The sequence below is a fragment of the Haemorhous mexicanus genome, chromosome Z (assembly GCF_027477595.1).
Source record: "Haemorhous mexicanus isolate bHaeMex1 chromosome Z, bHaeMex1.pri, whole genome shotgun sequence".
Classification (NCBI taxonomy): Eukaryota; Metazoa; Chordata; class Aves; order Passeriformes; family Fringillidae; genus Haemorhous; species Haemorhous mexicanus.
Window position 1 is genome coordinate 75,045,586 of NC_082381.1, and position 144,179 is coordinate 75,189,764.

The window sequence follows — 144,179 nt, forward strand, 5'->3', positions numbered from 1 at the left end:
TGGTATGAATTTAGTTCCCATTTTGGGGACACTTAGTGGAATTTGTTGAGTGACAAATATTTTTAACAATAAGCGTTGTTAAGTGGAAGAAAGCCTCATTCTGAATGCTTTCCTCTGTCACTTGAGAATGTCTTTGCATTTGTGATCACATTTTGATGTTTATTTTGTATTTATAACTTGGGATACCTGATGTCATCTTTTGTGACTACTTTAGGCTAGACAAGGTGTACACAAAAAGTTCTCTGGTAAATCTACACATTATATATATATATATATATATATATATATATATATATAAAATCTTTACATGGTAATGGGCATTTGAAAGCACAGCTTTGACTGCTGTTGAATGATACAATGAAATTCAATTTTGAAGGCATCTAGTTCTAGATCAAAGATCATGCAGCCACAAGTCACTAAGAGTTCTTGCATTAATTTTATAATGGTATTTCAGGCACATTCCAAAAACATTGCTTAACTAAACTGCTAACTTGTTTGGATTTATGCCAAATTATTTGTCTTTCCAGAATCAGCATGCATTCTGGCTTTGTGCTTTGGCTGATCTGTGCCTGATCTACACCCTAAATACATTTCTCAGAACTGGACTGTAAAATCTATAGTATAGCAGCCAGACACATACACCACAGTCAAAAGAAGATACAATGCAAGACAGCAGAAATAATAATAATAATGATGATAATACTGTAAATTAAAGAAGAAAACCAAATGAAACCAAAAACAAAACCAAAAAAAACCCCAAAACAAAAGAAAGAACTCGGAAAAATTTTTATATCTATAATTGTCAAATCTAAGATAGTACAGTCAAGTCATTTTTTCTAATTCAAAAACCTTTTCCCTCTATTAAGCCTACAGAAACACCCCAGAAAGTGTTTTGATTCTCTTTAGCTCTTTGCAGCTCTTCACTTGCAAGAAACACAAGAAGGGACCACAAGCATATATCACAGAATATGCAAAAAAAAAATAATGATATTGGATAATAAAGTTGACATAGTTATTAGTTTTGAGTATTTCATATGCCATTTAATTGGAAAAATTGGTCAGTGTCATACATCTCTGGAAGAGTGGCAGGCAATTAAACCAGAAAATTTGATAATTCTGTAATTTTTGGAAAACAAATGAAATCTGAATTGACATAATGAAATCCATTTTGGTATTTCAATTTAAACTCAAAGTTTGTTTTTGTCAGATTTAAAAATACATCTGACTCTTCAAGTAGATCAAATAACACTCATTGTAGAAAATAAAATGCCTTGCTACCTCAATTTTTTTAAATAATAATTTATTTAGTTTTTTACTAATATTTCAGTTTGTGCTATGTCTGGAACTCAGAGATTAATCAATAGTATCAAATCTTCTCCCTGTTGAAACCCAGATCAAGTATACTGTACCAAGCGTTATCAAGAACCAGTTACAGAAGAAGAGAAAGTGCCTAGTTTGTCAATATTCACTAGAGCAGAATTTTTCAGCAGCATAATTAGGACTTAGCAGGATTTAACAAGGCATGCTCCAGCAAGAGTTGCTTACAAGGGTACAAGTTGTTCATTCTAGTACTCCTCATCCGAGTTAGTATTGACATCCATCTGATTATTTGCTGTGGGGAGCCCATCAGATAAGATGATTTTCCAAATATCTTGGTGGCAATTATACACATGTATACACTTTTAGCCCTTAAGATCATCATTCTCTCAGTCAAAAAAGCAAAATTATTTTAGTCCCAGAACTTTTTCTATTAGTTGGGCTCCAGAGCCCCTGAACTAGGTAGGAACTTCTGCTTTTCATCAGAGAATAAGCCAAGGTTTGAATCCTCTTCTGAAATCAAGTAGTCCATGGATGATAAAGCAGGTGTAAGGAGACTAAAGGAAAGTATCTGCTGTAACAAGTCTGTAAAGTCATGTCGCTTGCAGCAGATATCTCTTCAGCAGATGCCAACAAACCCTTGTCTCCCACTCGAATGCTGTGGTTCTTGGTATGAGAAATTTTCCTAGGAAGACAATTCAGAAGTAAGATTAGATTTGTTGCTGCTCCTTAAGGTATTTAAAATGGGAACTGGAAAACTTGAGCTGTAAAAAGTTGAACTAGCTACTGCTTAGAGACTGTTTGTTCTGTTCTGCTTATTATCCATGATGGCAGCAAACAAATTCCTCTCTGCATTAATTCTGATGATGAGTTCTCCTATGATTATGAAATCCAAGGAATGTTTTCACCACACAATTGCCAGACTTAATTTAGTGTGGCTGACTCTTTAAAAAAAGCTCTTTTCTTCAACTCTCTGGACATTAGTTGTTGAAATTAGTACATTTCAAATGTACTTACACCCCTGTAAATCATCTCCTGCCATTTGCTGTTGTTGTTAGGAATATCATGAGCTCATAAATCAGTGGACTTTTCACATTTTTAGGATTATCTCTAGAAAAATCTTAATAACCCTTAAGCTGAGTCCAGCAAAAGTGTTTACCACATTCAAATGTCTTATGGGATAGTCTGCCTTCAAACTTTTAGATCACATGGCCAACCACTTCAAATGTACATTAGAAAAATCCCTGATGCATTTGTTCTTAGTAAGACTTCAGTGTCTGGTACCTCCTGCCATCAGACAATTTCCATGGTCTTTGAGGCAACTTAAGAAGTGAGAGTTTCTTAATGTGGCTGTGTGACAGCACACTTGAGATGTTACAACACTGTCTTGCAGGACTTAAGTTTTGTTCTCAGTTTGATGCCTTGTCTCTTCACAGTCTCATCCAAAGTCTTCTATAACTCCTAAAGCCTTTGATAATTTGTGGCTTATTTCATCACGTGGGCGTGCATCTTATAAATGGTACTTCTTAGTGAATGGCTTCCAGTGCAGACAGCAAATGCCTAGTAGGGGCGTTAGCCAGCATTAACAGGACCTGGGTGATAAGGGATTTTTATCCTTTTTATTAAGCAAAGAGTAGAAACAAAATTATCACATATCCTGGGGACCTTACTACTAGCCATAACACTTTTTTTTTTACAAGAGCATTTTAAAAACACCTGATCTATTATTAAATGTAACCAATGGGTCAGCAAATGAGGAACCTAAAACTATGTTGAGAGCTGAGAGTTGAGAGTTTTCTTGTCAGTAAAACAAAAAAAGTTTTCAGAGAGACAGAGGATTTTATTAAGAATCCTGGGCTGAAAATCTTGCTGGGAAATCTTTCTGAAAAAGACTGCTGGAAATAAAGCCTAGGTGAAGAAAAAGTGCAATTATTTCCCCTTTTTGGAGAAGCATTTGGATAAATGACAGGCAATTCATAGTCTAAGAAAGGTAAGACAAAAAGTTAAATCAAAATGAAAAATTGTCCTCCTTAAATATTTATGACTTCAATTGATGAGATTCTTATTCCTGATGAACAGCTTGCAGACTAATGAGTTTTTAATTGTTGTTATGCAATTAGGGGTGATGGTCTTTTGCTAAATCTTGAGTTTCAGCCATAGTTTATGTAAGTCGTTCACATTAGTCAACCTATAATGATGTACTTGGCTTCATTGTTTGTGGTCTGGTTCTCATTTGTCTGGCATTACATTCTAAGATTGCAATGACTCAGATTTCCTTTAGTTTTACAGCAAAAAGCAATAGTATGTATTGCATAAAGCATCTCAAATTTATTCACTTGTTTGTGGTCATTTTAGTGCAGGTTTCTCAAACAGGTGTACACTGACACATATCTCTGCATTCAGAAGATAAATAGAAACTTCTCAATATAGTGTTACTACAGTGATGTCTTCACCATATAATGAATGACTTACATTGAAAGATTTTTTTGTTATTTGAAATTTTTCAGTCCAGGAGAAAAAAGTCAAGCATCATCTACTTGCCAGTACTTCCAGCAAAACTGTCTTAACCTTTATTAAGATAAAGCACTGATAAAGTTGGTTAGTCTTTTTACTAGAGCAGGAAGGCAGAAGTTGTCCACCGGGGTGTTACAGTATCTTTTTGCTTGTAAAAAAAGATCTGCTATACATTTTAATAAGCTTTAAATCAATTAGAATGTTTTCTGTAAGCAATAAAAAGGGTTATCCAAAAGTTCATAGTGATAAAGTGAAATGGATTCCAGAATTTTAATAGACTTTGGGATTTAACTTGTATGCCTATTCACACAGCAAAAACTATGGTGTAACGTTCAGCATATGCTAACCAAAGTATGCATTTAGATTCCCTTGACTGTCTATGCTTCAACTCTTTCTGCATGTATGTGGTTTAGGATTATTAGCTAGGATTATTCAAATTAAAACTACTATAATTGAACGACAGAGTCAAGCGCATGCTATTGTCTTATCTCTGCTTTGTCATCCCTGTACATAATCAGATTAAAGTATGTCCTCGAAGAAAAAAAAAACCTAAAGAAAAAAAGGATGAACCATAAGATAGATTTTTAAAAACAGATTTTGGAAAAAATAGCTTTATTAGCTGCTCTGGTGGGCCTGGAAGTAATACAGAATTCTATCACATCTTAAATTTAATTCTTACACTATAGATTCCTATGGATATTTCTTTGGGTCTATCACACCAAAACAGTAGGCGGTAGGGAAAGTGGTGGAAGAGGACTTTGAAAAGATAGAGACAGAATATTTTTGTAGTCTGACTGCACAGGCTCTGTATAATGATTATGGAGCACTATGGAAATTATTGGTAGTATAAGAAGCAACAGAGTGAAGCCTGAGAAGACACATTTTGACAACAGATCACATTTAATTAAGACTGAGTATTCAATAATCTCTATTATGTGCAGCTATAGCCTCTACTTTAAAAAAGTAAGAAAAACTAACAACAAAAACCCCTCAAAGAGATGATCTGGAAATCTCAAACTACAGATTGTAGCAACTGGATATAGAGAGCTCTGTTTTTGTGATCAGGAGCTGTAACACTCACCGTGTAGATAAATAGAGGGATAAATCTACACAAAATACTCAGCATGAGCTTTTCAATGAAGTTTGTGTTGAAGTAACTTTATCTTAGTTTAGACAGATTTACTGTTAACAACAGGAAATTTTTTTAAAAACTGTAATAGAGTCTGATGATAATTTTTTCAATGAATTGCTGCCATTTTGTATTCTCTGACTATTGCAATAGTTTTAATAGAGTTTGTACAGTTCTTCAAATATCAAAACATGTTCTCTCTTCTGGCCAAAAAAATCATAAAAGGAAATCATAAGTCCTCCTGACCATGGAGAAATCTTGTGTGTATGCCTGCAATCTGTTGCTGGCTTACTCTGCTCTTTTTCATTTTCTTTTTCTGTAGTAGCTTCATCACTGACCCCTAAAAACCAGGAAAAAAGCCCAATTTCTTTTTTTTTTTCTGTAAAAAAGGCCAATAAAAAGGGCAAATATAGAAGACTGAATGGCCATTGCAGTGATTCATTTTGGCAACTCTCAACTAGCTTATGTAAAGTTCAGTTGATTCCTGGAGTTTGACTCTATGCCATTATTGATGCAGTTCCTGGGGTACTAACTCAAATTCACTCAATCAACTCCCTAAGCAACTCCAAGGATTCCAGATCTTTCTCTAGGACAGACTGTTCCAAAATCAGAATGTATTTTCTCAGAAATTATTTTAGTGACATACTACAAGAAACTTTACTTTTCCACATGTGACCTGAGATTTCAATAAACAATTTGAAGTAATGCTGATGAAAGCAATCAGCTTTCAAACTGTTCAAATATAGAACGCAACAGATCCATAGCCAGTGGAAAGCCTTCCCCTTCCTTTTCCAAAATCACTTCAGTTGGCTTCAGGTTAGGCATCATGATTATTGTCTTCCCATGAGTGCCATAAGGAAGGTCTTCATTCTTCATTCTATTATGCAATTCACCTTGACATGCTTTTTAAATTTGAGGCTGTCCCAAAAAATGTGAAATATGATAGTCTTGTTACATAGATGCTTTATTTTCAAAACAGCAATAACAAGAACTTTACAGTTTCAGGAAGAGCAATAAAAGTAAAAACACAGATTACATAATATAGTTTAAAGAATCTGCAAAGAATTAGTTGGAACCGTAAATACAATCAGACGTGCTGTAATAATTTTAAATCAGAAGGAGATCACTCCTAAGACTCAAATTCCATATGGGCAAAACCTCTACTTTCCTAAATCAAATGAGTAGCCCCACAGGAGCCAGTGAACCAGGAGAGGAGTAATTTTGTTTATGCAGGGCTTAGAATGAAGAGAAACATCTCCTACCTCCATATGCCATGTTCTTTCTTCTTAGTACAGACAAGAAGGTTATCCTTTCAACAGCAACTATTTAGAACCTCATCTTAACCTGCTTCCTTCTTGAGTTGAGTGATTTGCAGGAGAAGGGCCAAGAATGGTAAAATTGACTGGGTAGGACCATCAGTCATACCAAGTGAGGATTTGGAAGGTCAAGTAAAGTGTAGGATTTGGAAAACAAGGCAGCTTGATCCTGGTGGATGCAGGACCTTCAGAGCAGAAGACTGTGCACACTGACCAGTCCCAATGGCACCATCACCACGCTGTCATAAAATCCTTCTGGTTCTCTGCAGCTCTGCACAGTAATACATGAAAAGTCAAGACTCAAATACAAACACCTTGCTGGCTCACACTTAGCATTTTACAGTCAGGAGAGGATCAGGGTTCCAAAGGGTTTGCTGTGTCTAAACTTCACCAGGTGGGATATTGTCATACGTGGCTAGTGTGGCCCACTGCAGAGGAAGACATCTCAAGATTCAGATTTGAACTCCTGTTTGGATTTTACACTATGGGATTTGAAAAAAATAAAAAGAAAAGAAATGTAGTAACTAGGAATACCTTATGTTCCACTCCTTCAACTTTAAGGAGCTTACCTATCATACAAAATTTTAAATTGTAGAAGCTTGTGGAATTTTTTTTCAGGTTGCACCATTATTCAAGCTTTCTCTTCATCTATTACCAGATAAAATCATACAGTTTTAAATACATAATATAAATCTATGGTTTTTTTAAGCTAGTTTCACACAGAACCATTTGTAAGATTAAAAAATAGTATAAAGTCTGAGTCTAGCAAGATGACTTATAGGAAATTATCCTGTTTACCTTATGCTTTATGAAATGGCCAAAGTGTTTCCTGAAATTAAATCCTTAGTAAAATTTACCATTTTAATTATGCGAGGCACCATAAAAACCAAAATTATAGAATGCCTCTAAAGCAAAATAAAACACCTAATGCTGAAACTTCTTTACAGAATAACAAAGATTAGAAGAAGAACTGTCAAAATATCTCTGCTGTCATATTCACTAATATAACCTGGCCAGCTCCTCATAGAGAAGGAAGCATGGGGGTACTCTGAGAGGGTATATTTGCACGTGGTTCTCCTCATGAAGGGATACCAAAATTGACCTCTCATCTCAAAGACTTTGAAGCATTAGTGGAAGGGTGAAAACCTCCCTTACAACCCCTACTCCCTGGCTGCAGGTCTCTGACCACCATCCACAGCACGCTCATTCTTGAAAACCCCCCTTTAACAAGAGCATTTGGTGCAACAGAGAGCAGATATGAGATTATATTATCAATTTGTCTAGTCCGGGATGCTGGCAAAAATGGCATACCTTGTCCCCTTTGGGTGAAACTTCAGCACACAGAAAAACCTTCAGGACAGTCTAGGCAAAAGAGAACAAAAAGATAAAGAACACTGACATGAAGAAAATTCTCATCCTGTATCATGTGTTCTCCACACACAAAACCACAACAATCAATAACAAAGATGAAAAAAGATGATCTTTGGAAACAACACAGCTGTGTCAGAAAGGCAATACAGAAGTAGAAAAAACCAAGCTTTCCCAAAGAAATGTAAATCAAAAGTAAATAAAAATCTTTCTAACAGAGTTTGCAGTAGAAATGCTAATACAAAAATATTCTAAGGCTTATAATCTTTCAGAACACATACTGGTCTTCTCTTTCCCCTATATTTTTTTCAAAAGATTCTTACCAATATGAAGTGGTGCATCATGAAAAACAACACTAATTGGGCTGCCAATATAAAGTAGCAACACAAAGCTGAGCAATGATTACCATGATTGATAATAAAGCAGGTCAACCTTTCCACGGCTAAGATATGAAAGCCTTACTTTAAATAAATATATTTTTTAAGTAGCATCAAAAGCAGACTTGATTAAATTTGTTCACAAAGTTCTTGGAACGATTCTTGCTGGAACACAAATCTCTATTAATTTTGGTCCAGAGGAGAGAACACCAGTAAACCCATCCCAGCTTTTGCAGCATTTTGCTTGTAATGTCTGATCAGAGTTTAGCTTGCAGGATCCAAACACAATTGAGCAACATTTGATTATGATTATTTTATTTGATTTTCTGAAGTATTTGCACAATATTCTTGTTACTTTGAAGATAGCTCACTTCAAGCTGTTCAGCTTTTATTAAACAAAGCCAAACAAAATTTCTTTTTATGAAACACTGTAAATATAGAAAGCTGTAAATTAAGTTGCTCTGGAACAGAAAAAGAAGTTTTAAGAAATGTTAAGTGATATATCTAGCTTTGAAATCACTCTCCATGGGAAGGAACAGGACTCTCCTTATTTTCTTGCCAAAAATGGGAAGCAAAAAGGCTAATTCAATTTCACGCCAGAAAAAAAGAAAATAAGTGTGTGTATATATTACAACACATACTAGTGGAGAGAAGAGATACTTAAGAAAAGGAGAACTGTGCTTATAATCACAAAACCTAGGTGTTAGCAAAAGTATAAGAAATACACTCCAAATTTTAAAAGTTATGAAGCAATTACTGTAGTAACCGTCAGAATATATGCTTTAACTACTCCTTTACCTAAAATAATCACTTACAGGCTTGTACTATTATTTACATATCACAGTACTTTTAGGACTATCATAGTAAAATTAAACAAATAATTATTCAGGAAGGCATGTAAACTATACTATTGATATGAATGGATCTATTAATTATAAAAACCTGTTCTTGCTTTTAATATTTCATTCATACACTGAACCATTCAACTAGAAGCTGAATTGAAAGGTATTCTTCTATGTGGGCTGGCAATTATTGAAACCCTACCACAAGAAAAGGTTTGGGAGCAGATGTTTCAAAACTGTTTTGCTGAGCTTAAAGAGTTTCCTAAATAATGGGTTACCTGAGTTGGAGCGCTCCTACACCAGCAGTTCCATCTGATCCCTGCCACGTCACTTCTGTGTGCCTCAGAGGTCACCCCTTGGCAGCTGTCTGATTTGCAGCCTTTGCTGCAAGAATACAACCAGCGCTGGAACCTGCTCTTCAGGTTCAGCACATGGGATCAGGGCCAAGGAAAGGCAGCTGGCTTGGAGGAGGGAGGGAGTCCAGAGGCTTTATATGGGCTTAAGAGCACAATAGCATTGGCCAGGCAGCTGTGTCTGAATGGAAGCGCACAAAAAGAAGGCAGGACCTTTGTGGTTGTGTTCTGGCTTTAGGGGCTGTCAGGAGAAAGGTGACAAGAACAGGAGAGAGATGTTAGGCTGCCATTTCACACAGCCTGCATAAAACTGAAACAACCAGATTTAAAAATAAAAGCCACCTGGGAAAAGAAAATATGGAAGGCCAATATATTGTTAGGTGAAAGATTATTTGTTCACAACAAATTGTAAACCAGTCCTATATTGAGCTGGTCAGGCAGGTAAATGAAAGGAAAGAGTCCTAAAATCTGCTAATCTTATTTCCACAGAGGAAATTTTTATTCTAAATCTGTCATTACAAGCTATGTAAGTGCAAGGAACTTGTGTAGCTAATTGTGTCTAAAAAAATTCAGGAAGAAATTTTACCCAGAAGTTGAAAGTGATTTCTGAAAACGCAGTCCTGTGTGCCCTAATGTGTATGATTGCACCATCCACTTAATGTAAGATTTTCTGTGGGCTTATACTGCCTTCCAGTTATCACTTAGGACTTGATCATTGTGATTTCAATTCTTCTTGGATGCATTTTTTTGGGGGGACCAATATAAAACAGCTGTCATGCTTTTTAAATTAACAATCTATCTGAAAAGCATATAGGTAGACCTCTATTGAAGCAGCGCTCAGAACACTATTGGTGTTCAATTTAAAGAGCTGTTGAGTGCAAATCAGTGATAACAGCACTAGCACATTGTACTATTCTAGCAGAACCTGAGAAGTTGTCTCCTGCTACATTTATGAGTCCTGATAATCAATACATTTACCAAAAAAAAAAAAAAAAAAAGAAAGACCTTAAGATTAGCTTAGTTGTTTAGAACATGGTGCTAATAACACCAAGGTTATATAATAACACAACTCAGGTGTTTGAGTGCCCCATATGGGCCACTCTCTTAAGGGTTGGACTTGATGATCTCTGTGAGTCCCTGTCCAACTCAGAATATTCTGTGACTGTGAAAATCACACCTGAAACCTCCATCTGCCTTACACCTCCATATTAGTGTGCTTTCTTATTGAAATAAAATTATTCATTACTGGAAGTAAAGAATCCAAGTAGCACAAGCAGACTTCTTCTTCCCAATTTGAAAAGAAAAAATACATTAGAAAGACAATGGTGTAGGAACTGGTAGATTTTGTTACCCAGACTTCTGATTACAGCCCATGCTCCACCACCCTTCCCTTTAATTTAAAGAAAATTATCAACAGAAGTTTTATCTTTTTCCAAACTTCTGAAAACCAAATAGCATGTCTCCTGACTAGGTTTTGTTCATTTTCTGCTAAATTTCTGCCAGAGAGGATTGTTTGTTCTTTGTTTGAAATTATCAGCAAATTTAACCAGATCTATCGGCTGCAAGGAAGTCTCTCAAGTTCTGAGCAATTTCTCCTCCACAAGCCATCTTCTCTTAGGCAAAAAAGTTGCTGGGAAAATTCCAAATCCCCTCTTCATCCCTCTGGGTTGTTTCTTAAATTTCTGCACCAGGTCTTCAAAAAAGAAATGAGCTCTTTCTTTTGGAATCAACAAGAATAAAGTGTTTAGTTTCTTAATTACTGGACTAGGCTCTCTCCAAAAGTGTCTAAGTTTGGAATTCTTTTTCTGGCTACTTTTTCTAATCCAGAGCCAAGCATTTTCTGCTCCCTGGTTGAGAATATAATTATTTTCATTTCTTTTGTGTTTCTACTGTCTTTACTTGCAGCTCAGAACTGCCTTATAGTCAGGAATACAGAGCTGCAGACAGATATGTAAGAACACTGCCACAAAAGCTACCTAGAGAGGACTCTCATAATTCCCTGTGCTTTTTACATTAGCAAAAAAACAAGCAGAAGTATAAAAATAAGCTCTGTAAAAGCAATGGATAATAGAACACTAAAAAAGTAAAAAATTGTTATTTTTATGTTCTAGCATTTATAGTCTTCACCAAGACTTTAAGCATTTAATTTGCAGCCTCCAAACTCCACACCAATCAAGCTCAATTTATTCAAGTGCAAATCCCACAGCAACTTTCAGCATTGCATAAAAGTAATTTCCCATACAGAAGCCGCAAGTGACTAGGATCAACTTGGAAATTTAAATACAATCTAGTTCATAAAAATCCTTTCTTCACCAATTCAAATCCTTTTTGCTGTTCCTCTGTCAAAAGTCACTCAATTAGTTGCTACTACAATGGCATTGCCCAGGCATGCAGAGTGTACAAAAATCTTTTCTCTCAAAATGGTGAATTTCCTCCCCTCTTGAAGAAATTTCTGCGTTCTTTTTAACAGTCAGTTCTGCGACTGGAGGTGCAGTAGCACAGATGACATTACTTTCAACTTGATTCATCTTCCCATGTGTTAAAGGATGAACATTAAATTGAAAGCACTCATTTGGATACCTTTAGAATGTTTCCAGTTCCTACCAAATAGCTATACTCTATTCCATATAAAGAGTTGAAAAAAGTACTTGAGAATGTCTTCCATTCCCAAAGATTTAGGATATATGACTTACTGCTCTCTGGAGAAACCAGAGCATTCCACAGGGAGTTTTTCCTCACTTTAATTACAGTCAGAACAATATATTTTATATATTTTGTTCCCAATGCTTTACATTGTCTGCTACAGGAGAAAGCTATTAGCAGTCGTGAGTTATCTGTGGGAGCAGAATTGCCACATTCTCCAGTTTTGGTCATACTTTAAAAAAATTATTCCTGTAAAGAACGTGTAAGCAGCTCATTATTTAGTTTCTTTTATCTTTAGGTGATACACTATAAAATCCTACAGGCTGACTTTCTGTCCATAACAGGCTGTGGCTTGTCCTAATGCTCTACCAGATCAAATCTCTCAAGTTTTCAAGTAATTACAATTGCTGCTTCCTGCCCTTTTGGCTTGCAAAACATCCTCTAGATCTTTGACTCATATGAGCTTCACAGCTCTTGTTCTGTGATTACCTTTGCAGACCAAGCTACAATGAGCAAGCTACAGTGATCCTTGGTCTGTGTTCTGACAGGCTACATCTTGATCAGCCTTCATATCCTCAATTGTACATTGCTCAGGAGTACAGTTCTCCATGTAGAGCAAAGATTTTACTTTCACATCAGTGCATTCACTGCCTCAATTCAAGTCTATTTCTGTGCACTTGCAATTTTACTTCATTCAACTTGCTTTTAGAAAGCTCATGTAGAGATGGCCTTTTCCATATGTTGTCCCACTGACTTTAGAGGATCATTTTTCCATAATTAATCAGTATTCTGTATGTGTAAATGCTGCAGAATTACCCCTGACATGTTCACTGTGTCCTTCCTACTTCACTCCGATTTTCCTTTATTCCCCACACAGCCTGAAAGCAACTGATCTTCCAGAAAGAGCAAAGAAAGGCTCAGCACAAATAATTCACATATACTTAAAGCTTATAAAAGTCTTCAAGAAACACTAGCCCAAATCATAAGATATTTGGACACCATTGATGAATTTAGAAATAGGCAGGACAGATGAATTACATCTACATGAAAGCAACAGTAGATAAATCTAAACACCTTAGCTAGGCAATTTCACATCATTGCTTTTACTTGATTTAATGAGATCAATATCAGCCAAGAGTGGAAGGACATTATGAAATTTAGATTTCTTTCTGTAAAACAAAATTTTCTGCTAATTTCTCTTCTAGAAAGCTTTTATGCTTTAAGTAACCAGATTCTCATTCTAAGACTTCATCAGTGTACTGTTTTTATAAAGTTCTTGGAGGAAGACATGTCAAGCACTTGTTTTAGGTGAGTTAGAACCAATAAGAATGTGTTCTTTCAAAGGAAGACATTCTGAGCATCAAAAATGAAAACATTTTTGGAATTTTCATTTGGGATTTTTAGGAAGTTTTTTCTTGAAAAATGAAATGCATTTGAAAACTCAGTTTTGTATGAAAAACAAATATGACCAAAACTACTTGATCACTTTTAGCTCAACAGATGGTGACAAGTAATGAATCTATTTCCAAAGACTTCTGACTTACTGTGCTGCTGCCTTGATCATCAGAACTGCAGATATCCCCTAACTAATAAATCTAGGTGAAATTTTAAAATGCATTAACTTTAAGAAGTAATTTAAGTTCTAGTGTGCTTGGTGCTGAACAAACTTTAACAAAAATAATTTCCCTTCAGAGTCCTACAGCCTCATAATTTGGACAAGATCCTAAGAATACAATTCCCATTTAATTCAATGGTAAGCACATAACTAAAACCCTGTGCAAGGCATTGAACATTTAGCACAGTATTCACTAAGTAGATCCAGATGATGGGCCAAATCCAGCTCTGATGTAGGTGGGCAAAATGCCATTTAAATCATTTGAGTTGCAACACTAGAGCCGAATTTGACCTTATATTTTTTGAACATGATGCCAAATGACTGCAAAAACAATGTAGTTTTTACTCAAGTGCAAATGAATGCGGTGGTTTCATCCTAGACCCTGGAGGACATGTATTCAGAGCACAAAAGCATCATAGAGTTTGGCACAGCTTGTAACTGCTTTTCCACAAAGATCCAGGACTCGAGTATTTAGGGCGTTGCAGGTCATGAGCAGAAGAGGCAAAGCAGCAGAGCTGCATGGACATGGCTGCACACTGTTTGCCTCTTGCTAACCTCTGGCCAGCACTCGCTTCCTCATTTTCATCATTCACTTTAATGTTTCAAGAACAACAACATCAATTTGAATAATTCTGAAGTCTCAGAGGATGTGCTTTGCCTACTGAAAGGCAACTCCTTAACTTTGTATTTTTGCTGATAGAACTACAAGCCGAAGTTGTCTTAGTGCAGTTATTAACACCTGGCCTGTGTAATGTCTTACTTCTGAAGATGTGAAGGATCTTTCCAAAGGAAAATTTATAGAAAAGAGTGATAAATGGAACTAGAATTTATCATATGTGTACTTGCTAGCCATTCATATTTTCATATTATTTTCATATTTTCATATTTAAATTTTAGTTTCCAGAATTAGTAAGAATAAAGGAAGAAGGTCCTTTAAAACTATATGCATCCTGATTTAGCTCAAGTAAGTAAACAACTGCTAACAATTAAAAAAAAAAAAAAAAAAACTAGATGGCCCACAAAAAGGCTGCCCAAATCATGAGATTCAGCAACTCATCTTACCACTTTTTGAGGCTATTGAGTCCACTTAGCATCAAGATTCCCTTACTGCGCATTTCCTTTACTTACCTTTTCCATCTTAAGGTAACAAGAAAAAAGATAAATCCTTCCATAGGAAAGGGGGGAAAAGTACAAAAACACAGTCTGGTGAAAAATTCCTTGTTTTGAATGTGTGTACATGTAAGAAACTGGTGTCCAACAAGTTGAATATATAACAGAGAAAAAAGCAAGTCCTCTAATTTTTCTGGTATTTCACAAGAACAACTTTTGTTCTGCTCTTTGTTCATCTCATTTGTACTCTTTCAAACTGTACTGTCAACAAAGACACTTTCCTGAAAGAAATCACAAGGAAAATACCCCAGGACCACAGAATAGCCAAAGAAATAATCTGCAGTAGTACTTTTTCTCTTCTCACATAGAAAACGAGAAGGATAATTTGTTTCTGGCAGCCTTCTCCTTCACTTTCTTAGCAATTTTTATCACCAGTTTAATTCTTCCTTCCAACATTCTCTGATCTGTTCAAACCAGAGACCATAGCAGTGCTTCTTTTGCAGCTGTGTTGATCCCATACCCCCCAACTCTGCAGACCAAAGCCAGCAAATGGAAGCAAACCCAAAGCAGGCCCTGCCAGTGTAAGCTGAGCAGAAGAAACACTTGGGTCATGTATCCACACTGCAAAGTAATTATGGCAAGCTCAAATGGAGACTGCGAATTTATCAGGAAGTCTCTTAAAAACAAGATAAAAGTCTAAATCCATTAACCTGGTTTTGACAATTTTGATTTACTGCTATTCTGGCTTTTGATTTGGATTTTTTAAATTTAATTAGCAGTAGATGCCATTCAATGTTTTTCATGATATTCTAGATGACAAGGGTTCGAATCCCATGATTCATTTTACATCTTTCAAAGATTCCACTCAATCAACAGCATGTAATGTTGTTATATTTACATAAACTTGCTTCATCTGGTTACAGTGATGTTAGACTTAAACTCTTCACACAAATTTTTAAACTGCTGCTGAGAAAATATTTTAAACGTATGTAGGTGGCAGATATACTTTTTCTTACCCTTTCCCTTCAACCAGTAGAAGGAATATCTCCTACAGCCCAAAACCAAGACTTTTCGAATAAAAAGATGGGCAACATAGTTATTTTAAAAGTGTCGTTTACAACCTTGGGTTTTTTTCCTCTCTCACTCTTTTTTCAAATGTGATGTCTGGAAAACTGTAGTAAACTGGCTTGCAATTCCAGTAAGCCCCCCTAGGAAAGCAGCTTTCAGTTCCAGGAGAAAATTTTTGCTTAGTGGCTAAAAGACTTCCAAGTTCATGATCCAGAACAGGCCAAGAGCACTTGTAAGTCAAAAACATCATAAATTAACTGAGTAAAACTAAAGTACTGAAATATCTGAAGTTGATTTCAGGGATATCAAATCAGAACTCAGCTCAGACTTCCAAATCTTGTTTAATTTTCATAAAGAATTTCTGTCTCAAAAACCCAGTCTTTACCAAAATACAACAACCCACAAAGCCCACCACTGAAACTTGAACAGGCTTTTGCATTACAAGTGACAGACTTATTTTGTTTTCCCTTGACCATCTTTTTGCTAAATCAGACTTCAAATAGAGAGGTTTTCTGGGAGAAATTAAAAGACACTCACAAACTACCCCCATCTTAGATTGACTTTGACATTTTACAAGGATGTTAGAGCTAAGTCTAGCCAAATTTGGGTGGAAGGCTTCCAACCCAGGATTCTGTGGTGAGTAGGGCTGGTGAATAGGTCACATTCTTTCTTCCAGCCATACAAATTGATGTCCTAATATGGTGCTAGGTGGCAGTATTCTGTGAACAGATTCTTTTCCTAATAAAATAACTCTTCATCACCAAATACCACTGTACTCTTTGACAAAAATTGCAGCATTAACCCGTTCTTTAACAAATAAAGGACATGACTTACCTTAATCCCGAAGCAGTTTTAACCACTCTGTTTTGGTTCAGTTCATACATCAAGCTTCTTGTACTGCTGCTGTTAGAGAGGATATAGACCTTCATGTATATTTTGAAGATGCTTTTGCTTTCAAAATAGGATCAAATTAAAGTTAATGCAATCTTTGAAAACATTCAATAAAGGATTCATTTGGAAAAGCCCCATGGGTCCTTTAGAAGAAAGGCTCCAGATCTGTATGAAGAATTGTTTAATGAAACAAAATCTAAAGTCTTTGCTCTATCATCAGTCTGTCATCAGGCTTATGCTGCCCTACTCCCTAACAAGCTGATTAGTTCAAAAATATATGGATGATTCTTTCTTTTCAGGGTACATTTTATCTTCTTCCCCTTTCTTTGCAGGCATCACTGCTGTACAAGGATCCAAGAACAAGAATTCACTGAGACAGGATGTCTGTTTTCTTAGGGGACTGAAAGCCAGAAACTTGGACTATAGTCATACACTTTTACATTTTTTTATCTGTGTACCTCAGTTTCATCTAAAAAAATTACATATCTTGACATAACTAAACTGTGGAATCCAACGGTCTCTTATTTCCCGTTTCACAAATAAACACAATTTTTATGGGGAAGCAGATCTACTTTCCAAAAAATGTAAAGCAGCAATAAGAGGGAGAAAGATTCCATCCCTTTTTATGGGAAATTTCTTTTAGTGTCTTGGTGTCGCTCTTGCTTAATGTAGTGTAACTTTCAGATGACACTTCCATCTGTAGTAACTTATAACTCCCATATCAGCCCAGAGTATGCTGGGGTTGCTAATGTCTCATATTTATTTCTTGTATTTTGTACTTGTTAACAAAAATCCAATATTTTTAAAAATAGCAGCTCTCAGGAACTCTAATAAAAGAGAGTCTATTTTACATTTATTTCTTGCCATCCATTCTTACCAGCAATTTGATGACATTCTGAAAAAAAAATTGGCATTAGGCATGCAATGTGATTATTCTTATTAACCATTATGTTCATAACTACTGCATGTTATTGAAAAAAATCTTCTAGTAATAGACAGCCAGTTTCCATGGCACAAAAGCCAGGAAAATCTGCAGATATGGAAATCTCTATATATTAAAGCTGTATTTTCCCAAGCATTTCATGTTCGGCTTATTATAATAAGATATCTGTTTAAGCTGAATTCACAGGTTTACATTGTCCTCGTAGGAAGTATAATACACTACAAAAGGGAACCATCAGATTGATCATGAACACATTTCATAAAAATGAACTCCCTCTTCATTAAGCACCAAATGAAACAAAGAAACAAAATCAAAAAAACAGGGGGAAGGAGTGAGGTCAGAGTGATTTTATTTTGTCCTTTTTCTAAACCCTCCTGCTTTCTAGGTTAGCTGTTTACTTAAATATTCTGCTCCTGCATAAAGGCATTTTGCATTCCTCTTGCCTGATCCCCAATTTGACCATCTCGCATGAAAGACAGGAAGAATGGGACAGGTAGCAAAGGCAGAGCTTGCCCTGGCTTAGACAGCAGAAAAGCAATCCATGTCTCACCTCCATAGGACTGCAGCCTGAGCAACTTTGCCTCCCTTTTGGAAGGGCAGGTTATGGGCAGGAGGAGGGGCAGCCCCCAAGAGATTCACACTCACACTGCAGTCAGTTTGCAGACATCAAATAGCTCCATGGCATTGGAGCTATCCCGCTTGTTGCTGTCTTAGGCTCTGTAGAAAACCTCTGAGTTATGCTGTGCACTTAGCTGCAGAAAGTTTGGTGAACTTGAGTTCATTCTGAGGCCTGTTAAACTGGAAGGAAAAGTCCAGCCTATAGTTTCAGAGGATTCACTGCTTGATGACACTAATAAGATCCAGATCCAAAAGGTAGTGACAGCTGTGATCTTCATACACTCTGCCCTGCAGGGTTTGCTAAATAAAGAATTTCATCCTCTGCCCACTCAAGCGCCCAGACTAAGGGGAAAATTGGAGAAATTAGTGCCTTATTTTTGCATTAATAAGAATTTTTAAACCTCTGCCAAGCAGATAAGATTTAGATGGAATGCTGTAAAGATACTCCAGACTCAACAACTTTTTAAATAGATATGCTCATTATGACCAGAAGATTAGAAGCTATTTACAAGTAACACAGCCTAGAGAAGAAAAACAGATGCATAAGGAGGCTGACATAGGAAGGGTTTCTTTAAAAAGTCAAGATAGAGGAAAAGCAAAACACAGCAAAGAAAAAAAGCTGAGGATTAATTAAGCTCCAAACATGCTTTGTGAAAATGTGGGGGTTTGTACTAAAATAAAAACGAGTATTTAATGAACTAACACAGATATTACCACAATTTTAATAAATTGTCTTGGTATTTGTACAAAATATCAGTATCACAACTGAAAGATATAACAAAAGTATCTGATGGTAAAAAAAGCAATTGCTTCTCTAGCTTTTTTCCCTTTGTCTTTACCTAAAATGCTCCCATTTCTAATATGAGCAATTACATTAGGAGCAGTCATTTGCTAAGTGTAAAATATCATTCACACATGATAGGAGTTATATAGGAAGTGACTGCATGCCACAAGCTCAATAATTTACATTCACTATTCAAAAAACCAGAGATGGTCCGAACCTGAAAACCATGTCTTGTGGGTAAGCAACTTTCACTGATGGTATTTGAGCAGGATCAAGTGCACCTGACATCACACCATCAAGAAAACTCTGCAGATGTTTATCTTAAAACCTGACAGCGACACATACAATCTCCATCAAAGAAAACACAAAAGCCCTTTTGAACTGTATTTATTGTTGTCAGGAAATACATATATTTCATCTCATGCAATGGGATATTTTGGTTTATTAAATCTAATTTGAACAGGTGAAACAGTAGAAAATACTTCTGTTAATAGCTTATCTTTTAAATTCTAGATGGCATTGCTATAGTTAAAGGGAATGTCAGTAGAAGGCACAAAAGACAAAATGAACAGAGGTCATAAGAAACGGAAAGACATATTTGTTGCTGCCTTAGACATGTGGATTCCAGGAAAATGTTTATTTCCTAATTAGCTGATAAATAATTATTATCACTAATGCCCTCTTATCATGAGTTGCTTTACTATCCTTTTTGAAAGGATTGATTATCAAGTTTCAAAATATAATGGAGATCTTTATGTACTACACAGATTTATCTGTATAAAACTTGAGTTCAGGAGGAACCATTATCTCTAAATCAGTATATTGTCTGTGTGATTTTTTTGTCTCCCTTCAACAGTTCTCTTGTTTCCAAATTCTGCATGGCCGATAGGACATTTCAGCAATTGTCCAGTTCAGAGCTGCTATCCATGCTTGGCCTTGACTTTAGTCTTAGTTGTGTGCCTGTATCATGCCATAGAGGAGGGATCTAATTTAGTTGCTGCGTTGTCAGCGTTGGTCAAAAAACCAAATTTCCTTCAGAATTAAAGAATAAAAAAAGCATTTTAACATGCAGAAAGTTCAAATGTTGCAGATGGTTCCTATCAAATGACTGCTATCTGGATATAGCTTTATTGGAAAGCTAAATATTTATAAAATAATTTGGGCTTGAATTTAAAGGTCATCTAATTAAGCAAATAAGTGACATTAAATTAGTAACAAATGTTCTTGAAATATGGGGTTTGCCATTTACAGATGGGGTTGCCATTAGTCAGTAGAAAGTCGACTCATACTTCTCACATCTGACAAAGTGTTACTTTTGATTTTTAAAGCAATAAGAGGTTTTAAGCTGTATCAGGGTACTAATATTTAAATACAAATAGAAAATTGGCTTTGAGTCATATTTGGCATGATCGCCTACTTTTCTTCCAATTGCAAAAATTATTACTGAATTTCTCAGTAATTCTCATAGCAATGTTCTTTGGATAGATCTGGAGAAATTTGACAAAAATTTATACTCTGGAATCTCAAGCACAGTAGAGATGCACATTATGGCCCAGAAGCTATCTGCCAAAAGGTGACATGCTGTGATGTGTCTGTTTGTCATCAGGATACTGCTGTGGTAAATTACAGTAATAACTATAACATTGCAGTTATCCCAAACACCTTTTCAAAGCCACTGCTCCTCCTTTGAACACTTAGGTGGTGTTTCCTTCAGAAAAACATTAATCTGAATGTATGAAGGATTTTGATCCTTGTAATTAAACACTTTTGTAGTAGAGCATCTGTGAAGGAACAGATAAATATGTGGTTTCAGAGAAAGGTTGGGGTTTTTTTTAATAGAATGGAACGAGTTGTATCTCATCACTGCACTATCCACCATCCTTCTGTTGTTGACAAGGGCTGTTTCAGCTTTATTTAATACCTTTTTGATTTCTGGCTACAGGAAGAGTGATTACATATAGTCCTGCACTGAAATGTTTACCTGTTTGCCAAATGATCAAAATTAACAAATATGTAGTAACAAAAGTGTTTCCCTAACTCTAACAAGCCAACAAGCAAACAGAAATTCTTAGCCTGACACAGCAGCATTTTAGAAAGCCCTAAATACCATGGTCCTAGAAGGACTACACACACCGGTTTCAATGGCTGTAGAATTATTTTCACTTCAAAATAGTTTATACTTAGAGTACTTTCAGCTTTAGTTTGCAATGCTCAAATCTATGATCTACAATAGGTTTTGTTTTGATCTAAACTTCCTTCAGTTTGAAGATTGTGTTTTTAGCACAACAGAAATTACTGAATTCTCAATTTTATTTGATTCCTCTTCTCCATTTTGAGCATAGCTCTGATCCTGAAAAAAACTAGATCACAAGGGTGAACATATGCCCAAATCTTATTCTGTAGCATATGCCAAATAGTAATGCATGGGTTCAAGTTCCTGCTCCAGTGATAGTCTGCAGCATAATTCTCATGGGTAGAAAACCACATTGTGTTGTGTCCTCTTGACACAATGTATAACAATATCCAGCAAGCTTAATACTCTTGAATATATTTCAGCAGCAGAGCCACAATTATTTTTAGACATCTAATTCTTTAAGCCTTTCTGTGTTATTGTAGGGAATTTTGGCCATCCTCTGCACCGCCAAAGCAAGCTTGAATAATTTCTGCCAAGAGTTCAGAACTCACAACAGAGCAGGCTGGGAGATTGCCATTAGCCCCCAAGAGTCTACAGAATTCTGCTCACTACTGACACACAGAAAGAGGCTGAGGTTTTCAACTTCATACAAACTTAATAGCCTTAAAATATTTCCAAAGGCTGTAATTCACCTATTTAATAGAAATTTAAATTCATGTAAGAGAGCAAAATATGCCTTCCTTTTAAGGCTGTGTCCCTTTTTCAGGAATTTCAGTCATTCCTTAATTAAAGGAAATTGCAAAACTCCCGCCCATTTCCCTAGGAGCAGAATCAGATCCTTTCATATCTTTACTAGGGACTACATCATGTGATGTGTGTTTGAACATGAGAATCATCTGTATCCAAATGTATTTTTGCAATGGAATTAACACAAAAATGAGGCCTGTATCACAGACTCCAGAACAGAGAGTCAGTACTGCTTGCTCAACCCCTAGCAACTGGCCATCTTATTAAGTCCCAACAGGCTAGTTATAATCCATCTCACAGGCCTCAGGGTGTAGGAGAGATCCAACAGCAACCACAGCTAGCTGAATAAATAACAAATGTGCAAGTGCAGCAGGGCATCCCACTTGTTTTGTTAAAAGCCCTAAGCATACATGCGCTCCACTGTCATGCATGATCACACCCTAGGACATCACAGTATGCAAAGCGGCTCTCACTGCAGTCCCTTCATCTCTTTTCAGACTGTCCTGTCTCTTCTGACCAGCAAAAATAGTAAAATCCTCTGCTTAGATACGCTTTACAAACACTAAAATCTTGGTGTACAACCTTGTCTAACACTTCCATTATTAGCTTGAGCTGTGGCTTAGAGGGTGTTGAGGAGGGAGAAGGAGGAAAGAAAAAGCTGTGTGTTAAATATTGTTAAGACTTCCGCTGTTTTATATGTAACATCAGAAAGAGAGAACTTCTGCATAAGGTCGTTCTCATGGTTTTCATTATCACATATAGTTAATTAAAAACACTTCTACCCCAGGCAACCAACACACTGCAAAGAGAATACTAAGAGGGTATAAAAGCATCCTACTCACTTGGAAACTAATTAACTTGGTTAAAAATGAAACAGTTTTTTAAAAAGTACTGTAGTGTCAGGAAGGGCTTGTTGATACCTCAGATTTACTATGTGTGGACAGAAATGAAAGCCAGTTTTGCTTCTCTTGCATGTAATGGCAAAAGTCCGTCTTCAGGGCAGGCAGATCAGGCCTTTAGCATTTGACTCAAATCTTGAAATCAATAGAATAGCTATATGGTGTTTAAAATAGGCTTTAGGTGCCTGATGCTAGTTTGAGAACAATTTAGCAATTTAGTAATTTAATTCCAAAATAACAGCCCTGAAAATCCTTCTTCACTATCTTCTTCAATTTTGCGGCACCTCTATTCTTATGAATTTCTATCTAAAATAGATAGATAATTTGCTAAACAACCTATCTATTAAATATAATTCACAGCTTCTTTATAAAGACTAAATAGTTTCTTTCTTAAATGTTATTTGTTCAGCCTCACTTAACTTACCACTTTCCTGTGGCCAAATAGAGACTGGAGCCAAGACCCTTCCACTGAGCTGTGGGGTCTACAATACAGATTCCCCATTCTGGCATTGCCTTCAGAAATATTTCTATGGTCAAGGGAGATCATATCACTATAGGTAAAAGAGTTCAAAGCTGCAAAGCTGAACTTCTCCCAGAGCTTGCTCAGAACTATGGAATAGATTCTACTCACTCTTTTGTCAACGGGACATTTACCTCAGACATCGATACTTAGAGACAGGTAAAAGAACTCTAGATTTGGGGTCATACTTCTTATCTCTGTTAGCAAGCATTAATTCTCTGAGCATGTCTACTGAACACCAGTGGAAGTAGGACTTTCATGAAATGCAGTAGGAAGTCCTTTAATTTGAAAGACGTGTGGTATAACTGCTTTCCCTTTTACACTAAGAGATCAGAGAACTCATGCAGAGTATGAAAAAATAGTTTTCTGTCTGTCCCAAAATCTTCCAGGTAGTGACTAGTATGATGATCATGTCAGATAAGGAATTTACAGTTTAAGACCCTCTGAATGAAGATTCTCCACTGAACAAACAAAAAAAACTAGAAATTTATTGAGCTGGATGAAGACAGCAAGAAGCAACAAGGCTTTCTGCAGCTTAGTGTGCAAATCCCCAGTCTCCTGACCAGATACCAGAAGCATCCAAACAAGTGCATCCTTTCTTTTCCGCAGAAAACTCACCACTCAGAACAAGCCCACATCCCCACCTCTCATGAGGTGGCCATGCTTGAGTGTCCCACCCACCCAGCATTCCACAAGCTTTTCAAATTGAGATCTCTTTCTGAAATCACGACTAAAATACATAAAACATCAAAGCCCGATGGAAGGAACCATCTATGGAACCAATACTAATTCTGGCTTATTTTCCAGGCACTCGTTTCATGAGAAGAATGCAGTTTCCATAATATATGTCTAGCGTTTGCCACTTTCAGACCTAACCCTGCACTGAAAGTCTTTTGCTTATACCCTGTAGCTATATGGGAAGCCTATGAAATTCTCAGCAAGTGCTTTGCTATGTTATAGGAGTTTCTGGAGAATGAAAGCCAGAATTTGAAATTCTCCCTTGCTGACACAGATTAAAATAAGAACAGCCAGCCAAATAAATAATTGTTTTTAAAAAAATGTACCAAATATTACATTACAGGATTATTAGAAACAGCATCACAATTATTTAAACAAGGATCACTAACAGTACCTAATAAGTCACAAGTCTAAAATGGTTACTGATGCTTATTTCATACTAGGATATTTTAAGTGTTATTCTGTTGCACTGATTAATAATAGAGCACATTACAGTGGTTTTCTTTACCCAGCTTTCTCTCACATGAAACTAATCCACACATACTTATTGATAAATAATGCACACCTCTCCTGTTCACAGCATCTAAGCTATGCAGAATTAGGAACAGCTGACAAACTAATACACATAATTGTTTATCTTAATAGACATCACTGTATTTGCAGCCAGCATACATGGAAAACCTCACTTTTGTGTAAAACACAAAGTTAATATATAAATGGAGTTTTTCGATAAATGTTAGAATGTTTGGCTTTCAGACTGATACCTGTCTCCTTACTCTTTTTTCGAGATAAAATATATTAGATTTAACTTAAATAGATATTCAAAAGAATCACTTGAAATAATGCAGCCTGATGTAAAAATATGAAATAATTTTTTTGCAGAATTTTAGAGTAACTTGCAAATATGTCAGTGCTATGTTGCACTATAGCTGTCCCATCAAAAATAAATAACCATCTACCAATGTATTGCCTTCCTTTTACAAAGCAGTGCTTATTTTCATCTAGGAACTAAACACATCTTTATCAAGCAACATCTCTCAACAGTCATGAAATATTTAGTACCTGAGAGCATCACCTCATACAGATTTTCAAAGCAATAATCTTAGGTTACATTTGCATTGGGTTTCCAAGAGGAAGTATGAGTTTTCCTAAGCAGATACGGGCCAAATTCACCTCATCAGTTCACTTAATTTTCAACGGGGTTGTTTTCAACCACCTGAAAATGCTGACATGGGCATTAGGGCTTCTCACCCCAAAAAAGTGGCAGGATCATTAGCCCAACAGAAATGCAGGTACACCAGCGCACATTGCGTGGAAAAGAAGCAGGTCTCATTGTGAAGAAGGAAAAATATTAGACAGTTGCAATAATGAAAAGTGATGGGAAGAATTGCACAACTGGGGTACTCTAATAGAGGGCAATCATTCAAATGTGTTGAGTTATATTTGCGTCTTCAGCTCTTTCTAGCTCAAAATAATTGCCTGAGAAAAGCCTCACAGAATATTCACTATTTAATATTTCACTATTAGCCTCACAGTTTTACAAACAAATAAGCAAAATATGGTGTAAAGTTCATTATTTGCTATATGTTCTGCCAGTTATGACTGGGCAGCTCAGGTGAACAATTCATAGGGCCGATGACGTACATTGTGGGGTCTGAGGCTTTTTTGATCACTGGGGCAATACAAGTACAAGACAAAAGCATAAAACCCTAAAAGCAGGCCATTCTTCAAATACTGAAATCTAAATCCCATTTTATTATGCTGTCAATGAACTGCCGAGATTCTCCTTTGCTTGTTAACATGATAGCAGACAGATGAGAAGAAATAAAAAGTACTGGCGTGTGAAAGGCAAATCAAAAGGGGAGATTGAAGGGATTTCTCGAGTTACTCAGGTGAGTCTTTAAGCCCCAGCCAGTGACCCAGCCAGTGGTCAGAACGGTGCAGGTTCCGTTTGGTTGCTCCGAACACTTAGACACGGTATCCAACTGTCTGCCCAAAAGGCTGAGAATTTGCAGTTTCTTTGTAAGCTTACTGCACAATTAACAAAAGAAGGGAATTTGATACTAACTAAACAGAGAATGAATAGTCAATAACATTGTGTAAACTTTTTCAAGTCACAAATCTTTATGCAGCAGGAGCAACTTCGCATGTTACTGGAGTCTTGGAGTCTTTTACTGCAAAGGTTGGGGTTTTTTGTTCTCTACACTCATGTTTTAGTTGTAAAATGTATTTTTCTAAAATGGAACCCTCACCTGTTGGCAGATAATGGCAACAAATCCCTAACATAAAGAGAAAGATAAATCACAGACTAAACAAAAGTTACAGTAGAGGAATAAAATGAAGAACACTATGGTTAGGAAGATCCTTAAATATGCAGAACTGCAAAATAATTACTTTATGACATTCAACATGGGTAGCATAATATTTACAAAAGAAATTATTCCAGTAAAAAAAAATATATTTTTTTTTCACTGCTGGATTTCTAATTCTTAATTTTAAAAAAAGCATTCAAAGTCCCACAGGCAACATTTTGAATAAAAAAATTAAACATGAAACAAGTTCCATGCTATCATAACTCAACAACTACAAAATGAGGTGGCATGTGAAGAAGAAATGCAGCAGACAAAATGCAAACACAAGTATATTTGTAAAACAAGTTTTAATGCAGTTAACTAGAGTTTATAGACCCCAACCTGAATACCCTTACAGTGGAAACATTATTGTTTGCATGATGGTGTATATTTCTCAGAATGTGCTAGCTGTCAAGTTTAAGTAATACTTTACATACCCTTTTCATAACTGCACAATTAGCTTTATGAAACCCAGCTGTTCAAAATAAAGCCTGGACTAGCAGTGCCATCTAGCATCTTTTAAAAAACCCCAACAACAACAAAATCTCTGTTCACTTACAGAATTGGTAAATTAGCATTTATTAAGACTATCAATCTTTCTAATAGATCTATGCATCAAGTCATAATGCTCAAGTGAGTAACAAGACATGTTTTGATAATCAGTGTATTACCAAATATAACATCTGTAACACGTACACGTCACAAACCATCTGGACAATAAAAGTGTCAGACAAAATTCTTTAGCCTTTGAAAGAGCTCAACGGAGACTGGGGAGAAGGGGACTGCATTTACTCATTCAGTGTTGGGTTATAATACATAGACATGTAATGTAGTGTGAAAGTGTGATAATGTGGAAAAAAGGAACAGTAAGGTTTTCTTTTGGGAGCAGAGGCCACATACACAAAGTGTACCCATTTCTTAGGGAAGACTACTGACTGCCTGGGGCCTCGGTTAAAGATGTGAAAGAAACATTCCCACTCTGGTACTGCTGAGTATCATCCATTTTTCTGGTCGAAGTTGCAACAAGAAATCTGAGGCCAATCAGAAGAGATTTCAGGGCTGTGGAATGACTGATTGAGGGATCAGAAGGAAGTAGTTTTCCCTCTATCCTTGCATTTTCAGGGACTGATAAGGGAAGAGTCAGAGAAGACACAGCACATTAATACCAGGGTTCAAGCCTGATGTAATCAGCAGAATTTTGGGGGTTTTGATCCCAGGTCTGTCCATGTGGCACCAGGCTTGATCGAAACAGGAGGGTCACACCTGTCTCAAAGGGTAAAAGGATCTTTGTGCAGGAGTTAGTAGGGTCACTAAAAGAGCTTTAAATAAGATTTGAACAATGAAAGGGATAAAATCAGGCTCCCTAGAGTAGCCTGACGGTGGCATGCCAGTGTCAGAGGACAGTGTGGTAGTAGTGAAGTCCTGCAGTCTTGCTGCTTCAGTGGAGAGAGAGGGGGACGGAAATCCAAGCAACTGCAAAGACGCAAGGGTTATTGACCTGTTAGAAACCATGGAACCATCTGAAAGTGGTGACACAGGAATTAGGGCTTCTAACCCCAAAAAGGTGTTGGGATCAACAGCCCAACAGAAGTGCAGCTACAACAGTGCCCATAGCATGGGCAACAGGAGCCACAGAGCAGCAAGAAAACTATCACACAGCTGACACCTTGGAAAGATGGCGTGAAGACTTGCACAGCTGGGGTGGTGTAATAAAGATCTGTAGCCTCTCTCCTGCGGCCGCGGGTCTGTACGGGAGCCCGGCTGGGTGCCCCCGGCCCGGCCAAAGACGGCCACACGATGTGCCATTCCCGGGTCCCCTCCAGAACACTGGGCAGTGGTTACCGTCAGCGGCGTGGGTGGCACAGGCAGGATCTTGGCTACGAGGTAACGAAGCAAAGGAAAGAGGAGGGACATCCATATAGGAACCGAGGATCTTTTAGTCTTCCCCAGCAGGGACAGGGACAGGTGCTAAAGACTTGTTCTCGGGGGGGGGGGCTGATAAAGGGAGTGGGTGTGATAGGAGGAGACACAAAGCTTACCAATAATGAGGACCCAGGGAGGAGCGTGGGTTACAGCTAAGCCACTGAGGATCACACAGGGGAGGGGAAAAACCCCAGGGGCAAATCATACATCGAAAAAAGGATGATTGACACAGAGAATTGAGATAAGGGGGCTGGTTACCATGACAGGCAGGGGAGGTGGGGGCAGCTCCAAAAGGGAGGAAATAGGGAGAAACCATTGTGAGGGAAGTACATGGGGGGAGCCGAGGACCAAACCATTATTGAGATACAGAAGGAATAATCGATTCTAAAAACACACAATGCCACAGAGATCTAAATTCAATAGGCAATGATGGAAGGACAGTGGGGTAGCCCTATAAGTTAGAGAGTGTTTTGATTGTCTAGAGCTTAATGATGGTGACAATAGGGTTGAGTGTTTATGGGTAAGGATCAGAGGAAGGCCAACAAGGCAGATATCCTGATGGGAATCTGTTATGGAGCACCCAACCAGGACAGAGAGAAAGATGAAATATTCTATAAACCACTCAGAGGTGTCTGACAATCACTAGCCCTTGTTCTCATGGGAGACTTCAACTTCTCAGGTTCTGCTAGAAATATAATACAAAGGAGAGGTAACAGCCTAGAAGGTTCCTGAAGCATGTGGAAGAGAAATTCCTGTCATGGTTTAACTCAGGTGGTTTAGACTGGAATATATAACTTTATCAATTATTTTAATAAAGAGATCAAGTGCACCCTTAGTACCCTTTTTCAGTGGCATCCAAGCTGTCTGGAAGTGTTGATCTGCTGGAGAGCAGGAAGGCTCTGCAGAGGGATCTGGACAGGCTGTATCCATGGGCTGAGGCCAATGGAGTGAGGCTCAACAAGGCCAAGTGCCAGGTCCTGTCCTTGGGTCACAACAGCCCCAGGCAGTGCCACAGGCTGGGGCGGAGTGGCTGGAAAGCTGCCCAGTAGAAAAAGACCTGGGGGGGCTGGTCCACAGTAGCTGAACATGAGTCAGAGCGTGAGCAGGTGGCAAAAAAGGCCAACAGCATGCTGCATAAGTAATATTGTGACCAGCAGAACCAGGGCAGTGAATCCAGTATTCAGTTTTGGAAGAAAGACACTGAGGTGCTGGAGTGAGTTCAGAGTAGGGCAACACTCAGGGACATGGTTTAGTGGTGGGCTCAGTAATGCTAGGCTTACAGTCAGACTAAATGATCCTAAAGTTCTTTTCTAACCTAAACAATTTTATTACTCTATGATCTACCATTTCTTAAGCAACATAACATACATAGAATGCTTCAGATGACCCAAAAAATATTTGCTAGTGCCAGTTAAGAGAAGTGTGTGCTTTTCATGGTTTAATTAATTAATTCCTCATCCTGAAATCTGATTGGCTTCTGCTTTGCTCAGGTACATACTCACATGTAACAATACATGCGAAGCATATTCATTTTCTCCTTTCTATACGGAGTTAAAAGACTTCAGATTTGCAAAAGTGTAACAGTAAGCAAAATTTCACCCACTTTCATTGTTTGTTGAACAGAATGAATTGCTTGGCATTGCATAAGACAAAACATGAAAATAAATACTGCCTCTCAGAGCCTACAGTGTAGAAGACAGGCTCTGAAATGACAGGATGTACTGGGAAGCCTTGAAACACATTCATTAATTATTGTCATTGTTAGTAGCAGGCCTTTAGAAAGAACTTGAGTGCAAACAAGGATGGGAACACTGTAGCATATGAAGCTTAGGGAAAGAGAAGTGAGGTATTATTGCCAGTTCAACCAAATTAGCTCATTGGCACTATGGTATATAGATAGATGATATCTATATAGATGATATAGACATAGATTTAGACATAGATATAGATATATATTAGATTTAGATATAGATATTGATATTGATATTCATATCGATAGATATATAGATGATAGATAATAGATAGATAGATAGATAGATATAGATATAAACCCACACATTTTAGCCCTATTCATAAGAATAATTTATATATTGCATAAAACAGATTATTTGCTTTACAGAAATGATGATGAGATTATAGATTTTTCTGTTAAAGCCTCTGAAGAATCATGACATGGTGAAAAATAATGCCTTGGTGACTTTTAAATAGATTTCATATGCCACTGTTTTCACCTGTTCCTGTGCATTTTTGTGGTGATGCTCCCCAAGAAGGATTTTGTTGATATAGAACTCTAAATTAAGGATGAAACTTGAAATACCATTCTGCTCATGAAGGAAAATTCTCTCCCCACTCAAAAAAATTTTTGTTCGGATACAAATAAAAATACAATGCAAAGATTTAAACAAATATCTTTGGAACAAAAATAACCCCATCAACTATAGATGCCCAGTAACTGAATTCAGACAACCAGTGAGACCAGTCTATGAGACACCACCAGCAAAGTTTCTTTCTGAAGAAAAGCATGCAAAAAAACTCAATAAAGACAGCTTAAAACACATTCTGACTCACATTTCAGAAATAAAATTGTGTCAATGTAACAGTTCAACAGTCACTATAACATCCCCTCAAAATATCTCAGAAGTTCTTTCAGAAGGCCTAGTAGAAAAATTCTGTGGCTACATACATATATTAGGAAATATTAGGTTTATTTCCTTTCAAGGAACAAGTATCTTTTTCAGTCACATGTTACTATCTACATATTACAGCTGGTATTATGTAAGGTTTTGTGAGCTGCAGGTCAGCATTCTGCTGAATAAAGACTCAGACATTAAATACATATATGTGATATTCTCATTTTCTGTGTTAGCACTTGGACTGTTTGTTTGTTTTCCAAAACACTTTTTTATTATTATTTTTCCCAAAGGGATATCTTCCCTGTAAGAATAGTTATGTTTAAAATGTAATGTACTTTCAAAAAGACCAGAATACCATGACCAGCGTACCATGTAGAGAAGTGAAGCAACAGACTGTCAACACTATAGTCTGAAAGAATGTTTTTACCTCTGTAAAGAAAAAAAAATTACAAATGGTGGCAGCATGTTATGAGTTTTCCAGTATACTCACCCTAACCTTGAACCATTTTTGCCATTTTCTAAGAAACTTTTATTTTCTCATCTTATTTTATTTCTATTGCAGCATCCTGGTGTGATTGGGAATTCATACCCACTGTGTAAGTCTCTGCTTCCAGACCCAGGGAGGCAAGGTCCCTTCTATACACCAGAGCAGATTTTTGTGCAGTTCACATTAGTGCATTCACATCATATGCCTGCAGAGCTCATGGCTTGATTTGTGTGTGCTCCCATTTGTCAAGCATCATCCCTTTAATGATTAAATAGTAAGAATGTTTACAAAGGAAACAACAAGAAGAGATTAAAAGAGGTGGGGGAGGGGGCCATGATACATTCAAGCTAGACTCTCACACACACCACTAGCCCACTGGCGTAAAACTGATTAGCTGCCTAAGGCCACTGAGAGCGTAGGCACAGGATGTTTTCCTAAAGGGAGGTGGGGCGAGCTTGACCTTTTAATTTATAAAGGGAAACCACACACCCAGGTGTTGCAGCTCTGCTCACAAAGAACAATTAGGACATAATCTGGGCTGTTTATTTTGTTGGGTTCAGAGGTCCATGCTGAAAGATCAAAAAGGTCTTATAGTCATTCAGTAATCTCCATGCATGTGATGTTTTTCAACAGCCTTTTGTGTTGGTACTATTTAGTTATTTGTTTGTTTGGAAAGAGAAGACAGTCTCTAAGTAGGAAATCCCACTTGAGCTACAACAAGGCAAATTGCCCCACTCATTTTAGAGCTGGATTTTAAAGGAAAAGAACAGCTTCCTCAGAAGGGGAGGTGGAGGGGCAGGCACTGATCTCTTCTCTCTGATTATCAGTGATGGCACCCGCGGGAATGGTGTGAATTGTGTGTCAGCAGAGATTTAGGTTGGATATCGGGAAAAGTTTCCTCACCCAGAGGGTCATTGGGCACTGGGACAGACTCCCCAGGGAAGTGGACACAGAACCAGCTTGACAGAGTTCAAGAATTTTTTGGACTACACTCTCAGACACATGGTGGGATTCTGTGCAGGATCAGGATTTGGACTCAACGATCCCAATGGGTGCCTTCCAACTCAGTATATTCTAAGAGTTTCTGTGAGAGTATATGATAAAAGAAAGCATATAAGCACCAATATAGCAGGTATTTTAAGGAGCTCTTCTGGGCAACAGTGACACCAATGTCAGAGCCAAAGTTGCACAATTACCTCTGCAAATTTCTCATAAGGAAATTGACAAACTTGCATGACTCTTCTGACCCAAACTGTGCCAGCAAGGCAAAGAATTTTGTGCTAACAGCCTGAGAAAAAATATTTCTTTTCAAAAAAAAAAAAAAAAAGAGTTTATTCAGGCTGTTAGCACAAAACAAATAGTAGAGAAATAAAAAATACTGTGGCATACCCAACCTCTGCTATGTTAAATCTCTTCAAAGATTTATAGGTGCTGTCCTAAAATGACAACCTATCAGCAGGGTCTTAGGTTTCTTTAAGACAGTCCTGCATCAAAGATGTGCACAGTAGACTCTACAGCCGCTGTATTGGTTCAGGGGTAAATCTGACTGTAACATCCTGTGTTACCAGTTTGGTTCCTTTATAAATGGATGTGTAATAGGGTACTTTAAAGATAATTTATTCTGTCAACCACCCAGGAAATCAAAGTCCCTCAGCAGGGCAAAACCTCAAAACCTGTCATTTATTATAGTTGTATATGTTGTTGAACATATAATTTATTATAGTTGTATATATATATATATATATATATACACACACACACACACTCAACTTTTAGCATCATGTAATGTGGTGGACAGTCTTCTAGAATCAAAGAGATTCTTTCACTCTACTGAAGTGCTGTGCAGTTGATCTGTCATCAACTACCCACAAGAGAGTAGGAGGGTAAAAACAGACATTCTTCACAACAAATTCCCTTCCAAATCTTTCAGATTGCCTGGTATTGCCTCTTCTGTGGGTGCTGTTCTTGCAGCTACAGGGGACTTTGGCTGACTGGATGGCAGGAAAACCATCTACTGGAAACTCTGAAATCTTGAGACAGGCACAGAAAGATGTCAAAACTCACCATCACAGTTACTTTACTGCTACAAATAACAGGTTGGGATACCAAAATCTGGTTACTACTCTGGCAAAGGCTTGTACAGAACCTCAAGTTAACACAGTTAGCCTGATTCAGAAAACACAGATAATAATGGAGACCTTTTTTCAGCTGATGTAACAGGCTGTAGGTTGAAGAATTGTAAACAGTCTTTTGTGTGGGTACCATCTCTTTCAGTGTGTGAACTTAAGTTTAAAAGTTTATGATGGCAGCACTTTCCTGGGTCATGTTGTTATACAGCATCCAAAAGTATTAGGAAGGAAGTAATACAAGGTGCATTTTTTTCTTGAAATATTTGGTTTTTTTCTAATATTTGCTGACATTTAAACTTCCAGCAAGAAACTTTTAAAAAAGACAAACTGGCTGTTTGGTCTTGTCTTTGCTATTTAGAAACTTTCTCTCTAGAGTTGTCATAGGAAGAAAATAAAACCCAAGTCTAACATCTCAAGCTTCCAAAGCAACCAATACGCCTGGAAATGTCTATTTCCTATTTCCTTTCTTTCTTTCTTTCTTTCTTTCTCTTTCTTTCTTTCTTTCTTTCTTTCTTTCTTTCTTTCTTTCTTTCTTTCTTTCTTTCTTTTTCTTTTTTCTTTCTTTCTTTCTTTCTTTTCCTTCTTTCTTTCTTTCTTTTCTCTTCTTCTCTTCTCTTCTCTTCTCTTCTCTTCTCTTCTCTTCTCTTCTCTTCTCTTCTCTTCTCTTCTCTTCTCTTCTCTTCTCTTCTCTTCTCTTCTCTTCCCACTAAATTGGAGCAAGTAAGTTTTCCCAAAAAAAATGGCACGCAAAAAAATTCAGCATTTTACGTTCTGATCCTCTGCAACATTTTGACCAACACAAAAACTAGCAATGTAGAGATGTGAGACCTCTCTTTATCTGACATTAATACTTTCCACAGGTTTGATATTCTAAGACAAAAATTACAATGGAATCAGTTCTGGTATCTTTACCTTCACTGACAAAAATCCACAGCATTCTGTACGATTAAAACTAATCTTTCTTTCTTCAGAGCTAAAAAACCATTTTCCAGGACACAAAGAGCAAAGAGAGATAAAATCTGTTTCTGAATGCATCTGTTGATTAGGAACACAAGTTCAGCTAAATTTTTGTTCTTTTTAACTGATGGAGAAGATTAAAATGTAAAAAATACAGCAGAAAATAAAATTTAAAAGTTTCTACATTTCATCCAAAAATAAATTTTCTGAATTTAGATACTGATTCCTTCAATTTTAAGTAACTGGAACATATTTTCTTTGTATAAATGTTCATTTTTGGAGGGTAAGGCTGTTACACAGATTCATAAATTTCTAGTCCAGAAGACAGTGGATGTCACACTGAAAGCATGTTCCTCCCTATAGTGTTGACTCCACTGTTGGAGGATTTCACAAAGCTCCTTTTAACCACAAGTTACTAGATGCAGTGATTATGTGGAAGATACATGCAGCAAAGAGGAGCTTTCTGCAATTTTAAGTTTTAACTTATGTTAAAACATAAGATTGACCTGATAGACATGATAGTTACTCATGGTTCTAGTATTTATGCAAAAAAGGAAGTTTTATCAATAACGGATGTAATTTGTAGCCATGTTTTAAAGAAAGCCTGCTATGTACAAAGCTACAGAGTTACAAGGCTGGTATTAATTTAAAAAGAAAGACGTATTTTAGAAATAGAGAAGCAAAATCAATGTTTATTTCTTAAAATTTTAAACAACATCAGTTAAACAAAAGAGCAAATTAATAAATACACAGATGAGCAAGATTTTATTTTGTCCGATATTTTACAATTCCAAGTGGATACTATATGAGAAGAAAGAATGTACTGTACAGATGAAGTAGCAAACAGATTCTGGAGGGTTTGCTCTTGTTTCTGTTACTGACCTTCTGAGTTGCCTCCACAAGCACAACTTGTAGCTCAGTTTCATAAATTTAATAGATTTCTTCTGAGAAGCATCACATTTAGTGATGTCTTGGTAATCTGTCATAAATTGCAATTTTTATATCTTTTAATGTGATCTTACCCTTTGTAAAGGCAAAATTTTATTCAGGAAAGTGGGAGACAGTTTATCCCCACCATGCCACCCTTGGGCAAATAATGTTAAACCAGGGTTATTTGCAGAATTCAAAATGGGATTTAAGGCAGACTTAGGTGTCTAATCAATTGAAAGCCTTTGCTCAAAAATTGTTTAATGCTCCTAAGAGCATCAGGCTTCAACAAAGGTGCATTGGCACCTACAGATCAACTTCTACCGTGTTAAAATGCACCTGAGCACCTAAAACTGGACAGGACCAAGGAACTCAGCACACTAGTACATACATATCATACATACATATATATCATGGTGTCAGCAGATGTCATGCTGGAGTTCAGAAAACAAATCTCCTTATTTCCATGAGGGATTCAATACGCTGAGTGTTAACAATCAAATAAATTGATTGAAAATTAAGACACACTTGATTATCAATGCCTGTTTGAACTGCCATTGATACATTTTTCATTAGGCAGTCATGAAATGCCTAAACATACCATGAGCAATAGCTGGTATCCCGATCTTCTAGAAGAGAGATTTAGGCTTAGGCAGCAGCTGGTGTTTTTTTGGACACAGGCACACAAAGTAGAAAAATTACATTAAAATTGATTAAGAAGATAGTGATTTCTCCTAACATGGCTTAAGCCCTTTTCTGTACTGTAGATAAGACCAAAATCTGCTTCAGGAAGGATTTGAAACAAGAGATCTTATCACATTAGGAAGAACTGTGGGTGAAAAGGAATCACCACCTCTGCTTTCAGATCTGTTTCAAATTATTGATTCCTGTTTCATTTGAGCAAAGATTTACCTGAAATACGTATAAATTCAAATGAGAAGAAGGGATCTTGCCCCTCTATGGAAACAGCATCTTGGCTGATGTTTAGGTAGCTAGGTAGAAGTCATTCTATCAGCTATACAGACAACAAATTATATGCATCAAGCTGTAGCTTCTTCTAGGGAACCAAGCATCATACTTAAGGACTGTGATGATGAAAGCACAAGTGCTGAAGCCCTTTATTGTGAACAGATTCTTATAGTACCTGCACTGCACAGAAACTCTCTTGACACTCTTGACATGAAGATGCCTCCAGATACCCAGTAATTTTTGGCAGTTCTTGCAGTGTTTCAGCTCAGGTTCCACCTTGGTAGTTCATACGTTTTCTCATAAAAATGAATGTTTAGGTATCTTACATTTACCAGTAGGAAATGACTTTCTGACAGTCAAGTTATAATCCACAACAAATCTGAGTCAAACACTGTATATGTCAGATCCAGGTCCTTAATATCTTAACCTGCTGTCACATTTATGACAGCTAATTCCTAGAAAGTTGCAAAAAGCAACTGCTAGGAGGGGTCAGGAGTGAGGGTATGTGTATGCACAAACACTTCTGAAGAGTTTGATTTGCTATAAATTACAGCTTCCCATGTTTTTATTATTGCATTTTTTGTTTAAGTGCTGGATATCTGATGATCCAATTCTTGGTGCAATTCCCTCTTTCTTGTATCCATTATCTTTATAGAAAATAGCACAAAATCTGGCTAAATACCATGAGCACAGTTCAATCTTTGACGCAGTTCAAAACAGCAGAGGTTCTATGAGTAAACAGGCTTCAGAACTGGTCTTGGACGACCGACAGGACCTGGATTGGTAACATAGCCTTAAGTAAGAGTGGCAAATAAACAGCATCATGACAGAAGAAGCTCTCACTCTGAGTAAGATAGCATCTTATGACTAACTATCCCCTTTCTATGAAGGCTGATAATATCACCAGCAAAAGATTCCTCCTCAAGTTCAGTACCAGAGGAGTAAAAGGAAGTCAGATTGCCTGTTATTATCTGCTATCACCATCCCCAGCTAAATACCTTGGTGCATGGCACACAGTTCCTACCTATGCTGTCACAGCAGACCCATGCCCAAGACAGCAGAACAAGGGTCTGATGAGGTTCTCTTTTTCTCAGCTCTAAGGATGCATTCTTCAGACTAATTGGTTACAAATGTTCACTTAACAAGCAAAGTCATTCACATGATGCAGTAATGCAATAGTGAGTCTTGAAGACTTTAAATGTTGTTGACTTGTCTTTCTAAATCAAAATCAGACAGAAATTATTATGGAAAAAAAAATCAGTACTTAAAGAAAATGTCATTTTTAATCTAGGGGAAATTCATATCCCAGAATTTAATGGATTGTTAACTTTTTTTTTTTTTAACCTAAGAACAAACCCTTACTTAGCTAGAAAAAAAACCACCAAGGACTAAAAATGAAAGTAGGAGCATTTTCTTGTTACAGTATTGATCATTTTCAGTAAGATGTGATCAAACACTCATACTGTCTCACATGTATTCAGTGCACTGTGTAGAACAAATGCTAAATCAAATTCTTAGTGGATGTGGACACAGGACAATTACAAACACTGGCAAAAATTTAAGTCAAATGAAAAAGAAATCAGCATACATTGAATGAGCAATAATTACTATCTTCCTTAGTTAAAGCTGGGAATTTCCAGGGAATTTCTAGAATTGCCACACATTGATGCATCTTCTGCAGCTTGGTCAGTGCAGGAAAACCACACAGAATTTGTTGAAGTCATCCACCCAGAATCAACTGAAATTTGAGTCCTGTTCATTCTCCAAGTTTAGCAAAATTAGAGTTTTAGAGAGGATCCTTATAAAAAGAAATGGAAAATAAATTATTGTGAAAGGATGAGAAAGCTTGTTATGTTCTTGCTTGGGCTGTAGTTTTGCAGAAGCTGTCACTTAGTAATGCAAGCATTTTGTTAAGCTTTTAATTCAAATCTCTTTGCTTTCTTCAAAATCAGAAAAACGATAGATAAAGAATTGGGTAATCATTTAAACAGGTCCTTGCATCAGATCAAGTCAGCCTGGAAAAAGCCAACAAATTCCTTTCTAACTGCCTTTTGAAACCTTCTATGAAAATGATAAAACAACCTACTGGTTCTTTGCAATGCTCACAAAAAGAACTGAGCACTCAGCCCATAGTAAAGAATTTCTCCTGAGAGGACAGGAAGCATGATGGCTACTTTGGTACCATTCTTTCCAGTTACGAAAATCTTTGTATCTTTCAGAGTTGAAAAAGTGCCTTTTAAAAATAATTTTCTGAGTCTTACATTTTGGATAATTTTTACTATTTTAAAAGTTTTATCATCTCACTCCTGATACTATTCTATAAAAATAATTCAACATCTGATAAACCTTTTACAGGCCAGCTGAAAGTACGACTAGGAAATGGTGAACTTAACTGCACCTGCAGCTTTGAACAAAGGTGCTGTCATATTGAAATTTATTGGTATATGCAGCTGCTTAAGCACAGGTGTAAGAGCCACAAAGAATCACAAAATGAGTAAGGTTGGAAGGGACCATAGTGGATCACTTGGTCCAGCCGCCCTCCCACACCTAGAACACATTACTCACAATTTTGTCCAGAGGGTTTTGAATATCTCCACTAAGGGAGACTACGGAACCTCTCCAGGCAACCTGTCCCAGTGTGTGGTCACCTGCACAGTATAGAATTTCTTCCTCACATTCAGGTGGAACTTCCTGTACATCAGTTCCTGACCGTTGTCCCTTGTGCCCTCAGACTCCACCCAGCAGAGCCTGGTCCCTCTTCTGACCCCTCCCTGCAGACACTGACAGACATAGATGAGGTCCCCTCTCAGCCACCTCAAGGCTTAGCAGTCCCAACTCCCTCAGCCTTTCCATGTAAGAGAGGTGCTCCAGACTCTTAATTTGCAGGCCTCCCCTGGACTCACTCCGAGAGTTCCATGTCTCTCTAGTCCTGAGGAGCCCAGAGCTGGACATAACAGTCCTGGCATGGACTCACAAGGACTGAACGGAAGGGGCAGGATCACCTTTTTTGATGGCACTGTTCCTCCTAATGCAGCCAGGATACCATTGGCCTTCTTGGCCACAAGGGCACACTGCCGGCTCATGGCCGGCCTGTTTTCCACCAGGACCCCCAAGCCCTTCTCTGCAGATCTTTCCAGCAGGTCAGCCCTTAGTCTGTACTGAGGCATGGGGTGCAGGGCCCTGCATTTGCTGCTGTTGAACTTCAGACAGTTCTCTGCCCCTGTCTCCAACTTGTTAAGGTCCCTCTGAAGGGCTGCACAGCTCTCCAGGGCATCAGCCACTCCTCCCAGTTTTGTATTGTCTAAGAATTTTTCTAGAAGGCTGGCAAAGTGTTCAAAGTCCTGCAGAACCATGCCCAGTTTTGCCTGAAGATTTCTAACAGATTAGAGGAACTTATTTATGGATAGTGTTTTCTATGTCATGATTTCATGAGTTGATTGTATTTACTTCTCTGACATCAGTCTCAGTAGCGACCTCTTCATAGACAGAACTTGTATATTTAGTTCTGTTGTAGAGAGTAATACATTTTACACATTAGCTGATGTTGATTGGTTTGCTTTTGTCAGAAGTCCAGTCTGTATGTAGTAATTTTTGGTGGCTGGCCGCTCCCTACTCCCTGGTCTATTCAGTTCAGAAATTACATCTATATGTGTCACTCATCAATCAAAATGCTGGGAGTCAACATGCTAGCCTCCATTTCTCTGCCAACATTTAATGTCCGGAATAGGATAAGCTGTTTTAAGGGTCCACAGTAGTTTCTGAACAGATTTTCAAGGACAAGTTTATATGTTGGAGGTTGTATGGCTACTCTTTAGCTCCCATCTGGTAATACAACTGCAAGACATTTTTTCTGAAGGCTACCAGGGAATAACTTGTCCACTGCAGATGTGGACAAGACTTCTGGAGGAGCAATTTTCTGCAAATCATAGAGAAACTAAGAGCTTGAGCTCCCTCTTCTTCCTCTCCTCAGAACCTTGACTTCTGGTGGTTTATTTGATTATGAGTTCTTGACAAATATATATATACATGACCATAGAAAGATTGTTTAGTAGTCAAATTGTATTTATTCAAATTGGTTTGAATAAATACACTGTCTGTAAATGCTATTATAAATTCTTTTAAATGCCATTCAGTAATGAATCTAGCTAGCCGTCTCTTATGCCCAGAGTTTTTTGTAGAAAACATTAACCAGCCGCTTTACTAGGTAACTAACTAACTAACTAACTAAATAAATAAATAATAGAATTGTTAATTAGTTGAAGTGTTTTCGGCCTTTTCATGTATATCTGACAAAAGCACCATGAAGCAAAGCCGACCTGGGGAACTCTGAAGCAAGGGTCACCATAGTTTTGTCAAACTGTTTGTACAACAGAAGTTCAGAAGGCATTAAATGTGCTGGTCTTAGATGCCTCAGAAGCTAAAGAAATATATTTACCCATATTTAATCTGTAGATTTAATAGGTTAGTCTACCGATTCCATATGCTCTCTTTTGCTTAGACAGCATTTTGAGTACAAATAGCACTTTTTGCAGTCAACACACAGCATTTGCCACAACTAAATAACTTGCCCTTTCTTGTTTATATCATTTAGATAGATATAAATGGTTCCAAGATTACTTTCTCTGCACAGTAATCACATGAATAGAAGAAATTGATGATTCAGAGCTGGAAGGAAGATCAGAGGCAAGGCAGCATCACAAGCAGGGTCAATGAAAAAGAATTGAGAAAGAAACTCTCCTTCTTTGGCCTCCTCCATTCTCTGGGTGCGTGAAGGTCTTATGCACTTTTGAAAGCTACTCAGAATCATCTTTTACCATATATACAGGCTTCTATTGCTTGTTATGATCATTAATGTCTCTTGGTATCACAAATCCCAGTCTGCTTTAGGGGGTACATGTGTCTGAGTTGCACCAAAAACAAACAAACAAACAAACCAAAAGAACCCCCCCCCAAAAAAAAAAAAAAAAAAAATCCACCCAAAACCCAAAAACTAAACCAAGCCAAACTAAACCACTAAAACCAAAACCAAACCCATCAACAGACAAAAAACCCAAACAAAAACACAAAAATTAACCAGAGCTATTAACCAGAAAACAAGACCTGCAGCAGTATTGCTCATATTTAGAAATATCCAGGGAAGGTATTTTAACAATTATTGACATGCAAAAGAAAAAAAATAAGTGTGTAATTTTCAAAGTTCCTTGTTTTGAACTGCATGTAGGATACGTGAAATGCGACGTCAATTTTACCAAATCTGGCATTTGGGAGCTAATCATTATCATCAGTAACTGGCAACATGGTAAGGTCTCCAATGATTTGGATCTGTGTGGCCAGTTGTTAGCCATATGCTGTAAAGAAAAATAATCTCCTTAAGCCTTGCAGAATGGATGACTGCTCTTCAGAGGGTTGCTTAAATCTTTAACATGCTGCAAACATTTTAAATAATGCTGGAAAGAAGATACCGTATTGTTATCCTTTTTCTCTGTGTTTGATCTTAATAAAAAGTTAAATAATCTGCTAATAAATGTAGAGCTAATTAAGCTGCATTTTCAAAACCATAATCCACAGCTGGAGAGTACTGTATAACAGACGAAAATCATCTTTTATAACATCACAACTCAGCAATAAGCTGACTTTGGGGGACTCATTCTTTGATACAGAGACTAGAAAACAGCAGAGTTTGGCTATTTTTTGAAACCCAGGCCTAAATAATAAGAGTGTATCTAGCTGTGCAATTACATGTGAGTCATTGTGTTCTTACGTATAGTATTAAGGTACGAGTATGTTCTGAACTGCAAAGAATTTAGGGAAAAAGTCCTCTGTGTTTGAGCTGGCTCTGCTTTTGGTTCTTGCCTTCATGGCATCTTTGGTGAGACACGTTTGCCATATGTAAGTGAAAAGGTACAGTCTTTGGACGGGTGGTGTCCAACCCTGCACAGCAATTATGGGGAGATGCAGGTGGAATGTCCCCTATGAGAGACACTCTGCTGCACATCTCCTGGGTGATGCCACACTGGAGAAGCCTGACACCTGCCCAGCCTGGCTTAGCAGCAGCTCCAGTCCTGCCTGCACAGCAGGGGACATGGGGAGCTGTCCCTTCCTCCTCGGCCATGCCTCAGGCTTCTCTGCAAGCCAAGGGCTCACTTCCATCGCCCTTCCTCACGCTGAGAGGTGCTTACTCACAGAAGTTATCCCAGTGACTGCTACAAATTAACTGACAAAGAAGAGGCAATGTGTGAGCTCCCCCTGCAATGTGTGAGCTATTAACCAACTCAGAGGGAGCCCAGCTGGCTACCCTGGTCGCCTGTGGTGAGGCAAGCGTGTTCAGCTGTTGGGCTGATGTTCCTAGCTGTCAGCTCTGTTTCAAATAGTTCCACGAGCAAAGCCTGGAAGTGACTTATTCACTCCCTTTCAGTAGCACTCTAGAATGATGGAGTTGTGGAGTTTTAGTATGACTTTGTTGCCTTTCTGAAGGGGATTGGGACTGGAACAAGGTAGAGGTTTGTGACTGGATAGTTAGCACCTTTTAGGGTACACACCCCTGAGTGTGAAAAAGCATGTATAACTTTTTTACCTGTTACATTCTCCCCACCCCCGCCAAGAAAAAGCACACCAAAAAAAAAAAAAAAAAAAAAAAAAACCCTGAACAAACAAACAAAAAAAACCCCCAAACAAACAAACAAAAAGACAACTTTTTTTAGTAAACAGAAACCATTCAGAGACCCACAGATGACATTTGGCTACCATATTACCTGTTTCTGGAAAGTTTCTTCCAGGGAACTGAAGCTTCAATGTCACCAACGAGATGACACATTGTTCCAGCTGAAGCTGGAACCAGCTGTTTGGATCCTGGACTAGTGAAAATATTTACTGTGTATCTTGAGAAAAAGTTGTATAAATAGATAAAACAGTAGCGGAGGAAGGGGAGGAGGGGAATAATTACTGTTGCCACTACACATTACATAGAATACACACAGGCATATATGTTCACATGGAATTTGTGTCAGAATGCACAAAATATTTCCTCAAAGTTTTAATAGGATTCTCCATGTTAAATGTAGGCGTAGATGACACTGAGTGGGAGGAGAAAATAATTTGCAAAGGCCTAATGGACCTCTTGCCTCTTCTTGGCTTTTTTCTGGCTGGTTTGTTCTCAATTGCTCATATTTATAGGAGAATCTAAGTGGTCCTCATTCACGGTAGTATGAAAAAAGAAAAACAAATCCTCTAAGATTAAAGTACCTCCTTGAAAATACTGCCTTTTTGATTATATTTGTGCCACAGAGTAAGCAAAACTGGCTGCCAGCAGACCATTACTAAACATGGTCATTGTCCAACCCACACACATAGCTACTTATGGCACTACAACTCAGTGTCTGTGGGTCTGTAATTTCCTCTAGCTGACCTTCACAGAATGCATTTTTTACTTACTTCTTATTCTTCTCTTAATAGCTGTATTTACCAAACAAAGGTTATCCAGATATTTCCAAATGTCATACATCTCTTTGTATTTTTTTTTTTTTTTTTTTTTTTTTTTTTTTTTTTTTTTTTTTTTGTCACACATAACGTAACCATGAATGTATTTCGAGGGAATAACTACAATTAACATTTTAGAGAGAGAGTAAACCACTTTGTTAATTGTTTGCTTGAAGCGCAGCATTCGGACAGTTTTAACAATGCATCCATGACAGAAACATACTATTAATCTAAGTAATGCAGCAAAATCCTCCTGGTCTCACACTTTATATGTCTATTCAGAATATGATGGCTTTTACCTTTTGTTTGTGTTATTCAAAAGAATAACCTGGGATGGGGTATATCCCAGGTAATCATTACCTATCACCTGTGGTAGTGCTAGCCCAGCCAACACTTTGTTCTTCCACCAGATGTCAGAGAGGGAGTGGCATATCACTCATCTCTGGAGGACTCAGCCTGCATCTAGGGCACATCTCACCACTGGCTCTAGGCTGGTGGAACCAGCTCTGGCTGAACTTCATTTTGGTTACCTAAGACACATTTTCCATGTCTTTGTTATGTCTGACCTAGAAACGCAAGTGGTTTTGAAATAAAAAAGAAATGGTAAAATATGTCATTTTATTAACCTTTGCTAAATTCTGCTTGAGTTCTTCTCCATTTTTAAATACTTTGTTAGAAAGGAGTGTACACAGAGGAGCAAGGAGCATGCTGTCACTACCAAGTCCCACTACAGGCAGCTAAAGCAGTGTTCTGGTCTTATATGTCTTATTCCAGCTACAAACATACTGATGAGTTACAACACCTGCAGGCTTGACCTTTGACAACTTAAGAGTTTATATACCTAATTCTATACATAACATTGGAACAACATTAGTATTCTAATACTTTTTCGATGTCACAGAGGTATATGAAATAGAGATTAAATTGTGATTTTGCAGATTTTTCAGAAGAAAAAAACCCTGAAATACTATTTTTTTTCTCAAGATTTAAGACATATTTTATTACATAAAATGCAATGGCCTTCAGTCCCTGTTGTTAGGGGGTGTAAACTACACAGTGTAAATATTTCAGCAAGCAGCACTGTGTCTCAAATCAAACAACCTGTCTCATTGATGGCTGCTGCTGCTATGTGCCACTGCCTTTTCTTTGTATTTCAGAGATTCAGTGCCACAGGCTGGGACAGAGTGGAAAGTGACCCAGCAGAAAAGGACCTGGGAGTGCTGGTGACAGCAGCTGTACATGAGCCGGGGTGTGCCCAGGTGGCCAAGAAGGCCAATGGCATCCTGGCCTGGATCAGCCATGGTGTGGCCAGCAGGGCCAGGGCAGGGATTGTCCCCCTGTACTGGGCACTGCTGAGGGCACACCTCGAGTGCTGTGCCCAGCTCTGAGCCCTCCCTGCAAGAAAGGCACTGAGGAGCTGGAGAGAGTCCAGGGAAGGGCAATGGAGCTGGGGCAGGGTCTGGAGCACAAGTTCTGTGAGGAGCAGCTGAGGGAGCTGGGGGTGTTTGTCCTGGAGAAAAGGAGGCTCAGGGGAGACCTTGTCACTCTCTACAGCTGCCTGGAAGGAGGCTGTGGCCAGGTGAGGTTGGTCTCTTCTCCGGGCAACCAGCGACAGGAAGAAAAGACATGGCCTCAAGCTGAACCAGGAGAGGTTTAGCTTGGATTTTAGGAAGAATTTCTTCACAGAAAGAGTGATTAAAAATTGGAATGGGCTGCCCAGGGGTGTGGTGGAGTCACCAGGAGCTCTTTAAGACTCAATGTCTCACCCAGTGCTACGGTCTGGTTGACAAAGTGGTGTTCAGTCACAGGTTGGACTTGATCTCAGAGTTCTTTTCCAACTTAATTGAATCAGCGATTCCATGATTCAGTGTTTTACAATAATACCAGGTTCTGCATTTTGAAATTGATGTACAGAGGGAGGCATCTGAGCTGTCAATGGTGTTTGGCATTCTACACCTTGTTTCTGGCAAAGCTGCCTCTCTGGCAGTAACAATCCTGGCTGAAATTCCTCTCAATGAAATCACTGGACACTTCCCCAATACCTTGAATAAGAACAGAATTGGGTGCCATGACCAGAAGATGCATGTACATCTCTCATCATACTGTAAGCAGCAAATTTTCATGATGGCACCTAGCAATCTAAACTGAGGGGCTAGTGACATCTGGGAGTTATATAATCAATATAAGTTGATTATATTAGCACCCAAAGACATAAACAGAACTTATTTACATCACCAAAAAGATAAGACCTTGGCTAAGAGAAATCATGCAAGGCAAAATTTATTCCAACTACATTAAAATAATCTTTGTGTGATCCAAATCACCTATTAACTAGGGAAATAAAATCAACCAAAAAACCCCAACCCAAAAACCCCCAAATATCCCTCCTTGCTGATGAAAAGACAAAGACATGACATAAGCTATTGCTATAAGTATTTTTAAAAAAATTTAGCCTATTTTTCATTAAAATTCACCTGTACAACTCATTTCCCCAAACATACTTTAGAGAGAAAACATCTCAAAAAGAAAATTCTTAAAATATACTTTCTACTTTTTACAAATTTTTTTGGAAAAGTGTTTTCTTTATTCATTCTGGATGGGTCACCATAATTTGTCCTTTATAAAACTGCAGTGAGGGAGATATTTCACAGAATTTTGCAGTGGTAAAAGGCAAAACAGAATTACTGTTTTTGAGCAGCAGGTACCATTTCTAATCTAGGGCTTGTACTGAAGGTAGCTGCTTTTCAAGCTTAGCAATGGAACAATTAATAAAGAAACCCATTAAGGTCTGATTGTTGCTGCTAAAAAGGAAGGTTGAATTTCAGGCCTTTGAAGTAACTGAGAATGATTCAGGCCTCATTACAGAGATATAATCTACATTCATACATTTATGTTAGTGATTCAAATCTATTGGGACAGATTGAATTCCGTTAAATAGTGGATCTTTCCTGTGGAACTTTTCTCAGGCTTTCTCAGGCTAACCTAAGAGGTGACCTGACAATACAAAGTAGTGGGGTATTTAGGGATTCAACTGTGCTATAAAAGAAAGGCTATACAGAAGGTAGAAAAAAGAATGAGATATAATCTAAAAAGCTATGTCAGCTTTTCATTTGGACTCTGTTTTGTAAATGCCCTCCTTGTCATCACACAGGATAGAAAAGAACTCTGTGCATTGCAGTAGTTTAAAGTACTGCCCTGAATATTGCACCTGCCAGCAGCAGATCTTGTGCAAAATTCTGTGAATGTTGAATTTTCTGTTCTTAAGGAGAAAATCTTGCTACCAATATATAGATAGTCATGAGCTAGAAATAGGTTTAAGCAGAACTTTTCTTGGGTAAATTCAAGACAGTACCTATTTTTTCAGGGTTAACTATAGCTGTTTAACCCCCAAATTATTTCTAACTCCCACCAGAGATCCTAAAATGCCAATTCACTTTATTTTCCAACATTTGACAGGAAAAAGAGAAAAACAAAAAAGAAAGACATCCTCAAATAGAAAAGTTGAAGACATTATAGAAATTGTTTATAATTTAAGCTGTTGGAACCAAAATTTCTTCAATTTCAGAAATAATGTATTGTATCTTTCATGACCCAGGCAGCACTCAAACATTGACATAAGCTTTGTAGACACACATGTGAGCTGTCAGGCATTCACAGAAAGGAGTGGTTTGCTTTACATTTTTTCTTATTTCTCTACTTTTTTAAAATTAATTACCAAAAGGAAAAGCCTTTGGCAAAAGGAAAGCCTAAATCAGATTTGCAAAAAGAAAGATTTCTGAAATGCTTTGCACTCAGAGCAAATACATGCAGAATAAATAATCTGAAGTACCATAAACAACATCGTAAAACATATTGATTCTAACATTAAATGGTTTCATTTTTAAGGCTGTTTAAATGTCACCCCCAGCAGCTGAACACATAAATTTAGGAACCAGCTCTCTCCAGAATAAACACCACAATTGAAGAAAATAATTTCTAATTTCTGTTGTGAAGTTAACAATATATTTAACATCCTAATCTAATGAATCTGTCTAATTTTAGAACTGTTTGTTCTTCCTGCATTTTCTGCTGTTTAAACTAAGATTTACTCCAAATGCCAAATGGAATCACATAGGAGGTTTTCCATTGCATTCCACTGATCTGCATTATTTAACTGCCTATATTTCAAAAAAGTTTTTTGAGCTACTCACTGTGTTTCTGAACCTATTTCCCTGATTTCCATTCTCTTAGCAAATTTTCCATCCACTCTTGTTCCAAAAGAGGTATTTAACAATGCTAAGTACTGACTAAAATGTAATATCTTGCGTGCCGCCCATACCCTTCAGTTCCTGCTGCTTTATTCTGGTGTTAAAAGATAGTATATCATATGGAAGAGGCTAGTTGATTGTGGGGAAAGCTGACAGTTCGGTGATGGGCTAGAAATATGAAACTGTCATAACATTCAGTATGTGAAATGATAAATCCACTAGAAGAGATGGAATCATAGGAAAAACCAACAACATATGCCCCTCCAGGAAAATAATAACTTGAAAAATCGCTTAAAATAGCCTTGAAAGTGGAAAAATTGTTTCTTTCTGGCAAGGGAAGCTGCATTAGTTTAAAAAAAAAATTAAAAAGACAGCAAAGCATTCAGACAGATTTTATGGGGAAACCTTTGCAATGCCAATAAAATCTCTTTTGCTTTGAAGTCAGACGCGTGATTCAGTAAACGACTCATGTTAGCAATTAGAAAATGGTCATTTAGGGCCCTGATTTCTTTTGAGACAAGGAGAGTGAGGGTGGGGAAAGAGACACAATAAATCTTTAGAGGCTTAAAAGGAAGAGCAGGCTAAAGTGTGAACTTTTTATTTCAGCAACGGAAGCGAGAAATCAGTGATTCATTGAAGGAGGGAGAAAGACCTCCATGCAAGCTGGCAGAGAAGAAGGAAAAGGAGCTAATTATGTCTCTTCCCTTTTTACTCTCTCTGACCAGCATATAATCTGCTTTTCCAGGGTCTGCCTGTAGTATATACTCCTTTCCAACCTCTCCACCCAACCCCTCCTCCAGCGGGGGGGGGAGGGGGAGATCTAGCAGGCAACAAGCTCCAGGTGGCTTTCTCAATCACTTCACTGCCAAAAAAAAAAAAAATAAAATAAAATAAAACCTTCCACCAGAAAACAAGTTGGGGGTTTGGGGGTTGGTTTTTTGTTAGTTTGAGGAGGTTTTTTAGGGGAGGAGGTTGGTTGGTTGGTTGAGATTTTTTTTTTTTTTTTTTTTTTTGAGGTGGGGAGAGAGAGTGGGGGAAGAGTGAAGGGGGAGGGAAGCTTCCCTGGAGGGGATTGGTTCAACTTGGAAGACAGGGAAATTAGTAAAGCATGAGTCTCTAAGCCGTGCTGGTGGCCGGCGCTCCGAGGAGAAGGACGCTTTAGGAGCAATTAGCAGCGAGCCGAAGGCGGCGGCTGCCGCGGCTGCCGCAGCCCGGGAGGAAGCGAGGGCAGCTCCCGGGGCTGCCTCCGCAGCAGGCACTGTTCGCTCCAGCTGCAAAAAGGTTTCAGATGTCCCACCACTGCCTGACCCCCTGCAAATAAGGGCTGACCACCAGAGGCACATCCCACCTCTGACTTGTAATCGCTGACATTTAGGCTACAGCTTCCAACCTGTTTACAACCAAAGGGGGAGGGAAAGGAAAGGAAAGGAAGGGCGGGGGGACAAGTTGGGATTTCTCCTTCTCTCTTTCTCTCGGTTTCTTTTTTTTAAATACTGTTCTGGAGAATTCAAAGCAAAACAAAGAAACTTCCTCCTCTGGGGTTGTCAGTGAGAAAAGGACGAGTTGTGCAACTGGTTTGGGATTTGCAAAAAGACAAGAGGGTGGGGATCAGAAGAAGGTGCAAAGCCACAAAGTGTGAGTGCGCGTGTGTGTAAAGGTGTATGTGTGAAAAATCCATTCCAGCACCCCTTTCCGCTGGTTATTATTTATCTTACTCGTTGTTTTTGTTGTTGTCATTGACTTTGCTGTCATCTATTTTTCAGACCTTTCTGCATCTAAGATGGTGAAGAAAGGAGTGAGGAAGAGAACAAAATAACTACTGGAAAGTCTCAAACCAGGTTGGGGAGTGTGTGTGCATGTGGGGGGGTGGGGAAGGGAAAAAGAAAAGAGGATTAACCACAGCAACCCCCCCACCCAAAAAAAAATTAAAAAAAAAAAAAACCAAAAAACCAAGCCAACAACCAACAGCTCTTTTTTCTGAGGGAGGACTCGAAGGATTAAAAGGCAGCAACTTCTGAGGCGATTTGTCCCCTGAGTTATGGATGTTGGTGCACTTACTTCAGGCCAGATCAGAGCTCAGAGGAATCTAACCAGAAGCAGCAACCACCGTCTCTCCACTTGCCTTTTACCAGGTTTTACCCTTCCAGTATGTTTCATTTGATAAGACATTTTCCAGCGCCCAGAGTTTCAGTACAATGTGCAAATGGATACTGACAAATGGTGCCTCAGCCTTTTCCCACCTGCCTTGTTGCTGCTTGCTGCTGCTCTTCTTGGTGTCTTCTGTGCCTGTCACCTGCCATGACCTCGGCCAGGACATGCTGTCCCCGGAGGCCACCAACTCCTCTTCTTCATCATCCTCCTCCTTCCCCTCGTCCTTCTCCTCTCCTTCCAGTGCGGGGAGACACGTGCGGAGCTACAATCACCTCCAAGGAGACGTGCGCAAGAGGAAGCTCTATTCTTACAACAAGTACTTTCTCAAGATCGAGAAGAACGGCAAGGTCAGCGGCACCAAGAAGGAGAACTGCCCCTTCAGTAAGTACGGCTGTGCCGCCGCTCTGCCGGACAGGGGCCGCTGCGCCCCCGGGCCCGAGCGCCTAAGCCCCCGGCCGGGGAGGGAAGGGAAGGGAGGGAGAGGTGGCGCCGCGGAGGGGAGGGGGCGCACGGCAGGGCTGGGTGGGCTCCGCTCGGCTCCTCAGGGACGCCGCTCCCGGCCAGCCCGTATCTGCGAATCTCTCCGGTTACATTTGTTTTGCAAATGGCCTCGCTGAGCACCGTTTGTTTCTTCGCCAGGCAGAAGAGCAAATTAGAAAGATTTGCAAGGAAGTGGCGGGGAGTGTGTGGGGGACATTGTCTCCTGAATCTGAAAATCATTATCCCCTGTCATTAGAGCGCCTTGACGAGAGCGCTGCATTGGAACAATTAATCGATTGCCCGCACGCTCCTCTCCCCGAGCCACCCGCTCCGCGCTCCCTCCTCCCCGCTCCCGGGGAAGGGGTGTTTCTTCCTGCGGGCCGAGCTCTTGCCGGGGTGCGCTCTCCCAGCGGGGGTGCCCGGCGGCGCTGGGAGCCGGTGCGCGCCCGCGCTGCCGCCCGCCGTGCGGCGGAGGCGGTGCCGTGCTGCGCCCCGCCGGTCCCGGGCTGCAGCGCCGCTATACCGCTACTCGCTCCATTGTAAACATCTGGGGCTGCCTTCCCACAGACCTCACACGCGTTTCATTGTCCTTTTCTTTTCCTTTCTTTTTTTTTTTTTTTAATAAATTATTTCGGAGCAAAAGTCATATGGCAGTCTCCATAGCTGAAGTTTCGAGCTTTTCTCTAGAAAGAATTAGATGCTTTAGTAATAGCATGCTCCTGGTAATGTATTTTTTGGCTTAGTGCTATAAATGTACCCTTTACTCGGTTTTCCTGCCTGTAAAGTCTCAAATTGGACTGTGCTAAATCACAATGTATTGCTTTCCCTTACAAATCTTAACTATGTCCCACTATAGGAACATGCTGAGAAAGTAAGCTCTGTTATGCAACTGGAGGAAACTCTAAGGCTTTCTTCAACTGGTAAAGAACCACATTTTGGTTCTTGTGTTGTTTAACGTAAATCCAGATAAACCCAGGAATAAATCTACTGTTAAATTAAAACAACTGAAAGTGAATTAAGTAGATCCCTTGTTAGCTAATGTGTAAAATGTGGAGCTCTTCAGCAGGTTGCCATGCTATATGATAGACACTGCTGTTAATTCAGCTGTATTTCTAGTAAATACCCATAATATAACCTTAGAAACAGTGAGAAAAGGGCTGGAGTATCATGTGTCAAGCTGCTTCACTTGCTCCACCTTGCAACTTCATGCTTTATCATGCACTCTAATGTTTGTAAATGCTTTAGATGTCAAAGCAGCTGAATCTTACCACCTCCCTTTCTGTATTACATAGAAAGGAAAATTCTTAAAAAACAGAGCTGTGAGGGAGACTTAACTTGATGAATTTGTGTGGAATGAGGCCCTCGAATGGTGTTTCTTAGATTACCTTTGGATTTGGAGGAGAACAGCACCCCTAAAATGGGATTTTGAAAGTTTTGCGTACGTCTCTGAGAACATCAAACCATTCTGTATAGCACACTGCTGCCAAAAAGGGCTGTAAGGTGCCCACTGACAGCAGTGAACTCAGAGAAGTAGCTACACATCTGAGCAGTCCCACTTCACCAGCAGAATTGCTCAGTGAGCAAACTTATCCACAAGCTTGAATTTTTGCAAAATCCTGCCAAGAAGAGGTAGAATACACAGAAATGCACAACTACATCTTCCTACATTTTCAGGCTACATGCAAGAACAACCCCCCACAAATGTGGGAGGGGATGTGCATGGTGCATCCTGGTTTTTCAGTCAGTCATCAGAAAGAGAATTGCCTTCTCAGTGATGTCATGGTTACTGTCACATCTGCAGAGTATCTGCTGAAAGAGATTGGAATGTAATATTTTTTATATAAAAGCAAAGCAATGCCTTTATTTTACATAACTGCATCCTATCACTGAAGATTACATGCAGTGAAGAAAGGACTGCCATCATCTTAAAACTTTTAGCTTCCCTACTGTACTTACATCACAACGGCAGACCTAGTGTACATCCTTCAGCTCAAAACTATTACCATCCTGCTAACAGAAGTCAGAGTGTTATGTTGCTGATTAATATTCATTATAATATGCAGTGTGAAATTGTCTTTTCTGTAAAAACATAGTCTGAGACCATTTAAAAATATATTTATTGTGCCTTTATTCAAGGGTGTTTGTGTAGCAAAATGTTGCAAGTGAATTCACAAAATCTATGTTTTTCACAGCATCGTGTGTAGCACTGCTATCATAATACTACTATAATCCCCAGCTGGACCAATTCCATGCAAAGATATGGTATCTCTCACATGGTCTGAAATAAGTAATTACATGTGAATAGATTTCTGCCATGCATAGAGTTAGCCAGAGAGGCCACTAAATTGTAGCCTGTTTAACATTACAGGCTATTTAATCTCTAAAATTAGCTTCTCCCTCCAAAACCATGTTTTCCTAAACAAATAAGAGTGACTATTGACACACAAGACTGAAATATTCTAATTTGGAGGCTAATTTTCTCATATGCTAATGTTTAAAATCCGTTTATGCTGCAGTAAAGCCTTATCAGTAGGTCTGTAAGATCGTGATATGTTGTGTAATTAGACAACAGCCTTCATGGCTCTCTGCCAGTTAAGCACTGTCAAGTAAGAAGAACACTTGGAGAAATTCAGAATAAACATTCAGAAAACAGAATTTATTCTCCAGCCTTTAAACAGCTCAAGCAGCGTTCATGGGTTAGCTCCATAAATATTGTGTACAGTGCACTAAATAAAAGTTTACTCTGGCAGCTGTACTCTGACTTGATTGCTTGGAACTATTCCATCACCCTTTCTCTACCTGTGGAGTACCAGGTGGTTCCTGACTGTTCTGTCAGAAGACTGGTGGAACTTGCAGCACTTGGCATGGCTGGAGGTGTCTGTCACTAGACAGATGTAGGACACTTTATTTTATTTTCCTTACATCTGGAAGTTGGTCCTCAAAATACAACTACTACCTTGTCCTGCAGCACCACAGCTGTGAAGTTGCTTGCCCCTGTTCTTGACAGAACCCTTCACCAGCACAAATAAAGAGACCTGTAGTGTTTTCTGGAGGCTTACACACTAGATGGGGGACAAACAAATCCAAAAATCCTCCAAAGAGCAATTACAAGAACTTTCACTATAGCTTGAGCTCTGGGATCACCAAGAGAATCTTAAGACCTCTATTAAAACTGAGAGAGAACTGCATGTATGCAGATTCTGACTTTACTCCCACACTTAATCAAGTTCTCTTGATTAAGATAGAGAATCTCTCTGGAATTAATGATTGACATGCATTAAAACTACATGATATATGATAAGTGGGTCCAAGAAAACTTAAATGTATGTCTCAGTGCTAAACAATTTTGAATTGGCCTCTAAGGCAGGTGTTCACAGTCCTATAAGGCATACAAACTTCAAATTTGCAGGACAGACCTTACTAGCTGAAGAAAAATAACAAAATACACAATACTTCATTAGCAGCAGCTGACCTGCAGTCTGTGGAGGATGTTCTGCCTGAGCAAAGGTTGCGGGATCAGGCTCTTACTTAGGTACACGTTGAGGGAGTGCAGTCTTCGTCGGTGAGCCTGGAGATGAGTGGGAAGGATTGCTGGAGGGATCCCTGCGGGCTTTGGACCAAGCAGTGCTATGCAAAACCTACAGTAGATGGCGGCACAGCCACTGCCTGGTGTCACCTCTGCTCGAAGAGGTGGACAAGAAGGGTCTGCATCCTTAACTGTGTAAGCTAATTTAGTTCAAGCAAAGCCATTCCAAGCAAAGATATTCTATTAATTTGTCTTCTGACCAACCCAAGTGGACTATTTCAAGAAAAAGGCACTGTTGCAGAATGAAAGTGTATGTCAGGGGAGCTAACAAGAAATAATTAGCTACTTCCCACAAGCTACCCTATTCCGGGCTTTTCTTCTGAGTATTCAATTATCTTTTATACTAAGCTTTAGGAACTCTTGAAGTCCCTGATAGTCATTGCTTTTGCTTTGGTTAGCGTGGGATAAGCTTAACAACATAGTGAGTGAAAGCAAGAAAGATTTGACCCTCATTCTTTAGCCCAAAAGATGGTAAACAACCACTCAACTACTAGAAGTGCTGAACATTATTAATGAGGATTTTAATTGTGTGCATATATACATGACATATAAATAGGTATTTGTATTATAGATTGGTTTCTACCCAGAAAAATAGCATTAAATATGTTTTAATTAGGTATACTTCATTTGATACTTATTTCTTTCACCATACATCTGGTGCAGAAAAATAATAAAGTGCCATTGGTACCTTAACATCAGTTATGAAACTCCAAGCAGATTAGAATAATTGATAAATTACAGTCTTTTGCTACTGAACATTTTGTAAACTAACTGTTTGGGATTATTGACTCCTTATCATGTGTAAATTAATGTGAGAACCTTTCACAGTTTTTTTAAAGATATACAAGTGTTTTGCTTGTTTACTGTCCAAAGAGTTCTGGTTTATGGCTTTACCAATCAAAATACTTTAAACAGGAAATAATAATGAGTGAAGTAATTGGAAAAGTTGGTTCCTTACTGTGAAATGTATATGTTCTTAAGGACATGATGTCTCACTTTCAGGTAGTTTTTTTGTTGTTGTTTTTGTTTTTTGGGTTTTTTTTCATTTGGTTTGGTTTTTGGTTTTTTCCTGTAGAACTCAGTTATATAATTTATAACCAGCAGTATAAAACTGTAGGCACTTAGGATTTATGAATGTGGAAAGAATTGTACTATTTAATGTCTACATGACACTCTCCTGTTACCCTTACTGCATTCCAGCCTTGTGGACCCTCCATGCTGATACTGTAGCCCTGTCATAAATCATTTCACAGTACACAGTTGTGAGAAGTCTTTTTGTCTTCATAAATCTAACTTATAACCACTTGGGAAAAAAAAAATCCCAAGAGTTAGGAGCAACTGGAAGTTTGTTCCTAAACCCCAGAAGAAAGAAAACAAGGGACATACAGGTTTATAGATGCCATGTTTCTGCTTTAATGGGAGGGTTCACAGGTAGTGGCTCAGTCAAAACTTCCCTTGAAGACGGCATTAGCTGAGTGAGCAGTATAGAATGTGCTTACACTTCTGAAACATCTTGGATGCATTCACTCATAGGATAAGATCCTCTGTTTTGAAATAAGGCATTTTAAGATGACTTTCAGATGTCTTTGAACTGTGTGTGTGAATAGGGGCCTTTTCACTTCAAATGAGAGTCAGATCAGATCCTGCAATAGGGGAGTTTTCATTTATTGCAGAGCCTTTCATGTAAAAAAAAAAAAAAACCCAAAAAAAACCAAATAACTTTTCTATGTGCAAATCTTGTTAAACTGTGTCTTGTTAAAAATCGCAGGTATCTGTATGAACATAGAGCAACAACTCATGTGATGTGGATTGCTGATTTTTCCTCTGAGAAAGTAATGTAATTGCACAAGAAAGATTCTAAATAGGAAGAAAAAAGTATATGTAAATAATGTTTTGTTTCTATTTCTAGGCTTAGTATTTGGGATGATAGTGTCAACAAAGCAGAGAAATTACTTGGTTGGTTTGGGATTTCTTATATACTCCCTTCTTGACATTGATATGCCATGACAAAACATTGTTTTCTATTCGGTGGGGAGCTTTTTAAATCAAGCTTTTACAGTCTCTTTTTCCCATCTAGCACCAGCTTGAAATTTCAGCTTGCTCTCTTAAACACTTGCTACTACTGCTTGCAGTTGTATACGTCACTGAACTACTGTATCCTAATATTCTGGAGTATATCACCTAATGGCCTCTTTGTCACTTGGAACATCAAAAATATTTTGTTTATCAGTGTTGCCAACCAGTGTCAGCTTGATGAAGCTGCATGAAAAAGTAACCCTTGCTTGGGCCGTGTGTACCAAACTACCAAATAAGAAGTGGAGGACCGATTTAGTTAATCTTAGCACGTTTGTTCCTCAGTTGGTAGGTGTATTAGTGCCACTAGTCTAACTGTGTGTACCTGTCAAACAAGTTTACCTTCTATGACAATTTATTTTTTATGTGATATTTTGCTATCTAGCATCCTTTCATTGCTCAGATGCTTTAACAGGAAAAAGTAGTTAATGGTGCTTCCAGCATCGGTTAACTAGAGGGATCCTTCCCTAGCTCCCCTAATTGCTTCTGGTTCTTGTGCCAATTTGTTGTAAAACATCTCTGTTGGTTACAATGTAGTAAAAAGGAGACAGGAAACAGTGTTTCATGAAGTTTTGAAAAGTCAGCCTGGGAAAGCTCCCTGTGTTTATGAAGAGAATTAAAATCTTCAAGGGTAGGAGTCAGGAGGAAGTGGCTAAACCTCTAATCACTGAATGGATATTAAGAATGAATTTATTAATTGGGCAGATTATTAAAATTGATTTTGGTGCTTCACGAGTACAGTGCAACAAATAGAAGTTGCAGGGGAAAGAAATGGTTACAAGTAAGCCAAGTCTCATACTAAATAGTGGCTTTAAAGGCACTGTTTTTAAATTAGGTCACTTGTGTTCTTTCTTTGAACATTCAGTTCTAATTGCAACAGTAAATCAAAGAATACGCTCAAAGTAGATTCCCATGTAAGGTGGACAACTGGACAGTGCCTTTTTACTGCTACTAACACGTGCAACCAATTACTGGGTTGATATACTCACAATGTCAGCTGTAAAGCATTCCCCTATTTTATAGTTAGCCTAAAGAATTATTAGCCTGTCCCCTTTCACATTTACCTCTAAATAATCTGTCACAGTGTATATCTTCTACAGTTAAAGAGGAATTTTCACACACATCGAAGCTGACTTTCAAGAAAAAAGGAAATGTTGAAACTACACCAAATAGTTTTATTCCTTTTCTTTTTCCCCTCTTCCATAACTTTTGGTGTTGTCAAAGAGAGGAAAAGGTTATGGATAGTAGGAACATGAATGATTGTGAATGTCATATTAAAATAAAGAAGATCAGATCTTTCATAAACCTTGATTTAGGAAAGCAATATGATGCCTGCTCCTTTCATGGTGGAAAACATATGTGAAGGACAGAGTTGTTTTTTGCCATTCCTGACTCGTCTTCCTATGTGGGGAGCAGAAGTGAAAATGAGGGGGTTGTAGGGGGTGGGGGAATGTTGAGGAGTCTCTTTTCTCTTCTTTCTTCTGCCACTGATATTAGAGGTTCAAACATTTCATAGAAATAAATGAAATGTAAGTTTTCTTTTAGCTTCCTGACACACAGCTGTGCAGCTGTAGTCAGTATGTGTGGGGGTTGGGGAGGGAATGCTGAAGCATTTTGGAATCATTCAGGATGTTATTTAATTGGAATTAAGGCACAGTGCTAAGTGGAGACTGGGTATAAATCAATGATATTGCGCCCGCATTAGAGGAAGTGGGTGGGATGTGTGACAAGTACCAGATCAGTACCAGAAAGGATGACAAGAAAGAAATAGGGGCAGCATGTGTCATGAGTGGGAGAGAAGTGGGGAGATGGGGAGCATGGCTTACCCCTTTTGGCAGCTGTGAACTGCCAGTGATGTTGAGTTGTCCTGTCTGATCTCACTGTAACATCTGTTTGTCACAGACTGAAACTATGAAGACATTAAGGTGCCTTTTGAATTTGTATAAAAGTGTGTGCTTGGTGTTAGGATATGAATGTTCCACTCCCAATTTCATTGTGTCTTCTCTGACCCTATCCTGTAGATATTGGCTACTATTTTGTAGCTGCTCTAGGGTTTTCCTCCTCATTTTATCCTCTTCAAGAGGATTAATAACGTGCTTTATTCCTAATACCAAATTCAGTATCAACTACTTCCAAGCAGAAGAGTAGGTGAATTGGCCCTTGAAAGTAATAAACCATTTGAAAAAGCAACAAGCTCTGCATTAAAGAAAAAAAAAAAAGTTGGGGTTTTATTTGGTTGGTTTTTCTTAATTCTTTCAGTATGCTAATACTACAAACTATATTTGTTAAGAGAAAAATATACCTGAAGGACATCAAGTTACCCTAGAATTCCAAGAGGTTTGATTTTTGGAGCAAGGAATAGGGTGGAATAGAATGTTTTGGTTGCTGGTATGTTATCAAATATTTCATATTTTGCAAGTTTATCATTAAGATTTGAAGCAGATACATAGTTACAAGTTTGTTGCTGCGGGGAGCAAGGGAAAATGTGTGCTCTAGAATGGAATAGGAGATGACTGCATTTAACACAATTAATATTTTAAAAGACTGCTGTTTAGTGTCTTCTTTTCACAATTTTATTATGACATTTTAGGAGACGCTAAAGCTTCCAGTGTTCTCTGAGGCAGTCTTTTAACTTCAACACAACAAAGCTTTTTCTCATTTATTTCCCAGATACTTATTTTTTCTCTGTTTTTTCCTGAATGCAAACACCAAAAATATAAAGCATGTCATAAAGCTGTAGAACTGTATAATATCCCAAGTCAGAAGGGTCTCACAATGACTGTTGTGTCCAACTTCTGATCCTCCACAGGGCAATCTGGAAGTTGATCTGGAAGTACCTCTCTTATCCTCATGAATTATCTTAGTACCTGTGGCACATTTCCCTTGGAGACAAGCTAATGAAAACCTTCCCCTGAACTGTAACCTGGGCTCATGACTCTGCCCCTCTGCCCTGTCTCAGAGGAAGCAGAGTGGTGCATGTGGTTCACATTCTGATGACAGGACACCTTTCCCTTGTCAAAACACTAGTGCTAGTAACTGCAACACAGAAATTCTGTGCTCACTGAGGATCTGTAACTGCAAAACTAATGGTGACATGAAAAGATACAGAAGACAAGCCTAGAGCTAACCCCATCACCCAAGGTGGGGTTACTTTCTGTTAGTCTGCTTCTGTGTCTAGGCCTGGTTACTCTGACTCTCAGATGCTGAAAATATAAGCTCCCATACATGTGTAGTTTTGGTGCTACTGTTTTAGTAGCTGGGTCAACAGTTCATACTTTAGCTGAAGAGCTGAGTTAAGGCACCACCATATGTAAACTGGAGCAGAAAATTATTGCAAACCTAGTTTCACTGGGCATTCTGACCCACAAACCATTGCAAGGTCTTTAAATTTTCCCTTCATGTGGCTCTGACAGAAATAGCTTAGAAAGTGAATAGAATGCAAGAAATGGGAGGAAATTATGATTGTTTCAGCTTCCTAGAAGTGAAGATGTTGATGAAAGCACATGTGCAAGTCCAGTTCTTATGAACAGTGGCGTTTAAAGTCATATATGATACCCTTTATTCATAAAGCAGTATGACCTCTGCTTCCAAACACTCATGAGCACACATAAGCAGTGACTCACTTCTTAGTCCAATGAGTTGTTTACACCATTTAGCAGCTGATAGAAAATTCCGTAAGGCAAGTACTGGGAGGTACGAGTTATACCTTTTCTGAGGCTTAAAGGTAGATTCAATATAAGAAATTTTGCTGTTTTTCTTGGATTTTGCTTTGTCAGCAACCATACTCCTGGGCAAAGAATGATGGAAGGAGATGCTGCACTGTCATGCAGACTGGTGATTCCACCTACCCTGGGAATAATGATGTTTCCTATTGATGACATACTGCGGGAAATACTGCTGGACTGGGGAAGCGAGACAAGGCTAAAAAGAAAATAGTGCTCCAGGCACTATGAACAGACCATTTCATTCATTGCTTTCTGTGTCTGAATAACCTGAGGAGTGGCAATTGGCACCCAGCCTGTATCTGCCATGGCATTTAAACTATGTAGCAACTCTATATTAGTTATTCCTTGGTACTTCTTTTCTCATATGACACAAACCAGTCAAGAGCAGTGACTGCTGATTGCTTAAAAGCTGGTGATTATTGGATATTAAGAAACTACAAGACTGAATGCAATGACATACTAAAAACATTTTAAGAACACTCTATGGACAGAAAGATTACTGTCAGTAAAAGCAGAGTATAGAATATCTTGCCATAGGGCACTGGATGAGAAAACACTTTTCATCTGAATTAAATGACACACAGAGCAGCTATTCAGTTGAGTTTGTCTGGGAAAGAAAAGGTCCAATACCAGCTTTCTTCATAGAAGAGCTTGCAGGGTATTTGAAATTTAGAAAGATTCGTAATGACTACAGCAGATTTTTGTTTCAAAACAAGACTGAAGCAGATACAGACTGGAGTAATGATGTAGGGTTGTGGGAATGATTGTCCTTCACCATGTACTGGGAAAACACTGAGGGGATAAAGGAAGATGAGGGAATCCTAACAGTCCTCCTCATGGTGATTTTCAAGAAGCACAGAGTAGGAATCTGCTTAAAGAGAGAGGGTAGAAGACTGGAAAATTTGGCATGAAGATAGTCTGCAGGAATTAAAATTTGAGTGTAAGGAATTCCATGAATTATTGGGAAATATTAGGTCTTATATACTGGTTATCCATTGCACCTCAAAATTTGAGTCTAATTTCTCCTTGGCTCTTTGCTGCTTATAAAATGAAATTAGCAATACTTCCTACACAAGCAAGGGTGTTATGAAAGGCAATTATTTGTGAAATACACCAGTAACACCATGATGAGTGCCAGGAAAAAAGAATAAAAACACCCAGAGGGTAATCATCCTCTTCACTGAAAGGTTTGGATATAAGGAATAGTAAGGGCAGTTTTGTCTTCCAATAGAGCAGGGAAGAATAGGCTACTTCTAATTCTGTCAGACTAAGGTATTTTTGTCTTCCAAAACAAAAAATTGAAGAAAATAAAAATTACAATATTACCCCTCTTGCAAGCATTATGTCAAGATTACCCACAGATTTCTTGCACAGCAAAAAACAAAAATTAATGTCAAAAATATCCCCTAACCAAATAGCATGAGTGGAGGCACATATTGGATCTGTCCTGTAAAACTGGATCTGGTTCTGCTGTATGAACATTATAATCACAAGCAATGTTAAAATTTCTTTTGCTTTGAAGATATGAAGCTTAGGGTGTTTCAGCTCAAGGATCTGTATAATTCCCGTGTTATAATATAATTGTTATTTCACTCTCTTTACTGTCAGTGCTATAAGTAAATGAAATTTGAGCATGACGTCCTCCTAATATTTATTGTATTAATGTATTATGTACTTTTGGAAGTGCCTTAATTTCCCTGAAACACTGTCAATCTATTGGAGTTAACTTACTGGAATTATTTGTTTGGGTTTTATTTATTTATACCATTTTTAAAATTATTGATACTTCCCCTTTAGTGTCACAGACATTATTCTTTCAGTTTAATTTATTACAACTACTTCTACATATCACAACTTTGCTTTGAAATGACAGCCATCCAAGTTAAAGTCTTTTCAACTTTAGTGAAAACACTTATAATGAGGCTGACACTTGGCTCATGTGGAATTAATCTGGTCTCTTGGTCATTTCTTCAGTTTCTCCTGCTGCAGTCAGCCCTCAAAAAGACATATCTGCAGCTGGGGAGTACATAAGATTAACTTCCCCTCTCTGCGGCTTCTTGCCTCAGACCACACACCAAATAATTCCTCAAAGCATTATCCAGATTTGCTCAAAATTCACCATGCTTGCTTTATTCCTTTAGTTCTGCCACACATGCATTTGTGGACTCTGCTTACAGCTGATTCTCCTTATGAAACAAGAAACATTTTGCAAAGATGAGTATTTAGAGACAAACATTCTTGTAAAATATCTATATTAATTTTTCTGTAGAACTCTTCCTTTTTCTGGTTTTGTTAATTTTATACATGTACACAGTAGACCATAAAGGTCAGCAAAGACATAACCTTTTCATTTCCAGCTATACTACGGACGCAATAAAAACTGATACAGCTTTTCAATACCAGCTGAATTACAGTAACTCTTTCACCCAAAATGAATTTTTTTTTAAAAAAAGAAAACCACAATGCTTATATTCATTAAGAACTTAAGTGCTGTCTGAACTATTAAGTTCAATAATGCTATAAAAAAAATTACCACTGGGGGAAGTGGAGTCAGGTCTCTTATCCAGGGACCTCCAAACCTTAATTACAATTCAAAATTTTTTGAACAAGAGTCACAGATGTGAGGTATACACACATGTGCTCACGCAGCAATGCAGACTCAAAAAGTATCTAATGGTAAGACAAAAACACCTGTAGACAAAAACATGAATTCTTTCTATTACTTTGTACTTTATACTAGAAGTTATAGATGAGATTTCATTAAACAATGGGGAAGGGAATGTAATTTTGGTGTTTGAGTCAGCTGCAGTCTGCCATTTTCTAGTACTCTTAATGTTGGGTTTTCAACTAAATTTTTTTTGTGAAGGTTTCAGAATGTTTCTGCTTTCCAAAGAGGCAGCATGTATATATAAGCTCTTCATTTATAGATGTGTTTTGTGTGATAAACTACAGAAGTTCTAGGTGAAAAATTCCCTTTTCAGATATACTGATAATGCAAGGGTAGATAGCAGGACAGTGCAGATAATGTAGCCCATAAGATGAAGCTTCCAAGGAATCTTTAGGGGCCTAACTGAAGAGCACACTTATATTTTGTCCCAGCTTGAGGAAGATATTTTGCTCTTGAAATGAGTCCAGAGAAGACCCTCTAAGCTGATCCCAGGCCCAAAAACACCTCTTGAGAGTAAGTAGAAATATGTGCCATTGTTGCAATATTTGAACACATGATTACCTTCAGAAGGACTGTAACATATTTTTTACCTAGGAATGGATGAAAAATGTTAGAGATTTCTAGGCATCCAAAAGTAATTTCAGAGTTTAGTCACTTAAAGAACTTATCTGTTCTTCAGCTCTCTTTTTCCCCTGGTAATGAGTCCTAGTCAGCATGACCTTGTAGCCGAGTTTGTTGCTGTTGCTTTTTTTTTTTTTTTTTGCATTCCTTATCCAAATGGTAGATTTGTTTTCTGATTCTGAAGGAGAGCTAATACTCACAAGTCATTTGTCACAAGCCACTAAAAGTGTCAAAGTCTTACAGCAGGTCCTTGGTGGCTTGTTAATCTCTCCTTTTTTACCCCCCTCCTTTTTTTAAAGGAAACAGACTAATTCACTTAAACATAATGAGAGCCATGCTTGCTATAGCTGACTATGTCCTACCAGCCCAAGTAAAATCTGTCTTGTTTCTTCACCTCCTTTTCTTGGCTCCAACAATTAAACACAAAGCTGAAAAGCACGGGCTTTTATGGCAGAGCTATTTCATATGTCAAATGAAAAATGGAGGCTGTCGCTTTCATAACAGAAAAATATACAAATGTGCTTTTCCTTTGTGCCCCCCTCCCTTCTAAATTATCATCAGCAACATGCAAAAGATAAACCTCTATGTTAAATAGGGAGACCAGATGTATGTTTAACCTCTCACCCTCATTTTTCTAACTGGCTTCCATTAGGAACAAAAAGTTAATATATTCTAAACAAAAATAACTGATATGGTAAGGTGAACTTTTCAACTGGGTAAGAGTTCTTTAGAAAGAGACAGTATTACAGTCCTGTGTTGGGCTAACAGACTGTTTTACTGTACTGATATTCAGAACAATAACTCAGTGGTTACTTTTGGTAAGTAGTAGCTATAGGTTTGTTAAGTTGTGGCAAAACCAATTGTAACAAGTACTTAAATTCTCATGTGTTACAGAAAATCTAGTACTATGTTCTAGATCCACTATCTAATGTTAGAATTTTTCATCTATACATTCATTCCCTAATCCAAACTTGAAATATGGCTGTGATATTTTCCTCTTCTTTGGAGGCAAGGACTGAGGCAGAGAGTTTAAAGATCAGGATTTTCACTCTTTTATCTTTTCTCAAGCTTTTTCCTCTGTAAAGCCACAGACTGATGATTCTACTCTGTTCATTGTTTTGTGTTTACAATACAAGGATGATGTTCTCATTCTTAATAGGGAGGGGAATAGGAGGATAAAGGGTAATACTGTTCAATTTTTATAGCGGAATATTTCTCCAACATAAATGTATATGTTTGACAGGCTAGATGACAAATCTAAAGATAGTTTATCTTATTAAAGATATAGAAAACAGAGGAAAAGTCTACAAAAGTTGTTAACTAGAGACAATAGACAATTCTGTCAAAATCCAGTGGTTTTGGAAAGTGTTGTCATTTGGTAAAAGTGCCCTTCAGACAGTGGAGTTAAGAAAGTTGTCAATGTTTGATAATGAGGTGTTCTTCATGAGCAAAGTTAGGAGCTGCGTGTAACCCATAAGGTATCCTTCGGAAAAGTTTGGGAGCTGAGTTTGTTTTATCAGGAAAGATAAATGTTTAAAGTGCTGTTAATGTATTCACTACAGATACCATCTGTAGAGAGTCTGTCTTTTTGAAATTACACAGTCTGAAAACCAGAAGATTTTGCATATGGAGTCTAAATTCATAGTTTTAATTGCCTCCTTTTCATACTGTTGAGCTTGTATGCATAAGTTAATGTTTAGGAGAGATTTCATAGAAGAAAATATATTCACCCAGGAATCAAGGAGAATTGCTTACAGAAAGACAGGAGAAACAAGTCTGAAAAGAAACTATTGCAATCAGGGAATCATTACCAGAAGTGAGCAGAGGAGAAGCCCTCTAGCAACTTGTTCTACTTCTCAGCTGGAGGTTACTAAATCTCACCAGCTCATGCTAGCATTTCAAATCTTCCCACAAGCAAAATCACACATCTTAGCTTTACTGGCATAAATACAAGATTTCAGCCATTCTGAATTTTGTTACCTAAAGCAAGAATACTTTGCAGTGTTTGGAGAGCAGCTAAGCTGCATCTGGGGAAACAGCATAAAAGTGTGGCTGGTATAGATTTATTTTTTCTTTAGGCATAATTCAAAAGGGAATGTGAGATGTTTTAAAAGGGGAAAAATGTAAAGGGAGTATTAAAAATTGAGTGACATTTGAAATAAAATTACCAAAATTATTTATTCTCTGGAGAGAGGTTGGTGTTTTGACCCAGCCCAAAATCTCAGGATTTCAGTTATGTATTTCTAGTATATCTCTGAAATTTGCAATGTAAAGTAGTCAATTTATTCCCACTGTGATTTCAATTTCTATCAAAAGTATCCTTTCAACACCTTAAAATACCACCTTAGAACCTAGTCCAGGAGTAAGTACTAGTTGATTTCATAAGCTGTGCCAGTCCTGGAAGAGGTTGCAGATGTCAGCTTTGCAGAAGGCTGAAATAGCCAAAGGAAAAGGTCAGTTGTGGGATAAAAAGGAAAAGGAAATTAAAAAATAATTTATTGTGCTGCAAGATGCAATGAGGAGGTAGGAGCGCTCTGAATTCCGACAATAAACTCATTTTTTTGTTCCTTCCAACTACTGAAGAAACTGTCTTCTCATTATCTCCATAAATTTCAAAGGCAAAACCATATTGGAACCATTTTTACTGGATAGTTCCAGCAGGCAGTTTCTGTGGAACAGCAGTCTATGCCTGGCAGCAATGATATCTTTACCGTATTTCCAGAACGTGTCATCCACAAAATGGGCATTTCCAGATGGCCTCTCCCACTGACAAGCATGTGCCTGTGGCAGTTTGGGAGCTGTGAGTAGGTGGGAAGTGGTTTGGACCACAAGTGGCTCTTGGTCTGGAATAGGGAAGTTCTGTAAACCCATGTAATAGTTAGCCAGTGAGTTTACTGTATGAAAAGTGTTTGTTTATATTTCCCTCTGGTGGATCACTCCAAAGTAGCCAGGCAGGCCTTGTGTCCCAGGATCAGGAAGGAAACAGCACAGCTCTGTGATTTATGATGATTGGGGTGCTCTGTTCCAGGAACAGCCTTGGCACAGGCATTTGTCATAAATGTGTGTTATATTGTTAATAAGTGTGTGTCTGTTAATTAAAAATGTGTCAAATTACAGAAAAGGAGGACCAAAAAAAACCTCCTGGAAATCTTAACAACAGCTCCTGTTATCACCAGTGTTCATTGTATAAGTCTGTCCAGAAGTTTAACAAATTCAGTCAGCTCCAGGTGGGTTTGCTCACCATACTTTGGCTAGAGGCTGTTCCACAGTAGAAGGGATACAAATAGTTCTAACTTTCAACCAAAATACTGTCAACAGGACAAGAGGAAATGGCCTCAACCTACACCAGGGGGAGTTCAGGTAGGAAATCAGGAAGAATTTCTTCTCTGAAATGTTGGTTAAACATTGGAATGGGCTGCCCAAGGAGGCAGTGCATTCACCATTCCTGGAGTGTTCAAGAAATGATTGGACATAGCACTTAGTGCTATGGTTTAGTTGACAAGGTGTTCAGTCAAATATTGGACTCAGTGACCTTGGAGATCTTTCCCAATTTTAATGATTCTATGATATTATGATAATCAGAGCTGCTCTTTAAGCTATTTTGGCCAAGTAGTATCCTTAAATGACCCAAAAATTTTATTTTATACTGTTTACTACTCAATGTACATGTAGGAGGCAGTTGTACTCTCTCCTTTTTATTTTCTTCTGCTAAATTTGATGTGCTAAGTTCATTGCTAAGCAGAGAACAGGGTGCTAAGACCCAGCCCACTATCTTGCCCCTGAGATTAACGCAGTGGGTCAGAGCATGGTGCTAATAACAAACATTAGGCTATGGGTTCAGTCCCTGTATGGGTCATTCACTTAGCAGTTAGACTTGGTGATCCCTGTGGGACCCTTCCAACTCAGAACATTCTGTTATTCTGTGATCTTCCCTGAGTTCTGAATGCAAAGCAAGGTAGTTACATTCACATAGGTTAATAAGCTATGTGTCTTGCTGGAGATTTTAATTGTTATGTCACACCCTAAAAACATAGATTTCTTGTTTTACAATCCCAGGTTTAATACCTTTTCTGGGGCAGTTTAATTTGAAGTATTTCTTGGTGATCTTCTGCTTGGATCTGTTTGGACATGTTCTTTTCTTGTGAGGTAATTCTTTCACTTCTTGTCTTTCAAGAACTGCTTCCAGGTGCCTGGCCTTAAACTAGAACTGTGCGCTATGTCCAAGACCCAAAAGAAGAATACCAAGATTACCAAACCTAGTAAGCCTTGAAACAGACCTCATTTCTGCCACTTGGCAATGGCTGCTTTCTCTCCCACAAGTAAACAGAACCTACTGTTCTGTGGCCCAGCCTGGCTCACAGGGTATTTGACAGTGCAAAGGGTTGAAAAGGTTGAAGTACCCTGTCAAGAATGGTGGTTGGCATGCAGTGATGCAGACAGATGAGTGATGTAGACAAAAAAGAACTCAATATATTGATTGAGTAATGTCAGAAATGTAAATCTCATTGATTTGCATGTAAGGCCCCATGAAATTTGAAAGGATAATGTTAGTTAATGGGTGTTTTGGGGAAAAAAACTTCTTTTCCCTACTTTCTTAAATATGTTGAAATGCCAAAGCTTTTTCCAAATAGAGTGAATAAGAACTATTGAGAAAGATTTTCTTACAAAATCAAAGTACAAAATAATGTCAGTTTAGATGAAGCATGATATTTTCTGGGAATTAGTTAGAAATATATCATGAAAACTGTCCAATTTAATTTTCTTTTTCACTGTCATAAGTTTGACAAGATGTTCCTCTGTTTCTTTTAGAAGTATAAAAAACTGATTTTATCATAATATTTAGAAAGTTGAACTGCAAATTTGTTTGAAGCCCATTACTTCTATGGGGAAATGAAATTAATTTAGTGATATTTTCAAATGAAATAATGTTTGGTTATAAAAATTCCATGTACAGCTTACTAATTCAAAAAAGGAAAGAATTGAAGAAAAAAAATAAATGCTCAGAAGACAGTTGTAATATTCTTTGCCAAAATAATCAAGCTCTTTGCTGACATGATGCTAAAGGCAGAGAATGACTATGTTGTGTTTTGCACAGGCCTGTGTCCAAGTTCTTGGTCCAGGCAAGGAGTTTCACAGTTTATGAAATGTCTAAGTCAGTACTCGAGGTTCGAGGCTCTGATGCCTGTATGGCTGAAGTAGGAGGCATTTCCAGACAGTGCTTGGTACCTTCTGTCGCTGGGGCCTGTTGAATTAGAAATACTAGAGAATTGAAGCACATACCCATTATGGCTTAACACTTTTCTTGCAGAAACCTCTTCATGGGTGGTTCTCTCTCTGTCCCACATGTAGAAGGGGACAGGCAGAGCTGCATCTTTACTTCATTCCTCCTGCTAAGTGAATGGATTAAGTATAAGCATTAGGAAATATGCTTGTTTTCTTCTCCCCAAGCAAAGTATTTATTTCCCTGACATTTTTTTGGGAGAAGCAAGACAACTACCTTTTGTTCTGGATATAGTGCAAGCTGAGCAACCAGAATGATTTGTCATGAATTTGTATCTTTTTTATGGTAGAAACACATCAGTATTTATGAAAGTGTGCTCTGTGGGGTTGTGTGTTTGCCTATGACATAATACAGGTCTCTTGCTTGTGTGTTGATGAGCGGAGAGAAGAAAACCTTGACAATTGTGACTTTTAAATATTGTGACAAAAAGTTGTATTTCCTGAAGACTTTGGGTATAATTTCACCTGTTCCTGTCACTCTAAGATGGATATATCAACCAAAGCTATTCTTAGTCCTCCCCTGATGCATCAGGATGTCACAGAAGAAGTGTGGACTGTTGCAGCTGATATATGGAGATAATGGGCACCACATGACTTTCTTTTTTTTTTTTCTCTCTTTTTTTTCTTTTTTTTTTTTTTTTCTGTTTTCTTTCACTGTCTGTATGTCTGGCTTTAATCAGTCTCTTCTCTGTGAAATGTTTCAATTGGGCCTGAACAAACTCTTTGCTCTTCTCTGATATGGACCTGTGGATTATAGGTGAAACTACATTAAGAGGCGGCAGAGGTTAATTACGCCTGAAAGTTTCCAGTACTCTCCACATCAGTTGACACTCTCAGCACACTACATAAACAATCTGGGAGAAGCTATCATTAGCAAAGCATGAGTGCTGCACTTGCCCAGCCCCTGTACTTGCATTTCGAAGCTTTCACACATGCTTGTGAATCTTGCATGACCCATTTATGCACAGAAATGAATTTGTAAGTCAGCTGCATAGACTCTGTGTGATATTTCCTTCAAATATATAAGTAAAAAGATTCCTACCTGTCCTAAAAACATTTAACACCCAAACAGTCCTTTTTAAATCCTTCATTTTTATTTTAGAGTACTTAATCTTTCTCTTTTTTTAATAAAACCTTGTGGTAAATTTGGTAGAATATCTGCATATATTGTACTTGTCAAGAACCTTTGGGGTTCTGTAGGCATGTTTTTCAAGTTTCAGAATTCTTTTTCTTTGTTGAACTGAATGCTAAGTTTTTGGGGAAAATATTAAAACTGTTTAAACAGAAGAGTTGTCAAGAGTTCAGTGCAAACATCCTGATAAATCACTCTCATTTTAATGGAATCCATGTAGGTGTTAGGTTAAAAAAGAGAAAGCATAAAGTTTTCAAACAAATGCAGTCCTCAGGACAATCATGTCTCATTTAAGATTATTTCAGACCAAACTCCAGTTAAATCTGTTATCTCCTATGCAAAACAAAGAAATGAAAGGGCAAGTAGCTGCTTCCCTTTATCTCTTGTTATAATGTTTTCTTACATTCCAACACCATTTTCTTTACTGTTTTTGAAGAGAGAGGAGGCAGTTTTATGCTTTGGAGTGTGCAGGAACAAGTTGAGGAAGGGTTGGAAGGTCAGCCAGTGAGCTCAAAGTGTGGCAATTCACTTCTGTCTCACCTCATTCCTGCTTCTTCAGAGCAGCAGCACAATAATCTTTTAAATCTGTTTGATATGGCTTGTATGCTTGAAGCAACTTGGACACTGCTTACATAGGAGCTGTCTTGAATTTGCCTATATGAGATCACAGAAAAAAAAAAAAAACCTAGGACACTCAAGGAATTCTCCAGGTTGCTAGATTTAATTACCAGAATTTCTAAGGAATTCTTTTGTATCAAAAATAATTGGATCATCATTTTTCTAAGTGGATTAGATACAAAAATATAATGTAAAACAGCCATTATGGTGAGGTATGATGTGGGACATTTTTAGCTGTCAAAATGTGCTTAGAAATGTATAACAAATGCCAACATGATACTGTGAATTGTGAAAAGAAAAAGACGTGAGTTCTGCTGTTTGCTGTTGCCAGTAAATGTCTACTTTTTTTTGGACACTATTACTACAAAAGCCAAGATAAGATTGTGATTTGCCAATTGTTGCATTGTGCTGTCCAACTCTGGTTTTGAATTAAAATACGCATATGCCAAAAATTATGTTTATATAATTTCGTATGTTGTGTAATGAAGGAGTGTTAGGTAGTCCAGTTAATGAAATTATTAAATTTTGGCAGAATGCTGTTAAATTAAGTTTGTATTTAATTTTTTTAGGACATTGGGTGGAAGGAAAGATGAATTCTATTTCATATTAATTGAAACCAACTAGGCTGTTGATATAATAATGCCTGTAAATAGCAATTAGCTGCATTGTACAGCAGTTTTTTCTAAGAGGACGCTCAGAAAGTGCTTGCTTTGAAATAAAACAGTCTAAAGTGGAGTTTTTATTCTGCACAAGAGCGTGTGTAGATAACATCCCTCTTGGACATGTTAGATGTTGCTGGTCCCACAACCACATATTGGAGAAAAAGTCTTATAACTCATAATGCAAGCCAAAAAAGGAGAATTAAATATTCACTTCTAGAGGATGGTCCATGGGATATTGCACACCTTATTATCTTATGTCAGATGAGGTCTTGATTCTCAAAGTGAGTATGGCCTTTTCCATTTTTTTGAGTACATGTACAATTTTGAGGATCTCACTCTTTATCTCAAAAACCTATTGCAGTCACTTGGATAATTTTCTTGAGTTTGAATATCATGCAGATGAGGGAGTTTGCAGGATCAGCTTTGGTTTCTTTGTGAGCTGCCCAAGCACTTTCAGTTGAACAAAATCTGCACACCCCAACTTTAATGAGTTGTTTGTTGTTTATTTTTCCATTATCAAGATGACCAGTTATATGTTTCATAAGTAGGTTTAAGAGTGTGGCAAACAGGCTCCGGTCGTCCCTTGTTTGGTTTGACACACTTCATGGACACTAACACTTAATTAGTCATTGTCTGATCCAAAGAATTTGAGCAGCTTGTTGGTTTTGTTTGTTTATTCCATTCCATCCCATCAGCAAGTAGAGAAGTGTAAAACATATCTGGAAACAGAAAATTATGTGAAATGTCCATGTTGAAAAATTTCTCATCGTAGGTAACAGAAGTTTGACCATTGCACCATTCTTAAATTCATGTTCCTTGTGCAGTGAGAGATGACACTCTTGTAAAATACATATCAAGAAAAGCTAGGAAAAGATTGAAATTGTACTTAAGAATATAACAGAAAACTGAAAGTGAATTTAGACACTTTCTGAAGCAAAATGAAAGTCAGTCAAAATTTGAAAATGTAATCTACTTAAGTTAAATTGAAATAAAGTTGTCTGGAAAGCAACATTAGCACTTTCAAAGGGTTTGTGCTGTCAGTCAAGACATATACTACTCTTTCTTCTGGGCATTTGTTTTCTAGTTTGGGATTTACTGAATAAAAATGTTAAAAAGATTTCCATGCAGACAAAAATTCCAGCCCTGTTCCTTTTTGAATGACTTATATAAACACTTGCAACAACTCAGTCCCAGGATGTTCATTAAAGTCAACGTCTGCTAAGCCTCAAAATTTCTGGCTATACTGTGAATAATTCCAGTTGTTGCAAACTAGGTAATTAGGTTTTTCCTCTTTAACATAGCATATTTTGCTACAGGAATAAGCAAAGAGGCTGGTAAAGAAGTTTTAAAATATCATTTTTTTGGTCAATCCAAGCCAAACCTTGACAGTTTATATTTGTATAAAATCTTTTCCTTCATATTTATTTTAAATTGAAAGAAATCTAAAATCTTTGATGCTAGAAACTAACCCTTTGGGTATCTACTGATCAAGTCATGTCCAACTGACATGATATTATCAGTGTCAGCATCAATTATCAGTGACATTGTCATTTTCAATGTTAATGTGCATACCTTAATACCTTAAACAAAAATATCATCACTGCCGTATAGATCATGAACATTTGCTTAGCAGAAGTATTCATATAGATGACCAGGTCTTACTGCCCAGCTGTAGGAGGGCATTAGATGCCTTGTAGTGTAACCAGTATACAGAAACCAAGAAAATTGAAAAGGATAGGGGAGGATGTAGGATACCTTACACAAGGTGGTTTACTGCAAAATCGGGGGGGAGCTTTGATTTTTCTGGGTTGGGTGAGGGGTTTTTTTTGGCTGGTTTGATTTTCATTTCAGTTTGGTTTTGTTTTGATTTGTTTTTCTTTTTGTATGTAATTTGTGTTATCTGACTGCCTGGTTTTGTTCTCCTGGCTGCAGTTGTTTGGCCCAGATATGCATGAACACATATTGCGGGGAACTTGGAGGAAGAATTTACAGTAATTTACAGAAGTTAGCCACATGAAATAATAGCAGGGGCATTTCTGTTAGAAACCTGGCTTCGGCTAGTGTCTGCCTAACCACTGTTGAACCTAATGAATAGCAATGGAGTCTGGTATTACAAAGTGCAGGGAATCATCAAAGGTAATAAAACTGAGATCAGACCAAAGCAGCATCTGGGAGTGAAGTTTTAAGTAGCAGACAGGAATGTGTACTAATTATTGCATTGTTAATATGTTGCATGTGTTGGTTGAATAGAGATGGTGTGAGTAAGGGCAGTCAGTAGCACAGCCAGTAGCCCTGGATTTTATCCATCACAGATTCTGTATTAAATCTCCAGCTGCTTTATAACTTTCCTAATGCGACATATTCCCATGCAAAACCAGTCTGTCCAACTGAGCACACCACTTCTTTCAGATGTCACCAAATTTATGTAGCAGCCTAGGACCACTTGGCTTCCTGCTAAACTGGATTGAAAGCTTAGAAGAGACAGCTGGACAATGTTTCACTGCTACTAAAATATTTGCATTGTATGCAACAGACACTCAAGTTCATCAAAGTGCTTCGGTAGCTCTTTTCCTATATATATATATATGTGTGTGTGTGTGTGTGTGTGTGTGTATATATATATATATATATATATGAGGAACATTTAGTTGAGATGATACTGCAACACTGGATTCAAACACAGCTTTCCAAAATGTCTTTTATCCTTAGAGAAGACTGTTCTTTCTCTATATAAATCATGAGGCTTTGGAAAAAGTACTTTTTTTCTCCTACTATAAGGTGTGCCAAAAAGTAAAATCAGGCACACTACACCAGTCAAAAAAACCTTTTTATCCTAAATTTTACATGTCTATTATTTGAAATATCAAAACTAAATTAAATTTAACATTCATCAACCTGTTGAAGAGAGTAATATATAGCAATTGTACTTCAAATTTTCAAAGCTGGAGCAGCGTCAGCTAATTAAAAAATGTTCTGGAAGAACAGGAAGCAATAAAAATCCTGTAGTGCTTTGAATATGATGCAGCAGGATAACATAATCAGCTTTCTCATGTCTGCATGAGAAATAGTCTTGAATACTAGCTGAAGTAATAGTGGTAATTGTGGTCATCCTTTACCACCATTTAGCCTTCCAAATTTCAGACTTTTACCATCTTTACTGTTTAAAATGCAGAAAATTCACCTGTTTATTGGTAATATGAAATGGAGTTTGTTTATCCTTTGTAAAATGAGGTATTGAATAGTCCACTGGCAGTCTACTGATGTAGCTGGTAAACTGTGATGAAAACTTTTGGTTAGTGAAAAGTAGAGAGGCACTGTAGCAGCTCACATCACCATTCATTTGACCTGGGAATGGGATTTCTTCTGTGATTTGGTCAACAGCATACATGAGAACAGTTAGTTTTTCTTGTGACTCTAGTCACAGAGCCTTCAGGAAAGAAGGCAGCAGGGCACCAACTTGATTATGGTGGTCTGGATTTGTTCAGTGATTTTCAGTGCCAAAAAATCCAATTACCTAAAATCTATAAAGAACTTGTATTTGAGAAGAGAAAGGGGGAAAAGGGAAGTGTGTTGTAGTTCTTCTGGGCTTTGTTCATCCTCCTATATGCTATTTTTGCCAGTTGGTAAGGACTGCAATAAGGTGTACCCTATTCCAGTTTTGCTATCTGACTCTAGGGATCAGAAAGTCTGCCATTTAATTGTTTTCTTCCCAACTCTCTGGATTTTGAAGCTTATCTTTTTGCTATGCATCTTGCTCTGTAATGTATTTTACTTTGGACACAAATGCCCACCTATTTCAGTGCTAGCAGTAGCTTGGTGAGCCTCCATGGTGCAGGATGGGAACATTTCTGAAATCTGGAAATGTTTCCTGGGCTACAGAGATGATTTCCCACCCAGCTCTAACTAGCAGTCACATATTTATCCATGGAATCCCCATATGGCTTTGTGGGTGGTAATGTGTAGAGGGCAGATTTCCCACCACAGCAGTTTCCCTCAATACAGATTTATTTCTTTTTAGCTCTGCAGAGTTTTCAGTCTTAATCACTGCTAAACTTAGGCCTGGTGTTTGTATTAACTGTATGATGAAATAGTCTATATTGAACCTTACAGCTCTTTGGATACCCATTTGTTACTTTTGTCTTTAAAATTGGATAATTATTTTGAAAGTTTCCTCATCCTGACTAGAGGCAGAATAGAATGTACAAAATCCTGGCACCAAGACTTTAATTACAAGCTCCAGCCTGGAGGCACATTGGTGACTCTGAGGGTTGAAAACCTCAGCCATGCAGAAAGCAAAGAACCAACAAAAACAGAGTCCTCTGGCTGACTCCTGCAGATGAGAGCACTGCACTGCTCTGTGTACGTAGTGGGGGGCAGAGAGCAGTCAGCTTTTGGCATCTTTGTCAGCTCTGAAGTCAGCACTCCTCAGAAATTCATGGCACGGAAATATTAGAGCAAAGGGGTCATCCTGAAATTGATAAATACCAGTTTGAAAATGTAACACATTATATAATGATTGGCCAGAGCCAGCCTGAGTGGGACATATTGTGCGGTGTTAACTTGTGAGCTGAATCCAGGAATTTTGGATGTGTACCTGACTTTTGCTATTAATATGCTGCAAGGGGCTGAGAAGTTTTTTGGCTCCAGTCCAGTACAAACAGATCTTAGCTCAGTTAGATGATAACTTTCTGGCAAATGTTTCTCATTCTCTTATTTTGAGGAAATCCTGTTTTTAAATCATGGTGGAAAAGCAAAAGAATAAGAAGGGCATGGTTCAGCTGAGACCTGGGATGCAAGAGGCCTTTTTAATACACACTGTGACTTTTGATTGTGGCTTGGTCCAAAGGCAGATGCCCTGGCTGGAGATAGCAGGTGACTGCCTCCTTTTGCCTTGCAGGGTGCATGGACTACTTATATTCCACTCCTACCACACTCATGGGGCCCAGTTATAAATGTTGCTTTGCTAAGAGTTTTTCTTCATTTCTTGGAGCTCATTGGAGGTTTCATACCTACAGGCCAAAATGTTTCTTAAACCCGTAGCTTTTGACAATATTGCATGATGATTTAGTATATATACTGTTAGAAGTATTGGTTTCCATGCAGAAACCTCATAATGGTACACCAATGCTGATCATCTGGCTCAAGTCTGAGTTTTTGCTTTTAGAGCTGCTTTCAAAGAATTCTTCTCCTCTAAATGCTTAAAATTGCATGAACATCATCATCATGTCATGGTGTTTTATTACTCCACAAGCACTACTGCAAAGCAAAAATCTTGTTGAGTACCCCATCCATTCTTACCAGTTTCCAGCACTGTTCACCAGAGGGGGTTACACCTTCTTTCACCTCCCTTTTGTGACTCACAAAGCTCTGTTATTCCTTGCATCACTTGCTGGGTTCAGTTCCAGCTTGTCCTTGGCTTTCCTCACCCCATCCCTATGTAATTGAACTGTGTCCATATTCTCCCTGCACCACCTGTCCTGGCTTCACCTGTCTAAGCATTTGCTTCTTTCTCTAGTCTGACCCCCAGTTCCCTACTCAACCATGTCCATTTCCTGCCTTCCTTGCCTGATTCCTAGCCCCTGGGGCTGCTAATTCTAGTGCTCTGTAGGAGGTCCTTTCACTTGAGACATTGCAGAAGAAAGCAACCCTCCTCTGGCCACAACCACTGTTCAGGCAATTGTAGAGACAGATGAGGTCCCCCCAGAGCCTCCTCTTCTCCAAACTAAACTGCCTCCACTCCATCAGCTCCTCCTCACAGGACATGTTTGCTAAACTCTTCACCAAGTCTATTGCCCTCTGGACATTCTGCAGCAGTTGAGTGCCCTTCACTCTAATGAAGACCCCAAAGCTGGGCACAGCACTCGAGGTGTGCCCTCAGCAGTGCCCAGCACAGGGGGACAATCCCTGCCCTGGCCCTGCTGGCCACACCATGGCTGATCCAGGCCAGGATGCCATTGGCCTTCTTGGCCACCTGGGCACACCCCAAAGTCCCTTTCTTCTGGGTAAATGGACCCAGCCACTCTTTCTCAAGCCTGTGGCACTGCCCAGGGCTGTTGTGACCCAAGTACAGGACTCAGCACCTCATCCTGTTGAACCTCACACGACTGGCCTTTGTCCATCGAAGCAGCCTGCCCAGATCCCTCTGCAGAGCCTTCCTGCCCTCCCACCTAATATGTAGTTAAGCACCTAGGCATGCAACTTCCTTCTTCCTAAGAAGAATAACTTTTAAAAGAATCTGATTTTCTGCTTCTGCATTTAACTGAATTTTGTATGGTTTGTAATTCAAAGACATGAGTTATGTTCTCCTTTATAGCAGCATTACCCTGATTCAGTCTTCTCATTAAAATAAATACTGAATATTTTTGGAAGTGTACTTAAAAGAGGTCAGGCTGCTTTTTCATGGTTTTTAGTTGTTTAGTGATTTGAGGCAATTTTCTTTGTGTGAAGAAGTTGGATTGCAGGATCACAAGGGCTGATTTTTGAGGTGCTGTACCAGCACTAAGAAAGCAAATTTTCAGTACAAGTGAAGTCTTTCACCTGTGTCTCCAGGAAAAGCAATGACAACAAAAGCCAGAAGAGTCATGAACTCTCATCAGACTGGGGTTTCAGGATTTCTTGTATTAATTGTAGGACCTTAACCTTACAAAATGAAGCATTTGCTACTGCTTCAGGAACAAAAGGTTTCCTTCCCTAGCTGTAAGTTTAGTGTAAGAGAATATGGAGTGGAACAACTGCAACATGCTCTGGAGTAAGCTGAGCCCCAAACACATTTACCAAATTTGTTGAAAGGTGAACCAGGGGAGGCTGGTTCTTGACAAATACTCAGAGAATTATATTGAACAAAGGGAGCTGTGCACTGAAAAGCCATGAAAAGGGCTCTTGACCTTCTTCTTGCTTGAGTTACTCAGTGGCAGTATATTAAATATTGCAACTGACTAAAAGGGAAGCAGAAAGTTCAGCAGTTGGTTCATTTTAATGCCTTTTATTTAGAAATTTTTTTTCAGAATAAACCTTAAAAGAGAAAGCAATAAATGTAATTCTGAATGTTTCTTTGGTGGAAAGCACTAGAGAACTCTTTCTAAAACCCAAGACAAACGTTTTCCTTCCAATTTAAATCAAAGGTATCTTTCCGTGACACACTGATGCAATGTCTTATCTTTAACAGAGTAACGAAATATTCTCTTTTCATTTTCTTTCCTAAGTTGGCAGAAGTTAGTTTTTTGACAGAGATAAAGTCACAATACCATGTCCTCAGCAAATTTTATGCATCTGTTTGTTGTATTGCACCACAGTAAGAAAGCAGCAACTGGAATTGCAGAACCTGATAATGTTCTCTTTCAAAGAAGCTGTAGTTTTGCCATTGATTTCATTGGGATTGAGGCCAGTTTACATTTCACTGGTGTAAACCACTGATTTCTGAAGAAGAATGGCACTTCTACAGCAACACTTGAACTACCTTTCACATCCTTCAAGTCTTAAGATTGTCATCCAGATTTTATCTCATACAAAATAATCAATTGAGAAGATAGTGCTCTTGGTAGTCACTGACAGAGGCATGCCAAAGGAGGTCTTTGTGCATAGCAGATCTCAGTAGAGATTACTTCCTCAGCAGCAAGGAAAACCTTCACTTTTTTGTCTTACAGTGACATTTTATTTTAAGCAGCTACTGCAATGATGCAGCAACGTGCGAATGACAAATCTGAGACTGGTTCATGCATGCATTGGTCTCAGGCTTATTTAACTATGTTGAAGTTCCTGACGCCATTTGGGTGTGTGTGTTTTCAAGTAGTCTGTAAATATGGTGTCAGAGAAATAAAAAAGAAAAACAGTTTCTGGACATTGGTTCTTTGTAGATTACGAGCAATATTCAAAAAGTGATAGAAGCTCTGAGCATCCCCATTTGAAAGTCACTAAATCACTGAAATTCTAGACATCAAATACTTCATTAGGCTGTTACATGCCACCAATGCGTTTATGCATCATCATGGTCACAAAGTCCAAACAACTTCATATTCAAGAAACTTTTTACACTACCATTAAAACATTAATAAATGGTGAAGTACCTCACAGTGACATAAAAGAGGATGTCCACTGATTCCAAGGGAGCAGCTTTGATATCAAGTAGATGAGGGTTTGATGTCTTTATTTTCCTGTGTTACTTCAGTTTTTGCTTGTCTTTGTGAGTGGGAAGTATTTTGCTGTTTTGTTTTTGGTATTCAAATATTTCCCTTTAAGAGGTCAAATAGGAAATGTCCCCTCATATATGTTTGCTAAGAGCAGTTGATGGAGTGATTATCATTTCTTTCTTTGAAGAAAAATGTGTCCTTCACTGTAGATTGATTAAAAACAACTGTTGGTTGTATTTGGCACAGACATAGTCAATCATCAACATACATTAATACATAATTTTGCTATGTTTTATCTTACAGACATTTTCTGTGTGGTGTGTATATTTTCAGATTGTGATAAAGTAATATATGTCTAATATAGTGTTGAGTTTGAGTTGCAAGGAAATGGACTTCACTGAGATATGTGCCACTAAAGGATCCAGACTGAAGTTCATGGAAAATTTTCCACTGGCTCCCATTAACTTTAAATCTGATTCCTAATGAATTTCTAATTAAAGCTGTTTTATTTTCTTAAATTACTCAGAAATACTGCTCTGTAGTTTTGGTTCACAATAACAACATTTAGCTTAAACTTTTGAGTTCCAATTCTCCTGTGTAAAACAATATTTTATATGAGAGGAGTTGGTTCCTGCATTGATAATGTGATATTGAAAAGCAGGTACCTCTTTGTGAGGTGAGGAGATGGAAAAATATTTCATACAGCTGACTTCTATTTTGTTTGATATTAGAGCCTTTTGTCTGCAAGACCAACTCTTTACCTTAACTTTTAAATGGGATCTTCAAAATTCTGTTTAAAGGCAGCTCCAGAAAATCAACTTCTAGCATGGCTGTCTTGGCAGAATAACTGTTTAAGTGCAGTTTCTTAGAGCACCCCAGATGTGTAAACGTGTATCCCCTTTAAATGACCAAATTACATCCCACCTCTCCACTCACTAGTCTCATAAAATGCTTCTTATATGCTACAACTGCTTTATATGTCTGAGACTTTGCAATGTCTCACGACCAGTTTAATTTGCATTGTTGTCCAAGTTACTAGTGAAAACACAGAAAATGTATCAACTTTCCTGAAGTTCAGCCAGATAGATTGCATCCCATTTATCTTAGTTCTTTCAAAAAAAACTCCAACCAACCAGTCATGAAAGAAAGTTATCAGATTTCCTTGACATTATACTCTTTTGGAAAAAGCATGTTAAGTTTTTATGTCATTTTCCATTTATTTCCATGCCTTTTTAGGGAATGCAGAAGAGAAAAACTTTATATTATGATCTTTATATTATTTCAGAATTACTAAGAGTAGTCTTTCTCCTGAATCAGAAGTAAAACCCAACATTGCTGGGGTGGTTTTCTTTCTTGATAATATCCAGAGGTAAAGCATTCCATGTATTTTTTTTATTCCACTCTGTAAAGAAAATGTAATGGACAGGTGTGGCCAGCTACCACAGGACAGAAGTCTCAGGATACCACCTTTTTACCAAAACCTGCCTCTAAGGCCCTGTGTCCTTGGAGCACCTCACCAAGTGAAGCTTTTCTGAAAAAAAAAATGCTCAAATTCTTCTTGGAGGGAAAAAAATATATCCCACACAAGGACATGGGCACTGTAAAGGGTCACAGTATGTCCATGTTTATCAGCAGATGGAAGTCAAGTTATAACCTTGCTGTCTTCATGCAATCCAAAGGGTGAATGTAAATGCATGAGTAGGAGATGAATCTATACATAGGAAAAAAAAGAGACAAAATGATTCCTCTTATCTTGTAATTATGCGTTGTCTGAACTTAATATACACAGGGATTTCTGCAATTCCTCCAGATGTCAGAGACCAAAATCTTTGAGGACAGCCATTTGTCCAGCAGACCCTTTGAGATAAAACTGTGTTCAAATTAAGATGCTGGCAAGGAAGAGTTCAAAGTCATGTCGAAATTGCTATCTAAGATCATTTTTCAGGAGGATCCATGCTCGTCTCCAAGACAAAGCAAGAAATTTGATGCTTTGTCATCTATCCCAAGCATACAATAATTTTTATGGTTCATTATAACTTGAAAACATAGAATGGCTTCACACAACAAGTAACTTAACTCAGCTTTACTGCCATTAGTTCTTTATACTAATATGATGTAAAGCATCCAATGCTTCAAATCATATTAGTATAAAGAACTAATGGCAGTAAAGGAACATGTAATTTAAAAATAATAATTTTGCTTTCGTTGGTTTTAGTAATTTTGTTGATTCTCAGCGTTTGGTAGTGTTTAACACTCTTTTTACAACCACAAAGTATCTGCAGATTTTTATATGCATAGTTATATGACTTCATGAACAGCTACTCAGATTCATTATTTTTCATTTCTGGTTTTGCTAGAAAATGGTGGATGATAAGTTAGTTATTTGCAAGATAATTATTTACATATGGCTTTTGTCAAGCCACATTTGGGAAGAAATCAGCATGTAGCTAAAAAATTCAAACCCAACAATTTAACATTGTTTTGTTAGTTACATTGCATTAAATGACATTATGTTGGAGGCACGAGTACATTCTGTTGGAAGCATAAAAATTTGTCAAAATTGCTTTTCATTTAACTGATTTATTAAGCAAAAGAGAAGTAAGCAGTTAGTTGTTAAACTAGCTGATTCTCATTACTGTTCCTATTTTTTTTTCTGAAGTAGCAGAACTCATCTTCTGACACCTTTTTTCTTATTGTTAGTAATTTATTTCTTTCCTGTAACAAATTCCAATATTTTTCAAAATGCAAATCACTTCTTAATTTTGAATGGATGACTTAGTGACACGAATAAGTTGAATAAATCAAAATGAAGTTATTTTCTCTGCTCAAACTCTGACACACAGCTTCATGCATATCCTTTACTATTTAAGTATTTGACACCTAACTTTATTAGCAAATGCACTACTCCATTTAATATCATATTTTTAGTTTCAGTCTTAATATGTTGTCATACAGCTAAACTTATTAAATAATAGTATCATAGGACCTCTTGAGTAAATTCCATTAATTACTTCATAGAATTACTTAAGCAACTTTGGTGATTCAAAAGCTCCACACGGCTGATCAATCACTCCCTCCTCCAGTGAGACTGGGGAGAAAATCAGAAGGGTAAAACCAGCTAACTTATGCCCAGCCAGTCCCTGAGCAATGGCAGCCCTGGCCAAACACCCTCCCCAAGGCAGTTTTATTGCTGTGCATGACACTGTATGGAGTGGAATATCCCTGTCATCAGTTGGAGTCTGCTGTCACAGCTGTGTCACTTCCAGATTTCCTGTGCTCCCCTGTTTCCTCACTGGTAGGGCAGTGTGAGGGACAGAAAAGGCCTTGGATTTGTAAGCCCTGGTCAGCAGTAGCTAAAACATCTCTGTGTTATCAGCACTGTTTTCACTGCTTACCCAAAACACAGCACTATTTGAGCTACTGTGAAGAAATTTAACTCTATGTCAGCCAAAAAACAGTACAAAAAAGGCCAGTGATGCATTTAGACTTGTACACCCAGCTACTATCATAGTATCTCTTGATGGACCTATGACCCAAATGCTCAATCACTAGATACCCAGGAGGCAAAATACTCCAAAGAGATAGAGGGATGCAGGGCTGAAATGAATTCCACTGTGATTTTAGTGGAGCAGACTTATCAAAGAATGAACTTTTTAGATTTAGGCCAGTCTTGAAATTCATTGTGCATTTATCTTATATGCCCACCCTATTTGTGCCAAGTGGCACAAATAAAATATTCCTGCAATAATCAAGGCAAAATAATGTTGCCTTGGAAATTGTATGATGAACTGTGTTTTTTTGTACTATGTTATGTAATAATTATGCTATAGTCACTAAACTTTTAATTATTCATGATGCTTTCAAGGGCCTCAGGCTTTTTTCAAGTGGATTTTTTCCAGGGTTAACAAGACTTCCAGGCAAGTGAAAATATCTTAGGTGGAGAAGTCAGAGAAGAAAGAGATTTGACCATAGATGACATATCTCTACTAAAACTGCTGTCACCACTGTATTTGTCAGCTGTGTTGATGGCTCACACGAAGAAAATCAATAAATCCAGCCATTTTGTGCACCTATTGTCAGATACTGCACTTTATAATTGCATTTAACAATTCCCTTATAGGAAAGCCAAAGGTTTTTGTCATCTCTTTATTAACTAGGAGTCCCTTGCCCAGACATATTTTTTGATGGTGCTTTGTTGATGCAGTTGCAGTTAGTCTGTGAGCATCCTGTTTGAATACACTTCACCCCTGTGCTGTAGTGCACACTGGAATACAGTCCATCACTTTCAGTTTTCAACAGGTATTTGCTTTGATGTCACTTAACTATTTCTGCTTATTTATAATATACAGAAAAATCATGGACATCTGGCAGACAACTTCTGTGGTATGGAAAAAGATGCAAACACCTACATTAATGAGCTTATTATTCATAAGCATTATCAGAGGTGAATATTATTATCTTAGGGACATGTATGTGTAATCACATATATTATCTGATGACACAAAAACAAAGTCATGGTCTTCATAGATGCTTGGTAAAAGTTAGCTAAATGCAACTAAGCTGAAGAGATGGCCATAATTAGTGAAAAGCTTGGAATATTTTCTGAAATATATCATTCTCTCATTCTAGCTGTTATTACTTTTTTTTGGCCTGCTTCCAGATGGGAAATAGCTTAGACAAGATCTATCCATTAGACAACATTGACATCTGTCTTGTGGGTAGAAATATGAGAAGGGAAGATAAATGATGTCTCATGCCTGTGATGAAATATATCAAATTTTAAGGGAAACAAATTCACCCTGCGCCCCAGGATTACATGTAATATTTGCAGTATGTCACTATCATTTTGCTTGCATGTAGAATCCCTTAACTGTTCTTTTTTGTATCAAAAATATTGATATCACTGAACAGTTCATTTTATACCCATTCAATTCAATTTGAGAGTATGAACAATTTGACAGCTATGTAGCAATTTGGCCTCTAATGGTAAATATACCAAGGATTTTGCATCCCGGTAAATGTACTTCAGAGCTAAGGAGCATATTTAAATTAAATGTGGAAGGCTCAATATGTGTGTGTAAATATATGTGTGTATATATATGTCTTCATAAACAGGACATCAGTAGCTAGCATTCATATTGTTGATCTCTATTTTAACATCAGCAACATAATATGCACATCTATGTACAATGTTTAGTACGTTTAGTACATATACAGAAACACAAATATGAAAATAATCCCTTTTCCTGCATGCAGTTTAACGCTGTGATGAGTGAATTTAGACACTTGCAGGTGCATAGCTGAAATTCCATCTGTCAGTTCGGTTTTATCACTGCATTTAATTTTTTTTTCAGGTGTCCTTTAAGTAAAGAGTAATATAAAACTTTTTGTGGCAACTTAGCCTTTGCAGCCAGATGCCAGTCTAAAATGCTACCCTTTAAGACAAGATAAGATAGGAACAGAAGTGGAAGCATCATTGCTCAACTGGACCAATGGCCCAGAAGCACAGAGAATCAGAATTACTGAGACAGAAAGGGTGGGCCTTAGTCTTGAGAAGAGACAATTTGTTCACTATGGTATTACAAAGCTTTTAAGATCAGCTTTAAACAAGCTAGACTGAGAATGAACAGCAATCAAGCCACTGGGCTGATTCCCTCAGCAGAGCTAACACAGTGGCATGGTGAGCACTTATAAATAATTGAATGGTCGGGGTTGGAAGGGACCTTAAAGGTCATCAAGTTCCAATGCCCCATGGTGCTAATCCCTTCTTGCTAAACAGTGCAAGTACAAACTAGGAAACTTTTCCTCTGATAAAAATGTGCTGCATATATACAAAATAGACATAAATTTATGTAATAAATACATTTAACATGGGTTAAAAAGCATGCACATATTTATAAAACATATAAACTTAAACACATTATTTGCTTCTTTGGAGGAAGAGTTATTTCTCAGATAGAGTGTAATGTCACTAAAGGCACTACATTCAAGTTGAACTATTTAAATTGAGTAGTGCGAGCTCCTAGCCTGCATGGGAGTTTGTCACAAAAGTAGGTTTGCTCTGTCAGATACTGAGATGTCTTAACAAGCAGAAAAAGTATCTTTTCTTCTAAGGTATTCTCTTTACGGCCTCAGCTGTTGCAAAATCTTTGTAGTTCTAATTGTTCTGGTAAGTGATGTTACCCAAGTTTCTCTAGTCACAACCACTGATGAATTCCAAGTGTTTCAGAAGATCTGTATCCAGTTTACACTGTGGTATTTTAAATTCTCTCTTAAGGCAAACTCCTGCCTCAAATTTTTGTATATTTTTCTACCCTTTCTAAAGTGCTAACTATATTTAGTAGCTCCCTCATGAATGTGCTTTGTGCACTACTTCCATGAGAGGCAATGATATTCAAATTTGGTTACAGATAAAATAGATATTTTTATCTTGAAAAAAAAAATTTTGCATACTTAGTGTTTTCTGCTTTCTTCTGCCTGAAGTTTTTATTATCTTTGTTTTCTAGAACTGGATTTTTCACAATGAATCCTATTGCCAGTGTACAGCCTGTATATTCCTGGTGTCCCCAAGCATCTATAGTTTCTTTCCACCACAGGGTAGAAAATAAATTAACAGCAATAAGTACAACAACTATTTAATAAACTTATATATTATGGCATTTCTTACAATTGCTAAACTGTATGTGGCAGTTCAAAGCTGCTAGAAAGCTTTTGTTACAATTCAGCTTTTTTGTTACATGTTTTCTTTGAACTTGCACTGCAATAGGGAAGGTGAGGAAAAGGCTCTACTGATATTTGAAACACATCAAAGGCTTAAGAAACTAAACATGCAAGACAGATGCTTTTGTTAATGTCTGCTGTATCTCATTTCATAATCTTTAGCAGCACATACAGCTTTATGATTTCACATGATCACTGTTTTCCTGCTTATTAATGTGAAAATCTGATGAGTAAAAAACACTTGTTTCAGTATAAAATTCTGATTTTTTTACAAGAATTATAGTTTTAACATGCAAAGTTGGAAAAAGAGGAAAAAAGCACTAAGTGGATAAAAAATTGCTAGTATAAACCAAATGCTAGGGTTCTTTATGGTATGGAAAAATAAATAGCATCTAGTCTGACAGTTCATGTATTGCAACTTATTGCATTTAACACTATAAAAGAGAATAGTAACTTCCTCATTTAGCATCTGTGCATATGATTATGGCTAATCATATAACAAGATAAGCATTAATCTTGGATTAGACATCAATTTTTAGAACAACTTAATTTTTTGTTTGCTAGGTGGTACCAAATCCCAATGCAAAATTTTCTCTTACTTGGTTTCTTTCTTAATGAGTTACCCTGACTTCAGCTTCTACAATTTGATCTCTGCCAGGCCTCTAGGTATTTTACATTAGGCCGTCATCTTTTTTAATTTTTTTTTTTAATTAGCAGAAACCTCTGCACAGAAATAATCCTAGAAGTAAGCAGAGTTAACCATCATGATTGTTGGAGCAAATCCTGCCTAACGTAGACCCAACTCTAGGCTCCAGTCCTGTAGTTTGAATCGAAAACTGTAGAGGAAAGGGAGTCTGAGACTCCTTATTCCTGCATCTGGAAGGATGCCCCAGGTATGCTTCCCCTGGTATTCCTATATTGTTAGCTTCTGATTGCTGATATCGTTTCTTGAAGTATAGTTATGGTCAACATATTCTAATGAATTGACTAATTAATACAAAACAAATTGGCTAATGAATGTTGCCCTCTACTGCAACAATTCTAAGGATGTGCACAGGTCCTGTTTACAATTATAAGTTCAAGTGGTAGAGAGGTCTCTTACAGCAGAAAGAGCTGGGTACTATCCTCACTTCTGCTTTGCAACCACAAATTTGTTACAGGACTTCACACATACTTCTTTCCTTTTGTAGACCTCATTGAAAATACTCATCTGTAAATATTCCCATCTTTCCTCCTTGCTCAGAATATGATATACCTCTGGGATTTCCTTATCTTGTTTAAATTGAAAATGGGCATGGACTGAAACTGTCAGTTTTGGTTTATTCCATTATAGTTAAAGTAGCAGCCTTTAATCATTACCAGCAATATTAGTGCCACAACAGTGTTTACATCTCAAATATGCTTCTAATTTTCCCAGTCAAAGGCAAATTGTTGGTGATATCTTAATGTTTTTTTAGGTAGCTAATGCCAAAATGCAAGGTTATGATCTTGATCTGAATATTTCCCAGATGTGTGGTAAGGTGAAAGGTGGAGCAGCTAACAGAACTTGACTTCCTATCTGTGTTAGTCTAAGTTAAGTGAATTCTAAGTCAAGCATAATTAGAGAATGAGACCCCTAGAAACCTTCACCTTCACAACTGCTTGAGATGAAAGCTTAGCGCTTGGGTGAGTGTAACATAATCCACATGTTGGAAGAGAAATCAGAATCAGCTGTCACTGTCTTCTGCATATGTTTTACAGTGCCCCATTAGCCACCTTCTTGTCAAAAGTCGGTGATCTTCTCTGAGTTTAGTGCTTCTAATTCATTTACAGTGGAATCAGGACCAGATTCTAAATCTGATGCAGTTTCAACACAGTACCATCCACTGAGGTTTCAGTTTGCATACGACAGATCCAGTTTGGAAAGGTGTAGTTGATAGAGATGGATCCCAGTGATCCTCAGTTACAGGAGTCACTTCACTCTTTTTCAAGACAGCCACATCAGATATAACATAGATAATAAAAAAACAAGAAATAGAACAACTTATGAAGATTTTGGATTTGGCCTCTGAGGTTTTGACCAGCAGACCTTCAAAGGCTTTTTCAACCTGGAGCATTGTTTGAATTGAAAAGGCATTGAGAAATCTCTGCTATGTCCAAGAACACTGAAATTGTTAAGCTGGGAATCAGACACTGATATAAAAATATTTTGAGATAATTCGGAAAATTTGGTTTTTTTGATTATTGTAGTGTCACCAGATAAAACACTGACATAGATCTCAGATAGCAGAGTCCTCTTTCAAGTTTTGCTATTATTCTGCAAGGTCACTGCAGCAAATCAATCAACCCTCAGAATCAACTGTTTGCTGGCTTCCCAAACTGATCCTACTGGCTCTGATTGCTAATGATCCTGCAATGAGGGTCACACGCTTTCCAGGTGTGGTAATATGTATGCTAATATGTAAAAAATAAGTGGAATGGCATTCAGGGGCATGTCTGTTAACACTTGCAGAGGTAATGGCCTGTTTTTAAAGTACATGATAAAATCTTTTTATGAGAGTTGAGTGGGGAGGCATTTTAGAGTGGTCCCATAACAAATCCATCAGTGATTTGCCTTAGACCCTTGTTACTGAGACGTAAGCCAGGTTTCTTGAAGAAGTGAAGTTTAAGTATTAGTTGGCTTCTCCTAGTAACTTTCACTTATGTTGGAAATTTTCATTCACTTTTGTTAATGAATAACTCAGAGTTTTCATGTAAATGAGGATGTAGCTCCAATGAGAAACTAGGCAAGAAATGTGAGAAGTTACAAATTTTTAGTTCTTCACTAAGAAAACTGGTAGATTTTAATCCACCGCAGGCTACAGATTTGCAAGAATGTATTTTGTATAGTTTTCCAAGCTATGTATGTCTCATTAGAAGTAGCACAGAAATCAGGAATTGCTGAAGTATCAACTGCAAATTATATTGCAGTATAATTTGTGATAGTAGTGATTTCTGGTTTTATGTGTTACACCTTTAAGAGGAGAGAAGACTTCTCTGAAGTCTCTCTAAAACAGAGCATACTTCTCAATAAAATCTTTCCATTTCTGAGCATTGGACTTAAAATATGTTTGAGCAAACAAATGGTGAAATAGCTGAGAGCAGTGACAGCCTGGTCACCTACCCATTTGTCTCATATGTCCTGTTGAAATGGAATTTGAGGAGAAGGGTAAGTCTGGCATAAGCTTACACCACCCTTTGGAAATTCACCGTCTTCTTGATTGTGTGTAACTTGCCTTTCTTAGGGAATGTGGCCACACTTCTCTCTTTTCTGTGCCCCATTAGCACTGGAATTGTTGCTTTTGACATCACAGATTGATATATAAAGTTGTCAGATCATTTAGAAGGGATTTCTGAGGTCAGTGGGCACTGGAACTTGTCAGATGATATTTTAGCAATGGCACTGGAGAGATACTTAGGGCAACATGCTAGGTCCCTTTGCATCAGAACAGCTCCATTTCAATACCAGAGAGCTGGAAAGATGGTTTGTCAACAAGGATTTCATCATCTCTGTCCTGTTAAAGATTTTACAGAGCCTTTGCTGTTGCATCCTATGTAATTGAAATATACAAGACCTGGAAATTAAAAATCACCACAAACAGTTTCAAATTATGTTACTCTATGTCAGAAAATATTAGGAATATAATTTTTATCCTGACAGAAAAATTTCTTCTATCTTTCCCTCCAGATTTTTATCTTTTGCTCTCTCTGAAGGCTTTTGTGCTTTCATAGGCAGCTGAGAATGTAACTGGTGGGACTGAGTGGAGTCAGGCAGTTCAACTGCTGTGTAGTTGCATGGAAGTGGATTATGATTGAGCAGATGCATGACAATAGATTCAGCAGTATTGTAATGGTTGTTAATTGTGCTAGTTTAAAACCAGCAAGGAGCTCCCAAGCGTGATCTTGGTTCAAAATGTTTAAAACAGCAAAATATGTAAAGTAAATAAATAGACTGAGAGATTAAAGGAAGCCACTGTGATCCTTAGTCGCCTGTTTCAACTTAATCTTTTTCTATCAAGTTGTTTTGTTAGTGTCTGCAAGGAGGGGGAGGAGATTACAGTGTGGACTTCAGGATGAAAAGAGGCACTGGAAAGTAAAGAATAGGAAATAAGAAGTAATTTTATAGAGGTGGGCAGAAAAAAATGGCCATTAAGAATCAAATTTTCATAGGTGGTTAGTTCACTAAATGCTTTGCCTTGTAGGATACTTGCTGTCTGTGAGCCTGATTTGTAAAAGGAGACCCACAAATTAGAAATTCTTGTAGGAGCTGCAGCTGGGAGTCCCGATTTCATGTAGTGAATCACAGGTTCTCTAGGATTTACCAGTATTCAAACACATTTTTAATTTTGTTTTTAAGTAGAAGTCCCTTCACATTTCAGTCTAACAGGACTAGTACAGTTGTCAATTATTACTTATTTACAGAAATCAATGCCTCTTGTATAAACAGCACTGACTGCAGTGTTTGAGTCTGCAGTTTGATTTATTTATCTAATAAAGCAAAAAAGGAAATATGGTTAATGTTGGATTTGATCAGCTCATAAGCACAAAATAAGCAAATGAAGAACATAGGGATAAAGGACATAAATCTCACAATTTAGAGGCAAGTATCCAAAGTATATATAATCTATGAAGACAATGCAATGTGAAAAAATTATGGTCTTGAATTTTTTGTGAGCAAAATGTGAATGACAACGCTACTGCCTAGGACTACCACTACATCTGAACCATCTTCTGCTGCTGCCTAGGTCTTTTAGAGTTTCTTTGCACTTCTGGAATTCCAGTGAACTAACCAGAAATATCATACAGTAGTTACAACTGGTTCCTTTGTAGTGAAAAATCAGCAGCACACCATGCACACTGTAAGTACATTGAAATGAAAATACTGTAAGAAATACTGCTCTTTAGTGTAGCAAGTCCAGCATATTCAGAAATACTTGATTGGCTTCCCGTGTGTGAAAACAGAGTTTTATGGGCTTGGAAGCATTCTCAAGAGATCATGTGGTACATCCCCTTGTCCCACAAAATATCTATCATTAACTCAGCTGGACACTTTTATCACCTGCTCTTAAAGTCTACACACACTCCAAAGTATCTTTAATGAATAAAGAGAGTTTTTATCACCCTTATTAAAGTCTTATTATTCTTAACATCCTCCCTTACTCTTCTGTGTAGTTGAGCCCATTATTTCTGTGGTCTCTTTCATGGAATATTCCTCCTCTTCCCAGAAATTTTGAAGTACTTGAAAGTTACTGTTGCACTTTTTCCTCCTAACTCTCCTCTTCCTAAGATAAACTTGATTTAACTTTCAATTAATTACTTATCTTGTTTTTCTATGCCTATCACTATGCTGGTTGCCCTCTTTAGGCTACCTTGAAACAAGCATAGAACTCAGATGAATCCTTCCAAATGCTGGATAGTATGGAAAGATTTTCTTTTGCATTTTCAACATGTTTAGATGTGTCAGGAAGCTTTTCACTTTTCATGTTCCTCCCTCAAGGTCACATTGTACACCAGTAACCACTCAGAAACTTTTCTGAAAAATAGTTATCTTGTTCTTCTTCTTCCTGCATTTGTGTTTCCTCAACACTTAATTCCATTTTTGCAGTGAATCACTGGCAACAATTGGCTAAATACAGTTTTCTAGCCTGTTTTTCATCCTACTTAAATTTATATTAAACTAGGGCATTTATGATAATGTAATGTGGTTGTGTCAAAAGCTTAACTACATAGCCATTTTCATGACGTGACCTGTTACACTGTTATAAAATCAGATTAGATTTAATGAAATTTGCTCCTGACTGGTCTTTGCGGGCTGCTTCTCTGCTTTTTTTCATTTCTCTATATGGGGGAATGTATATGTAAGAATTAAAGGGTGACTCCACAACTTCAGACTAAAGGTCAGTCTGGTTTCCTGTCTCTGACAGTAGCAGTGGGAGAAGCCCCAAGAGGAGAAGAACAAGCAGACAGTGCTAACTGCCTGCTATACTTCCCTGGTGTGCATCAGTATGCAGCTCAGAGACTAATGATGATATTGATTTACTTGTCTTAGGAACATATTTTTGGAATTAATTGCTCTGATTGCTTCTCAGTTGAGGTAAACTGACATCCTAACAATGATTGCCGTAATCTGCAAGTGTGAAAAAAAAAATCTTTTGTTTTAAACATTAAAGTGTTGTTTTCTGGCCAATAATTCCATTTAAGATTCAGTGCATAGTCTATATTCCTTTTTCATTTTCTCAAAGTTACCTAGTCTTACAGATTTTTGCTACTGAAGCCATTTCTGTTCCACTCTGCAAAGCCCAGTGGTTTAGGTATTCCTCAAATATTAGTTTAGGTATTCCTCAAAAATATTAGTTAACCACTATTTCTGATCATGTATGTTGCTCTTTCCTGTAGCATTTCCAGTTCTGTTATTTCTTTTATGAAACAAGAGACAATGGTAGCATTTGCATTTAAAATGAAGTCATGGATGGATTTAAACTTTGTGGCTGTATTTTTCATTTCCTAAACATTCCTTACTGTTCTCCAGTAAATACCAATTTTTTTTAGTGGTTATTGTAAGACCAAGAGCTAGCAGCTGGGCCATAAGCCATTCTGTAACACATTCCATGTTTATAAACCTAATGTTATTTTCCTGTGTGCATCACTTTTACAACATTCACCTACACAGAATTTTTTCTAGAATTCTATTGCCTTATCAGCTTGGGTTCTGAGAGTCTTTTGCAATTATTCCCACTTCCCTCAGATTTAGTACCCTGAATAATTTAGTATAATTAGAAGGGGTTTCATTGCATTACTGTAAATCATTAATGAATACACTGAGGACAGAAAATACCAGGACTTTGTTGATTACTTTCCCAAGAAAAATTACTTTTTTTCCCTATTTTTAACCAAGAACTTCATTTTTTACTTTCATCTATACAGCAGATACACAGCCTGTAGAAAAATAGAAAAATGGATGGAACCTGGAATACAATTATTGAGTTGGTCATGCACAAGCAGTTGTAGATAGTTTTACATTTAATGTCTGTGCACAGGCTGTACAAGGAGCATGTTCACCATTGATCTGACATTCTCAGGTGTTTCTGCATTCACATGCAAAATCCCATTATATGGCAGCTCTGTTCTTCAGCTGCTCGTCTCCAAAGCTGTCTGCAGGTCTACCCTGTCAAATAGCTTATTTCCCAAGGCAGCTTTTGGATCCAGCCCTCCTGTTTTACACTGCACATGTTAGCTCACACCTAGCTTTATTTGGCATGAACTATTTTCTACTGGGAGCAACTTCCATAAATTTTTCAATATAATTCACTGCAGGGACCATATATATAAGCAAGACCAAGCCAGTCTCAGTTCCTTTGTTTTTTAACAGTTTGATGCCAGACCTTGCAGAGCAGTGCCTACACGACCTTGCCATCAGACTACACAAGGACCAAACTGGTGGGCTGCCACACAGCCTTCACAATATGTCAGACACTCAGAAGAGAAAATCCACAGGTGTGTCTGACATGCAGGTGAAGTCTCTAGCGGTAACATTCTGAGGAAAATTGAATCAAGCCCTCTCAGGGACACACCAGACCAGCCCCTTGAGGTGTGAATATCATTGCTGGACAGTTTTCTTCAAAAGGCCTAGGGACAGGTTCTCTTTGCAGCGTTAGGCAGTGGTGTAAGCAAAAGTATCTCTGACCCTGACACAGAAATGTGCAGAGGATGGGACATTCTTTGCCTGCTCTCTACACATTTCCTGACACAGCTTCTGCTGGTATGACAGCACAAATCACACTCACTGTCAGCTGAGTGGTTGATTGGGGTTGGTTGGCTGAGTGTGCTTTCTGCTGAGAAATTACAGAACGTTGAGCAGAAAAACTGGAAATAATGTATCAAACCTTGTGGATTGTATTTTAAATGTCCTAAACATAGTTTAGTGAGCGTTTGTGCACACACCTACACAATTCGAGGAGAAGGAGCCCCAAAAAATATCAGCAATCCAGTCTAGGGAAATAAAGTTTTTATAAAAGGACAAGACATGAGTTGCAAGCATGTGCAATTAGATCACATAATCCTGTGTGCAAAACATGCTTGTTAGCTGTTATCTGGAGATGTCAGCAGGGAAGATGGAAATAATATAGAAGGAGACTTGAAGATAATAAAAGCAGAAGGGTGTGAAGTGATTGTGCTCTTCAGATCAGCCTTTTAAGTTTCTGTGCAAGATTGACGATTTTGTAATCCTGCTTTTTTATGAGGTGTTGAATGAATGCTTAAGAAGACAGCACTTATCAGTGCTCATCAAAGTTTAAAAAGAACTGTTTGTACTAGCAGTCTGAAGATACCAGGTCTAACCAGGTTAGAAACAGTCAAGTATTAAAGATGAAAACACTGTGAAAGACATATATCAGGTTGCACCGTAGCAGGCCATAGTTTACAAATGTGTGCTAGAGTACAAACCTTGTTACATGCTTTTACTGCATACCTTTGATGAAGAGGGAAATGTACGTAATAGGTAAGACAAAGAAAAAAAAACTAGCTTTAAACATTGAGAAGTGGGTCACATAGCATTGTAACAAGAATAATACAGTTATTGAATGGTGTCTTTTTGAGTGGTTGCCATTTAGGATGCATTAAATACATAAAATTATTTATGTCAGAGAAAGAAAAGAAATTAATGGATAAAAGAGTAAACTAGTGATCAGAGGTCATCATGGTTTTTTCAGCTGCAAAACTGCTGGCCCTAATATCTTCTCATATAGTAACAACATGCAATTAATTTATCTTTCTTTACTCCAAGACTGTTTTTCAGACAAATAGTTTGTCTGAAAAAGTATAGATAGTGGTTTGTTTGCAAAGTACCAACTAGGTTATAAGTTACTGAAAGTCACCCATCAAATCATATACAACATTGTCCCAAACTATATAAATATAAGTATTAAAGTCAGAGGCCTGCCTTTTATTTGATCATATCCAGACTGGCTAAGAAAAAAAAATTCTGGAGGGAAAAAAAAAAGCCAGGAGGGACAAAAAACAGATGTGAATTTTAAGGAATTTTTAGATACAGTGAAATACAGTTTGCATTGATTTTCTAAATACTGGTTACCCATACCATACAACTGCCCTAATCTACACTTCTCAGATAGTCATTCTGTTCCCAGAGTCCTTATAAAGTTTTCTTGAAAAAGTGATTATTATGATCAAGTAACATTAGGAATATTTGTGGCATTGCAGAAGAAAACTGCTGAAAGTGTTGATGAGTAACTACCACCAAATATAATTATGTGAAAAGTAATGATCATTATAGCTGTCCAGGGGTAATCTTTCATTATAAACATGTGGATCCCATATTTTAAAATACCATGGATTCCTTCTTCCCGTGTGAGGCAAAGACAGACATAAACCATTAGAACCAACAACTAATTGATGTTAGGGATTAGTGTGTTTGGCAACTTTCTGATTTGCAGGGAAAACACTAAAACATTGTTTTTTTCCCAGAGAAACATAGCAGTAGCAGAATACTGCTAGAAACTGTTCTTAATGGTATTTTAAAGAGGAGCCTTTCGAATTTTGTGATTTTTTTTTTCTATTTTCCCCCATTACTAAGTTATTATGGCCATAGAGATTCAGGAGAAGGTCCTACCTGCCACAGGCAGTGCAGTGCACACTGCCAAGACTTGTGATAGCTATGCAGGTAGTTATGCTTCTGTCTCCTACCTTCCACAATAAGATAAGTGTTTGAGATGGGGAAATAACAGACCATAGTTTTCCAGTTCTGTTTTCTTGCACAAAGAGGACTCAAGATCCACCATAAGGACAAATGAGGTCCAAAATGAAACAAAACTGATAAAAGAGAACAATTGTCCCATTTAGTTGTTGATCTAGCAGCCTTAGATAGAACAGCCACAGTATGTGTCAGACAGCAGCAGACAACAAACTTTTCATTTGGATAAAGATTGTTGGTAGATAAATTGCAGAGGACGTCTGCAGCACACTGGGTTTCCTGTCCCACAAAGCCTATACAATGCCTCGTAAGAGTTTTTAATCTGTTTGTGCATACTCTGACTGCTTTAGCACCCTGGCTCACTTCCATCTGCTTGTATTTGTCAGTGTCTAAATACAGTTTGGCTCCATTTAATTGTCATTTGCACCCCATTTGCAAATACAGGTATTGTATCTGCTAGCTGATTTCCCCACATTAGTTCTCTTGCCAATACATTCCACCCAGGTAGGAGTTCCTCCCTTCCCCAGGAGGGAAAGGACACATTGCAGGTGATGTACAGATACTTCTGTCAGCCACCATACATTTGGACTGTTTCTTCTACAGTGCAGCTGTCTGTTAACCTTCCCTAGTCTGTTGGGATGGACATTAAATGGAATAGCCTTACCTCTATCCAGTTTCTTCCAGTTAAAGTTGTTCACTTTGAATCTTATATAAGTGCTAAAATGCAGGAGGTGAATAAAGTAATCATGAATGTCAAAGATAACTTGGGATTTCACCCAGGCAGGTCCATACAGCCCTTAGAAAATGTACTGATCTGTACTACTCACTTATAAGCTTTCCATTCTCCTGCATGTTTCTGTGGAGACATGGAAATTTAAGATTTGGCAGAAATCCTGAGTGCCTGGTCCTGTCTACAAAATGGAAACATACATGGACTGCCAAGTTTCGATTAGGATTTGGATTAGGATCCAAGTTTCCTTATAAACACATGAAGTAGTCATTCTGCTCAAGTCAGTACCCATCAGGCCTTAGTCAGAACATTGGTCCAGTCTTGGGCACCTCAGTTCAAAAAAATTAGTCATCTGGAAAGAGACCAAAAAGAGAGCACTAGAAGGTCCAGAAAATATATACTACTAAAACTGACTGCAAAAACTTGGATTGTTTAGTCCTTAGGGTTTAGGGCTGATTTGTTTTCTATTGAGTTTTTTTCCAAGCCAGATCATTCCAATGATTTTGTTTATAGTGCTGCTCCACAAACAGTTACATTTGAAGGGTTGGTGAACTTCAGCACAGAGGCAGGAAAAAGAAGCCAGGGAGGGCTGAAACTCCTTAAGGCATCTTTGTCAAGAGAACTAATCAGATAACTGCAACCCTGCATCTAATCATATGTACTATACTGTTGTGGTGTTTTGTTTTCCACTTTTTTCTCTTGGCATATGAATCACTGCTCTTCCTTGGTTAGTATGAGTCGTCACTTATATCTTCTCTGTCCCAAAACCAGATCAGATAATGTATTCCTACACTGTCTGTGTCTAATCTGAAAGTTACCAAATCTTGCAGTGTTGGGTCAAGCAGGCTGAGATGCTCAGACATCAACAATTTCTGTCAACATTCATGCAGCTGTTTATATCTTCCCATCTTTGCTCAAAACACAGAGTTCAAGAAATCTGAGCTGATTAACAGAATCAGGTACTGTTGGCTCTATGTGTAGCCATTCCATCTCAACAACGTGAATTAAGTCCACCTGAAGAAGGCAAACATGTTTATATTCCCTAGCACTTCAGCTAAATCTGATGACATGCTTGTGCATTAGTGATGAAAGTGACAGACGTGGTGTCCTTGAGGGAACAACTGAACTCATCATAACTGACAAGATAGATGTGTCCTCAAAGTGACTTCCAGCATTTCCTTTCCTTCAGTTTAACCTATCTAGCTTTGGAAACTTTATAGAGGGAATGGTGGTGTTTAGAACTGTCCTTTGAATTTGGCTGTCTTCACTGACCAGAGGGAAAAATGTAGGCTGGGATCCTGAATTAATTGCCTCTGTTACATGTCCAGATGTAGACTAGCTAACTGATTCCTGCCAATTTTGTAGCTAAACCTAAACTCCTCCAACAGCCCTCATTATTGTTCACTAAGAGGTTCTCTCATCCCAGGTGCTACCCTTTGATTTGCTTGGTCTACAGAGAACCATTGATTGAGTCATCCGTGCCCTGCTCTGAAATTAAAGCCATAAAAACAGTAAAAGATGAAAAGGAAGTTGGTACAGACTGTGTGGATCTGAGAATGGGCTCTAATAATTAGTCTTTAAAGTGATTTTTATGTACTGTGGAGATGTCACATCTTATGCTGATACTATGGTGATACTATCCTGATTCTATGGTGATATGATAGGATACTATGCTGATACTTTTGTTAATACTACTGCTGATACTATAGGAAGGCTCAGAGGTTTTGTTACCATAATTTTCTATAAGTTTAGATACATATCTCAGGCTTATCCAAATGTATTAGATATGGGCATTGGACAGAAAAGTTCACGGAATATTGATACTTTGGCTATAGTTGACCTAAATATGGCACATTAGCAGATTGCTTTGTGGTTTTTAAGTACATTAATTTCTGATTTATGATAGGAATGATGGCAGTCTCAAAAAAAAAAAATCAAATATTAATAAAATCCAGAATCAAGTGTTAAAAACAGAACTGATTGAACTTCAAATAAACTTTAATTTTTAAGTCAAAGCTTAGGTTATCATTCCAGTTGGTTATTATTTGAGGTTTCTGTCCATAACTGTGGCACTGTGGGTTGTGTGATTTGTATCTTAAGCTCCCTTTCAAATTCAAGCACAAAGTCTGTAAGATTGCCTTTCAGTGGAACCACTTTCATTAATTGAAAAAGCTTTCAAAGGCAATACTTGCTTGCCATCTTCAGTTTTCTAGGTTTTTTGTTTTTTTTTTTTTAGTCCATCATATTTCTTTTTCCATTATCACAAAATACAGGTAAATATAGGAATATCAGTATAATTTGTGATTTGGGGATATTTTCAACTTGCAGGTGTACTTGGTGAAACAGAGTAGAAACAGAGGCAGTGTCCTCATGTACCTTAGCACTTCACCCTTCCAAGACTACATCCAACAAATCTATTTGCTTCAAACCACTTTTTTTTCAAGCCCCCTACTAAGAACAGCTTTTTGAACTACCATGTCTTCAACATTATGCCTGAACACCAACTTGTTTTGACTTAAACCAGTGGCAGACAAAGGTACCCCTTCAGAGAAACTCGCTGTTGGGCACAAAAGCCAAAGTTCTGAAAAGTCAGTTTAGCTGCAGCCACACAAAGCCCCGTCTTCTCCAGCTACCTACCAGGAGCTGCAGCTTCCTTCACGGGCCCTACAGATTCTTGTCACCATCTGGGAAACCAAAAGGTTTCACAAGCTCTCAGTCATCATCAGATTCTATCCTGCTGAACTCACTCTTCCTCTACAATATTTTTGCAGAAAGAAGAAAACTCAAAGCGGGGAGGGATTGTTTGTGGATTGCTGCCTATACAGGATAATCTTTGAAGATGTAGGAAGATGCATGGTGTCCTGTTCTTCTGCATAGATAGGACTGCAACTACTGTTGGAGATGTTCTAAAAGTGTTTATAAGAACTCCTTACACAAATGATACAACTACAGGAAAATGACCACTGTCTCACACTGCAAAGAATTTGAATTTGGTCCCAGAATCAAGTGTTTCTTGTGGCAGATCACATTTACATCCACTGTATTTCTGCCTTGACAACAGATCTGATATTCTATCCAATTGCCTTTCCTAAGAATTGCTTGACATAATTTCATTCCATTTCTAGGATATCGTGTAGGTTTTTTGCTTCGTATTATCAGCACTTTTATAAAATATAGTACATTTTTAATTAACATATAACCAAGGAGGTGCAACTTTTACTTGTAGTTTTAAAAACCCTCTGTGCAAAGCAAGAAGACAAACAGATTTCTGTTGCCTTGCAATATGTATAATAATCCCTTTTATAAACTATAAAAATACAGTTTATTTAAGGTAAATGCATTTGGGTTCTATTGGGAATATGTTTAAAGCCTTCGGGACCTGTAAAGAGAGTGCATACACAGCTACAGGGTACATTTCATCTTGATATTTGAAATCCTTCTAATTATAATTGGAAATTATTTGGGAATTGAAAGCTATGCTTTTACAGTGGATGTGGTCAATGGGGATTTGTTGTAATTGTTGGGTTTTACAAAGTTATGGCTGTAAAATAATAGTGTGCTATCTGGTTTAAAGCAATAATAGAGGCCAGAATATTTTGATTTTTTTTTCATTAGTTCATTTTCACTTCCAAGTTCCTAAGAAGCATGAAACCAGAATAAATAACTCCTAAGACTTTTACCCCAATAACATTAATTTTTTTTCTACTGCCTATTATCAAGAATAATTACAAGTCACATTATATCATGGAAATTATTTACCTCAGAGATCTTCTTGTACCTAAGTCTTTAGGCATGGAAATACCTGAGCCCAAGCAATGGTATAAAATCAGATACAAGAGGCATGCAAGGAAGCATATTGAAATACCTTTTTTGCTTCAGTCTTAGAGAATAGAAAAAAGAGTTTCAATGAAAAGTTAATACTGTTGGGAATAGAATAAGAAATTTAAAAATAAAAAAGAAAGGGATGGGGAAAGAGGAAAACACTGTAGTTTTAAGCTTCATACTGTATATCTCAATTTCCTTTTTAAATATATTCCTGTGAATTTAATAATATTTCAAGAATAATCAAATGCATATTTTCACCCCTACATCAAATGCATTTTACTTATTTTTATTCAAATTAAATTATTTCAAAGTTCTAGAAAGTTCTTAGGCTTTCCTGCAGATTCGTGTCAGATGAGTAGGTGACTGCTGATCTTTGAAATTTGCCTACATCACTGAAACCAATAAAAGATTCCTATTGCCTTCAAAAGATTTCTGTCAAATTAGAGATTCTTCTGTTGGGAAGATCTTTAAATACAGTGAATAATTTGCAATCTAGACAAAATCTAGATTGTAACTGTGCTTGTCACTAGCAGGTAACTCTTGGGGACTACAGAGAGTAGCAAAGTGTCAAAGTATCAAATTAAGTCCCTATTTCCCAAGGGTTAACAGATCAAGATAAAATAGATCTGAAAGAAAAACATCCATTAAAATATCCACTTCTCCCAAGTAAAATACAGTAGAGGATAGAATATGCAAAACTGTCAACAAAAATTACACCTTTTTCAACTTTCAAGCACACAGAACACACTCAGTGAGAATAAATCCAGGATCACTTGTGATGATATTATCAACCTGACAAAAATTTGGAACAATTCTTCTATGTTTGGCTACAACTAAATAGCTTAACCAGCTAAAAGCAAGCTAGTTGCTATGGATATAATAAATGTATTAACATTTCTCCTCATGACCTCCTTACAGTTGCTCCACCAGGAATATAATGGAGTATGAAATTGCAAACAAACTTTACCAGAAAAACCAGACTATGTTTTCATTAATTATACTTGTATTGTTTTTATTTAAGCATTTTACTGAAAAGCAGTGATGTCCATCGTTCAAGTCAAGACATTTAAAATGGGTTAATTCCGTACAAGTTTTTTATTTAGGCACTACTCTCCTTCAGCTCTTAGTGAAACAGTTAATTGAAATAGCCTAATATGATGTTACTGTTACAAGGATAGTATGGCAAAATCTCAATCAGTTTAATCCCTTTCAACATAAAAATTTATAATGGCACATGTTAGGCCAGTATTTCTCTTACTTTTTTGTTTGTGTTTTGGTTTGGTTTGGTTTTTTTGTCATGTTACTCGTGTTAGAAATGGACCCAGACATGGTTCAGAATGCAATTCTGCAGAACGAATTAACTGAATTCTTCCCATCACTTTTTGGCATGGAAAACACACACACAAAAAAAAAAAGGTGTCAATCATGGTGTTGTAGCAGTGTTTGCATCAGATCCTTGCCCCCTATTAGTTTGCTATCCACAAGTTAGTCCACTTTACTCTGATTTTGAGCACAATTACTTTAGCAGATGTCCTGTGGGAGAGCTGCTCAGTCCTCTGTAACAATGCTCTCTCAGAAGAACAAGAAAGCAACTTTGGCTTTTCTTTGTTGTGAAAATGAGCAACATTTTAAGAATAATACAGATTAGAGCCCTGAAAATATGGACTCCCTGATCTGCCTTTATCATTGGCATGGCCCGGGTATGTGTAAGCTATCACAACCCAATCACAGAGGACAGTTTTGCCCCTCCTGTAATTTCTCTGTTGGTACACCCTCAGTGTACCACACTGAGTTAGCCAGGATATTGATGTGACTATTGCTACATGAATGTCAGGAGAACAGGACAAATGTTGGAGCCAGGCATGCCGTCTCCTACTCCTAAATCAGTATGTTCCTGGGCAGAAAACAGAGATGAAAAGGTGTATCTCCCATTACGGGTCCCTTGAACCATCCAATGTGACAGAAAGAGACTGTTTTAAAGCCAGGGGCAGGGGCGAATAATATTTATAACAAAGAGAGAAAAATATTTCTGATATCTAAAAGACCATTAGTGTTGGTCTTACTATTTCCCCCATTGTCAACACACTTGCCAAAAGTGAATTTATCAGCTCAGTGCAACCAAGAGACTTAGTTTATCTAAATGTTCTACAAGGAAAAAATTGTATACCTAGGGTTTTAAAGACCAAGAAAAATCCTTTATTCTACTGACATATGCTATCAATTTAATTTGATGCTATGTTTTCAATATCTCTTCTGATAAATTGTAGTAAAATCTATGCTAGGAAGAAGGAAGTTGTTTCAGTATCCATGGGGTGTAAAATGCAGGGTTAGGAAACATGTTAAATGAAAAAAATATTTATGTATATTCTTGCAGTGGTTTAAAGAATACTTCTGTTGAATTTTTTGGTCAGTTGGTCCTGAATATTGTAAATTTTGTATTTTCCTGCTTTATTATCTTTCTATAGTGAGAAAATCCTGTAACAAAGTGATTAAATAGCTCAATTTATATTTTTTAGGCATATTGGAGATAACATCTGTAGAAATTGGAGTTGTGGCGGTTAAGTCTATTAAGAGCAACTACTATTTAGCCATGAACAAAAAAGGAAAAGTCTACGGCTCTGTAAGTACCTTTTCACATTCCAAATGGATTTCAGGAGTCAGCACAGTTCCCTGCCTTGCCTATTGAAACACTGCTTGTCTCTGTATTGCTACTAATTAGAGCTGAAATGAGCTGTTCATCAAAATTTCATCCTCTGATAAACCAGGATCACGCCTCTCCACAAGCTTCCTGTTGTTCGCTAAGCTCATGTCATACCAACATAGCTGCTGGGATTTATCATGCTTACTGCCTCAGTCACACTGCTTATTAAGGAGTGTTCAGTAGAGAGGGTCTCTAAAATTTAATCTTTAAGGCTTGTTTTCACTGTTTTTTTCCTACTGTGCAATCACACTTAGCAGAAGTTCAAGGGTGGGGGAAAGAGGAATAAAGGTGACTGAAATCACGGAAACTTGAGCTGATGGAGTAAACTCACCAAAGCATTAAATTAAAACTTTGAAGATGATTCCTAGAGTATCAGGCTTTAAATTGACTATATTGACTAATGATTAATATTATGGACAGTACAGAGAGACATGAACTGAAATTTCAGCAGCTAAGACTTATCTGAGCAGAATTCAGGTAACACTTGAATGTTGCCCATAAATACTTAATTTGCATTGGTGTAAGTTCGGGGTTACAGATACTTTCAGGGGAAAAAAATCCAAACATCAATGCCTAAAAGTAATCAACCAAACAAAAACAAACCAACCCAAGGAAACTCAAAAACTAAGCAAATATTTTTTAATAGAAAGTGATATGATCTATAAATCTAACAACTAAACTCAAATGTATCCTCACACATCCCCATGATTTCACAAACACCAGATTGTTCTGGTATCACATCTGGTTTGGTTTGCAGTTTTGCAATGTTGTTCCAGTTCCTGGAAAGGTTATGAGCCATTCTGCAGGTTGCTTAATGTTCAGATCATCCATATGCTTTACAGAAAGGATGTCACATATAGGGACTGAATTTATGGTTGAGCAATGTAGGCAAACCTCCTATTTCTGCTGAAAAAATGAAGTAATGGTAATCTCAAGTGAGACTCAAGGGGCCTTTTGTCACTTCGCCCTCTTTCTTAAGGAAAAATTTCCACAGAGTGTGTTTAGTTCACACAAACTATATACACTGCCTCCCTCACCTACACTGTGGCTAGGCACATACATCTGGTTTTCTAAACTCTGCAACAGTGTCAAAGAATCACATTAGGAGAGAGAAAACGAAGGACATTTTTCTTATATTTCTGTAAATGTAGCCTTAATTTCTAGATTTATACTGGTCAGAAATACAGGATGATCAGTGCTTATTGAGAGAGAAAACTGTGTACTGAGTTACACTGATCATGGGTATGCTTCTGTACGTAGGTGAAGGTTTTGGCATAGATCAACACCTTCAGTTCACACATCTCAGTTGTGCACTTCAATCATTTGTGATGGTCCATCCCAAAGCCCAAGCCAGACTCTCTTACCCCAGCTGTCAGCCTTGCCTGGTGTGGTGAGAGTCTGTTTAGAGTCTGTCCCAACACTATATATGTACAAAAGACATCGAAGCAGCTTTCATGTACCATAGATGGAAATTGCTGCCATAAGATTCGGTAATTCATAGTGTATTAGAAATAGTGTTGACAGGAAGATACGAATGTGGGAAGCCTTTTTTTTTTAATTCCAGCTGAGATAATTTTTCAATATTCACATCATAAAATCACAACATAATGATTTATCAAAACCAATTCCATAATACTTTAGCAATTTCAAGAATGCTTCTGTTACTATTTTTCCAGTAATCCCAGGACTTGCAGCTAGCCTCATATTACTACAGTGTGGCAGCTTGCAGATGGATACCAATACCAAAACCAGAACCAATAAAAATTGTAAAAACACCCTTGAGCACATGCACAATAGACATTGGTGCAGACTTATACTGAAATTTGTTGGAATTGAGCAAAGCAGTCCTGTGTAGCACTCAGACCCCTGCCAGTAAGACTTCTTAAGCACATCAAAACATCATCTTTTCTGTTATCTAAGAACAGAAATATAAGTTGGATTTGAGTACAATTTTGCATCTAGGAAAACAAGCAAAGCTCTTTCTATGTTATGCAAATACTTTTCCATTTGACTGATCATGGTTAGAATGAGGGGGGAAATACTCGCAAAAAATTAGCTTCTTTAAGCTTCTTTAACAAATTGGCAGGTAAGAGAAGTTACTGTGGTTTAGAGCTGTGATTGATGAGCACCTCCCTTTTTAATACCTTGATCCCAGAGGTGACATATTACAGAAAATAACTGGTAAATTATCTGTATGGCCGCTTTGTGGTGAAGGCAGTGCCAAGAGCAGTCTTATAAAGATTCTTGCCTTGATAGTGTCTTCCTCACTGATCACTGTTCAAATAACAACTAATCCTGAAATTAAAGAGCACTTTGGGAGCCAAATTTAATTTGAATGTATGCAATTCCATCAAGCAGTTCTTCAATAGTTGTAGCAGCAACTAAGGGAAACAAACTGTTCACACAAAATTCTCACTGGATCAAAGTCCTTATCATTAACTAGATAAAAAATTCTAATTTAGATAAATAGGTATGGAAAATATATTTAACTTGATTTCAATAACAGAAAACTTGATTTATTATTCAGACTTATTTCTTGTCTTGTTCATGATCACATTTAGAATAGTGCATGTAGTTAGTGTATCATACTCTGAGATTCTGACCTGCTTCTCCCTGAGCTGTACAATGGCATATTATTTTCTGAAATGCAGGAAAAACAAAATGCTGATTTTTCATTTTAATTTAATTATGTTTCAAACACCCCACTTTTAAAAGCATTCTAAAAGCAATATAAGTAGTCTGTTAAAATTGGATGGTTTTAAAGATAGTAATTACTTGTTTATGAAAAGAACTATTCTTGGCTTCTATATAGAAAAGTGTATCTACGTAAAATTACATTTAACAGTATAAAAAATAAGTAGGGTCCCCTACATGCTTCCACAGGCTTGTATTTTTGATTCATTCTAACAGCCTGACAACTGATTCTCCTTAAAAAATCGAAAATCTTAATCCCTGGTCCCATACATAAAATTACTTCCAACCTTGTTTAGTCAATAAGATATGGGATCATACATGATTCCTTTTTAGGCTAAGCTTCTTTTCAGGTCAGCCAAGTGAATAGGCCCCATATCAGTTGTGATAGCAGTATAACAGTGATTTGCACCAGTCAAAAAAAAGCCCCTTTTCATTACCAGTGTGGTCTAAAGATTCTTACTTTATATAAGAAATAGTCTTATTCCATTAATATTTGTTTAAGATATGGTATCAATAATCTCATGCAAGGTATTTAAGAGTTATATTTTTAAGAAATGAAATGTGATTTATGATTCCAAGATTCCTTCCTTATGCTTTTGAGTTTATGACTGAGACCTTGATTTAATGCTCTTGCCATATTCCAACACAGAGAAGCTTATTTTCAGTTCTTAATGAATTACATCATTTAACTGCTATATCTATGCATTGAATTATTAATTATATCTTTTTTTAATTTCACTTTTTGCAGTCTAACTGATGATGCTTTATATGCCGTGAAACTTTTATTTAAATACACTGTGGAATCCTAAAAGAGCATCACATACAAAAGACTACAATATTTGAAACATTTTAAAAAGTATTTGTTTTCAGCATGCTGAAATACTATGTTTGTTCTGAATCTGTGGGTTTTTTCTTTTAACAGAAGGAGTTTAATAGCGATTGCAAATTGAAGGAAAGAATAGAAGAAAATGGATATAACACATATGCATCCTTAAATTGGAAGCACAATGGAAGGCAAATGTTTGTGGCCCTGAATGGGAGGGGAACCACAAAGAGAGGACAGAAAACAAGAAGGAAAAACACTTCAGCTCACTTTCTTCCTATGGTAGTCATGTCGTAGATGAACAAACTTTTTTTGACGCAGTTGAACCAAAGGCTGTTATGTCAAGAATATTTGGTAATTCTCTTAAAAAGTAGATGCGGAGAAGTAGCACAGACATCTGCATGTTTGAAATGAGAGCAGGGGAAGCCTTTGAAGGTTTTGTACTTATTGCTGGCACACGAAATACCTTTATTTAGTTCGTTGTCGTATCTTATAATCAAAATGAAGCTGGATCAAAGGGGATGGAATTTATTGCCAGTGTGAACTTTTTTTTTTTTTTTTAATCACTGCAACAGACCTTGATGGACATAAGACAATCTGTTGCGTGATCTTCATGGGGAATGCTATTTATGGAATACTAACTCTTATCAAAGTCCTTAATTGCTCATTCAAGCCTAATGATTCAATGAACAGTTAGACACACAAGCATTTACTGGAAGCACTTGGGTCATATGCACAAATAATGACATTTCTGGAGAAGCCTTGTGGACGAATGGATAGGATAAGCAAAGTAGTGTATAACTGTTCTAACAAAATGAATAGTATGGTTTGCTTGTATGTCCTAAATTCATTTCTCTTTATTTCTCTCTAAGTTATTTATTTAATAGGATGTTAAATATCTTTTTTTATTTGAAATGTTTCCTCATTTGCTTCTTTCTTATTTTCCCTTTGTCTTAGTACTTCACAGAGAGGTTGACTAAAATGTCAGAACCTCAGAAGTACTCAGAGAATTAGACAAGGCTTTAAAGGCAGAATTTAGAGTGTATTCTCCATTTTTTCCTAAACTGTCTTGCACTTAAGCATAAGACCAAACAAGCAGTGCTTGGATTTATGGTATTGAGTGTCTTTATATTGGAGAAATTTTTGTACTTTTCAGCACTCAAGAAAAACCTTCAAGAAATACTTTGTTCAAAGGGTCTTTCTGCTATTTTGAAATTGAGAGAAGGAGCCACATCTGTACTTGGGTGTCAATGCATCTCTGTGTATATTCACCTGACTTTGATTTCAGTTTGGAGCTAGGATCTAACACACTGCTATCAGTGTGATATTCTGCAGCACACATTTGGCTGGAACCCTGATGTGGTCAGCCCTGTTAAAATCACTGAGACTGCGAGTGTAAAATAAATCAGTAGTGTGTAATTCCTAAGCCTAGCGTTTGGCCACTGAAAGGTAAGCAAGAAGGCCACACAGTCCTGCACACCTTACTCAATTGATTTACCTTACTCAACCCATTTGCCTTTGGTACCAGCTTGAAGAATCAGAGGCATATAGTGGGAGGGATATTTAGCTAAGGGCTGCAAGACCAAAATCATCCTCTTGCGATCCAAAATCATGCTCATGCATTTTTCAGAGATTATTACTCACGTGTATATTATATATGAGAGCCAACTGAAAAGCTGTGCTGGTTTCCAGCTTTAGCATGCCTTTCATAACCATCACAGTAACTGAAGGCTCAAAATACATAATATCCAGCACATTTTTATGAAGTGTTACTCGTCCCGTGGCTTAACTTGAGCAACTGCAGTATAATAAAGTTAAGCGTAATATGAAGTCTGTTCAATTAAAGGTACATAAGGTTTGTTTTATATTTTGCTTTACTCAGTAATTTTAGAGAGCTCTGGATAGCTCACCAGTGTAACCATATTGAGATTCATTTTGTTAGAGCAGATAAATAGAAAACAGTACATCAAACAATTTGTACCACTGTCTTCACATTGTATTCCACTAAATAAATAAATAAGCCTTTGCAGTGTCTTTAGTAAGAAACAAAAGTAGTATAATATTATTTTGTTTTAAATACTTTAACTGATAACTATAAGATTATATTGATGCTGCAGTTTATCTTCAATATTTCTCGTTGTGAAAAAGTTGGTTTTATTTTTTATTGTTTGGAGACTGTATTTTGGTACAAAGGAGAGCCTTGCATAATGTGTCTTTTTGAGAATGTTTAACCTCTATAAAGGCTGGTGTTGTTGGAATCTTCTATAACTTATTTAAGTCAATGTTTAACCAGCACTTCAATCTTAATCTGTTATTTAAATATTAGCTGTTTAAAAAAAAAAAAGAAAAAAAAAAAAAAAGCTTTCCCATAAAATAAAAAATGGTCAGATTATATTTCCTGTCCTTAAATAAAGTCAGCTGTTTTAAAACTAGGAATTCTTTGAGAGACAACATATTTTTAGTTGATAGCTGATGTTGTACTTCATGGTACTTTAGCTCCAGTTTTCTTCTTCACAAATGACATTTTTCTAGAAAGAGAAATAAGAATTTCAGATTTTAAATGTAATTGCAGCTTACAGCAAAACTGAACTACCATGATAAAAGTGAGTCTCTGTTGTTTAAATTTGTAATCAGTAATTAAAACTGACAAGACATAATGGACCACCCATACTGAACCTTCAGTATGAGTTGGATGAATGCAGTATTGAATGACAACTTAAAGAACATTTAGGGTACAAATTAAATTCTCTTCTTACAGACTTACCTAGATGACTTGGTCAGGGGAGGATTATGCATAAATATTATCATAGTACTCAAAACACCATGCTGCTCAAATGACAAGATCAGGAAATATCACTTTCCCAAAGTGAGCCAGGAGCCATTTGTGACATGAAGAGTGGTTTCTGAAAATTAACCAAAATAAAAAACCCTTGAAGGAATCAATGATTCCTGTGTGTTTGGTATACTGTAACGCCCACTATAGTGGGAGCAAACTGCAGATATTAGAGTATCCCAGGTCCTCAACCATAAGCTCTGTTTTCTGTCACCCTGAGCATAACAGTCTCCTGAGTAAAAGGAAAACAGGGGGAGGGGTTTAGAAAATAAAAGGGATACCAAAATCACTGAGCAACAATGTATAGTATGTTATATTTAAATAAAAATAATAAAATGTGGGGATTAGAGAATAAAAGTATTGTCTTTGTTTGTTTTATTAACCTAAAATTGTACTGCACAATAAAAATAAAAAAGAAAAATATCTGTCGTATTACGGGTTCTGATTTTGTGCTGTATACTTCCGAAACAAAAATGATTTTAACATTTCTAAGTATTTTTAATTTTTTGTTTCTGTGAGGCCACTTTCTCCACACTAAAAACAACCAAATGCTCCAGACCCTTCCTGTATTTGAATCCACCTAGTTTTATACAGTGGAAAAAAGCAATGAATTTAGAGGAAGCATGATTGATGAAAGATAAAAGGGGTTTAGGAAGCAGAGCATGTACTAATAATTTTGGAAAAATAGTTATATTTTGTATTAGACTTTATTCAAGACATTTCAGGTTATTAAGTTCACAAAAGGTTGGCAAGTTTTAGAAGTAGGAGCACTACTTTGTAGTTCATGCCCTTCCTGTAACTGGCTGTCTCTATTCAGACAAACAGTAACTGTTTCAAGGAGTGATCTTGAAACTAATGTATGAAAACAACCCTTCTTTTGAAGTATCAAGTATCATTATTTAGTCCATTAAGTTAGACTGTGGAGCAAAATTCATCTTCCTCATTTCCTATTAAATTGGTGAAAGAAAAGTGTAACATGCAACACTTTCTGCTCCAGCTAGTCAATGTGTTGATACTGATGGTATTTTTCAGAAAAAGATCCTTGACTGAAAAAATTTCAGTGCAACTTCAAGTAACAGAAGCAAAGAAAAAATATTTCCCATGGCACTGTTAGCAAAAAATAGAAGATGAAAAATTAATTGGCTTTCAACATATAAATTATGATTCATAGTTACCCTTACCTCCCAAACTTTTGAATCTCGTGTTTAACCATATGGAAGCTTTCTTGCAATAAGTTTAGAATATTTTAATGAATCACAGTGCATCTCATACCTACTTTTTGTATTTTAACTTCTCAATCCCAGAAAAAAAAACTCTGTTTGTCCTTTGTCTACTTCAACAGTTTATAAAAACATGCTCCTGTGAAAGGCAAAAGAAACAAACTGTGACTAAATCTGAAGTAATTGATAAGGGAGTAATGATTTCTGAGTTACTGCAGTACAAATGAAAATAATTTTCACTCCTGAAATTCCTCACCAGGACCTTTATTGTGCCACTGTGTGCTATTTCATAAATGCAGAATAGAATCATAGAATGTTAAGGGCTGGAATAGACTGTAAAGATCATCTAATCCCAGGAACCTCTGCCATGGGCAGGAACATATCCCACTGGACCAGGCTGTTCAAGGCTTTACCCAGCCTGGCTTTGAACTCTTCCACTACTGGGGCAATCCACAGCCTCCCTGGGCAATTTGCTCCACCACACTCATGGTAAAGAATTTCTTCCATACATCTAACCTAAATTTATCATCTTTCAGTTCGTACCCATTTTTCCTTGACCTATCACTGTAGCTTATGTCAAAGAGCTCCTCTCCAGCTTCCCTGTATTCCCCCTACAGCTACTGGCAGGTTGCCATGAGGTCTCCACACACCCTTCTCTTCTCCAGGCTGAACAGCTTCAACTTTTTCAGCCTGTGTTTGTAGAGGAGGTGCTCCATTCTTATCAGCTTTGTGGCCTCCTCTGGACTTGCTCCAGCAGTTCTGTGTCCTTCTTATGTTGGGATGCCTACAGCTGAACACAGTGCTCCAAGTGAGATTTCAACCTCAGAGTGCCTCAGAGCAGAGCAGAGGGGCAGAACCCACTCCCTCAACCTGCTGGCCACACTGCTCTGGATGCAGCCCAGGATTCCATTGGTTCTGTGGGCTGTGAGTGCACATTACTGGGTGATTCAGTGAGTGTAATGAAAAATTGATATCTTTTTTCCCGCTGTTTACATGATGTCCAGATAATTTATATCTTTTCCTGCATTAGAGATACTCTTGAAGTTTCTCTTGCCCATGTTTCCAAAAACATGCATTACTTCTGTACTGCTATGTGCAGTGTATTTCTTGTCCACTTAAGGTAATTACCTATGTTTTTTCCTTCTTTTACATGTATCAGCAAGATTAATAAATAGCTCACTGAGGGAACTTAGAGTACTGATGTCTGCAGCATATTGTCATCAAAATCACAAACAGACAACTCTCATGTCTGGTTCCACATAGGACATGACACAGCGAGCTTGTGATCCTGTAGTGTTACGATAACCCTTGTCTCCCCTGAAACTGCACAAACATTAGTAAATTTACTAATTAGGCTCAAAAGGGAAGTATGTATTGAGGATAACTTGGTAACTTTACCAACAACCATGCACAAGATACGTTGCAAATGAAAATATACTTGCCTCTTTCCTTCCTTTTCCATGGTGCACTCGAGGAAAGGAGTCATTAGTATTATTATTGTTGCTGCTGTTGTTATTTTTATTACTACAATTACTACTACTACTACTACTACTAATACTACTACTAATACTAATACTAATACTACTATCTTCATTGCTCTTATTAACTGGTAGCCAATACATGACTTATCCTGGTCTATGATTGAATCTTTCTTCAGTGATGAAATAGGACAGAGATATCAGCAATCCTGTCAAAAAAAGGATCAGTCTCTTTCTCTTCCTTATGGTCAGACAATTCAACTTCCTGAGTGCTACTGATTTAGCACACAGTTTGTGCTCTCTTAAATATAACTTAAGCTATAGGATTCCAGCTTTGGAAGAAGAGATATGGCTCTGTTTATCATATTAAATGAGTACTGTATCCTTTGCCTGACAGAGACAGATAAGATTTAATCCATTTATTTATTCAACTGATTGTTTCTTAAATGTTATTAAGTGAACGATATAGTGTGAGAGAAAAGTCTTGCTGATAGCCATAATTATTACATTTCTATGGTAATTTGGAGATACAGTAGGAAGGTACAGAGTCAGTAAAGTGCTTTAATACAAAATCCTGCAGCAAGGTTCAGCATATGTTCACACTGAAAGCCACCATCAAGTAGAAGATGAATGCCTGGGCCTAAGATTGAGGAAGTCATTCATACAGAAGCTCTGGTTGGCCCTTTACTCCCCTGACTGGAATAGTGTCTCAACTATTCTTCATAACAAAGTCAAACAGTCAACAAAGTCAAACTTGAATCTGATCACATGTACTGGTGTAGAATGTGAAACCAATTCCATTGACAGTCAGAAAGTGACAGTGTCTGAGTTTAAGCCACCTGCAGCAATCTTTTGTTTCTTCCCTCCACTCTGAAACATTTAACATTTTCCTTGGACTTTTGTCAGAGGCCTGACATAGTTTTTCCTAATTGCAGATGAAATGCAATACAGCATGAGGTTTCTAACAACACCTCCTACTTATAGCAACTAAAAATGAAAATTCATTTGTGAAGAAAATCCAATTAAAACCCTCAGGTAGAACCTTGCAAACGCAGCCATTGCTGAAACCTGCCTGTGACACGCAGGACTGGATATAACAGCAGACTAGTCCTCAGCACTCATGTGATGGGCACTATGCTTAGTTTAAAGACTTACTTGTATTAGATTTTCCTCTAACTTGTCATCTATTTTGTTATAAAGAATGCCAGTAAGATTCAGACAGTCATATGAGCTTGTCCACTGAGGATGTTTAATACTAGACACATGTTTTTTGCCCGAGAAGTACTTGAGTTTCTAAGTGCTTTGGAAGTGTACTTTAAGGAATACTATAAAATTTCCCCATTCTTCTGCTAATCCCTCTGGCTACAATTCTGTGCTCACTGTTGGAGACAAAACATTTTAGAAGAAATATTTTTTTGTCTGTAAACTGATGAGACATGGATTTGAGAGATAGCCTCCTCAGCAGAAAAAAAAAATGGTGTCATGGTTGCACTTATAATGTTGTGAAGTTTTCCATATCAGGACCACCACATTTTGTCAGGGACGTGGACAGGGGGATCCAGGGCAGTCTCAGCAAGTTTGCTGGTGACTCTGAGCTGGGTGGGGCAGTCAACACATGGCAGGGAAGGGATGGCATCCACAGGGACCTGGACAGGCTTGAGAGGTGGGACCATGCAAACCTCAGGGAGCTCAGCCAGGCCAAGTGCAAGGTCTTTCACATAGGCCAGGGCAATTCCAAGCAAAAGTACAGACAGGACAGAGAATGTATCAAGACTCACGCAGGAAAATAAATACTTGGGCATGTTTGTGGTTAAAAAGCTTAACATGACAGGACAACACCTGCTTGCAACCCAGACAGATGGCCACATTTTGGGTTTCATCAAGAAGCCTGACCAGCAGGTCAGAGGAGGTGATTCTCCCCATTGAGACCCCACCTGGAGTACTCTGGCCAGATCTGGAGTCTACAACACAAGAAATATGTGGTCATGATGGAACAAATCCAGAGGACAGCCACTTAGCTGATCACAAAGATGAAAGACCTTTTCTGTGGTGACAGGATGAGAGAGCTGGGGTTGTTCAGCCTGGTGAAAAGGAAGCTCCAGGGTGACCTCATTGCTGCCTTCCAGTACCTGAAGGGGGCTTGCAAAAAGGCTGAAGAGAAATTTTTCACAAGGGGGAATTGTGAAAAGTTGAATTAAGTTGAAGACAGATAGGTTTAGATAAGATATTAGAAAGAAATTTATAATCTTAAAGAATAAAATAATCTCAAAAACCTCAATTCTTATGATCATCATATGAGAGCATTTCCATATCACCGTGCACATATAGCATCATCTGATTTTGAAGTAGAACCTCAAAACTACTGAGGAAACATGAGATTAAATTGCTTCTCCAAATATGTTGAGAGCCATCATAACTGGTTGCACTGATTTTTGATACAAGTCGAGCTGGTGGTTTTGGTAGGTTGATAAGCAAAACATCTCTATTTTAACCACAGGTAATTTAAGAATAAAATTATCAAACTGAATTAAGGGAAATTCAAGTTAAGTTATTTGGAGAAACCTCATTAATACTAAGAGCTTCGAAGTAAGCTGATCTAGATAATTGTACAACTTACTGAGTTTTTGGCATGTAAGAGCTACCAGGAATGGTTTACATTGCTGATTCTGCTGCAGACACAAACATGAAGCAAATCTCTTCCAAAGTAACTTATAGCAATATTTTGTAAGATCCAATGAACCACCTACTGAATCTATATAAAACACAAGAAAATTAGCTGCAGGCATAACTTTCAGTTGCTACCAACAAATTCAAACTCAAGCCAGTAATATGTAGAAATCCTCTTAAAATTATCCAGAGCCATACAGTTACCCAATTACTGCACGCAAGTGTGTTGCAACAGGAGAGAATCATTAGTATTTAAAATTTTTCTAAGTAGAAGAAATCAAACTGACTAAAAGCAGCCAACGGACAAGTTTTTTTGACAGACAGGAAATGTTGGCAAGCTTTTCAGTCCCATCTTACTAACCTTTGTAGAGAGATGCAATCTGGGTCTGACTCAAGCTTCCATTGCACACTGATTGCACGAGGAAATATTGACACGAGCAGTTATAAAATGAAAAGGTCAGTACCTTCTTTCAGTACTCAGTAACTTGCATGAAAAGCAAATTATCTATTTTCATAGATAATTACTATATTTTTCAGTGGCTCTTGCAAGAATGATGTCACAATGAATAAAATCCTTCATTAACCCACTCCTCAAAATGCATGTCCTCCTAGTCTGAGTTTACTTATGGATATTGTTCAAGAAAATTGACTTATTTCATCTTTAACTAACAGCACTATAAATTAACCTGTAAATAGAATCACAGAATCATAAAATGGTTTGGGTTGGAAGGGACCTTAAAGATCAGCTAGTTCCCACCCTCCCTGTAATGAGAAATGAAATGAGCACCTCCCACTAGACCAGATTGCTCAATGCCCTGTTCAACTTGGCCTCATCACTTCCAGAGATGGGTCATCCACAACTTCTCTGGGAAACCGGTTTCAGTGCCTTACCACACTCACAATGAAATATTTCTTCCACAAATTTTTCATATTTAATGTAATTTTTTGATCTGATGGCAGCTTAATACTTTGTAGTGTTTATTTAATGGGTTTTTTCCTTCTGTTAATTTTAAACAAAGTGTGGTAGTTGATCAAATAGCAGACTGACCATTCATTACATAGAGCCCTCTATTTATACTGCTAACAGCTCAGCCACTTGCAGTTTCTTCTTTTGACAGTCTGTATCAAAATTTTAATATAAACAGTGAAAAATAGAAAATACACAATGTTCATGACTATTGTGTTATTGCTTGCACTCCACAAGTACGGCAAAGATTCCCCATAACTAAAATACAGAGAGAAGAGGGGAAAATTGTTTTTCCAGTTAATTGTAGCTCTAACAGATATGGATATATCATAAAATACATAGTGCACTGCACATTCTAAATGTCATATTCTTAAATTAATTATATGTTTATGTATATGCCATGTAATAACATTTACATCCAACAGTTACAAATAACACACACAAGCACAGAGTCTTGTACCATTGGTAACTTCCTGCTAATGTCATTCTATTATTTTCATTTCTTTAGCTCTGGAGGAGCATCCATGCTATTCCCTGCTGTAGCTTCTACAACTCAGGTAGGAAGTTTGCTTAATCAGCAACCTTCAAAGGAAATGTCCATCTCTGAACTCCACAACTCTTACAACTCCATCTGACAAAGCCTTGGACCTCAAAATCATTAAGGCATGCCTTATCATTTCTCTCTATATTTGGCAGCTGTCAGTTTGCTGCTCGTAGCAAAAGTACAGATGTTAACTACAGCTACTCCTGTTTTCAAAACTCCATTGTTTTGGATGCCAAGAAACAAAAGTTAATGCACATTAATGATCCAGTATGATTACTTATCTCTGTTTTGATATGGAGTGTCATCAATGAAGTATTATAATGCATACTTCTAAGATGTATCTTAAGGTTAGGCTTTTTTACTGAAGAGAGAGAATTCAAGGAGTGATTTATTAAAAAATAAAGATTATACAGGTTTCCATTCAGAGGATTTTATTTTCTTCAGTCCAAAGGAAGGAACATGAACAAAACCTCTTCAGACATACTGAAGGCAGAAGCAACAATCACAGCTAATATCTCAAGACCTGTAAGTCATGTAAGACCTATCAGGGAAACTCTCAGTGGAATCCTCTTCTTTATGGGTGGGTGAAGTTAGAAAGACCATTATTGAGTGCCAAGCCCTGTGACAGAAGAAAAATTTGAGCAGCTGTGTTCTTAATACTCATAATGAAGGGACTCAGTGCAGCTGGCATCCGAGCCAAATAGCAATAGGGCATAATCCCTGAAGTATGTCACCATGATGGTATTTCAGAACACTGCACTTTTTACTCAAAAGGTTAAGGAAAGAATTAGAAGTAAATTGATATTTACCCATTTGGAATACAGTACCCAAACAAGACTTCACAATTTTAATTTAGTAAACAAAGTTAGTGAGAAAAACATAATAATTGTCTATTGTGCTTTGGAAGGAAATACCACATGTATTCCAGAGAAGCATAACATGAACATTGGCAATGCACTGTAATGACCAACATAAATGCTCAGTGTTGTTGAAAAGTAGCAGGATCACCTATGTCAACAAAGAGCTGCAGAAAGAGGCGAGTGGATACATTTAGAGACACACAAAACTTTGACTGAAAATAATTTACCTCAAGTTACTTCTCATTTAAGCAATTTTTTACCTCAGAACTACAATACATGAGAATAAAAGGGATTGTAACAACATTGTAGAGCAGTGTTCCTTAACTTAGAAGGTTGAGTGCAGCAAGATGACATATGGAGTTTTATGAATAGGAGATCACACAGCTAGGCCAGGACAGGCATCATATCAGGAAAACAACATAAAAATTTAAATGTGACTAGATGAGGAACACCGCAGGAAGACAGGAGTATTGGGACGAATGAGTTAAATTAACGTGCAGAATCTCACAGCAAAGTTTCAGTTTAAGTTTTGGGCAGTGCCTGAGCCTTAGGGAGAAGTTGAAATTTTCTTCAAAATCAATCCTAGAAGTAAGCTGCTATTGGCTTCTAAATATTACATCAAATGTGATTTTGTTTGTTTCAAGCCCTCACAGATTGTCCACATTGTAAACATTTTCCTGGTAACATTATTGTGTTTTATATAAATATGGAGAATTTTCTTAACTTGAGCCAGATTACATTTAAACAAGCACCATGTAACAAGGATGGCCCTAATTAAACAGAGAACTGCTGGGAGTACTATTGCAATACACAGAAATCTTGTGCCATTTCCTGTCTTTTTTTTATTGAGCATAAAATCCACAACAGATTTCCTGCCACCTAGGTAGAACTGAACAAGACACACTCTCACTCTTACTCTGCCCTAAAAATGCAAAAGCCAGTACTGTACAGAGATACAGCATTAGGTCTCTGCAGCAATCTGTGCTTGCCTGGGTACATGACAGAGCCTGTCACCATGAGGCAGTTTAGCATGCATCATGAACAAGAGCTCTGCCACTGAACATGGTTAGAAGATCCTGGGACTTTCTGAGGAAAGGGGTACTTCACTTTGGCAGCTGTCACCACACAACATCAGACTTCCCTTTTTGGAAGAATGGCAACTTTAACCAATAGTGGAATTAGTTAATGAGGTGCAAACAGACCAAATAGATCTGATGTAGTCAGTGTATAGCATGTTCAGGTAAGGCCCTCACTCATCTCAAAATATTGCTTCCTAGAAACACCAATTGGAGCAAGGGAAGTATAAAAATCAGAAACGAGTAGTGAAGCCAAGACAAAAGAGAGGAGTTGAAGCAGAAAATTCAAGAAGCGGGGCCGGCAGACCTGGTCTTGTGCAATTATCTGTATTAACTTACTGTCTGCAGTGATCATCACTCCCTGGACACACTTCATGCTGCTTCCATTGCTTGAATGAACCACTGCTTCCATACTACCACAACTGTCGTGCCTTTGATCATGAGTATTTGAACAACAGTTTTTTATACATATTCAGTTATAGAACTTTTAATTACACTTGCAAACAAGAAAATTATCTTCTTACCTTTCTTCACACATCCAAAAACCATGAAACAAGAATGGAATATCACTTTGTCTTCACAAATTTCTCTATCATGGCTGTATTTTCTCAACCAGATTGTAAGAGACTATGGTCTAATTTGTGCTTGACTGAAGTATATCCACTTGAAAATGATCTTATCTTGACAAGAGTATTTAAAGAGAGACAAAGTCCAGTTTTGCTCCAGTCACATGCTTTATTGAAATTGTGTTTTTCTGGTTTATTGCAAATCTTGGCTTCAGCTTTCTTTTTTTTTTTTTTTCACTGTAGCTAAAAGGCAGAGAGAGCTAGTGTTTTACTCTGTGAAGGACGAAAATCACTCCTTGTGTTTCTAAATAGTAAAAATTCTTTCAGCTCATAAGGCAAGTGGTTCCTCCTCTGATAAAGTTTATTGCTCTTAATTCTCTCTCTCGCACTCTTATTTTTTTTCTTCTTACATCTATAGTGTCTACAGTATCCTTCCAGAAAGATAAAAATAAAAAAATTTTGGTTTTTTCACCCCTACTTATAATCAGAGCATAACACTAGATCGCCTTTTCCCACAAAATGTTTTCCATTATGTCAGTTTGTACAGATAAGTAAGAAATTGATATTTATGTCCAGGGCAGTGATTAAAACCCTTAATAACAGCAGGCCTAATATGGAACTCCTGTATGTTCAGTTGGGTTTTTTTCTGAATACTACTTTTTACCAATGCGTTTTGCTGCTACTTCTTAATTTGGATTTATTTTTTTTTACTGAAATAAGATACAATGACTAATGGAAAGTTTATAAAATATAGTATATCTACACATTACTTTTATCTGTCAAACTTGTTATCTTATTAAAGAAAATCTAATTTACTTCATAAGGTCTAAATTTCCTTTGAGGTCTATTAGCTATTACAGTACTTTCATTCTCTGTTTCACAAATCTTGTTGAAGAAATTGTATAATGCTGACTGGTTTATATACTATGGAGTTGTCCCACATGTCTTTCAGATGATAAATGCAATTTTGTATGCTTTTTATTAGAGATATTATTTAATTCAATAATTTTGAACATACTCTTTGTAGATAGTTCCCAAAGAGTCCAAAGGAATGAGAAAAACAAACCTAGCAACAATATACGCCTAATTTACTAAATATTAGTTCACATCCTCATTTCTATTTAATCTGCAAATGAGTTTAAAACTATTCATCTAATCATTAAGACAACAGTTTGCTGTAGGAACATAGCAAATAAGAAAATTTATGCTAGTTTTGCTTCTTATGAATCCCTTACTAATGAGTCACACACAAAATTAGGCAATATCCAGTAAGACAAACAAGCAATTAATTACTGAATCTCTTTGGAAATTTACAGTTAATCTTCTATTTGCCTAATACATATTACTACCACTATTATTTTTTCAGCAAGCTAGAGATATAAACCTGATAATTTTCTATTCCAGAAATTTTGTCCAAGCTATAATCTGTACCTAATGTCTGACAGACGTTCATCCAACAGTTTAACATATCTAATTATGGAAATTCTGCTGCTTTTTCAAGTAGCTTGCTTATGTGATGAACTGGCCTTTTGATGTGAAAGTTTTTCTTAGAATCCAATATAAATGGCCCTTTTCACTATTTAATCTTACTAGCTCACATTCTGTCTATTACGGAGATGAAAACACTTGATCACCATCCTCTCTGCAATAACCTTTTATGCATTTGAAGCCTGTTATCACACCCGTCTTCATTTTTCTCTCTGCCAGACTAAACAAATGAAATTCTTTCATACCTGCTTTGGAAGTCATGTTTTCTAAACTGCTTATCATCTGTATTATTTATGACAAGTTATCTCCAATTTCTGTGTCTTTCAGCAAAAGTGTCCCCTCCCCTAAAAGTGCTCAGGGTATAAGGTAGCACAAAATAAACACATGTTAACTGTAATGAGAGACACGCTTTTAATAACTTTCTGAAATTACATTTGCCTCTTCTGTACATGACATTCAGTTGCATATGTGTCCCCAGCTCCTTTCCTGCATTTTCCAAGCCAGTCCTTGCACATTTCCTATTCGTGTAGTCAGTAAAAAATAGTTCAGAGAATTTTCAACCATCAGTGACCTCACTCATTTTCATAAGTGCTTAACTTGCTTGACCATGGATCAGAGGACTTCATGGAAAGCATATAACCAGTACAGATAAATATTAACCCAGACACAGAGCCAAAATTTGTATGAACTAAGAGTTTCCTCTCTCTGCCCTCCAACATTACTCACTTCAGGCTTGTAGCTATGTCCTATCCTTTTTCTGCTCTAACAATTTAGTTAATACATTTGTTTCTTGAGAGCCAGAAAGTAAGTCAAGCTAAATTGGCTCACTTTTCATATAAACCTCATATAGACAACTGTTTAATTTAGTTAGTTTACTCTAACATGTAACACATGTAACATGTTTATGTTGCTCTAACACTTGCCAAGCCTCAGTGTCTAACAGACAGCTAACTGCATCTGTAATAATCTAGACCTATCTTACATATCCCAGATATTGTTTTCAATATCTCTAAATAAGTAGTTAGCCTGTCTGCTGTAACAGGCCATTTTCTGAACATTACTTCTAATACTATATAATAAAAAAAGCCAGGAATACTGCTCATCATTACGAGCAGATAATGATGAGTTAATTCAGTTCAGCTTTAGAGAGCCTTTAAGGTTTCTGTTTCTCTGCCTTCTGACAGGAGCGATGGAGTTCACTCCTGAAATGCTCCCTATTCAGTTAGGTAATAGGGACAAATTCTTCACTGAAAGGGTTTTCAAAATTGGAACAGAATGTGCAGGGAACTGGTTGAGTCCCCACCTCTCACAGGGCTGAAAGATGTGTAGCTGTGGCACTAAGGGACATGGTTTAGTGATAGATATGGCAGCGTTGGTTTTACGGTTGGACGAGACGACCTAAAAGGTACTTTCCAAGCTAAATGATTATATGAGTCTGAAATATTTTAAGGAAAATCAGTGTCCCATTTTAGGATACTTATCTTGAACTCAACAAAGGAGAAAAATTGAAAGAATTTTTCATAATTGTATGCCACCCAGAAGTTTTCTTGTAATTATTTTTCAAATAGCAGATTAACTTTTACTGGACTTAGTAAACAAAAAAAAACAAATTTCAGAAGCGAAAATAATATTGTTCAAACAAGAGGCATCATTAAAAACATGCTATTGTTAAATTGTATGATAGCAGGTTACTCTGAACAACACTAGAATCAATATGCTTTGAAAAAGGGATGTGAAGGTTGACAAGTAGTTTGAGTTTCATTCTTTTATTCTCCTTGTGATGATATGTGCAACTTCAGACATATAAAGTGATTCTAATGCCTACATCAAGCTGCTTTTTAATGTAGAGAATGTCCTGAATCCAATCCACAGAGCCTAGAACTCTGTCCCTGACTACAACACCATCACACTGATGTACAGACCATCAAGAATACCAGTACACTTCAATTCTTCCCCTTAATTTTGAGGGAACTCATATTCTTTAATCAGGTTTTTAACTGTACATGCAAGACTAAGTACCAAGAAATTGCTTTAATTACCTGTTACTTACTTAACTGTCACTATATATTTAGTGGGTAGGTTTTACAAATGATGTTTTGTTTGGTTTTCTTTTCTTTAAGATTACACACCATGCACTTCTACACCTACACTCTGCAGTGTTAATTTTCTTCTTCACATGCTATGTTTAATGATAGACTATGCTTTTTACTCTTAAAAAAATACTCAGGAGATTCCATTAACCTATTGAAAAAAAAAGTAGCAAGTCTTCAGCTGCAAGGTCTGCAAAATTTATAGCTAAAAAGACAGCACACTTCAATTTTGCAACACATGTTTCAGAAGACATTGTAAATACACCTGCTAACACTTCTGCTACATGCAGTCAGGGATGTTCTCTCAGCCACTGTTCCAGTGAAACAAAAGGTAAAAATACTCATCACGCAGGTCAGAAGGGAATGGAGGTGAGAAAGATCTATAAAACACATTGGGTTGTGTTTAGGTGATAAATGAGCAGTATGAAGGTTATCTTATCTTTAGACAAAAAATCTGCAGAGGCACTGATGTTATGGTACGAGCTGAGAGCAAGCTGCTGAATTTAGACAGTGTCTTACTGAAACCTACTTGATGCTGAAACTAAGAGGTCAAGACTGATGCCCTGCTGTGATTTAAATATATGTCTTTAAGTACAAAATTACCTGTTCTGAACTTAGAGTCTCAAAAAACACTGCTTTTCAAACTGCATTTTAGCATTGTCTTTGAGTGGTATGAGCACTGAAATATTGAGGAACCTCAAATAATGAAAGCAGCTCAAAAAATATAAAAGTGCTATTCTATTTGGCTTTTACAGAACGAACCTCTCTAGCTGAAGCTAGGTAGAATGGGGAAAGCCCATGTTAAATGCATTATTGCAGCCTTACACTCCACTTCTGAAGGGCAACTGTGAGTGCCAGATACTCTGTCACCTCAAACCAAAAGCTATCCCTCTTTGAAATGTTTACTGTAGAAGACAGGAAATCTGTTTGCAATCTTAAACATAGACCAAACTTTTCAAAGGATGTCTCTAGTGTGTAAGCATAAAGGTAATCTTGTGGGTAAGGCACTGGACTGAAATTCTGACCTCAAATCTCAGCTGCCAGAGTGGCTGTATAGGACCTTGGCAAGACATGTAGGGAGTATAAATAAAAATGCCTGTGAAAAAGATTCAAAACTGTGTCTTTGGCAGATATGGTGACTGCATCAAAAATCATAATTTTATTTACCTGGCTTTCAGAAACACCACGTGGTTAATAGGTAAGTTTTTTAAGAAATGTATTACTCAGCCTTCTTTTCAATAAGGTCATACACTACACACTTCCACACTTTTAATCTGCCAACTATATTTGGTTACTGCTTAAATTCCACAGGCACTTCTTTGGTTTTGGTCAGGATTCCCAACACTAGATGTGTTGTACACCTTACTGTGATCCACCATCTAAGCTTCAAGCTGCCTCCTAAGGAGGCTTTTCTTCTGTGTGATGTACTCATGGGAGCTGAGGATTTGGACAGATAATCTTACCTCAGGCAAAACAAATGAACAAAATATATATGGCAACTGTGATGTGACACAGAGTGAAAGTTTCTCCAACAGCGATGGATGAATCCCTGAAAAGTTCATGCTTGCCAAAGTTCTGAGACCATACCTCTGAGTGATAGATAGGGAAAACAACTCTGCCAGTCATTATGTTGTGGAAGACAGTACACATAATCAAAGCAACAAATGACAGTAAGGTGTTGTCATTAAAAATTATGACTTCTCAAAGTTTAGGCATAATTTTAAGCAATCAATTTTAACATCAAAAAAGCAATAACTGATATTTTATACTCTTTACCCTCTAAAGAAAGTAGCTGCTCATTTGTTATTTCTTTGGTCAAACTGGACTCCCTGGTATGAATTAAGATCTCAGACCAGGATGAGATTAATCTGTCTACAGGCAGTTAAGCATATTTCATTAATCTCCTACTGAAGCTCTAAAGTGCAGTCTCTCCATCCTGATACCAAGGAGGTCTGTATGGAGTTTATAAGTTCTTGTGTTTTACAAGCCTATCTTTAAATGCTCTGTTTGATGCTGCTGTTCAATGCTTAGGATCAGAAATTGTTTCTAGATGTTCATCCCAAATCAAAATACCACGGCATTAAACATTTTCAGCCAAATAGAACATCTAGAGAATGTTCCACATGTTTGGCCAACAGAGAACAACTTATAACACTATTGCAATTACATCCTCTACAGATGGCACATGCTGTATGGATTACAATGATGCTTGTTCTGTTGCTGTGGACTCAATTTGAATTGTCTCTGAAACATTTGAACCATAAATCAATTCTTCTCCCTCTCAAATTGAAATTAAAAAGTATTTCAAAGGGTGTTTTGTACAAAATAGCAAGAGTCAGGGGTCTAGGGTACCTTTCAATTTGTATCAAGGACAAGGGGCCTGCCGAATGAAACAAAGAGGAAGCGGCCTCTCTTATTTAACCTTTTTTTTTCTCCTGACCTCATACACCAGAAAGAAAATCTTCATTGGAGCAAACTATAATGGAAGGCAGACCATGTTCAACCATGTCTTGTATAGATCTCCAGGGCTGGCAATTGTTCTCATGAACAACTTTTCCATCAGAGGAAAACTGAGCCAAACTCCTAGTCTTAAAGCCAAAGTGTTCATGGCTCGAAGAATTGTAAAACATTATAACAAAATTGTTTTCAAACTAAGTGTTGAGCCAGATGACAAGGCAATGTCATGGCTTGATCAAGCTTTATATAACTGTTTAGGTATGTGGCAATATTAACTATCAGTTGGTCTCACTCACATTTACCTTTATCCATGAACTGATCATCAGAATTACTGTATTTAGAAAAACCCTTTAGATAAAAATGTCAAGTGATTTTTGAAAAAATTTATCTTTTGATCTTGATCTTGTGTTGTAATTACTCCCAGACCTTATTGTGGTTTCCTGCACAGAATTATATCCTTAAGCATACCAGTTCAGCATTTAATACAGATACAGGACAATAAAAAGTCAGCAGCAGGAGACAATATGTTTTATATGCGCAGTTAACTTTACATAGCACTGGAAAATATTGGCAAGTGGCACTTAATTATGTTACCCCTGGATTCTTAAAACTTACCACAAAGAGCACAAGGCACAAAGCACTTATTTACTATAGTTGGGTTTAGGAATTTTTTACCGGCATAAAGTCTTTACATATTAGAACACAATTTCAATACACTCTAATTTTGTTAATACAATTATATTTTCTTGCTTTTGTTCTTTGTTTACTCTTAAATAATTCCTAATAATAATTCTATAAAAAGTGGTTTCATTTGAGACAACTGAGAATGTATTCCAGACATTTAATCCTAATATTTTTACCATGTTGGCTCTGGGTCTGGGAGGTAGAGGAAGGCAGAGGATTTTCTGCCTCATTGCACAACACCTAGATCTGAAAATAGTATCAGTGACAGAAAGAACCATAAAAAACAAAAGGCAGTCTACAGATATATCACCAGCAAGATATTTTAGTTTGTGGCCTACTAAGACTACATCCTAACATGAAATTGCTGGAAATGCTGAGTTGAGAGGTTGACAGTGAAAAAAAAATTGAAGAAATGATCTGATGGTCAAACCTTCATATTTTATACCTATTGATACACTCAGATTCCAATTATTTATTCCATCTAGGTAACATTGACCAAACTTGTATGCAGAATATGTATCTAATTTATTTTATATCTTGATAAAATGTTCTAACAAGAAATTAAGCTGGCTTAACACAGTCATATTCCAATCTTAATGCAACAACACCAAAACTTACCACCTAAGAGTAACTGCCTGATTTAGTAGCTTGTGCAAGAATAATTTTATATGTTAATTAAAAGATGTACCTGAATTTATTTATTTATTTATTTATTTATTTATTTATTTATTTATTTATTCAAATATATCTGAAAAATACTTAGGACAATAAACACCATCTGAAAAATATAACTACTACATACACTGTGCAATCCCTCCTGTTTGCAAAAAACTAGTCCAGAATCTGATTCAAGTCATTCTGAAGAAAATTCTGAGAATATTTGATCAGAAATTTTCATTTTAAGGTCTAAATGGTAAAAAAGGATTGTTGGGAAATACTTTTTAAAAATGCCTACAAAAAAATCTACATTTATTTTTTCATGGATGGTGGATTGAAATTTACTTGGTTTTTTGATTGCATTTTATTAGGAAAGTAAATCTGTAATATGTTAATTCCACACGAATTCCAGAGAACTTGACAATGCTGTACTTTCAATACTGTGACTCTATCTTTAGAAATACTGCTTTTACTTTCACTTAGTGCAACATACAGCATAACTTTCCTCCATTAAAAAAAAAAAAAAATTGTTGCTACTCTGGCAGAAGCGTTATTGAGTTATTATTGGATTCAATAATACTGTTAACTTTTGAGTCACACATTTTTTCTTATCATGTTATGACTTTATCAACAACATTCTAGTTTTGCCAGCTTGATTTTAAAATAATGACAATTGGCTCATTGCAAAATCTTCAGAAAAACAGCTATTGCCATTCTTTTTAAAATTTTCTTATTGCTACCAGGACTGCACACAGACACAAAATTGCTGTCAGCAATTTGTAAGCACATGTAGAGATGTGGAGAGTGCATGATACAAGGCCATGTCCAAGGATCTACAACTCTCTTAAATCCTCCTGTTGAATCCATTCTAACAAAATTAAAAATTGACTAGAAAAATAAAAAATTCTGGGATTATTATTGAACCTGAATCTGTGTTGAGCTCTGCTCCAAACTGAAAGCTGCAAAATGAGCTAAACAAAAAAGACAGTGCAATGTGGGAAATTGATATGTGTTTTCCCTTCAAGCATTACTCAAGGAAAAATGGCTGCTGTCTCTGACACCTGAAGGTGTTTACAAAGTTCAAAATGTAATTCACAGAAAAGGAAGACAGCACAGATTTAAAGTCACATAAACCAAACAACTTTTATAACATTTAGATTTGTCATCCAGAAAAAGTACTGAGAAATCCTGTCTGACAAGCTTGCACTAAAAAATTGGAAGAAAATAAAATAATTCTGCTCTGTATCAGCCTGCTAGAAACCTCTCAGTGTGTACCTGTACTCAGAGATCTCTATAGCTCAAAGAAAATTCACCTTTTCATATTTTCAGTTTCCCTCATATAAAAAAAAAAAAAATTTATGCCAGTGGGTATTCCCAGTACTCATTAAGTAAACAGTACACACAGTAACAGGTATTTTAGAAAGAACTTGAAGTTAGGATGACAGCCCAGAAGATGCATCCCTGTTTTCCATTTATTAATTTACTAGACTATGACACATCAAAATGAATTCTTTATTTTGTTTATTCTCTCTTAAAAATTAATTACAGTTTGAGAACACAAACACATATTTTTTCAGACAGTTAGGAGTATTGTTGCAATGCAACAATTTAGTGCAATTTCACACCACTGGAAAAGCAGGATGCAAATGTTGATCCGTACCAAATAAATTGATATTAGACTGATGAGGAGTTGCTCATGACATCTGGAAGAATTTTATCATTCTTTATAGAAATGATACTGCAATCCTTGGGGTTTATCTTACTTTAATTGCAATGGACAGTCTGTCAAACCACAAAGATGTAAATAATTAAACTTGACTTCGATCCTTTGACATCATTCTCTCTCATTAAGCAGATATACTTGCAGTTTCCACTGCCTTTTCAGAGATAATATACGTTTGTTTTCCATATATTTCACTGAAACAAAAAATGTGCTCTGTAGGAAACTCCTTCCTGAAGTACATTTTTAAACTTGCTGGTTCAGATGTTATAGGTAGAGTTATAAATATATGTTTATCTGATTTGTATCCAGACATCTAAATGGTAACTGGGACTATTCTTGATTCAGTATATAAAGTGACATTTTAGGATGGTACAAACCATCTCCAAAGGTAACAGTTTGCTGCCATTGACCACCTGGGGTAGTCACTCTGGGTAAGATAATAGGCGAGAAAAATCTCACCCTTATTTTTCAATGGAATGAAATACATATTTTCAGATGTATCAAGAGGCATTCTTGGACACATGACACTTTGTAGCCATGAAAAAAAAAAAAAACCCAAAACAGACATAAGACACTAAAATCAGGTGATGTGTAATACCACTACTCTGCAGTTTCTTGGGGAGCATTTTGCAGGAACAATATACACATCCACAAAATTTATAGGTTTTTTGACTGAGCATAAACAGAATGGACAAGGGAGATTACAAAATACCTTTGAAATGATTACATTATGGCTATCCCTGTGAAAGTCTATTCTATGCATGTACCTATTCTGAAAACAAAAATCTTGCTCATATATCTTCTTACATAGTGTGTCAAGAACCGAAGATCTTGAGAGGAGTTCTATTCTGCCCATAAAGAGGCATGCAGCATTGGAACAAACTGCATATTTTCAATGAGTTAAATAGACTGAAATGTTTAAAACCCCTTACAAGATTTTCTTCAGTTAAGCAATTTTAAATCTCTATCATCTACTGACCTGCAACATCAAGCCCATAATAGGAGGGAGCATTAACAGGTAGTTAAATTTACATAAGCAAAAGCTAAAGCAGGTCTCTTCAATATTCCATATTAGTTGCTGCTTTTAAAATTTTTTTTTATAATAGCTATTGCATCTTAAACTACTTAAACCACTATAAAACCTATACACATTTATGGACTATGTATTATATATTTTTTTAATTATTCTTTTCCTGGTCTTTATTGTTCGAAGCAAAAAGATATATGTGAAACTCTAAAAAGTAAAATAAAATATGTTAACTTGCAAACTACATGTAAGACAAGTTACTAATGATGTACAGGAATGTTCTAATGTGATTTTATCTAGAATAATTTTCTTTAAGGTAGCTAGTACAGGGCTATGCTTTGTATTTGTGCTGAGAAGTGTGTTGACTATACAGGCATGTTTTAGTCACACAGGGTCAAGGTTTTTTTTGCTTCTTACCCCAACCTGCCAGTGAGAAAGCTGGGGGTGCACAAGAAGTTGGGAGAAGACACATCCAGGGCAACTGACCCCAGCTGACCACAGGGATATTCCATCCCACAGGGCATCATGCTCAATATGTAAAGCTGATGGAAGAAGGACAAAGGAGGGAGTGAAGGCATTTGTCTTCTCAAGTCACTGTTATTTGAGAGGAATGCTGCTTTCCAGGGGATGGCTGAACACCTGCCCAACCATGGGAAGTGGTGAATGAATTCTTTGTTTTGTTTTGCTTGTGTGTGCAGGTTTTGCTTCTACTCTTAAATGGTCTCTGTCTCAACCCACGACTTTTCTCACTTTTACTCTTCCAGTATTCTTGCCTATTCCCCTGTGGGGGCACTGAGTGGCTCTGTGGGGCTGAGTTGCCAGCTGGAGTTAAATCATGAAGGCTATTAACCCACTTCTGAAGACACTGAAGTCTCTCAGATGTTGGTCTCCAGACTAACAACACATCCAAGTAGTATACCACCAATCTGATAATGTGCACCCCTGTTGTGGCGTATTATTATATGTCTCAGTGCAACTTCCACATGTTCCAGTTTTAAAACTGCCTGACATTTCTCACTGGGTATGTTGTGGCTAAACATGTGCAGGAGCAGTTTTTTCAAAATTATGCATTTAGTTATTTCAAAATGTTTATTTCTCTGAGTAGCTAAAAGTACCAATCCACAACCACTACGGAGTGGATTGGAAGGGCTTCCAAAATTACATTTAAAAAAACAATGCAATGCTTGAGTTAAGAGAAGTGTGGAAGAACATCTGAAAGCAGTAACTCCCTTTTTCTTTCTTTTTAGTTTTATTCCTATTTATTCATTTGCACTACTGTAATTTGAAAAAGAACCAAACAGGTTTTTCAAATATTATGAAAACACATGTGCTGCTGGATTGAATACCTAAGTGTCAGTCTGGGAAAACATTTTTACAACTACATTACAACTCTCTGAAAGATATCAAACGTCTTATGTGTTATTATTGAGTAGGCAATTACTCAGGTTTTAAAGCAGCTCTATTTTGCTTTGCATTGTTGCATTCATGCCTAGAGCTTCTGCACTTTGAGTGTGCAAGGGGGCAAATATATTAAAATTTCATCATTGCTTGGAGAACTCTTGTGATCTGAATCGAAGAGTCATTCACTTTTGGGCAATTTTCTTTAGTACTTCTCTCATATTTTAAGGCAGTTTTGAGAATGGAATGTTCAGTTTAAGAATTTTGAGATCGGAATGTTCAGTTTGTTTGTTTGTCATATTCATCTTTTCTTTTCGTACCTTTTCCATTTTTCATTTAGTCCACTCCTATTGGAAGGTTCTCTTTCCATTAGGGATCAAGCAGAACTAACTGACTGACAATAATAACCCCTACAAAACCTCTCACTTCAATCCTTCTTTTTCTTCCACCTTACTGTTGCTTTGTTTCAGGAAGTTTATTACAGCCAATTCTTATTCTTATTACTCAATGTTTCTTTACTTACATGAAAAAAAAACCAAACCAAACAAAACAGAAAAGAACAAAACCAAACAAAAAAAAAACCACCAAAAAAACAAACAAAAAAACCCCAAACCACCAAAAAAAAAAACCCAAACAAAACAAAAAACCCCACAAAATAACCAAAAAAAACCCCAAACCCATATGCACACACACACAAAACCCACAAATAACCCCCACAAACATTTCCTTCCTTTTGACCTTACTCTCAGTCCTTACTGCGATCAAATTAAATCTGGACTGTAGGTGAGGACCTATACCTTTTTACAGAGTCTCTTGCACAGCAGTGGCTACACTGTCAGATGCAAGGGCCTCACAGCCACCCCAGTGAAGCTCCAATCTTATCAGCTGAGAACTTTCCTGAACTAATGTGGATCAAGACTACACCAGAGATACTACTACACTGGATCAAGACTACACTTGAAGTACTCTGCACAGGACTATTAAAACTTAAGGCATAATATTTTTAATAAAAATTCAGTATATCTTTTAATTTTCAAAACATGGTAAAATGTGAAAACATATTTAACAGAATGTATGTAGATACATACTGTAACTCATCACATTAATATTTTTACATGTTTTCTTTTTGACTTGCTTCCTTATCTTGTAACATTTCTTTGCCAAATTCAGTGGCCATGCATCTCCACACACTATATAGAAAATTGCAAGGAGAAAAACTTTATTTTCTGCTATGGTGTTGATCCACCAAAAACTGCACAGGAGATAGCCTAAAAATGTCTACCTGAGACTAAAGCTACAGAAGCAAAGCACAGTATTATTGTTTTTGGAATGGCAAGGCAGATTTTTGCCTAAGATAAATTGCTGGTTTTACATCACATGGAATAATTTAATCCCTCAGGTTTGGCTAAATTAAAAGCTAAATATCATTAAGGGACTTTATTGGGTCTTCACTTGCATAGAGCTTTTACATTAAAGGAATAAATCTCTTTCAGTCTCCTATGAATGAATACACAGTATCTAATGGTTTAGATAATAAGAAAGTACTAACTTTATAGTAGTAATTTCATAATTTTATATGAAACAATAAGCTTATGATTTCCATGACTCTTTGTCTTGTACTGAAACTGTCATTAGCTTTAACAGCTAATTAAGTATTTTTTTCTATCACTCTGTCTTCTACCTCCCACTGTAGAAGGAATAATAAAAACCAGACCAAGAATTTAAAAAAAAAATATTTGCAGAAGACTTAAAAGCCATAACAATGGAGCCTGGATGGGAATAGAAAAGGTTATGATGCAAAAAAAAAAATAGGTTGCTAACCATTATTGTATCTGAAGACAGGCAGTGTTCAGTACTCCTGGCAAGTCTGAATGTTTCAAACAGCACAACCAAGACCAGCTAGTCCAGTACTTTTTTGTGAAAGGATGGAAGGATTCTTTATTTAAATGTCAAACATTGTGGTTGTCATGTTTGTTTCCTTTCTAGGGGAATAAGAGACAGAGACAATCCTGATATGAAAGTGAGTTTAAAAAGACACAGAGAAAATTAGACACAGAACAAGAAAACAAATATATAAAGATGCAAAGCAAAGAAAGAACAAATAAAATTCAGATGGAAAACCAACAGGTGGAAGAAAAACAACTGGTAACAACAATCTGTTTACACTATTCCTGGAATTTCACTCACACCTTAAAACAAGCCTCAAGATTATTTTTACATTAGCTAAAAACATCACACAGTTTTAACAATAAATTTTTCATGCGCCTTCTAATGTGCGGATGTTTTCAGTGTTTACAGTCTCAACTGGTTTAAGATTCAAGCAATACAAGTGTTGCACTTTGATTTGCCAGAACTTTACATATTTGGACTGTGGGTCTATACAACTGAAGTAATTTTGCAGTTTGATTTGAAAACCTTTTCTTTGTTTTGGCATGTGATCAAGAGGCTGAATTTACATGCTGGTGTAAGGTTGTGCCTGAGCCACCTGCTTCCCTCTGTCATAATCTAAACTGACAAATACCAGAAAACAGTCTGTTCACAACTAGCAGTGCTGAATGTGAGCATCTTTTACACATGCCTGAGTCTGAGATGTTCTGACTCCTAGTCCAGTGCCATAATCATGATTGTAACTTACTCTCAGAGAGTGTATATATATACAAATGTCACTCAGACATATACATATACATATATATATATATATATATATATATATATATATATATATAATGTCTCTCAGTATATAACATGTCAAAAGCCATTCATATTCAACTTGTAGCTTAATTCTCAGACATTTTCAAAATTAGCATTTCAGAAAAAAACTTGATGGATTTACATTTTAATGACCTTAGACCTCAACTGGGATAAGTCAGGATTTCATTGAAAAGTCAGTAAGTCAGTTCTGTTGACTTATATTGGCTAAATTTAATTCTAAATGCTTGTAAAATATAATAGATGGAACCATAGACTCATAGATTTGTTGCAGTTGGAATACGCCTCCAAGGATCAAATCCAATATTCAACCTAGCACCACCATGGTGACACCAATAAACCATGTTCAAAAGTGCCATAAACATGATAACTCTACCACTTCTCTGGCAAGCCTGTTCCAAAGTATGACCTTGTTTTCCATAAAAAAATTTCCTAGTATCTAAAATAATCCTCACCTGCAGCAACCTGAGGCCTTTTTTCTTGCCCTGTCACTGGTTGCCTGGGCGAAGAGACTAACCCCCATCTCACTACAGCCTCCTTTCAGGGATTTTTCTCCCCTGAGCCTCTTTTTCTAAGGCTAAACGACCCTAAGTCCCTCCTCGTAAGTATTTCTTCTCCTACAGACCCCATCCCAGCTCTGTTGCCCTTCTCTGGACTGTCTCCAGCTCTTCAGTGTCCTTCTTCCAGTGAGGGCCCAGAGCTGGTAAGAGCTCAGAGCTGGAGCACTCGAGGTGTGCCCTCAGCAGTGCCCAGTACAGGGGGACAATCCCTGCCCTGGCCCTGCTGGCCACACCATGGCTGATCCAGGCCAGGATGCCATTGGCCTTCTTGGCCACCTGGGCACACCCTGGCTCATGTTCAGCTGCTGTCACCAGCACCACCAGCTCCTTTTATGCTGGGCAATATTCCAGCCACTCTGTTCCAGACTGTGGCATTGCCTGGGGTTGTTGTGACCCAAGTATAGGACTCGGGACTTTGTTTTGATGAACGTCATATTGATGTAGCCCATTGATCTAGCCTATCCTGATCCCTCTGCAGTGTTTTCCTATTTCACAGGAACATATTTCAACAATGAACCTTACAGTAACTTCTACTGAAATACATCTTTCTACTGTACAAAAATCAATAATGAGGCGCTATACTTATGTGTATATGGTCTAGATTTTAGATTTAAAAATCTTATACAGTCAATAGCACACCAGTTAAGTCTGCAAACAGGGGCAGCTCTGATAGCCCCAAATGTCACACTATGTGTCTGATAGCATTGTCCAGAAGCATCTTAGACTCTGGCAAGCTTATTGATGTGACCACTGCCCTATGGACCCTGTTCCAGTGCCCAACCACCCTCTGGCTGAAACACCTTTCCCTTACAACTGACCTAAACCTCCTCTGATGTAGCTTCACACTATTTCCTTGAGTCCTGTCACTGGTCAGAGTGATCAGTGCCTGCCCCTCCACTTTCTTCTCACAAGGAAATGCAGTGAGGTCTACCCTCAGACTCCTCTAGGCTGAACGATCAAGTGACCTCAGCCACTGCTCATACAACTTCCTTTCTAAACCCTTCAAAATCTCAGTTGTCCTCTTTTGAATGTTCTCTAATAGTTTAGTATATTTCTTGTACTGTGACACCCAAAAGTGCCCCCAGCACTCAAGGTGAGGCTGCCCCAGTGCAGAGCAGAGCAGGACAATCCCCTCCCTTGCCTGGCTGGTGATGCTGTCCCTGATGCCCCCAGGACATGCTTGGCCCTCCTGGCTGCCAGGGCACTGCTGGCTCATGTTCAGCTTGCCATGGACCAGAGCCCCAGGGCCCTTTCCACGGCACTGCTATCCAGCATTCCCCAATCTGCCCATACATCCACAGTTGGCACATCCTAGGTGCAGAATGGAGCATTTTCCCTTGCTAAACTTCATATAATTGGTTGTTAGTCAGTTCTTTATTATTCATTGAGGTCTCCCTTTCCTTGTCATAAAAGAAAATCGGTTTTGCTAAGCAGGATGTGGCTCTCATGAAGCTGTGCTGGCTGTGAACAGTGACTGAACTGTCTTTCAGCTGTTTTTCAAAACCTGCCAGAATAATCTTCTCCATACTTCACAAGGTACTGAAGAGAGATTGACAGGCTTGTAGTGTCCAAGGCCATTGTTCTTGCCTTTCTTGAAAACTGGGACAATATTCACTAGCTTCCATTCCAGTGGGACCTCTTCAGACTCCCAAGACCATTCAAAATCATTGAGAGAGCTTGGAGACAACATCAGCCAGATCTAGGAATTCTTGAATTAATCCAATTAGGCCCCATAGATTCATAGGAATCCAGTTCAAGCAGCTTGCAGTAAATGACAAAACTGGAAGGAATAAGAATAAAAACAATAGGAAAGTAGATTTCCCTGCATTCTGGTACTTTCCACTTGTGATCTGAACACAATTTCTAATTTAGACTTGCTAGGTAACCAGAGGTAATTATCTCGCAATACTTTTTGCCTGTTTTTACAAAAAAAAATAAAAGATGAAGCAATACCTCCAAATTTAATAGAAACTTTTGAGGAGAAAATTCATTCTCATGGAACATGATATTACAAAAAGGACAGCAGTGTACCTTGCTTGTCATTAGTGGAAGGATGCAAAGGTGATTTTTTTGCAACAGGCTGAAACGGTGATTATCAATAGTACAGTGGTATGTCACAATGACAGATCATGTGATCACTCTTCTAAAAAAGAAATGACTAAAATGAGTGTCTCTAAAGTAATTCCTATGACTTCTGTCCTAAAAAATTTTTGTAAAATATCCATAACCAGCATGATTCGTTGAGCCCAGCAGAGACTCTTAAGAGCTTGAATCCTCTCTGAACCTGCCAAATTAGGTCACGTTACTTGGGTACTCCAGTAAGAAAAATCCTGTCTTACTGAAAAGCTCAGAGAATGATCATAGTACTTTTTTTTCTTTTTTTTTTTTTATGCTCTGCATCTTTTTGTCTAGAATACCTTGACTAAGTGACTTTATGAATAAAATTTTGGTTTTTTAACTTGCTAGGCAATTGCCAAAATGTTCAACCTGTTCTAAGTCAAAGCGAAATAGGTAAAATCTGCACGGGGTTAGAGCTATTCACTATTTGGTTGTTTAGGTCACTTCTTCTCCCCAGCTCTTATTCTGTACCAAAAGATAAAATGAGCTTTGCAAACTTCGAGACTGCTCCATGTGTCAGAGACTCTACAAAACCAGCAGGAATCTACCCTGTGCCTGTGTCAGCAGCCATGGGATTGGAAAGACAAATGTTGTCATAACCTCCACCCACTGGAATCTGGTTGTTGGTTTAGTTAACACATCCTCTGGCTATTTGAACTGGTCACCCAAGAAGTCAACAGTAAGTTAAGTTGTCATGCATTCCTTATTAGTCATTTCCTCCCACAGCTGGATCTTCTGCATTCATGTTTACAAATCAGCTGAAATTTGTTTGTGCTTCGAGGATGAACTGAAGACATTAGAAGAGTATCTGCAAATGTGCAAATTAAGATTTAGGTTTTGCCATACAAGCAAACTCCACCAACTTTCTGTTTGCCAACTGTCTTACTGCTCCTGAATTGCATGAGTTCTACAGTATCTGATATTTTTTTCTGGGGAGGGGGGTTTGTTTGTTTGTTTGTTTGTTTGTTTGTTTGTTTGTTTGTTTGTCTGGGGATTTTTTTAAGGGGAAGAGGCATAGAGAGGGACACAGACATCACTTCCTCTGAACCCTTCTACGTAAGTACCCAGGGAGGAATTTCAGCTATTTTCAATTAAGAAAATGCTTGAATTTTTTTCACTTAATGTGGTAGCAGTTGTGTTTGTACACGTAAAGAAAGATGCACATATATTACTTTTTAAAAATTTAATTAAACAGCTATTTCTGAACAATTTTTCCAGCTAACTGGGCAACATTGGGACCTTAAGTTGACATAACTGTTTACTCTACTCTAGCTTATTTTTACAGAACAGAATAAACTTTCTACCTATTTAGGAATTTCTTCACTTTACTGAATGCAGAACAGGAAGGGAACAAGAGACAGGAAAAACAAGCATGATACAAAGGAGAAATCTGGAAAAATTCTAGTTAAATCCAGCTCATTGTGAATGACATTTCTCTTGACTTACTACATTTCCTGACAAAATTATTCTTTCTCTTCCCTCTAAAGTGTTACCTACCCTCATCCTGCCACATCTCACTTGTGTGTCAGCCTTTCTTAAAACAAAAACTTAATCTTTACTCTTTCTTTGCCCTCAAGTATTCTCACTGGAATATTCTATCTGGATATTGACATTAAAGAAACATTAGCTGTATCAAGAATTTCCTGGAAAGAGCATAGAATTGGCGGGAGAAAAGCAGAATAGATTTTCATTAAAACAAAAGCAGAAATAAATAAATATGTCCAGAAATAAATAATATGTTTTTCTACCCTGAAAGGCACACTGCTTATACCCTAGTCAGAATAATTTTACAAATATGTCCTTTACATATTTAAAATCATTCTCTCTAATCAACCAATATCTAATCACCATCTTTTTGGAGAAGTGCTTGTATTCTACGTTTATTTTTTATGACATCCCATTTGTGACAAATTAGTAAACAGAATACAGGAGCGGTGAAGGTCAAACATGAGATGGAACAATCAAATCTAAGACTCACAGCCTTCTCTCTACAGCCCCCACCCCATCATTCAGACCATTAACAAGTTCTATAGGCAAAGTGATGCTATAAGCACAGACGCACACAAGCTCCTACCACTGCCCAGTCTCCAAGGCCAGGACCTAACACCAGCAAATTGAAGATAAGGTTTCTCTAACTATCATTGGGAAGTTTCATGGATTTAGCAGAAAAGTGACTTTTCAAGATACTACTTTATGCTAAAGCTCTAGAAAAGTCTTACACAAGACTCTAACACAGTTTTAACTTTATAAGAGAGCCAATTGACTTTTAAGGGTCACAGAGATGAAAAGTCATTCTGGCAAGTTTTCTAAAATGGTGAAAATTCTTATATAATGTTTAATGGCTTTACTACCAGGCCTCTTAAGTATTTTTTAATTAATAAGAAGTTAAATGCAAAATAATCCCATTGCTTGTATTAACAGAATTGCAGCAAAATAGATGACAGTTTCATTTATGCATATTATGAAATAAGAACATTTTGCAAAAATGTCCTATTGCTTTGTCAGGATGAGAACTATTTTCTCAGAAGTCATCTCACAGCAGCCATTTTTTAAATCCAGATAAAATTTGTCTTGAACCAATCAAATATATATTATACAGCTATTACACCACTAATATGAAGACAAATTAACTGCTCGACACTGAATGCTTTCTCATGTGCTTGTTGTCAGCAATCAAATATTACAGCAGAAAAATGTGTCTACTAGCACTAAAAAAATTTTCACCTTGTTGCATTCATACACAGGACTTTGCAAAAATTCACATTTATTTTACAACCCCTGATGCTGCTTCTGCTGATGTCCCCAAGCAGTTACCTTTCTTGTGGTCCACTGTACGACTGGGCTTATTTCCAAGAACTGATACAAACTAAGTCGTGGGATCATCTACTTAGCCAGCAGATGAAAACAAGCAGAAGGAGGAGGGATATATGGATTCCAATCTCTGTTTATGAGAACATCCTTCCTGTCATCAATATCCGCATTCCATTAACGTATGGTTTCAATTCTGCCTTTGCGATGTGGTTCAAGCACAATAGTCAAAGCATATATGTTCCAGTCAAGCACATTTCACTTTATATTAAATCAAGTGAGAAGGGATACCATAGCAGTTTCTGTGAAAGCTCTAGCTGTTTAGTAACCTGCTGCTCCTAATCATTTTCAATGGTACTGCAAAGCTTTTCCATTACGTAAGAGCAAATGCAACCTCTGATAAAATAATATGGATAATATCCATGAAAAATAAGATGTACTCCAAAAAGCTTATGGTTTTCATTATTTATCTAGTTGTTTAAAATTTACATTAGTTAAAATATTACTCTGTCAAAAACTTGTTTGAAAGAGCACAAAATGAGAAAAGAAATCTGAAAGAGAACAATTAATCATTAATAAATCAAAATCTCTATATAATTTCCTTTATTTCCATAGCATGTGCACTGCATGCAGGTTCATGGCCTGCAAATAGCCTTAGGAAAATGTTTGGAATGTGAACTGATACTGCAAAGGAACTGAGGAATCTATTAAAAAGGTATTTGAAGGTATATAAGCTATACTGTGGCTTGAATTGCTGGGGTCAGCTCTAGGGTATGCCCTAGAGCCCCAGTGTCTGTGATACAAGGGTGAGTACAGTGCACATGCAGACACCTATATATAACCACATAAATCGAGGTGTCTCAATCTGAAAGATGGATTCCACGTTAAAAGTCTTATGAGGCAGCTTTAATTAACCTGGAGATGCATCAAATAGATGTCTTTATTTATGTCAGCAAACTGCTGACAATAGATAATCCTAGAAACATTTACAGAGCCTGCCAGGAATACTGGAAGGTAAGTTTACTGCTTATATTAATTTTCCAACATCAGGAAGTCAGATATTTTTGCAGAGCATTGCATCACAACATGCACATATAACTGTCACCAAGTATGAGCTGAATCATACCCAGGGACTAGATCTGCTTGATTTTTTTTCATGCCTGAAGTTTATGACATTCGCACAACGCATGGACAAGGAAATACAATCACCTTGATCTGCAGCTCTAGTAATCTTTTCTAAGAATTAAACATTCTTGACTAATGTGTTAAATTTCAGTAGAAATTTGATCAGAATAATTATTATAACTGAATGAGTGATTCCTGAACTTTGCATTAAATTTGTAATTATGTGTGAATGCATTAGACTACCACACACACCAGCCTCTACTTTCAGACAACAGACATTCCACTGTGAAAAAAGGATTGATACAGTTTGAATAACAGAAAATTTCTCCTATGATGATGGGTATTACTGAAGACAAGGCAATTTTAATGTTGGGGAAGAACAGTGGCATGCCACCTGTACCTGTGATCCAACCCCAATCTCTGTTATCTTTTCTGAGGCTTCCCATGACTTTTGGAAAATTTGTTTCTTGCTAGAGGGATATAAAAGAGGATCAGACTATTGTTACTGCAGAAACAGTATTTATAGGACTGCACCTGGATGGTGAAGGGGCATTTTTCTTGCTTACACCAGGCACTGTATCTAACTTAAATCTGCTTGGACAAATCATATAGTCATAGAATACCCTACACATTTACTAAAATGCTTTCTCTAGTCATTGTGTATGTCAGATCTATTTCTCCTTTTCTAGAAATGAATACAATCAATATAAAATCCTTGGGTTTAGTAGAATTGCTCCTGATTCACAAAGCTGAATGGCTCCTTAGCCCAGAAGTTAAACTATGTTATTATGGGTGTTGTCCAAATGCCTCTTAAACACTGACAGGCAAGGGCACTGACCAAGTCACTATGAAGCCTGTTCCAAAGTTCGACTACCCTCTCAGTAAAGAAATGCTTTGAAATGTCCAGTCCAAACCTCCTCCAGCACAGCTTTGAATCATTCCCACACATCCTGTCACTGCATACCAGGGAGAGCTGCTCAGCACCTCCCTGTGCCCTTCCCCTCCTCAGGAAGCTGCAGAGTGGTGAGGTCACCCCTCAGCCTCCTTTTCTCCGAACCAGACAAGCCAAACCCCTCCGTTAGCATCCAGGACAGTTTCCCAGCCCCCCACCAGCTGTTTCCCTCCTCAGGACGCACAGAAGGACCTTCCCATCCTCCTCCACCTGCAGGGCCCAGCAGGCCCCAGGTGAGGCCGCGCCGAGGCTGAGCCCAGCGGGACCGTCCCGTCCCTGGGCCGGCTGTGCCGTGCTCGGTGCTCTGGGAAGGGCTTTGTCCTTGGGGCTGCCCGGGCTCTGCTGACCCTCCCTGAGCCACCCCTCTCCCACTTCACCCCTGTGCCCGGTGTTTCTCCTTCCCAGGTGCAGAATGCAGCATTTGGACTTGACACATTTCACCCCATTTACGATTGCTCAGTGCTCCAATCTATCTAGATCCCTCTGCAAGGCCCCTTGTCCCTCAAGAGAATCCACAGCACCTCCCAGTCTGGATCATCAGCAGACCTGCTACTGGTGCACTCACCTCCAGCACTGATACAGAACTGACCACGGAAAGGAGCCCTGAGGAACACCACTGGTGTGACCAGTCACCAACCAAATGTTGCCCCATTCACTACAACCCTTTGGGCTCAGTCCCTCAGCCAGCTCTTCACCCACCACTCCATGAACCTCCTGCTCATCCCACAGCTCAACAACTTGTCCAGAAGGATGTTGGGAGGGACACTATTGTCATAGCATGTTTTCTTTATTTGGCATATTCACTGTTTAATTTGTGGTTTTGCAATCCCTCTGTATTGTCCTCTCCTGGTCTTTAGAGTGGCCCAGGCCTCCCATTTTGTACCTTATGTTTCTAAAATTACTCCCTCGTTTTTATTCAGTTCAGTTAAGTGTCAGTCCTTCTCTTTGCTACCTAGCTACTCCACGACAAGTTTCAAACCATCGCCTTCCCAGTTGTTAACTCCTCCTGCCCCAACCCTTTTTCCCCGAACCTATCTTACTCCTCCTTCCATTAAATGTCAATCCCTCCCTGAACCTGCCCTCCCCTTTAGAAACTTCCCAGTCAGTTTTGTATCCTTTGAAACGGCACTAGTTTACTTAAGCGGCTTTCCTCCCTTGAAATCCTTCATTGGTTTACACATTGTATTCCCTGCCTTGTGTTCCACCCCCAGTTCTCCCGATTGGTTAAAGATTGTATCCTCCCCTGGGACCTCCCCCATTTATAAGCTAGAGTCTGCCAGCAGTCAGGGGTACTGGGCAGTTTAGCCATTGAATGAAGTTACCCCAGCTCTACCCCAGGACCTGTGCTCCTGTCTTTTTGTTCCTGCGCTGAACCTCCACTGATAGCTGGGATTCTGCAGAGCTTGAAAGGGGGGGGGTCTGTCACGCCCCTGTTATCATCTAGCCGGGACTCTAGCACACTGTGACAAACTATTGTTGAGGAATAGATTCAGTGCAGAAAACCCTGGGTCCAGCTGCAGTGGAGCTGCACCTTGAGCTCTGGGTGACAGGAGCTCCAGGCAAGAGGCCCCACATTGCTAACCTTTCCTTAAAAAAGGGCATAGGGACCTACAGCCAAGGGACCGGTATTCAGAGACCCAGCCGGAGCTAAGGACCCCAGACTCTTGCAAGCCTATACTCATGACAATATAGAAGTCCAGGGTTTCCTTTGTTTCAGGTCTCTTCTTGGGAGGCGCCCAGCATGAGCTGTGATTTTTTACTTTGTTATTGCACCAAGATTAAATTTTTTTAAGGACCAAGATGTCTGAGATTCTACTATGGAAAACATGGTGCTGAGTCACTGAGGAAGTATTGTCTGATAGTGTGAGTGGGGTGTGTGTAGGGAGTTAACAGGGCACTTAGCAGCCCTGGAGCTGCCCACGGAAGTGGCTTTCTGTCCCAGCTCAGCTGGTGCAAGTGTGACTTCCAGGACAGGAAAGTTCCCTTAAAGTATCTAAAGCCTAATAAAAATACAGGGACACCATATCCTCTGCCTTCCCTTCCTCCACTAGATGGACCTGATCATAGAAGAATAGCAAATTAATTAAATGGGATTTTTCCTTTGTAACGCCATGCTGACTGTATGTGATGCATTGTTTGTACATGCTTCTTAATAGTACCTAGTATAATCTTCTACATAATTATTTAGGAACTCAATTTAGTTCTGTCCTGGTTCCAGCCAGGACATGGTTAATTTTTTCAGTAGTCTAGAGGGGGCATTCCTAAAACCCAGAGATTATTCTATACCAGCTCATTGCCAGAAGCAGGGGGAAAGGAGGTAAGGAGTCACTTTCCAGAAGGATGGGCTCTTTCCTGCTTGGGGTGACATGGGTGCAGTGAGGTGGTAGGCTCCACAACGTACATTTTGGTGCATTAATCACTCTCTCTTTTGTATGCTTTTGTTATTAATTTTGTTGCTGTTACTGATTCTTTTATTTCATTGCTGTTTTCAGTAAATTATTCTTGCCTTAGCCTGTGAGCTTCACCTTTTGTGCCCTCAATTCTCCCTTCTACTCCACCACAGCTGAAAGGGGGAGGGAAAGTGGAGGAGTGAGAGAGCATCCCATGATTTAGAGCCTCGATGGCGGCAGTGAAGTGGGGAGTACCATTCCTAAACCATTACAAGTCCCTCAGGTCTTCCCTCATACCATTTTTGTAAATTGGAATACCACTGTCTTGTTTCCAACCAGCAGAAACCTCCAAGATCTTTAATAGATGCTGAAGAACTGAACAAAATCCCACTAAGCCTCATGGACTTGAGAACAGTCAGCTGATACAGCTGGTCCCTTACAACTTCAGTGTCCAAAAATGGAAATTCACAGTTCCTGCACTGGTGGGTCTACAGACTCAGGGCATTGGTAAGCCCCAGGTCTATTATTAAACACTGAGGCAAAAGCCACGTTAAATGCCTTCACTTTTTCTTCATCCCTGGTTAGTCAGCTAACTATCTTCAACAAGTAATGGTTCTCTTTAGTCGCCCTCTTGTTATTAACATACTTAAAAAGCCTTTCTTGTTGTCTGACAGATCACTGGCCAGTCTCAACTCTAACAGAACTTTGACCTTTTTTGTCTCCCCCCTGCATATATGAACCACGTCTTTGTAACTTTCCTGCAAAGTTTGACCTTACTTTCCCAGATCATACAGTTTACTTTTCCTCTTGAGCTCCATGAGGAGTTCCCTGCTCAGCCAAGGGGGTTTTTGCTCCTCTTGCTTCACTTACACTGCAATGGGATTGCCTGCTCCTGAGCTTCTCAAAGACAGACCTGCCCTCGTGGACTTGTAAGCCCTCAAAAGCAAATTCTCAGGATAGTCCACTAAATGGTTTTTTCTTTTTTCTCCTTACATTAAACACATTGAACCAAGTAATTTTGTGATTGCTGTGGCCAAGACACCCACCTACAATCACAGCCCCCATGAGTCCTTCTATTCACAAATAGCAGGTCTAGGAGCACAATCTTCCTAGTTTGCTCACTTAGTATCTCTGACAAGAAGCTATCTGCTAGAACCTTCAAGACTTTAAATAAACAGACATAAAAAGAGGAGGGGAAAATTATGTTTCCATTTACTAAGTTAATTTGTTGAAGAGAATCAAGCATTCTGGAATATAAACAAAACTGTTTTAAATAAGCATGTAATCTGAAAGTATCTTGTGGGCAAAATAGCTATCATTTCCTGGAGTGGAGCCTAACTTTACTCTAATAAATGACTCCAATACTATGAGAAAGTGCTGGAGACTGGAAATTTAGAAAAGAAAACAAAAAACATTTG

The 144,179-nt window shown here is 37.6% G+C and overlaps 1 protein-coding gene and 1 long non-coding RNA gene across 5 annotated transcripts; one reads left to right on the top strand and one right to left on the bottom strand.

Moving 5' to 3' along the window:
• Positions 1-6,553: 6,553 nt before the first annotated feature.
• Positions 6,554-9,299, bottom strand: LOC132322566 (uncharacterized). Its single transcript, XR_009485129.1, has 3 exons — positions 9,142-9,299; positions 7,588-7,638; positions 6,554-6,758 (listed from the first exon to the last, which is right to left on the bottom strand). It is a non-coding gene; the product is annotated as an uncharacterized LOC132322566 (long non-coding RNA).
• A 39,822-nt stretch (positions 9,300-49,121) lies between these two features.
• FGF10 (fibroblast growth factor 10) lies at positions 49,122-109,627 on the top strand. Of its 4 annotated transcripts, none has more exons than XM_059837101.1 (4): positions 49,122-49,306; positions 49,789-50,557; positions 102,663-102,766; positions 106,464-109,627. In XM_059837101.1, the coding sequence occupies exons 2-4, from the start codon at positions 50,221-50,223 to the stop codon at positions 106,659-106,661; spliced, it is 639 nt and encodes a 212-aa protein (XP_059693084.1). In that variant the 5' UTR covers positions 49,122-49,306; positions 49,789-50,220; the 3' UTR covers positions 106,662-109,627. The 4 variants fall into 4 exon arrangements, with proteins under 4 accessions (XP_059693084.1, XP_059693083.1, XP_059693082.1 ...); XM_059837100.1 differs by lacking the exon at positions 49,122-49,306 and adding an exon at positions 49,435-49,684; XM_059837099.1 differs by lacking the exon at positions 49,122-49,306 and adding an exon at positions 49,435-49,660.
• Positions 109,628-144,179: the final 34,552 nt, after the last annotated feature.

Excerpts from the sequence above, each read along its gene's own strand:
- FGF10 (XM_059837101.1), top strand. The coding sequence starts at position 50,221 with ATGTGCAAATGGATACTGACAAATGGTGCCTCAGCCTTTTCCCACCTG. Across the intron at positions 50,558-102,662 it reads GAAGGAGAACTGCCCCTTCA|GCATATTGGAGATAACATCT; the intron begins GTAAGTACGGCT and ends TATATTTTTTAG. Across the intron at positions 102,767-106,463 it reads AAGGAAAAGTCTACGGCTCT|AAGGAGTTTAATAGCGATTG; the intron begins GTAAGTACCTTT and ends TTCTTTTAACAG.